Genomic DNA, 142,938 nt, shown 5'->3' with positions numbered 1-142,938 from the left:
GGCATAACATCAGTACCTTCCTCCAAAGACAGCCTGAGTGGAGACTGGGGGGTGGGGGGTGGGGGGGTGGGGGGATGGGCAGAGGCCAAAGTCAAAGCCAGTGAGGTCAGTCCACTAAGGTGCAGTGGGGAGGGGGTCTGTGGTTCTAGATGTACGGGAACTGGGGCTCACCCTTCCGTGTACAGGGGTCAAGGAGCAGAGGAAGGAAGAGCCCTGGACCCCAAGAATAGCTGCCCCACATCACCTGCTCCCTCCCTCCTAGCAGCCATCAGCAGGACAGCGATTCGGCGCTGCCGACAGGTGCCAGGCCAGCTCCTGCTATCACTGGCAAGGCCCCTGACAGTTGCCCCAGCTGTCTCTCATCAGAGAGAACACACATCTGAGACCGGACTGATGGGGTTGTCTCCAGACAGGCGGCTGTGGAGGGAGAGGGAGACAGGCGCTCTTACAGTGTGCGCCCTGCCCATCTCCCCAGCAGCACCCAGCAGGAGGCTCTTAATCACCAGAGAGTTTCAGGGCCTTGTTCCGGCTCCCTTGACCTCACTGGCACATGCATGTGCACAGACATTTCCTCCACCGTTCTGAGAGTCCATCTGTGCACCGCGGGACAAATACATACATGCGCATGGACACCAGTGTGCGCGAGCGCCCAACAGATGCATCTGCATCAGAGTGTAAGCGTGCACAAACCGGTGCACGGCGCGCACATTCACACCAGTTCTCTAATAGAAGGGCTCCTGTAAGTGCACACATACACCCATGCATGCTTTGATTCCTGCACATTCAGGAACATGAACGTGCGTGCACCCACATTCACACATGTACGCGCAGCATCTAAATCTGTGTTCTCTCAAAGGAAGACTCTGAGACAGGGATTTAGATGCAAGTAGTTTGGGATCACAGAAACCCCAGTGAGGAAGACAGGGGAGGAGGTTATGTTAATGGGTGTGTTGTCACCGGGGGACCTGGGGGCGCAGTCCTGCTAGACAATGCTCTGAGAGACTATGTGGAATGCACTTTGACATTGTGTGCTGAAGGGCAAGGAAGTTGGGTCAGTTCTCTAAAACTGATGACCCTCATTGGTTGAGTGTGGCTCCCGGGCATCAACTCTCCTGCGCATCTACGCTGAGCACACCCAGGAAACGCCCTTAGATGAGACACAGAAAACCACAGCATATGCGGGAGCTGTCCCGGTCAGGAAGAGGAGTGGGGTGCTGAGAGTGTCCACCACCCACAGCACACAGCCCAGTTGCTCTCAGAACCATGTACAAAAGGGGGTTAAAAAAAAACAAACACCCCATGAAACAATGAGATATCACCTCCTGCCTGTTAGAACGGCCATCATCAAAAAGACAAGAGAGGAGCACCTGGGTGGCTTGACTCAGCGTTGTGAATTCAAGCCCTGCGTTAACTGCTGTGGATGTAAAGAAAAGGGTGGGAATGTAAATTTGTGCAGCCACCGTAGAAAACAGCATGGAAGATCCTCAAAGAATTAAAAATAGAAATAACATATGATCCAGCAATTCCACTTCTGGGAATATATCCAAAGGAAACAAAAACACTAACCCCAACAGATATCTGCACCCCCCCATGCTCATAGCAGCATTATTTACAATAACCAAGACCTGGATAGAACCTAAGTGTGCATTGATGGAAGACTGTCGTAAAAATATACAATGGAGTACTGTTCTGCAATAAAAAAAGAGGAAATCCTGCCTTTGCAACAAGATGGATGGATTTTTAGGGCATTATGCTAAGTGAAATAAGTCAGAATAAAAAGACAAATACTGTATGATCTTACTTATATGTGGACTTAAAAAGAAAAACAACCACAGAACAAAAAAATCGTAGAAAAAGAGATCAGGTTTGTGGTTAGCAGAGGGATTGTGGGGGGAGGGGGAAACTGGAGAAAAATGGTCAAAAGGTAGACTTCCAGTTACAAAATAAATAAGCACTAGGGATGTGATGTACAGCACAAGAAAGTTGTTAAGATTAAATCCTAAGAGTTCTCATCACAAGGAAAAAACTTTTTCTTTCTTTTTTTGCTTTCTCTTTTTATTGTATCCTTAGGAGCTGATGGATGCTAACTAAAACTTATTGTGGTCATCATTTTACACTATATGTAAGCTAAACTGTTATGCTGTACACTTTAAACTTATATGGTGATGTATGTCAATTATATCTCAATAAAACCAAAAAAGAATGAAAAAAAAAAAACCTGAAAAAGAATGAAAAGACCAAGAGATAACAAAAGTTAAAAAACATGAAAAATATACACCATATGCACTGATTCCAAGAGGTGCATTTTAAGCATGTTAATGTCCTTGAAATTGGAATATGCCTTCCAATGAAAAGAAGCAGGAATGTTCAGATTGTTTTCTGGTACATAAAATGTTAGTACATGTTATCATTGATAGAGTCTTCATATTTAGTGGAATTTGATATATTCATATGTGCTGCCATGTGCCTAGAGTATCTCTCAAAGGATACACAAGAAACTAGGAAAATGGCATAAGAGGGACACTTTATTGAGATAGAGTTCACTTGCCATAAAATCCACTCTTTAAAAGTAAACATTCAGTGTTTTCAGTGTATTCACAAAGTTGTGCAAACATCAGTATTATCTAATTCCAGAACATTTTCATCATCCCCTAAAAGAAACCCCATACACATTATCAGTCACTCCCCAGTCCCCCTCTTCTCCCAGCCCCAGGCAACCACTAATCTGCTTTCTATCTCTATGAATTTGCCTATTCTGGATATTTCATGTAAATGTAATCATATATAGCTGTCTGTGTCGGGCATTTCACTTAGCATAATGTTTTTAAGGTTCATCCATATTGTAACATGTATCAATACTCCCTTCCTTTTCATGGCTTAATAATATTCCATTGTATGGGTACACCACATTTTGTTTATCCATTAGTCAGTTGATGGATATTTGTGTTGTTTCCCCCCTCTACTGTTTTGAATAATACTGCTATGAACATATCTGAACAAGTTTTTGTATGGGCATATGTCTTCATTTGTCTTGGATATGAGTGGAATCAGTGAGCTATATGGTAACTTTATGTTTAACCTTTTGAGAAACCACCAAACTGTTTTCAAAGAGATTGCTCCATTTTACATTCCCATTAATGGTGTATGAATGTTTCAATTTCTCCAAATCCTGGCTAACATCCTCTATTGCTCTTTTAAAATTATTATTATTATTATTATACTCATCTTAATGAGTATAATCTCACTTAATGAAGTGAGATCTCATTTATTTCTCCCCTAGTTTTATTATTTACTTCCTTCTGCTTGCTTTGGGTTTACTTTTTCTTCTTTTTCTAGTTTCTTATGGTGTAAGTTTAGGTTTTTGATTTGTGAGCTGTCTCTTTTTCAATATAGGTGTTTACAGCTATAAATTTCCCTCTAGGCACTGCTTTAGCAGCATCCCATAAGTTTTATTATGTTGTGTTTTCATTTTCATTCACTTCAAAATATTTCCTAATTCTTCTTGTGATTTATTCCTTGACCCATTGATTATTCAGTAGTGTGTTGTTCAATTTCTATATGTTTGTTATTACCCTAAGTTTTTCCATTATTAATTTCTAATTTCATTCTGTATGGTCAGAAAATATACATTGTATGATGTAAAATCTTTTAAATTTATTGAGACTTGTTTTGTGACCTAACATATTGTCTCTTCTGGAGAATATGCCATGTGCACTTGAGAAAAATGCTCTTGTTGAGGGCAGTATTCTATAAATGTCTGTTAGGTCAAGTTAGTCTTACAGAATTGTTTGAGTCTTTTATTTCTTTGTTGACCTTCTGCACAGTTGTTCTATCCATTATTGAAAGTAGAGTACAGAAACCTCCATCTATTACTGTTGGGTTGTAGATTTCTACCTTTAGTTCTGTCCATTTTTGCTTCATATATTTTGGGGATCTACTGTTAGGTACATATGTGTTTATAATTGTTACATATTCCTGATAAATTGATCCTTTTACCATTATAAAATGTCCTTTTTTGTCTCTAGTAACAATTTTTCTCTTCAAGATTATTTTGTCTAGGAGAGCCTCTCCAGCCCTCTTTTGGTTCCTGTTTGCATGTTATATATTTTTTCATCTTTTTACTGATAAACTAGGATATATGTCTGCTATTTTGCTTTGTCTTCTGTATGTCTCATGTCTTATTGTTCCTCTATTCCTCCAATTCTGCCTTCTTTTGTGTTAAATAATTTCCAGTATACCACTTTAATTGTCTTGTTGTTTCTTTTATTTTTTTTTAAGATTTTATTTATTTATTTGACAGAGAGAGACACAGCGAGAGAGGGAACACAAGCAGGGGGAGTGGGAGACGGAGAAGCAGGCTTCCTGCGGAGCAGGGAGCCCGATGCAGGGCTCGATCCCAGGACCCTGGGATCATGACCTGAGTCGAAGGCAGGCGTTTAATGACTGAGCTACCCAGCCACCCCCATCTTGTTGTTTCTTTTATTACATTAAAAACATTTTTTTTTAGTGGGTTCCCTGGCGATTACAATTAACATCTTAAAAACAATTTAGTTTGGATTAATACCAATTTAATTTCCGTGGTACACAAAACTTTGCTCCAGTGTAGCTCCATTCTGTCGCTCCTTCTTTGTACTATTGTCATACAAATTATGTCTTTATACATTATAAGCTCATCAACATAGTTTCATAATTATTGCTTTATACAGTTGCCTTTAAATCAGGTAAGAGAAGAAAAAAGTTACAGATAAAATTACATTTATATTGTTATATACAGTTGACCCTTGAACAGCATGTGGATTAGGGGTGCTGACCCCCCCCCCACATAGTCAAAAATCTGTGTATAATTTTTGACTCCCCCAAAACTTAACTACTAATCACCTACTATTATCTGGAAGCCTTACCAATAGGATAAGTAGTCAGTTAACACATATTTTGTATGTTACATGTATATATGTTATATTATTACAGTAAGCTAGAGAAAAGAAAATGCTATTAAGAAAATCGTAAGGAAGAGAAAATACATTTATGGTACTGTACTGTGAAAAATCCATGTATAATGTGGGCCCATGCAGTTCAAACCCATATTGTGCAAGGGCCAACTGTGTTCACTTATCACTCTTATCACTCTTTGTTTCTTCATACAGACTTGTGTTACTGCTTAGTGTCCTTTCATTTCAGCCTAAAGGACTCTCTTTAGTATTTCTTATAAAGCAGGTCTGCTACGGACAAATTCTCTATTTTTTTTTTTTTTTAATCTGCGACTGTCTTAATTCCTTCTTTTATGAAGGATAGATTTGCTAGATAGAGAACTCTGGAAATCCTTTCTCCCCTCCCAGGGTTTGTTGTTGCTCCTGCAGCTGCTGCTATGCTTTTTGCTTAATGACTTTCCTCAACTAATTCTGTAAAGTAATCTTTGTCATTTGTGGCCGGTGAAGTCTCTGCTCAGTTAGCTCAGTGGTCTGCTAATGATTGGACAAAGGCTTTCTCAAATGCCCTGAACCAATAAGTCTCACAGCCTTTGCCAAGGAGTGCTGTGTATATGTTGGGAGAATTTAAATTCTGCCTTGGCCTTCACTTCCTGCTCACACAGAGCCTCGAGTCAGCCAGAGATGAAAAATTATGGCCTTGTCATGTCTTTCCTAAACATGCACATGCACATAGCCTAGAAATTCATAGATTCCTAGGAATGTGTTAGAGCTTTACTCATTCCCCCAATTTTAAGATTTTGGTTAGTCTCTTCTTGGCTCCAACTGGTAATGCTGCCTCAGGCAGCTGTGATGTTAAGCATTTGCCTCTGATTGTTGTCAACAAATGTCCCTGGACATAGACCTTTTGCACAGCGGGAGAGCTCTAATTCAGATCAAATAAAGACAAGTCCTGAAAATTTTTCTGAGGATCAGGCCATTCGGGAGCTCCAGACCTGCTCTGTTCTCTCTAGTGGGTGCTACGCTGCTGGTTTGCAGTTACTATGATTGCAAGGCCCTCGTTTTCCAAGGCTACCATGTAGCTGGGGAGAGGGGATGGGATTAAGGCAAATTAAAACATCATAAAATTCACTATTCTTACCAAGATTCAGCCATTTTGCTTGAATAAAGACTCCTTGGAGGGGTGCCTGTGTGGCTCAGTCATTAAGCGTCTGCCTTCGCCTCAGGTCATGATCCCAGGGTCCTGGGATCGAGCCCCACATCGGGCTCCCTGCTCCGCGGGAAGCCTGCTTCTCCCTCTCCCATTCCCCCTGCTTGTATTCCCTCTCTCGCTGTCTCTCTCTCTGTCAAATAAATAAATAAAATCTTAAAAAAAAAAAAAAGACTCCTTGGATTGTTGTAAGTCTTTAGTTAATTTCCAACACTCCAGAAAAAAAGTGTATCTGAGAGTTTTTCCAGTGTTCTTGTTGCTTTTATGCAGGAGTAATCTTTGGAAGTCCTTCCTTCACCATTCCAGAAGTCAGCCACTTAAGACACTGGCTTTTCCTATGCATCTTTTTGTATTGTATGAAGTTTTTTCCATGTCCGGGTGCTACCCAACCAAAAAGTAAAAAATATATAAAAGCAAAAAAGCATATGCACCCACATATACGTGTGCACACACATTGATGCAGGAATCCACGTGCATAAGTGTGTTAATCTATGTTACATATTTGTTCATTCATGCAGGACAGTGACAGCATCAGCTCTGTGCTTCAGAAAGCTACCCCCACCCCCCAGGCTCCTGCTTGCAGGGTAGAGCACAGAGAGAATGAGATGGGAGGCAGAGAAGCCAGGAAGAGGCTGAGAGTCATCCAGCAAGAGTGCTGGTGTGGCCTGGACTAGGTCCAGGGGAAGCTGCACACGTCCATAGCTAATTATCTCTGGGGACCCCATGTATACACAGGCCAGGCACATGCATATGTAGGTACATGGTCCATCTGTTCAGGAGTGCATGCATCCTGGAACATGCTGATGATATTAAAGAGAGATGTGGTACAGATGTCCCAGAGGGGCTAGAAGACTGCACTGTGAACCATAAGGGACCTGGTGAAAAGGACAAAATTCTGGAGGAGAGAGTATGAGAGAGGTGTGGTTTTCCAGGCCTGCTGCTCTGGGTCTACCAGCCTCCCCTCTGTCGGGCAGGACTCATACCACATTCTGCTCTGGGACATCTTTTCCCACTATGCAGACCCCATCCAGGTCCTTCCAGAAACCTATCTCTAGGGCACAGCTTTAACAGCCGCTGGGAGCTCCTTCTTGCCCCCACTAACTTGTTATCAGCTCTTCCTGTATCATCCTAGGTCACCTCCCATCCCTGTGAGCAATTTCTACAGATGAGGGTTATGCTTGTTTCTTGACCTGATCTACCCTTGGAGTTCATCTTGTCCTCAGTTCAGGGCCACTCCACTGCAGGGGGTACACAGACAGAAGCTGGAAGCTAGCTGGGTGAGCTCCTGGGTGTAGACACCCTAGATCATCTCAAACCCTCCTGACACCAAAGATCACAGGTCTTCTAAGTCCAAGACGCACAACTCAGGATTTTTTTATTTTATTTTATTTATTTTTTTTTTAAGATTTTATTCATTTATTTGTCAGAGAGAGAGAGAGAGCACAAGCAGGGGGAGCGGCAGGCAGAGGGAGAAGTAGACTCCCCACTGAGCAGGGAGCCTGATGCGGGACTCGATCCCAGGACCCTGGGATCATGACCCGAGCCGAAGGCAGACGCTTAACCGACTGAGACACCCAGGCATCCCAACTCAGGACTTTTTTTAAATACAATTTCTTTTTATTATGAATTATTTCAAACATCTAAAGATTAATATAATGAAGACAATGTACTCACTACCCAGTTTTAACTTATATCAAAATGATGTCTGACTTGCTTCAATTCTGACCTTTTATTTTTTCAAATTTCTTCAGCAAGTGGATACATTCATCCACTCTCAGGTTGGTGAGCATTTGGATCGTTTCCAGGCTTTTGCTGTTGTGGGCAGAAAAGTTACAAGCATTCTTGTCATGTGTCCTGTTGTATATGTGTTAGTTTCTTTTGGGTATATACCTGGGAGTGGAATTGCTGAATATCCAGCTTCGTGAGAGACTGCAAAATTGTTTTCCAAAGTAGTTGTATCAATTCTCACTCCACCAGCAGTGCCTGAGAGGTCTTGGGGATCTGCATCCTCGGGCATCTTCACACAACAGAATGCTATCCAGCAGCCAAAATGAATGGACGAGAGCAGCAAGCAACAATAAATCTGAGCCTCAGCAATGTCAGAGTGAGTGAGAGGAGGCTACGTAGCGCATGCCACTCTTTAAAAAGCTTTATAAACAATTTACATACACAAACAGGTATGTACATGTTTATTTAGATACACACATTTTATTAGTTACTACCTTTTTTAAAAAAAAAAAGATTTTATTTATTTATCTGTTACAGAGACAGAGAGAGAACACAAGCAGGGGGAGCGGCAGGCAGAGGGAGAAACAGACTCCCCTGCTGAGCAAGGAGCCCGATGCGGGACTCGATCCCAGGAGCCTGGGATCACGACCTGAGCCGAAGGCAGACGTTTAACCAACTGAGCCACCCAGACGTCCCTAGTTGTTACCCTTTAAAAGAAATGAAATGTTACAGCTACCATTGAAGAACCCTGCATATACCAGTCCCCTACTCAATTCCCTTCTTTCTCCCCAGCCCAGAGGGAGAGGTGTGGAACCTTCCCATCCTTGTTTTTAGATTTTTTTTTAAGATTTTATTTTTAGGGGCACTTGGGTGGCTCAGTCGCTTAAGTGTCTGCCTTCAGCTCAGGTCATGATGTCCAGGTCCTGCGATCAAGTCCCGTGTCGGGTTCCCTGCTCAGCGGGGAATCTGCTTCTCTCTCTCCCTCTGCCCCTCCCCCCTGCCCATTCTCTCTCTCGCTCTCTCAAATAAATAAATAAAAATCTTTTTAAAAAAACTTTTATTTTTAAGTAATCTCTACACCCAACATGGGGTTTGGACTCACAACCCCGAGATCAAGAATCACAAGCTCCACCGACTAAGCCAGCCAGCTGCCCTTCCTGTTTTTAGATTTTAATGGCTTATGAATACATCTACATTGTTGGCAAGTTTTTCATATTTACACAAATGGTATCAAATCATACACAATCTTCTGCAATTTGCCTTCCCCCCCGCTCATCATTATAGCTTTGAGATTCTTCCATGTCAATGCATGCATACCAATACAGGTAGATTCAATTTACTCATTTGCCACACTTGATATATCCATCCTCCTACAGATAGGAATTAAGTAATGCCGAGGTTTTGTGATTTTTGAGATTTCGAGATCTCATTTTTTTTTTTTCATTTTTAAATTTTTTTTATTGTTATGTTAATCCCCATACATTACATCATTAGTTTTAGATATAGTGTTCCATGATTCATTGTTTGTGCATAACACCCAGTGCTCCATGCAGAACGTGCCCTCCTCAATACCCATCACCAGGCTAACCCATCCTCCCAACCCCCTCCCCTCTAGAACCCTCAGTTTGTTTTTCAGAGTCCATCGTCTCTCATGGTTCTTCTCCCCCTCCGATTTTCCCCCCTTCATTCTTCCCCTCCTGCTACATTCTTCTTCTTCTTTTTTTCTTTCTTAACATATATTGCATTATTTGTTTCAGAGGTACAGATCTGAGATTCAACAGTCCTGCACAATTCACAGCGCTTACCAGAACACATACCCTCCCCATTGTCCATCACCCAGTCACCCCATCCCTCCCACCCCACCCCCCACTCCAGCAACCCTCAGTTTGTTTCCTGAGATTAAGAATTCCTCATATCAGTGAGGTCATATGACACATGTCTTTCTCTGTTTGACTTATTTCGCTCAGCATAATACCCTCCAGTTCCTTCCACGTCGTTGCAAATGGCAAGATCTTATTCCTTTTGATGGCTGCATAATATTCCATTGTATATATATACCACATCTTCTTTATCCATTCATCTGTTGATGGACATCTTGGCTCTTTCCACAGTTTGGCTATTGTGGACATTGCTGCTATAAACATCGGGGTGCACGTAGCCTTTCGGGTCCCTACTTTTGTATCTTTGGGGTAAATACCCAGTAGTGCAATTGCTGGATCATATGGTAGCTCTATTTTCAACTTTTTGAGGAACCTCCATACTGTTTTCCAGAGTGGCTGCACCAGCTTGCATTCCCACCAACAGTGTAGGAGGGTTCCCCTTTCTCCGCATCCCTGCCAACATCTGTCATTTCCTGACTTGTTAATTTTAGCCATTCTGACTGGTGTGAGGTGGTATGAGATTTCGAGATCTCCAAATTGGGTCATTCTAATATTTCAATGTCGTCGAATGTTCCTTTTCCAAGATACGAATCCATTTTCTTAGCTCCTTGCCCTGATTCCACCCCTGCTGCCCAGCTGGTGTCCTGTTGGTCTTGAGTTTGCAAAGCCACAGCCCTGAGGGGAAGAGGAAGGACTGGGATTGAAGACAGTGGGGGTGGGAGGGAGGCCCATGGGGGTAGGGAGGGACCAGGCCCTCAGTCAGCCCTGAGATTCCAACACAGTCCCCTCATCTGGACATTGGGAGAAGAGTCAGAGGGAAACCAAGATTTTGGTCTCCTACAGGCTGTAGGCCTCTGGGAAAGGAGTCTCGCCTTGGCACTAAGGCTGAGGGTGATGACAGGACCCACAGCCAGGTCTGGAAAACCTGAGAACAGTGGCAAGCTGTGCCCCACTCCAGGCTGAGCCCAGAGAAGAAAAGTCTGGGGACACAGGCCTGAGGTGGCCTTGCAGAGGCCCTTGTGCTGGGTGGGGTACAGAAGCATAGGGAGCACCTGCCACACCCAGGGGGACCCCGCAAACCGTAGCTCACTATGGTGGCAGCAACAGAGGGGCCGAGTGTCTGATGGGTGGACGACGACTGAGGGTCCCCTAGTCTCCCCTGTGACCTGTGTCAGTCCCAAAATGTCCTCTAAACCCAAGCAAGTGGGCCCCCAATCTGCCTGGGTTTCTCCCACCGTGGCAGAACGGGGCCTCCAAATGGAAATGACACTGTATTATCGAAAAGCAAAAGAAGGGGCGCCTGGGTGGCTCAGTCATTAAGCATCTGCCTTCGGCTCAGGTCATGATCCCAGGGTCCTGGGATCGAGCCCCGCATCGGGCTCCCTGCTCAGCCGGGAGTCTGCTTCTCCCTCTCCCACTCCCCCTACTTGTGTTCCCTCTCTCGCTGTGTCTCTCTCTGTCAAATAAATAAATAAAAAATCTTAAAAAAAAAAAAAAAAAGCAAAACCAAAAGAAGCCATGTTCCTTGCACACCTGGGTAGGGGTGGAGAATTCTACCCACTGCACTTGGAGTTGAGGAATCTGGGTTTCTAAGATAATAAGCTTTCCAGGTTCTAAGATTCCAAGCTCTCCAAACATTAAGGCTCGAGGATAATTTGGAAGTAGGGAATATGTAACTTTGGGGTTCCTGAGGCCTCTGCCAGGGTTGTGCCCATTTTCCTGACTCTGTAGACCCCTTCGGGACAGCTAAAGAATAAAGAGGCTTGGGGGGAAGCCCCGTTCTTCTTGCCCCAAGATTCTGCCAGACCTCAACAAGGCAGGGCTCAGAGCCCCCGGTCAGTCGAAGCTCTAGTGCCTTCCCTTGCAGAGTCCCTGGTCCACTCACCTGCCAGAGGAGAAACTGAGGCCAGACCCTCACGCACACATCACTCCCCTCCCAACACTACTCCTTCCCCAATCCAAGCTACCGCCTACACTCTGCTGAGGAGAGTAGCCTGGGCTGGGAATGTGTCCCCCGCTGCCTGGGCAGCCATGGCTGTTCCCCTGGCCCCGGGCTTCTCGCTGCCGAAGGTTGCCATCCATTTTCTGTCCACCTCATTTGTCTGCAAACCGTGAAGAAAAATCACTCCCGTCTCCCTGCCTCAGCTGTCGCTGTGATGTATGGCCTCCATCAGAGCCCCTTTCCCAGCTGGTACCCTCCTTCTCCCCCAGACTCCCCAAGGCTGAGGGGGGGGATGGAATGGGATCGGGCCAGCTAGCAGGGCGCACTTTCAGAGACTGTTCAGGAGGTGAGGGCCCTGCCTTGTCTCTGTGGAGGGAAGGCAGTGTAGACGTCACTGATCCTTGCTGTGTGGCCTCAGGCAGTTCATGTCACCTCTCTGTATAATAACTCTCCCTGGCCCCTGCACCGCCCCCACGAGCCACATAGGACTGGGTCGGACTCTTGTTCCATTTGCTCGTTCCACCATCTCTGCAGAGTACCGGATGAGAATCATCCTCGTTTCTGTTTATCCTTTATGCCAAGCCCCACACTGGGCCCTGGGGACCCACGGCCGTTGCCCTTGAGGAGCCTTGGCCTCTCGGGACACAGTCAGATGTGCAAACACTGAAAGCGCCAGCCACCACCCTGGCAGGTGGCAGGCAGAGGAATGCACTCATCAAAGGCTTCCTGGATACACAGGTGCCTGAGCTGAGGAAGCTGGGAAGCTGGGGGGGAAGGGGCTGGCGGGGAGCTCTGAGGAGGTGTTTTCCCAGCCAGTTTCTGAGGCTCTGAGGTTAGGAGCACGGGCTGTCAAGTTGGACTGCTTCTACCGGGCACGCTGCTGTGTGACCCTGGGAAATTCCGCTTGGCTTCTCTGAGCCTACACTGCTTTCTGGATTGCTGGTAATGGGAATCAGCGAAAGGGTCTCTATCAGGAGAGTGGCAAAGTCACACTGAGTGTTAGAAAGACTCCAGTGATGGTGCGGGGGAAGAGAGGTCAAAGGGGTCAAGCTGGGATGCCCCTGCACATTTCCAGTAAGATGTCAAATCCTTTGTGGCAACCAGAGCCTGATTTTCCTGAAGGCGCCGGGCACTGGCAAGGTTCCCATCTCAGATATGTGTGTTAGGGTGGGGTAGTTAGGGTTAGGGTAGGCAGGGGCCCGTGGGACAGATTTGGGCCAAGGATGGGGTGGGGGGCTGGGCAGCCTCCCCCGCCGGTCAAGCGTTCCTCCTTCCGAGCAGCGGTGGCCGTCAGGCGTGTCCAAACCGTGCTCCTGACTGCCTCAATTTCGCATCCCCTAGGTAGTGCAGACACCGTGAATGGACCGGAAATTGAATGCAAAATCAAAATGCAGCAAATAAATGGATGCAAAAGTCATTTGGAACCAATAATAAGAACCACATCCAGACTCCAAAGCTGAGAAACTTCCACCGAGGCTAAGCTGGCCTGGCTGACAGAGGACAGGAGCTGGGGCACCCCCGCCCCCCACCTTCCCCTGGCCCCGGCTCTCCTCCCACTGACCCACATTGCTGGAGGATCTCAAGGTCACCCGTTCAGCTTCTCAGCGTACAGACAAGGACACTGAGGCTTGGAAAGAGGAAAGAGGTGCAAAGAGGTCACATTCAAGGTCCCCAGAAAGTTAAGCCCTAGCATCAGACAGCTCTGGGTCTTGATCTGGCTCCTCCACTTTCTAGCGCACATGACCATGGGTGGATCACCTGATCCTCAGTTTCCTCATCAGACAAATGGGGAGAAGAAGGCCCTCCTCAGTTTGGGCGGCCAGATTGAAGGAGTACTGAGTGTAGAAGGGTGCCCAGCAAGGAACTGAGATGAATGTGAGCCTCCTCCCCCACACCCAGGGTGCTGGTCATGCTGGTCTTGTCCACCGTGTGCCCAGCACCCAGTAAGGGCCTCACAGCCTATCTGTCGAATGCCCGATGGTGGAATGACTACCAGGGAAACTGGGAGCAGAGTTCTGCTTGGTTTGCTCCTAGAGCCCTCGAGCCTTGAACAATGCCTTGCACATGGTAGGTGCTTAATAACGCACATGGTAGGTGCTTAATAACGCACATGGTAGGTGCTTAATAACGCACACACGGATGAATTTTGTTTTAAACCTCAATTTCCTCCTCCCCCCAATTCTCCTCACTGAGCCCCAGCACCCCAAGTCCCCGAGCTGGGCTCCCTGGGCACTGCACACTGACTTTTCACTCCCCCCAGGGCGCTGCTCTGAGGGGGAAACGCTGCAGTAACAACTGAGACGCACTTTGTGGTTTGCAGGGCGTGCTCCTGTGGGACGCGCCAGACCCCTCCCAACACCAGACGGAGAAAGAGAAACTCAGAGGACAGAAGTGACTTGCCCAGGGTCACAAGGTGTTGAGCAGGGATGACAGGGATTAGAATGCCAGATCCCTTTCTCTGTGTCACTCATTCCTTCAACAAAGCTACAATAAGCACGTGCTGGCTGGGTCAGGCTTAGGACTTGTGAGTGTCATACAGGCCATGGTTTCCACCCTGGGAGCTTCGAGGGCCCCAGGTCAGCAGGCTGAGAGCCACGGCCCACCTTGGGCCCCCAGGAGCTGTGGGGACGGGGGAGTGAGGGACAGAATGAGAGACAAGAGGAGGAGCCTCTCGCTGGAATAACTGCCCAGCCAGGACACAGCAGGGAGAGGAGAAGGGGCAGAGAGAAAGGCAGTTACACCAGAAACACCCACCGCATCCAGGCAGTGAGCGAGACAAAAGCAGACACAGAACTTACACTCTGGCGGGGAGACTGACTTTAAATAATCACCCTGATTTGTAGTCATACATTACAGAGGTAAGGGCTCTGAAGGGAAGGAACATGGCTCTAGGTGTGACCCAGGGACAGAAGCTGGGCCTGGGGGGGGGGGGGTCAGGGAGGGCTTCCTGGAGGAGGTAGTGCTTGGGCTGAGAGCTGGAGGATGAGAAGGGAGGGAAGGAGGGAGGGAGAGAGGGGCAGAGAAAAAAGAAGGGGGAGAGAGGAGAGAGCCAGAGAGACAGAGGGTGGGAAAGAGGGAGTCAGAGGAAGAGTTTGAGAGAAGGGGCCAGAAACCAGAGAGGCCCGGAGAAAACAAGGTAGGGAGAAGTGAGCCAGACTCAGCCAGCTGGACAGACTGACGGAGACACAGGGCTGGGGAGAGAGGGGGCTTACAGAGAGACAACAAGCCAGAGAGGAAGGGGGGTGGCGAAGGGAGAAACAGACGGGGACTGACTGTGAGCTTCCCATCCACTGGCGCCTGCACGTTCATCTCCGACGCGAGGGGAGCCTGGGCGCCCCAAGAGGAAGAGTGGGGCGTTTAGGCTGGGGCTGAAGAATGCATTTCACGTTCCAGCACTGTTTCATATTTCCCTTTGTAAGCCGGGACTCCAGAGCAGAGCTCAGCCCGCCGGTAGCTGCAGCCAGTGAGGGTGAGGGGTGGGGGGTGGGGGGCGCTGCTGCAGGGGCGGGGCGGGGCGGGAGCTGGCTGGCCAGGCCTCCAGGGCAGAGCCGGGGTCTGAGCGTCCTCCCTTCCCTCCACACCCTCAGGGAGCACCTCGTCCTGATTCTCCTCCCGCATTGAGTTCCTGCCCAAGAAGTGGCTGTCCACTAAGGTGCTTGTTGCTAAGTAGTCTTAACGGTTAATGAAGGAGCTGACTGTTAAGTAGGATGTGTTCACCGTTGACTGGAGTGTTCATTGTCAACCAGGGTGGTTGTTAAGTAGCACGGTTGAAGTTTACTGGGGTGTTAGCTGTTCATAAAATGTTGGCTGTTTACTGGAGTGTCCACTGTTAACTAGGGTGTTCGACATCCGCGCAGGTGGTTCTTAGTGGGGTGTCTTCTCCGGCCACAGCCGCGGTGCCTGCATTTACCTAGTCCTCTCTCCTCACTACCCCCGTCGCTGGAGTGCCTCCCCCCCCCAGGCTGGGGCTCCTCGGCACCAGTGCAGATGGGCTGGCCCTCAGGGTGCCCCGCCCACACCTTGAACTGGCTCCACAGAGAGTCCCAGCCAAGTCCCTGGTCCTAATCTTTTTTTTTTTTTTTAATTTTGTTTATCTGAGAGAGAGAAAGCACGCACAAGCAGGGATGAGGGGCAGAGGCACAGGGAGAAGCAGACTCCCTGCAGAGCATGGAGCCTGATGCGGGGCTCAATCCCAGGACCCCAAGACCGTGACCTGAGTGGAAGTCAGACACTTAACCAACTGAGCCACCCAGGCGCCTCTCCCTGGTCCTAATCTTACTTGACAACCAAGATGGAAAGTAGAACACTCCCTGCAAAGACCTACATTTTTTAAAAGGAACACCTGAAAGACACACATAGCCAAATGACTGACTTGATAATAGTAGAATGATGGGGGGGTGGAAAAATTTTCTCAACCCTGGAATTCTGCAGAATGGACAGGCTGAGAGATGGAGTGGTGGGGCTCCTACATCATTCCGGGCTTTGGAAGCATACCTGTGGATCTGCCAGGATACCAGGAGGCTTCATCTATCCGTCCTGTCCCTTCAGGCTGGAATATTCTGTTGGATAATGCCCAGAGAACGAGAGCCCCGTGCTGATGTTCCAGGATTCCTGAGAGGGCCCTGAACCAGGCAGCCGGAGGAGGTCCGAACTCTGACCTCTGAGCAGTCACTCACTTGCTGGGCAACACTCCTCAGGTCCTTGCCCTTGCTGGGCCTCGGGTATACAGTGGGGTTAGACCCAGCAGATGTTTGGAGGGTCCAGCCAACTTCATCTTATGGGGCTACTCACCAAGGCCCATTTCACAGATACAGAAATAGAGGACCAGGGAGGTGGCTTTGTCCTCTGTGTGCACTCAGCCCCCTCTAGACCCATCCAGCTTTACTCACCATCCTTGTTCCCCCCAGCTAGACACCTCCCCAGACCCTGAGATCCGCCCCCCGCCCCCCCTCCCCCACCCTAGGACAGTGGTGATGGTGGGATGGACTCTGCAGTCACCAGCCCTTTTCCTCAGTCAGGAAATCAGCTACCAAGAGTGGGGAGGGGATGCTAAGGCTGCCCCATCAGGCCGCTGCCTGGGCCCTCCAGCCCCTCTGCCACCCTAGCCTGCTGGGTTTACACCAGATACACCCACACATTTGCAAACACACCCCAGGACTCTTGGGGCAAAGACCTGCCAACTTCCCCACCTCAATTCACTCCCCCCTCTCCCACCTCATCAGCCACACCAGCCTCCTCATAGAGCCTCTTGAGATCCACACTTCTCCAGCCCCAGGGCCTTAGCACATGCTGCTGCCTGGCTTGAACATATACCTTTCCCCACCCTCTTCTTTGTCTCTTGACTGATTCCTACTCAAGTCAAACGCCAGTTCTCTGGGAAGCCCTCCCTGAGCCCTGCTCCAGCTCAGCTCTCTGTTTTGAGCTCTCCTTGGAAGCAATGGGTAAGGGTTGAAATGACTAGTTCTGTGAGCGTGTGCTGTTTTCCTCTCTCATCTCCATTAGACTGGGAGCTCCTTGAAACGGTGTCAGTCTGGGTCTCCTTCACATCCCCAGGCATAGGGCATGGTATGGGAGACACTTAAAGCGCATTAAGCAACGAATGAATGGATAAAGGAAGGAAGGAATGATGGTCAAGTATTCTTTACCCACACCCAGAAAGAGGAGAGAGATGTGCAAACATACATGCCGGACTCGGAACTGGGAGACCTGAAATTGAATCCTGCTTGCTCCTCTCTGACTCGGTGACACAAAAGTGACTTCACCGCTCTGAGCCTCAGTTTCCCCATTTGTAAGGCTGGGATAAGTAAATAACCCCCACAGTGAAGTGGGGAATGAAACACACCAGTGAATGCGAAGGGCCCCCAGCGTTGGTCTTATCACAGGGGCGCTGCTCATCCCCCCCACCACGCACACTCGGCCCCAGCGCAGCCTCGTTCCCAGGCCAGAGGCCGAGCTCACACCTGCCACCCCAGCTGGTGTCTCTCGGCCAGCCAGAAAGAACAGCTGCGATTGTCAGGCCTCACAGTGGGCCACCCTGGGCCAAACGCTTGATGGGCACTTCCTTACCTAACTCTCTCAATAGCACCATGAAGGAACAGGTACTTCTGCTCACCCCATTTTACAGAGAAAAAGACTGGGACTCTGAGAACTGGCCTAGGATGTTTGGGGGAGGGAAGAGGGCCCTGTGTGAGCCCCTTTTCTGCAAGCCCCCTCCCATACTTCTTTTACAATTCTTTCTCTTTCCCTCTCCTTCCTCTCTTTCTCCTCTCCCTCTCTCTCTCTCCTTCATTTACCTTCCTCCCTGTCCAAAGAGAGCTCTTAGCCCTTCTCTCGCTCCCCTTGTCCTGCAGCCACTCCCCCACCTCCCGTCACCCTTCCCATCCCCCCACCAGGCACCATCTTCCTTTCCTCCCAGAAGAGATCATGGGAGCTGGGTCCAGGCCTTAGCTTGGCCTGGGCTCCGTCCAGCTCTGCCACTCACCAGCTGTGTGATGCCGGGCAAATTGTGCCTCATTTTCCCCTTCTGCAAAGTGGGGGTGATCATACCACCTAAGGTTGTTATAGGGAATAACTGAGCCAATACTCAAAGAGTGGACCCTATTGATGCCCAGCCCAGACCCCTTTAACTTGTTCTGTGTGTCCATACCCTCCTCCTATGGGTTTGTTGCTAATAAGCAGAACTTTTCAGAGGCTTGACCTCAGACAGCGCACCCAAAGGGCCTGGGAGGCTCTGTACTCCTGGAGCGGCCCATAGCCAATGACTGACAGGTGCAGGGGTGGGAAAACCCAGTTTGGTTGCTCCGAAGTAAAACGGACTCTGGAGCACTTTTTACACTCCAGAGGTCCCCAGGGGATCAGGATGCTCCCTTACTGGTCCCCTTACCTGGGCACACCTTCTTAGTAAATCTCTGGCAGGGGAGCCTTTATCTCCAGGTCAGCTTCTGGGGACCCTGGCCTAAGCACCAAGGCAAGCTCTTTCACCCTGGCCTGGCTCGGAGCAAAGGCTCCATCCATATTACCTACTATCATTTCAGTTGCTGGCAACCAGAAACAAACATCTTGTCTCTCTTGGTCTTAATTTCCTCATCCATAAAAGAGGCGCAATGATAAATCTCCATAAATCTCTATATAAATCTTCAGTGACTAGCTGAGTGAAGAAATGGACTTGTCTCACCTTAGCTGAGGGGTGGTCTCGGATGAAAGAACAGTTTCTGCCCTTCCTCACCGCCCCCACCTCCCAGCCGCCTTCCCATCCCCCCAGCAAGGAATCCCCACCTCAGCTCTGAGACGCTTCCCTGGCCTAGAGGAGGTCTGAAAAGCAGCTAGCTCTCTGCTTCCCTCCCATACAAGCAGGCAAGCTTCATCAGACTCCAGACACTATGGTGAGATCAGCCATTGGCCACAGTGGGAATATTTACACCATGGAAACTGACAAATGCTACAAATCAGGCTTTTACTGGAGAGCTGGTTTATCGGCATGCAATTAACTCCATCCCTTCATCAGACCCCTGCCTCAGCCCCAGTCCTATTTGGACCTATAAAACATTTTGGTTTTTTCTAAGTTAAAAAAGCGAAATTACTTTGCTTTCTGCATGTCCTCACTTCTGACCACGTGGGACACAATTCTTTTCTGGGGATAGGTGGTTCATTGTAAGAACAAATAAAAGGATTTCATATCCACCTCTTTAGCATCTCAAGCCCCAAAATACATTCCCCATAGGAAGATCAAGGCTCATCTTGACCTTTCTCTTAAAATTTCTTAACTCACAGAATCTTAGACAAGTTGACTCCCAGACACGTCAAGTTCTAGAAACTTTAGATTCTAGAATCCTGAACCTTAGACTCTTGGATCTTAGTCTTGGAGCATCCCAACTAGGGGAGTCATAGCTTATTTGGGGATCTGATTCTAGAGTTAGCAGGTTAGCAAATATTCTAACCCAATGCAGTCAAAATCTCCCCCTGCCCATCCCCAGTGAATCCTTCAGAGAGACCTCACACTGGAGACATCCGTTGCTCAGTGAGTCCAGGGATGGATCAATCTCTGCCTTTTCAGTTGAGCAGAATATCAAGTATTTGGTGTCCGTTTAGGGGCTGTGGTGCAGTAAAATACAGAATTTCACTGAAGGTGGCAAGATGCCCATGCCCACACCCCCACGAGAAGTATCTGGAAGGCAAAACTATTTTACATTCTCATGGTATACACAAAACCCCAACCTGCTGGCTCTCTCCCTCACTCCCCCACCCCTCCACCCTTGTTCCAGTTGAAGTTCTATAGACCCTTCAATCATAGAAAATTAAAATCACTGGAATTTGGGGTTGGAAGGCCCCTCACAGCCAGACCCTGTCAAAATGCTGACATCTCCCTCACGGTCTCCCCTGAAAGAGTTCATCTGGCCTCTGTGTGAATTCCTTCAGTGGCAGGGAGCTCACCACCTGGCAAGACAACCCATGTCACCTCTGATCACCTTTAATTCTACTGTTGGAACAAGTTGTACTTTCCCGTGTCTCTCGGATCATTAACAAACATCTCAAAGCGCCTCCCCTGCAGGAGCTGGGACACAGATGCAATCAGGCCCTGCCTGGTTGGGGCGTCCTAAAGTGCCAGTGTTGAGACAGAAATAATGTTCTGGACCCTCAGAGAAAGCCTAGTCACTATAATGAGCCTGATGACCCCTCTGACCCCACCAATTCTGTGTGTAATTTCTAAGCCTTCATGGACCCCTAAAGTCCCATGATCCAGTCCAAAAATCTTATAGTATGGATGAGAAAACGGCAACCCAGAGACGGAAGAGTCTTCCCAAGGTCAAGGTCACACAGCCTCTAAGAGGCAGAGTCAGGATCTAAACCTACATCTTCTGCCTGGGATCCAGCAGATCCCACCCCACTCCCCACCCCACCCCACCCCCGGACGCCCACATCAGGCCCTTCTTCCCAGCCAAGCTGAGACCAGCCCAGAGTCTGCAATCTGAAGCAGAGCACCCCCCCAACTCCATCCCCACCCCCTTCACTGGGGTTGAGAGGGTATCAGATCCGCCTGGCAGCCCCAACCATTCGGAACCACGGGAGACCTGGGTGCGTACCCAGGCCACAAAGGGGGTGGACAGCTGGGCAGGGTGATGGGTGGTTTTAATATTTAAACACAGTTTGCTGCTGCACAGCCAAAGGCAAAAGCGGCTGTCTCCTTTTTCTTCTTCCTCTCCTTCCTTCCTTCCATTTTTTTAAATCTTTAATGTCTCCCGCCGGTCCCCAGTGGGGGAGGTGTTGTTCAAGTGTCATATTTCAAAGGATTGCCACAGCTGGAGGGATATCCAGAGCATTTCGAGCCAATCCATTGTGTATAAATATATAGATATATATATATATAGGTTTCATTATCCCCTTCAGGGCTGCCAGAGAATATATTCTTTTAATATGTATAATATATTTGAGCTGCTACATGACTCGCAGAGGGGGAGGGAGGGAGGGTGGCCCACAATTGACATTTCAGAGGCATTTCCAGGGACAGAGAAACAGCTGTTGGGAAAGGGGAGGGCTCTGTTCAGCTGAGGTTGGCCTCTGGGGTCCTGGCGCCAGGAGGGCGGTGCGGGGGGGGGGCGGGGGGGGGCGTGTAAAGCATAATCCCTACCTCGTGCCTGGACCTAGCACTGATATTTATTTGGTCCTTTGAGATGGTTCATTTGATCCTTTTGGGTATCCAGAGCTTTTCTTTGTTAAGTGGTGCTCAGCTCTAACAAAGGATCTGGGGGCAACGTTTCCTGGATCTGCTGCAGCCACAGAAGTTGAAGGCTGTATGTTAGCTGTGTGACCTTGGGCAAGCTGCTTACACTCTCTGAGCCTCAGTGTCTCCATCTGTAAAAGGAACCGGCAGGCCTGCCTTGCAGGGTGAAAGCAGATCACGTATGTGAATACGGAGAAAGTGCCAAGTGGGTGCTCACAATTGGGGATGCGACCCAGTTATTGGGGGGGGTGAGGAAGGGCTTCCCTGGAGAAGTGGCACTTGTGCTGAGACCCAAGTAAGGGATGATCGCAGATGAAGAGGGACAGGGAGATAGAATGTTCCATGTACCTCCCCAGCCTGCCACGGCAAGGGACAATTCGGCCATTTGACAGCCATGAGTGGGACGGGTCCAGAATGACCGCGGCTGCCCATAGGTGGCAGACTTAGCTTGGAGTGAGCCCAGGGCCCTAGTGGCCTTTGGGGCCTCAGCCTTCCCTGCCTTCACCTCTGCAGGTGCATGGTGCAAGGACCCCAGCCTCTGCTACCCGTTTGGCTTGCCAGTTCCTCTTGGTTCCCCAACCACTTCCCAGGAAGCAAAACCATGTCTTCCTGGGTAGCGGGGACTATTTAAAATCAAGGTCAAAATAAAAAAGTGGTTTGTTCTTCCCTGGCATTCCTTGGCATCTCTGACTCTCCGCAGCCTCTAGTCATTTGTCTCTCAGGGGCTCCCTCCTGACTCTCCTGCCACCACCTCCTCCCTGCCCTGGGTCTGGCCACCTGGGAAAGGAAGACAGAGGTCACCAGAGTCCCAGTGGGAACAGGAGCTCTGAGCCCTGAGGCAGGGGCTCCCACAGATGGGCCCAGACCAGCAAATTGGCACCACCTGGGAGCTTTTGAGTAGATTTGGGGCCCAGGAATCCTACTTCCCCATGCTCCAGGGTGATGCTGAGGCCAGGCAGGAGTTTAGGAACCTTGAGTTCAGAACCACAAGCCACCCCCAAAGGCAGGGGACTCCGTTCCGGGACCCCTAAGTTTCTGCCAGCAGTGCTTAAACTCTGTGACCCTCTCAGCCTGCTTTCCACCCACCTTTCCCCTTCCATCCACCTCATTTTTTTTTTTTAAGATTTCTTAAATTTATTTTTCAACAGAGAGAGACAGAGTGACAGCAAGAGAGGGAATACAAGCAGGGGGAGTGGGAGAGGGAGAAGCGGGCTTCCCGCTGAGCAGGGAGCCCGATGTGGGGCTGATCCCAGGACCCTGGGATCATGAACTGAGCCCAAGGCAGATGCTTAATGACCGAGCCACCCAGGCATCCCATCCACCTCATTTTTTAAGGCATCATCCTGGGTTCTTCCCTGTCTCCTACCTTTCATCGACAGAAGACCCATCAATCCTACTTCAAAATAATCTGGAATCCACCACCTCCTCGGCGGCCACCCCGGTCTGAGCCACCAGCATTTCTCCCCTGAATGATTACAACAGCTTCCTCTCTGGTCTCTGGTTCCCATTCGTGCCCTGCCCCAGCGCATTCTCCACCCAGCAGCCAGAAGGGTCTTTTAAAAATATGTCTTATCATTTTCCTTGCCCTATTTCACCCTTTCCACTTGCCTTGCCTTTGCATGGCTGGCTCCGGCTCATCTTTCAGCTCCTGGTTTAAATGTTGTCTCATTAGAGGCCCTCCCCTGATAGCTCCAACTACCAGCAGCCGCCCTCCTCAGTTATTCTTTGCTTGTGCTCTTTCTTGGTTTCCTTCACAGCATTTATCACAATGTGTCATTGTTTGTTTGTTGTTTACTTGTTTGGCAGTCTGTCTCCCCTCTCCGGATGGTGAGGTCCCAGGGAGCAAGGCGTCATTTTTCTGCTTACTGGTTCTATCCCAGGGACCCAGCAGCAAGTCTGGTGCACAGTCGGGGTGCTCAATATAAATTTCTGGAATAAGAGGAGGGTGATATTTGATTGACCCAATTCATCATGTTGAGCCAGGCTGTGTAGGTAATGAAAATGCATCCTCTTGGGTCGGATGACCATCCCCTCATCCAGTGAGCAGTGTCCAAAAATTAGCTGTGGTCTCTTCCAGAAGTGGCTGTGGCTGTGTCTGGTCCATGCAAGGGATGGAGTCCCCAGGACGCTGGCCCAGCCCCTTCTTAAGGCTCCAGGCTGAGTGAGGATGAAGCAGAAAGAATGGGAGAGACCTGGAGGTGCTGGTTCCCTACATACCCATTCTGCAGAGGAGTAAACAGGCCTTCGGCCCCTCCCTCACATTGGGCAACTTCCAGAGGCCTCAAGTCCCCCCTGCCTTGCCCTCCAGACCTCACCCCTGGGCTCACAGACTTCCCAACAGCTAATAGAAGGTCCCTGAGGGGACTGAGAGGTCGAGGCCACCCCCCTGCCTTGGAGCAAGCTTGAGCAGCCCAGTTAGAGGACAGCACTCCCATCCTATTTCCCAAAGAGCCCTTCTGTTCCTCACACTAAAGCTGGAGGGGCTGTGGTGTGCTGGGATTTGGGACTGGTGTTCAGGAGATCTGAGGAGCCTCCCTCCCCCTTTCGGTGCCTCGGTTTCCCTCTCTGAACAACCCGCGGGATCTTGAGGCTCCCAGAGTCTCAGAACCCGCGGAGCTTGGTCTCTGGGGTCGCAGCGGGCCCTCTGCCCACAGCAGTCGAGCGGAGTCGCGGCTCTCTTCTCCGCGGAGCGCCGGCGCCCCCTGCTGGAGTGAGGCGGGAGGGCAGCAGCCGGTGCCGTCCGTCCTGGGGGGCTGCAGGGCCAGGGGCCTGGGACAGCAGCTGGCGAGAGGGTCAGAGAGGCACACAGAGAGGGACACAAATACCCGCCGGCTTCAGACATTCCAGGCGCACCCGAAAACATGGACACGGTACCGCTCGGGCCCTTCCGATGATCTCAGGAGCCCAGACCAGTGAGGCTGGTGGAAAGGTGTGGACACAGAGCTTGGACATGTGGGCGGGGGTGTCCATCCGAGTGTCCTGGAGGTCCCTCGTGGTGTGGAAGAAAGAGAAAGGGGGGAGCCCACATAAACACCCCACGAGCCAAAGGCACCCAGTCACCCAGCCTTGGGAAAAGTGCCACCTGCAAAGGGCAGACGGAGTCCCAAGGGAGAGAAGATGAGGTCAAGACTCCCTGGCTGCATCTCAGCATTACAGGAAACCCTTAGGGAAATTCTGGGTGCAGGGTTGGAGATCTGCCTTCTCCTGCCGGTGCTGTTCCTCCTCAGGATTCGGAGAGCGTCAGGAGCCTCCGGGAACCATGGCGGCAAGCTGCGGCTAAGAAGGAGGACCCGGAAAGGCCGGCTGCTCCCCGGCTTGGAGCCCTTCTGTTTGGAAATCAGGCTCGCTGGCTTTTTATTCATTCATTCAGTGGAGACTTGCTGAGCACCTACCACGTGCCCTATGCTTGCTGGGCCCCGTGCGGATCCACTGGTGAGTCAAGTCCCTGCCCTCATGAAGCTTAGTGGGGAAGATGGACCACAGAGGAAAAGCCCATGGGAACGATGATGCCAGTTGGTAATCCAGCAATCCCACTGGTAGGCATCCCCAAGAGACATGAAAACATATGTCCGTATGTCCACACAAAGACTTGCACGTGACTCTTCATAGCAGCCTTAGTCCTGAGAGGTGAAAACTGGAAGCTGCTCAGGTCTCCATCAACGGGAGAGCAACTGCGGGTCGGGAGGGACATCCATGCACGGAGCACAGCTTGGTGTTAAAACCAAGTGAACAACTGATAACTTGCAGGAACGTGTGTGAATCTCAGAACCATTGTGCTGTGCAAAAGCAATCAAACGAAAGAGTACCTGGCAAATCAGTCCATGTACGAGAAATTCTAGATAGGGAACAGCTAGGCCATGGTAACCGAAAGCAGATCGGTGAGTGAAACTTTCGGGGTGATGGAAATGTTGATTTGGTGGTGGTTGCCAGGATATAGGTATTTGTCAAAATTCACTTTCAACAAGTGTATTTTGTTGTATGTAAATTATACCTCAATAAAGTTGATTTCCAAAAAGATATAATGCCAAGAGCTCCAAAGCCAGTAAAATGAAAAGGAAAAGGGATGGATTTAGGATAATGTGGTCAGAGATGCCTCTCTGTGGGGATGATATTGGAGCCGAGACCTGAAGGAAAAGGAGCTGGAGCTGGGGATATTGGGAAACATCCCAGGCTGGGCAGGACCCGCAAATGCAAAGGCCCTGAGGCCAGAAGGCCCCTCCCTCCATGTCCCAAATAACTGAAACAAAACATATTCGGGCAAGTACCCCAGGGCTGCTAATTGCTGACCTCATCAAAACAATTAAAAAGGGGGTTTGTTCCTCCCTCCCCCCAATCCTGGTTTTCTGGTCACGCCCACGAAGACTGCCGTAAGTGGTAGACTTCCTCCAGCTCTGGGTTTCAATTGGATAAATAAAGCCCGCAGCTCCAGGTGATGTTGAGGAAGTAGGGGTAACTCTGGTACTTCTTGCTTTTCTGTCTCCCTCTGGGGCTCCCATGAAAGCAGACCCTGAGGCAAAGAGGCAGGTGCAAGTGGTTTCTTTGGGAGGTGGCCCCGGGAAGCACAATTTGAGAGTGTGGGAGCAAGTCAGGGAAGGGAAGGAAGACAGTATAGGGTTGTGGATGGAGGAGTTTATGCCGAGGGCAGCGGAGGCTCAGTCCAGCTGGGGCCCTCTGGGACACGGACTGAGGGCATGAACTCCTTGGCCCATCTGGCTGCTCCATGTGGGTTGAGCGGCCCTGGCCAGAGAATGCTCCAGGGCAGACACGCACGGAAAGATGTTAGTGATGTTGCTACCACCAGTGGGCCACCTCCAAGAGGGGCTAGGTGTGGAGTAGGGAGTACGGGCAGGGCCCCACCTCTGCTATAGCATCTGACTGGGGACTCGGGGAAGGAACCTTTCTGCCATATAGAGTTCTGCAAATTTTGTTTCATTGCAGTAAATAAGAATCTGCATCTTAGAGAGAGAGGTGCAACCTCTCCACCATGGCCGGCTTTGGCACCCCCTGTTAGAAGCAGCCTGGTCCCTGCAAGCTCCAAACCGGGGCTTCTCCCCACTCCTGACCCCCTCTACCCCCATATCCACTCAGACCCCCAGGCCTGTGGATTCTTTAGGCCCCGATCTCCTGTGCCCCTAATTCCCATTCCCTAGTCGATCCAGATGGCCCATCAGAGCAGCCTTCAAAGTGCTGGCCTCGCCAGGCCCCTCCCTTGCTCCGTCCCTGCTGTGGCCGCCCCCATCCTCAGTGGCATTTGCCAAACTTCTGCCCCAGATCTACCTGTATTTCTTATTTACTTAATATTTTTCTTTGAGTTGACTTCCCATGATTTTGAGCTTGATTTACCTATTTTTATCTTCAAAGGAAACTATTAAAATCATATACTATTTCAAAATCCTTGTGAAATCATGAGCTTCATGTCCCACTTCGGATCAGCCAGGCAGCCCCCCAGCCCCTCCAGTGACACCGATGTCACACTAAAGGAAATGCCACCGGTCAGAACCAATCCAGCCTCCTTCCCCAGGTGTTAGAAACCTTACATAACCAGGGCCCCACCTGCGTCTCCAGACTCACATCCTACCCCCCTAAACACACACGCGCGCACGCGCACACGAGTGCATGCCAACCCACAGCGCTTACCTGCTTCCAAACTTTTAGCTATGCTCTTCCCTCTGCCTGACATTTTCTTCCCATATCCTTATATTCCTGATACGCTCCTATTCATCCTTCAAAAGCCAACTCAAATGGTATTTGCCGTCTAGATTTTATCCCCTCTCTGAGCTCCCAGAATTAATTTCTCTTTTCTCCGGCTTTGCACACCCCTCTGCTCACCTGCCTGTAATAGTAAGGACCATCTGGTGACATAGATGCCTGCCCAGACACCTCCCTCCCTACTTGGCTGGGAGTGCTTGCTCGGAGGAGCAGAGCGTGGGGTGGGTCTTCATCATCAAGCCTCTGACAAACATTTGCTGAGTATCTTCTAAATGCCAGGCACAGTGAAAGGTGCGGCACCTACAGGCGTGAGCAAGGCAGACCCAACCCCTCTCTCCTCAATCCTATAGCCTGCTGGGGAAGACAGACACTATGTACATAAACAAACAAATGACTATATAATTTCCAAATTGTGGTAAGTGCTACTAAGAAAGCATCTGGGCGCTTCAAGACAGAACAACGGGGAACCCATTTGGATGGGGCAAGAAGAGAAGGCCTCAGTAAGGAGGTGACATTTGAACTGAGTCCTGAAGGATGGGAAGGAGTCAGCCAGAAGAAAGGCTGGGGACAGCGCTGGGAGCAGAGGAAACACTCTGAGCCATGGACCTGAAGTGGGAAAGTGGGGTGTTCTTTGAAGAAAACGGAGGCCAGGGTGGCCAGGGCAACGTGGTTAGGGGGAGGACGGTGGGGAGAGTTTGCAGGGTCGGTCATGGCAGATACGCCGGGGTGTGGCCGACGTTGACGTTGCCGGCCATCAGACCCATACCCCCTGAGGGCTAACTGTGTCTCTGTGCCTGTGGGAGTCACCTGTCCATGGCACCAAGCTTGGCTGGATGCAGGGGACAAGCCAGGAGAGTTAAAGGCCAGGGGTGCCCCTCGCTCAATGAGGGTCAGAATGTTAGAGGATACATTCCATCTTCCACATGGGCCAGGACCAGCGTACAGAAGGCATCCCTCTCAGGGTTGTGCAAGTGTGGAGTCCGCACCTGAGAGGGAGGGCCTGCTTAAATGTTTGTATTCAGCACTTTATGGAGAGATAACTCACACACCATAAAGTTCACCCCTATCAAGTGTACAATTCAGTGGTTTTTAATATATTCACAAAATTGCACAACCATCACCATCACATCTTCTCTAATTCCAGAACGTTTTCATCATCCCCCGAAAGAAACCCTGTACCCCTCAGTCATTCCTTATCTCACTTCCCCCACCCACCCCCAGCGCCCAGCAACCTCTAATTTACTTTCTGTCTCCAGGGAGAGACAAGATGCTGTGACCAGGAGAGGGTAGCCCTGCTTCTTGGAAGCTTCTCGCAAAGTGCCAGACAGACCTTCAATAATGGAAAATGAGGCTGGGGCAGGTGAGGGGGACTCAGATGCCAGCTCCAGGTATGTGGGCTTGATCTCCAGGGCTCAGAGCAGGGGAGGGTCAGGGTCGGGGGTAAGGTTGGAGGTGGGGGGGCAGGGAGGAGACTGGTATTGGCACTGGGCTGGGGCCCTGGGGGTGTAGCGAGCAGAGTGGGGGGGGACGTTTGGGAACAGGTTGGATGGAAATTGGGATTGACCACACAGGAATTACTTTGAGCTGGGCTCCTTAAGATGTCAAACTTCTGGACCTTTGAGATTTTTTTTTTTTTTTTTTTTGGTATGTCTGTGTACTATTTACCATTCTAATTTATCTAATACTTTTTGTTATTCAAATTAATTACTACTACATACCCACCGGAATGGTTAAAGTATAAAAAGTTGACCATGCCAAATTTTAGGAAAGATGAGGAACAACAGGAGTTCTCCTACCTAGCAGGTGGGAATGTCAAATGATGCCAGTTTGGAAAACATTTTGGCAGTTTCTAATAAAGTTAAACCACATGATCCAGCCACTCCCATTCCAGATATTTACCCAAGAGAAATAGAAACAAATGTCCATGAAATGACTTGTGCAAAAATGTTCATAGCAGCTTTCTTTGTAATAGCCCCACACTGGAAAGAATTCAAAAGTCCATCGACAAGTTGACTTGATAAACAAAGAGTGGTGTATCTATACAGTGAAATACTGCTCAGCAACAAAAAGGTATGAACTGTTGCCACATTTAGTCACATCCATGAATCTCAAAAACACTATTGCAAGTGAAAAATGTCACACAAGGGATTACATTTGGTGTGATTCGAATCATTAAAGTTCTACAACAAGCAAAAGGAATCTATGGGTGACAAGAATCAGAATAGTTGTTACCTCCTTGAGGACATGGGTATAGATGGAATAGGGTAGGGGAAAGCTTTCTGGGGTGCTGAACACTTTCCATGTCTTGATTTGGTTGGTGATCATTTGAATGTGTATAATTAAGATTTGTTCATTTATGTCCCAGTAATAAATAATCGTGAAAATAAAATAATGTCACCTGATTTAATTTTTAATTATTTTATGTTGAGACAATCATAGATTCACATGCAGTTGAATGCAGAGAGATCCCACGGTCCTGTTACCCAGTTTTCTCCCAAAACTATAGTAAACTATAGTAAAATATCACAACCAGGATATTGACATAGATACAATCCATTGATCTTTTCAGATTTCCCTAGTTTTGCATTACTCTTATGTGTGTGTGTCGGGGTGGGGGGCTTTGCAATTTTATCACACATGTAGGTTAGTGTATCCGTGTCCACCACCACAGTCAAGATGCAGAACAGTTCCATCATTGCAAGAATCACTTACATTGTTCTTTTAAAAACATACCCACAATGGGACGCCTGGGTGGCTCAGTCAGTTGGTTAAGCGTCTGCCTTTGGCTCAGGTCATGATTGCAGCATCCTGGGATCGAGCCCCGCATCGGGCTCCTTGCTCAGTGGGGAGCCTGCTTCTCCCTCTGCCTGCCACTCCCCCTGCTTGTGTGCTCTGTCTCTCTCTCTGTCAAATAAACAAATAAAATCTTTAAAATAAAAATAAAATAAAATAAAATAAAGACACACCCACTCTTACCCCTCCATCACCCCACCTCACCCTTAATTCCTGGCAACCAATGATCTGTTTCTCAATGTCTATAGTTTTGTCATTTCAAAAATTTTTTATAAGTAAAATTATATAATATGTAACCTTTAGGGATTGGCTTTTTTCACTTGGCTAAATTCTCTAGAGATTCATCCAAGTTGCATGTATCCACAGTTAGTTCTTTTTTATTGCCAAATAGTATTCCATGGTATGGAATTCCATTTGTTTAACAGTAACCCATTGAAGGATGTCTGGATTAGTTCCAGTTTGGGGCTGTTACTAATAAAGCTGTTATGTATAGATTTTTCTGTGAACATAAATTTTCATTTCTCTAGGGTAAATACCCAAGAGTGCAATTGTTGGGTATATGGTAATAGCACAGGTCTGGTGTTTTGTTTTGTTTTGTTTTTTTAACTGCCAAACATGGGGGTGCCTGGCTGTCTCAGTCAGTAGAGCATGTGACTCTTGATCTCAGGGTCATGAGTTCAAGCCCCATGGTGGGTGTAAAGATTACTTAAAAAATAAAATAAAATCTTAAAAAAAAATAAACCCTACCAAACATGTTTACCAGAGTGACTGTACCATTATACATTCCCATCAGCAATGTATGAGTGATCCAGTTTCTCCACATCCTCACCAGCATTTGGTGTTGTCACTGTTTTTTTTTTTTTATTTTAGGCTTTGAGATAGGTGTATAGTGTTTTTTCGTTGTGGCTTTAATTTGCATTTCCCTAATGGCTAATGATGTTGAACATCTTCCCATGTACTTCTTTGCCATTTGTATATCCTTTTCACTGAAATGTCAGTTCATGCCTTTTGTCTAGTTTCTTATTTTTTTAAGATTATTTAGTTATTTATTTGAGAGAGAGAGAAAGCAGAGCGAGCAGAACACGAGTTGGGGGGAGGGGCAGAAGGAAAGGGAGAAGCAGACTCCCTGCTGAGCAGGGAGCTTGATCCCAGGATCCTGGGATCATGACCTGAGCAGAAGGAAGACGCTTAACCGACTGACCCACCCAGGTGCCCTACCTTTTGTCTAGTTTCTAAGTGAATTTTTTTAATTTTTGAGTTTTGAGAGTTCTTTATATATCCTAGATACTAGTCTCTTAAGTATTTTCCCTCAGTCTATACTTTGTCTTTTTATCCTTACACATAGTCTTTCATGGAGCAAAATTCATGATGAGGTCAAAATTGATGAGGTCAATTTTTCCTTTTATGAACTGTGCTTTTGCTATCAAACCTAAGAACTCTACCTAGCTTCAGACCTTGAAGAGTTCTTTTTCCTTTCCTTTCCTTTCTTTCTTTTTTTTTTTTTTGCTGAGAGTTTTATACTTTTACATTTTATATTTAAGTTTATGATCCATTTTGAGTTATGTGAGATTTTGGTTGATGTTCTTTTTTCTTTTCTACCTTCCTTCCTTCTTTCCTTGCTTCCTTCCTTCCTTTGCCCATGGATGCAGAATGGTTCCAAACTGTGTATTGAAAAGGTTATCTTTCCTTTACTGAATTGCTTTTACATCTTTATCAAAAATCAGTTAGGCATCTTTGTGGAGTTCAAAAGAGTGACATGAACCCCCTCTCCAGTAAGGTTGGACAGTGAAAATTAATTCCTTATCAAAATGATGTCATTACTGGGGCACCTGGGTGGCTCAGTCGTTAAGCGTCTGCCTTTGGCTCAGGTCATGGTCCCAGGGTCCTGGGATCGAGCCCCGCATCGGGCTCCCTGCTCAGCAAGAAGCCTGCTTCTCCCTCTCCCTCTCCCCCTGCTTGTGTTCCCTCTCTCACTGTGTCTCTCTCTGTCAAATAAATAAATAAAATCTTTAAAAAAAAAAACGATGTCATTACTTTTGTACAACAAATTTTTGTTTCTGGAAGCCATCTGAAACAATCTCCAGAATCTATTCTTCCACTGAGTGTGTCAAGTTATTTATCAATGTCTGGGAGGTGATGGGGAAAGGGTTCTTATCCACTCATAGCTGCCTTCCAGCTTGGGAAAATACTCACAATGATCTTTTAATTCAATTTTTAAAAAATATTTTATTTATTTATTTGACAGAGAGAGAGACAGCGAGAGAGGGAACACAAGCAGGGGGAGCGGGAGAGGGAGAAGCAGGCTTCCCGCCGAGCAGGGAGCCCAATGTGGGGCTCGATCCCAGGACTCTGGGATCATGACCTGAGCCGAAGGCAGACGTTTAACTGACTGAGCCACCCAGGCGCCCCTTTTAATTCAATCTTTAAGTGTCTTTTCATCGTGTGCAAAAATACTTTCAGTGAGTTCTTCAACTGAGTTTATGACCAGGCTATTGAGACCACAGAAAAGATTCTCAGCATTTGTCTTCGGGTTGACAGACTGTGTGGGAATGGCCATCTCCCTCCTAGGGAACAGGCACTTGTGTGGGATCCCAGAGGTCATGGGATAGCTACTGCTTCCCAAGGGCTTGTTGCTTATGTCACGCACTGTGCCCATCGCTGTGTCTGCACAAACACGCTGAGGTGTCACGACCATGCTAGAAGGGAGGTTACTAGGATTGTACCCATAGACCGGGGAACCTGAGGCTCCAAGAGATAGAGTGATCTGCCCAAGTTCACATAGAATGCCTCGAGGGACCCTAGAGATGTCCTCGAAGCAGCTGAGGTCTGCTAGGTTGGTGCACCGAGGGCCGATTCCGGGTCAGGGGGTATGGAAGCTCCGGCTTCCCGCTCTGAGCCGTGGCTGAAGGCTGGGCCACCCAGCACTCCGGGCCTTGGAACCACTCTGACCTCCTGGGCCTGGCCTCGGGATCCATGCCCCTGCTAGTCTATAGCCCCCATGGAGGGGCTGTGGGGGCAGGGCAGCTCCTGCTAGGTGTGTGGGGGAAGACTCAAATGATTAGACAAGGAGGACATCCCAGCCCCTGTCCTTGTCTCCCTTCATGGTGCAGACCTTCCCTGCACCACCTAGAATGCCCTTTCCCCCACTTCTGAGAACCACAGGTGGAGTAAAAGTAAGGTGTGGGGGCCCATGGGGTGTCATTAACCATTTGCCTGCCTGAAAAATCAGCTTCTTCCGGACTGCAGCCCTGATAATCCTTGAGATCCCCTCTACCCTCCTCCTCGTTCCCCCACCACCACCGCCCCGGTCTCCAGCCTCATTAATAGGAGGTGACAGATGGAAAGAGGAGGTCAAGGTGATCGTGGAATTAGAGTAGGGCTCAGGGAAGATGGGGCAGGTGGCATTCCGACAGGGACCTTTCTGTTGGGTATGATGTGTCCCTCAGACTTGGTGGGTGATGCAACCACCCACACAGCCCTTTTAACTATTTGTCTTTGGGACTGGAGATTCGTTTATGGGATTCGTCCACCAAGCAGGTTGCGGACTGCACGGGAGTACTCAGCTGAGGACAGACTGACATCCAGCCCCTGCCTCCCTCACTGTGGAGCCGAATCCACCCAGCGGAAGGGGTGACTTTTTCTGATTCATGCAAAGACGTGATATGGGCTGGAGGTTAGTCTGTTAAAGAAAAGGTCTTAAAATGTCACATGCAGAGCTTAAGTGTTTCTATTTTAACTTAAAACATATAAATGTATATTCACTCTCCAATCTTTTGATATAGGTCCAAGACCTTTCCTTTGAGGAGTCCACTGATGGGAATTCCAGTTCACTATCTACATCGATAATTTCCAATTTTGGTGTCTTGAAGGTGGAATGGCCACTTAAGACTCTTGGGAAGTGACCTGCAGGCAGAATTCTTGTGGATTTCTCTCTCACAGCCATCCTGCTCATATGTAATTATAAAGCAGTATTTTTACAATTTGCCATTACTGGGGCTTTGCAGACTCCTACCTTGATGCCGAAGTTTTTGCAAAGGTGCTTTTATCTGTGGACAGCTGCAAGTTATTGTTGCTGAAGGGGGTACACGCGGAGGACCTCCCATGCCACCACCTTACTGCTGTCCTTCCTCCACCAACTTTTTAAGCCAGCATTTATCAAGCATTTACTATGTGCCGGCTTGATACTAAATATTTTTCATGCATCTTCTGCCACGCTAAGAGGTCAGATTTACCAGCCCCATTTTACAGATGAGGACACTGAGGCATAGGGAGAAGAAATGCTTTGCCTTGCTTTCTGATCACACAACTTCCCTTTTTAAAAAAAGAGTTTATTAGAGAGAGCATGTGCGAGAGAGCGAGAGCATGGGGGAGGGGAGGGGTCAAGGGAGAGGGAGAAGCAGACTCCCCATCATGGATTCTTACCTTATTCATTGAGAAATAATGCATTCCTGTCATTGTTTGTGTTGATATTTTATTGCCACAGAGGCAGGATGTGAACCCAGGTCTGTCTGGTTCCAGAGCCTATGTCCCTGGCTACTCTTCTATGCTCCATGCTGCTTCCTAGCTGTTTCCTTAAGCAAATTGTTTCAACTCTCTACAACTCAGCTTTACTACTGGAAGGATTTAAGCGACATGTGTGATGCATTACCAAGATTCTAAAGGAAAAGTCTGTGGAGTTCCCCCTCAGCTGAGTCCTAGGACAACCCCCATTTGCTGCCAGGACCTCGGCACCATTCTGCTCAATCAAGTTCAAGTTGCACCAACCTTTTGTCTGGTCCTCAGCTAGGGGCTTGATACACAAATGAGTGAGACCTAGCCCCTGCCAGACTGAGGCTGTTCCACACCACTGGGTCCCAGAGAAAAACAACATGTAGCATGAACAAAAATAAACTTTTGTGCTCATCAGCCACTGAGGTTTTGGATCAGTTTGTCCCTGCAGTATACCCTGCCTATAACCCCCTGTCCTAGGTTCTGGAAGTACAGCAGGGACCAAGGCAGACTTAGTCCCTGCTGTCATGGAGCTCAAGGTCTACTGGGGAAGACAGATGCTGACCAAATGAATAATTCTTTTTTTTTTTTTTTAAAGATTTTATTTATTTATTTGACAGAGAGAGACACAGAGAGAGAGGGAACACAAGCAGGGGGACTGGGAGAGGGAGAAGCAGGCTTCCCACGGAGGAGGGAGCCCGATGCGGGGCTCGATCCCAGGACCCTGGGATCATGACCTGAGCCGAAGGCAGACGCTTAATGACTGAGCCACCCAGGCGCCCCCAAATGAATAATTCTTTAATCACAATTACATTAAGGGCTACAAAGGAAAAGCACTTGGTATTGGGACAGCATCTATCACAGATACTCGACTTCATCTGGAAAATCAGGGAGAGCTCCTGAGAAAGCAACAGTAAAACTAAGACCTTAAGAAGGAGTCTGAATGGGCCTGGTGAAGAAAGGCAAGCGAGATGGTCTAGCAGCGGGAACAGCATGTGCAAAGGCCCTGGGGAAGGGAGTCTCCTGGTTTCCTGCACTTTCCAAGCTTCCTTTTTTAAGTGCCTCTCAATTTTCTGAGCCCAAAATTCCTGCTGATACATTTCCTTTTTACTTAAATTAGCCGAAATTCTATTGCTTTCCACCAAAGGAATATACACTTTGTACTTTAGGCAGGAGTTTTGGGTTACAGTCTGCACCAACCCAAGTCTCTTAAATAAACTCCCACCTCAATGGACTCATTGGCCAGAAAGAAGTTCCTGTGCTAAAGTATATGTGGGCCCATCTGGTTTCTCCAAAGAAAAGTCAAGAGTATCCTTTTGTGCAACTAAGGATTGCACAGAAATCTTACTTCCTTTTTTTTGGTTTTGTTTTGTTTTGTTGTTGTTGATTCTTCAGAACAAGGCAGTGGTGCTAATCTACACAGTGCCAGGGTTCTAGAGCCCAGCAGAGTCTCTCAGCAACACTCTGGTACCCATTATTCCTCCCATCCCCATGTCAGGGGTAATCTCCTGGCTTACCCTGAGCCAAAAAGAAGGAAAAAAGAATCTCTACCTTCTGGGGGTAGATTTGAACTCAAAATAGTCTCCCCAAGTCTTCTCTTCCCTCAGTCTTACCCATTTCAGTAAATCCATCTGTGTTTAAAGCCAAAATCCCAGGAATCATCCTCAATTCTTTTTCTAACCCCTTCACATTTAAGTAATCATCAAGTGCTCACAGCCCTGTCTCCAAAATACATCACAAATTAGCCCTCCTCCCTGTATCACCACTGTCCCTACCCTGGGCCAAGCCACTACCACCCAGACCCTTACCTTGCTCCCCACCCCCCATTGTCTCCCCACCTCCCCTCTAGCTCTCCAGTCCATTTACTTTAGCACCTAGAGTGAACGATCTTTTAAAGATGCAAATCTTCTGCTTGAAGCCCCCAGGGGCTCTCCATTGTTTTAGGATAATTTGAACTCCTCTCCTTGGCCTTTAAGACCCTGTGTGATATGACCATGACCCAGGTCACTCTCCTCTCACCCTCAGAAATCCAGCCACACTTACCTGCTTCTAGTCTGTGGAACAGCCCCCTGACCTCTCACCTCTGGGCTGTCTCAAATTCTATTCCCTTTGCCTCTAACATTGTCACCCATATTCATGATCCAGAAAACTCCGTCTTCATCCTCAGGGTTCAAGTTAAATGTTCTCACCTTCAGGAAGACCTCCTCGGCCACCCCCAGACTAACGTAGCCCCTTGTTTATGATTCTCCTCCATCCTACGGTGACATGCTTATAACCTGTGTTCTATGTCTGGCTCCTTTGTCATTGGACTGTGAGCTCATCGAAATCAGGGACTCTCTTTCTTGCTCACCGCTGTATCCCTAGAGCCTAGAGTGAAGCTTGGCTCGTACTAGGTACTCAATAAGTGTTTGCTATAGGGAGGAATGAATGAATCAATGAATGAATGGCAGGGGGGATTCTGTAATCTAGGCTTCATAGCTAGTCCAAGGCAGGATCCCATAATCTTCTGGGAGGAACTTGGTCTCTTGAGAAGGAAAAGCTCTTTAGGTTCTGAATTCTCCAAGGGATACTAGGGAGACATTTTATAGCTTATCCAAGCACCAGCGCTTAAGCCTCATTTATTCCCCCTAAAATATTTATGGATTATAGTTACATTCTATAGAGGCAGGAATATGAATTTTTCATATTTTCCCAGGATTCATCCACGGGCCTGACACAGAGGGTTTAAAAATGCAGCCTTCAGGTCCCTGTGGCCTGGAATCAAATCTAGCTCTGTCACCGATAACTGTGTAGCCTTAGGCAATTGATTTCATCTCCCTGAATCTTCTTTTCCTCATCTTCAAAATAAATATAATACGGGGCGCCTGGGTGGCTCAGTTGGTTGAGCAACTGCCTTCGGCTCAGGTCATGATCCTGGAGTCCCAGGATCGAGTCCCACATCGGGCTCCCTGCTCGGCAGGGAGTCTGCTTCTCCCTCTGACCCTCCTCCCTCTCACTCCCTCTCATGCTGTCTGTTTCTCGTTCTCTCTCTCGCAAATAAATAAAATCTTAAAAAAAAAAAAATTTTTTTAAATAAATATAATACGATCTGTTCTTTATAGAATTACACTGAAGATTAACTAAGTTCATGTAACACTCAGTTTCTGGCACATAGGAAGAGGTTAATACACCGTTATTGTTCCTATCGTTAATGGGTTGAAAGCAAGAACATTGGGCGTTTCCCCCAAATTACCACTAGATGTCGCCACAGACCTAGCTAAAATAACAGCACTAGTTTCCCAAGTGTAGAAGCCCTAAGTCCGGAACAAAAAGACCTTAGAGTTGGAGAAACTGGGACAAAAGCAGCAGGGACCGCTTAAGGTCATGAAAGCAGGTCCAGGATTGGATCCACTGGTCCTGCCCCCTTAAGGATGGCAAACTTCCCACCAAGGTTCCCACAGTTCATCCTGACCCTGGAACAGCCGGTATTAACCACTTGAACTAATAGGTAACCATGAGTGTTAATTATTTGACAGGCAGCATTGTAAGCATTTTACAACAAGAACTCACTGAATTGGCAGAAACAACCATAAGGGGTAGATTCTAATGTTTTCCTCATTTTATGGGTGGGAAAACTGAGGCACAGGGAGGGTAAGTAAGTTGCTCAAGGACACACAGCTAGAAAACGCAGTGGGATTAAAAACCTGGCAGTCTGGCTGCAGTCTGCGCCATCCCAGAGCTTACTTCTTTGGTCATCTTGGTGATAATGTGTCTTATTACATTTTCAATCTTTTGATACCACATAGCTTCTTTGATGATTTAACAAATCACTGTTGGGGGCTCCTGGGTGGCTCAGTCATTAAGCGTCTGCCTTCGGCTCAGGTCATGATCCCAGCATCCTGGGATCGAGCCCCGCATCGGGCCCCCTGCTCTGCAGGAAGCCTGCCTCTCCCTCTCCCACTCTCCCCTGCTTGTGTTCCCCCTCTCGCCATGTCTCTCTCTGTCATATAAATAAATAAAATCTTAAAAAAAAACAAAAACAAAAACGAATCACTGTTGTTCCATTGCAGGTTACATTTCTCGAATCTAAGTCTTCATAAAGAAATAATGTTGATTTTCGGAAAAACTAATTGTTAAATGGAGTGATGACATAGGAAAGTAGGTACTGTGGTTTCACAAAACATTGCTCTATAAAACATAACCTTTTGCTGATTCTTTATCATTTAACCCCAAGTTTGCTATCCAGTGCCAACAGAATTCCATGGACCTGGTTCCCACCTGGTCCACCCACTCATTCATTCCACAGTGCCTGCCTCCTCCTCCCTGTCCGGCCCTGTACTAGGCTCTGAAGCTAAGAAATGATTTCGCCCCAATTAGCCCTGCCCTCAAGGAGCTCACAGTCTAGTGAGAGTTAAAAGACAGGAAGTATGCACACACTGGCTCTGCTTTACTGACCATCTCCCAAGACTTTCTACAGATGGCATTTGTCTACTTCCTCCTCCGTCCTCCATTCCTAGCATAGTGCCTAGCACATGTTAGGTACTCGATAAGTGTTTGCCAGATGAATGTAGCCTTCATGCGGGAGGCAGCATTTGATCTCGGGCACTTGACAGGTGAAAACAGAGGAGAGGGGACACCCTCTCAAAGAGGAAGAATGACAGGGTCATTTTATTTTATTTTAAGATTTTACTTATTTCTTTGACAGAGAGAGAGATAGCAAGAGCTGGAATACAAGCAGGGGGAGTTGGAGAGGGAGAAGCAGGCTTCCTGTTGATCAGAGAGCCCAACACGGGGCTCGATCCCAGGACCCTGGGATCATGACCTGAGCCAAAGGCAGATGCCTAACGACTGAGCCACCAGGGTCATTTCAGAAGATCATCCTGGCTTCTGTGTGGAGGATGATGGCTTTGAGTGAGATGTGGGGCAGGGAGACTAGTGAGAGGCTGGTTCAGGGTCCAGGGGTGAGTGGATGGTGGTCTGGACCAAGGCTTTGGAGGTAGAGACAGAAAAGGCCTGAGAGAAGGATTCAAAAAGGATGGACAAGGCTTGGGGAGTGTGAAGCAGGAGAGAGCAGGAGTCATGGGTGAGTTCAGGTGTCTAGTGGAGCAGGGCAAGTTGGAGAGGCGTTGGCAGGAAGTTGAGGTCTGTTGAGCAAAATTTTAGGGCAGAAAGACCTTCCAGGTCCCTCAAGTCAGAGCCCAGTTTTGGTGTCATTTCTACCATCTGGAACTGAGTTTGGAGGGTAGAGCTGTCCTGTGGGTACAGAGGAAGCAAGCCAGCTGGGCAGGAGCCAGCCCCATGTGAGTGAGAAGCCCTGCCTCACCTTCTCCAGTTTTCTGGGGCCCCAAGGGGAAGAGGGTCGGCCGCAGAGGCCTTTATCAATGCCCAGACCTGGCATGAAGGTTACTGAAAGGCAGAATCTCTCTAAAAAGTACCTTCTGATTCTTGCTCAGCAGCACAAATCACATACCATGGACTGTCAGGACACCTTCCTCTATTATATCTTATTTTTCTTGGGGTATAACATACATAAGGTAAAGTCCCCTAATCTTAAGGTATAGCTCGATGAATTTGTGCCAGTGTAATCACCAAGCAAATTAAGATATAGACCTTTTCCAGCATCCCAAAAAAGTCCCTCTTGCTCCTTTCCCATCTCTAGTCCCCTCCCACCAACCCAGGTAACTACTATTCTGATTTCTATCACCACAGATCAGTGTTGCCTGCCCTTGAACTTTATATATGAATGGAATCATATAATATACTAATTTTTTTCTGGATTCTTTTAGTCCACATACTGTACGTGACATTAATCCATATATCACATGTCAGTATATTATACTTTTAGATCTATAACACAGTATTCTGTCGGATGAATGTGCCATAATTTATCAGTTCTCTGGGTTTTTTAAAATTTATTTACTTGAGAGAGCACAAAAGGAGAGGGAGAAGCAGACCCCCACTGAGCAGGGAGCTCAATGCGGGGCTCGATCCCAGGACCCTGGATCATGACCTGAGCCGAAGGCAGACGCTTAACTGACTGAGCCACTCAGGCACCCCTATCAGTTCTTGTTAATGGACATTGAGCTATTTGCAGTTTAAGCTATAAATAAATCTGCTATGAAAATTCTTGCATGAGTATTTTTGTAGACATAGGCACTCATTTCTCTTGGAATGAATACCTAGGAGTGGAAATTCTAGGTCACAGCTTAGGTGTTTGTTCAGTTTAGAAGAAACTGCAGGTTTTCAGAAATGGCTGTACCAATTCCCTCTCTCACCAGCTATATGCAAGAATTTCAGTTGCTTCATGTCCTTGCCTCCACTCTGAGACTCCTCTTTTCTTCCAGTGTTAGATATCGGGTGTGTCTGGCATGGATGCATTGACCCCTCAGCCTACAAGCAGCAAGACGGAGAGAGGCCACATCCAGCTTGTTTCTTAGCTGGGGGAGGAATGGCCATCTTGACATGACTCTGACTCTAGGAACTGGGGTAGCCATCTTATGACCATGAGCATGAAACCATCATAAGGACAGCAGAGCAGAGATGAAATAAACCTGGGAGATAGAATGTCCCTGATGACACTGTCAAGCCACTCAATTAATCTGCCATTGGGTGGCAGCCTACTTACTTTTTAAGCTAATTGATTTGGGGTTTTTTGTGGGGTTTGTGGACTTACAACACAAAGGATACAGTCCATAAGCCCCCCCTTGTAACCAAACCCAGTGGTGCCATTTCTGTCCCCTACAGCAGTCAGCCCCACTAAGCACTTTCTCCTTCTTGAAACCTTCTCTCTGGGATCCCATGCTCACCTGGTCTTCCTCCTATCCCTCTGTTCCCTGCTTCTCAGCCTCCTTTCTCGGCTCCTCCTCTGTCTGTTTCTTTTAAATCTACCTTCCCTCCCTTGGGATCTCATCCAGCACCATGATTTCATCCATCGCTGTGTGCCGATGCTACCCAGATACGAATCTCCGGCCCAGACCTCTCTTCTGAGCTTGTCTCATATAAAAATGCCTATTGACCCTCTCCACCTAGACTTTGCCCAGGCATTTCAAACTTGCCTTCTCAAAGCCAAACTCTGTATCTTCCCCCTCAATTTGATCCTTCTTCAAGCTTAACCACTTTAGTGAAGGGCTCTTGATTCCTTCATACTCAAGACAAAAACCTAGATGTTCTTGCCATTGCCTTAGCACACATCCACATCCACTCTTTCATCCTTTATTTCTCCACCTCCCCAAACCACCACCCCGAGTCATCATCACTTTGTAGCTAGAAAGCTGCAATAACCTTCTAATTGGTCCCCCCACACCTGTTCCCAAGTGTCCTCCAAGCCATGCAACCAGGGTAGCCTTTCAGAAATCCAAATTTGCTATCATTCCTCTGATGAAAATGGCTTATTACTCTCAAGATAAAATCCAAATTCATTTGGTAGCGCTACCTGCACTACTCCTTGCTCACCCCCACCCTGCTCCTTCCCACCTCATCTGGGACAAGCGGTTCTTTCTGCTATAACATTTCCCCACTCACTCTTGCCCTGCACAACTCCTAATTGTCCTTAGTTTCTCAATCTAAATGTCAGCTTCTCAAGGAGTATCCACCCTCACCCCTTACCCCATGTTAGGACCCCATTCATTTTTCATAACCCTCCTTACGTTCTCCCACTACACTTCCCATGCTGCATAATTATATATTGATTTGATTAATATTAACAGTCATTATTTGCTGACTCTCGTTCCTCCGCCCCTTCGCTTTCCCCCCCACTAGACTGGCAGAGGCTTGCCACCCTCCACTCCACCCTCCTGCCTTTAGCGCGGCACTTACAGATAGTAAGCGCTCAAGGAATGCGCTTAATGAGCTAATAAACGATTCCTGACTCATTCAATCCCCATAACAACTCTATGAGGTAAGCATTTCATCAGACCTAGGGAAGCTGAGAGTCGGGGTGGGCAAGTTGCCCAAGGTACAGGGAAAGGGGAGGAGTCAGGTCCTAAGTTCTGAACCCGATTTTTCCGCTCCTGAACTTTGGCCCCTTTGTGAAAGGGCCAGGGAGAGGGTGGACTTTGAGCCACGAGGTTTGCCACGGATGACAGGTGATCCACTCAGGGAACCGGAATCAAGAGCTCACCTACGAAGACTAAGGTACGCCCCCTCGGCGCTCAATGAGTAAGGATCACAATCTGCTGCATATGCATGAGGGGACCATGAGGCTGTGATTCGGGACTACCCGATATGCGCCTGATTAAAAATTCTTCGGGCTTGAAGACTTGAGAGCCCCCTCAGTTCCTCACAGATACATAGAAAATTTTCAAGGGCTCATATGAGGCGAACATTGAGGGGATATCTGGCGAAGACGACCCTAATTTGGGGCTTATGATCAGGCGTCTTCTGGAGGCAGCCCAATGCCAGGAGGGGTCCTCGGTCTGCTCCACTAGAAGACGAAGGGGGCGTCTCCCCGGCTTCCTGCGGCGTCGGTGGCGAGCTGAGGTGGAGGCAGGCTGCGGCAGCGAAAGCGGCAGTGGCGGCGGCGCCATGGCAGGGCTCGCAGGTACCGTGGCGTCGGCCCCCTGGGGACGGGATGAGAGGCCCTCAGTGTGGCGGCGCCGCCATGTTGTCCCTTCGGGGTCACCTTAAGGCGTCGCCCGGTCCCTTTCTGGGGTTTTCCTTCCGCGCACCCAGGGGGCCACCCCTGTCCGGTGTCACGTGATTGCCCTGTGTGGCCCCAGCCTGGGCCTTGGGGGCCCTTCCGCGGCCCGAGGGCGAGTCACCGGACCCCTGGGTCTCGTTCTGGCCTCCAAGGTCAGTGCTCGCCTGTCTGTTCCCGGGCCGGGACAGGCTGAGTCGGGGAGCGCGGGGCTGAGGGGCGCGACTACCACCTCTTCGGCCCAGGGGCCCATGGCAGGGGGCCCAGCTTCTGAGAGTCCTATTACTCTGTCCCCGCTACTTCAGTCGCATTTTTAAAATCAGAAGGGGCGTGGGTGAGAGGGGCGAAAGGGGGTCTCCCGCCCCAGGCACCCGCTTTGGTGTCTAAGGTGATGGGGTAATAGGTTGACGCTCTGCTTTGAGTCGCGAGTGTTTCTTACTCTCTCATAACTTTACATCAAGTCTGGACACCCGTTTCCTTTCCTCCAGTATATATGGGGAGTGGCCTTCAAGGGCAGCTGAAGGAACGGAATGCCTGGCACACCAATGGCCTAGAAAGAATAATGGGGGATGGGGAACAGTTCTTTATCCTTACCCCTTCCAAACCTTCTGTATATTCCTTCCAGGCCTCCGTGTCCCTTTTCAACGCTAAATGTTGGGACAGACTGGGGTCTGTCCTAGGGAGGAAATGATCTTTCTGTTTATAGGTTCGGATCGTGTTTTATCCCTTTCAGGGAGCTGGTGTGTTGGGAACAGCTTCTGTTTGCCCTGCCTGACATGGTCCAACCATCCCCTCAGCCTTCTGGACAGCAACACCAAAGCCAGGACAAAAAAAAAAAAAAGTTCCAGCTTAAGTGCTAATGCCAAGTGTTAGATCTTGTTTATTTGTTTGTTTTAAATCAGAGACTAATGTCAAGCAAATCTGTTAAAAGATTCAGAGCCCTGGTCAGTTTCCTGTGACCAGATCAATTCCGGATCTGTAATTGGTCTTGTTAGAATTGCTGCCAAAACCAGTTTAACCTTTTATCTGTAATATGTTGTTTCAAAGAGGAATCTGGAAGTCTGGGTTTGGCTGTCTTTTTTTGTTGTTCTCTTATCTTTGAAACATATGCATTCCATTTCAAGCCTGTCACTGTGTGCTATACCAAGGACCATGTGTTGCCTGCCTTTTTGACTTCCTGTTCTGGGAATGCTCAGGAATCTGGATCCTGCTGGGGTATGGGCCCTGTTGGGAGGGAGAAGGGGTGGAGGGGAGGGTGAACAGGATCATTCCCAGAGAAGATGGTGACATGTCTCTGGGGCATATAGAGGAAGTCAGAGATCACCAGGGAAAACGAGACTGTTGTTAGACTAATGTTTTGTGTGTTGTGTGCGGTTTGTGCACTTTTAAATCTCTGGGGGTAAAACTAACTGCAAATTCAGAATCTCACTTTAGGGTGCTGGCTCCTGAGTAGATACAAGTTTGAAAATAGATATGTAGCAAATGGCTCACAGCAAACCTGCTCCCTCATCCAATGCAGGTGTAATAAGCTGTTGCTGTCCTGCAGCTGAAGCTTAAGAAGCTTGTCCCCCCACCTCTTCCTTCAGTCACAATCCAAATACTCCACAGATAGAGATAGCAGTGTCCAAGGCACCCCACACCTCTGAAAGTCATGGTACCTACCCCCCCACACCCCCTTGGAGCTTAACTGGTTAGGCTGAGACGCTGACATCCTTCTTGGAGCATTAGTGCCAGAAGTCTTGCCTTTCCAAAGCCATTCCAATCCCCTCACAACTCATCTGCTATATCCTTGGTTTTACAGGGGCAAAGCCTTCTGGGGGTGGTAGAGACAGTTTAGGAAAAAGGGAGGCCTGTGGACTAAGGGCCTGCAATAAAATTCTAGTCATTTTTAACTTCTGCCATTGCTCTCTATCAGAATAAAATGTTTTAATGGTATTGCTTCTGGAAAAATTTTTATAAACAAGGTGTGTTTGGACCAGACTTCTAGGCACCACACAGGAATAGAAAGTGGACGCATTCCTTCTGCCTTCTCCAGTGGGTTGTTTGCTGCCAGAACATGAGGGTTTGGGGATGAGGGATGAAAGTGGGGGAGTGGACACTGCACACTCAAACCCACCCATGTGGATGCAGGCCACCAGGACAGCCCTTGCCTGGAAGTCTGTCATCTCACCATGCCACTTTGATGGATGGATGGAGAAGCCCCACAGGTGGGCTTTGCCAAGATTATCTGGAAAGCCCTGGGGCTGCCAGCAGCCTCCTGCCTTTTAAAGGGGGTACAGGAGGCTAAGGGGAGCATGCTCTGTCCAGAACAGCCAGACCCTTCCATACCTGTCTATCTGAACTCAGCTACCTTATAACTGCGCTGAGGTTAGAGCATGTGGGACAGTGGGGCTGTGGGCATACCCCTTGAAGGCTCTGAGGTGAGGCAGTCTTCATTGAGAACACATGTAGAAACGTTCACGGTTCTGTGGGCTTAGTGTGGAAAACCACAGCAACTCCCAGTCTTGAGGCCTGCCAAGAAGTGGCTTCAGAAGGGAGGTGTGGGCATTGCCTGCTGATGAGTCACCCTGGGGCAAGAGGAGACCCACCTCACCTTCAGGCTAAAGTAGAAGCTGGAGCCACCCAGCCTAAGGAAGATGGGAGTCTCTGATTACACATCCTCACTCCAGTCCCCATGGGTCCTGATGGCCACTTTGATGGCAGAATGTTTCTGGTATCCTGGAGTTCACTGGGATCTTAGCAGCGCTTTATTTATAGAGGGGAACTGAAGGTGGGGGGTAGGAGATGACCTAGCCAGTTTCCCTGGGCTGATTGATGACAAAGCCCAGTACCAGAACTGAGGTCTGTACCCTCTCCCCCCATAATTCTCTGATGCCGTGCTAAAGATATAGGTGCCTCTGGAGGTGCCAGCAGTGGGGTTTAGAAACTTCAGGGGTTGCTTAGAGGAGGGGAAATATCAGGCTCAGGGGGCAAGGTGCTTTGTGCTCCAGAAGTGTTTGCAGCAACTGTGACTAAGGGATTTGAGGAAGTGGCAGAGAGATTTATGGCCCTCCAAATCCTCCCTTGGTGTTGACCCAGGAACAGGTGTGTAGTGACAGGGACACATTACGCCAGAGACGAGGCTGAACAGGCGGCAGGGCCATTTGGTGAGGCAGTCAGCTAACCATGTGAAAGGAGTCCTGACTCAAGAGTGAAAGAGGGGAGAAAGAAGTCAGGAGCTGAACAGCCAGCCCACCCGCCCACCTACCCTGACATGGCAGGAGAGAGCCCAGGGCCAGGGACCTGGTAAGCACCCCTAAGAATATTGAGGTTAATGCCAGAAGTGGAGAACCCACTAATGGGGAGAGCTAGAGAGAGGTTCCCGGGTGTCGGGGAGGAGACCTGGAGAGTAGTAAGGCAGGGCAGAATGCCCTTGTAGTGGTCCTGGTAGGGGTTATAGGGCCTGGAGGGATAAGCTGGGCGGAGGAGGCACCACACCACACCTCTTATCCGATACTCATTACCAGCCAGTGCCCACCCTGCCCAGTGCTCATTTCCTTGGGGTTCCTAGATGGAGCTAAAGCTTTGTGTTCTGAAGTCCTGAATCACTTCCTTGGTCTCTAGTACCCCATCTTGAGGGTTATTCCCACCTTTCTTGCCTCCTCCCATCTTTCCTGCCAAGGTCCCTTATTCCAGGACAAGTGAAGGCATCCACCCCTCTGGGGAGGGTAAGTGGTCCTTTATTCTGAGACCACAAAAGATGTAGACGTTTCTTTTTGGGGTGGGGAAGTGTTCCTTTATCTCTCAGAATAGTGCTAAGTGAAGATGGAACTGGGTGTGTGAGCGTCCCAGCTTATTCCCCCTTTGTTCCCCCACCCCAACAGTGGTGCACCAGCCCAGTCTTAAGGAGTATGTGTTGAAGCCGCAAAAGGAGTCACAAGAGACAGCTTTTTGGTGCACCTCCACCACCCCGCAGGGTCCTGGGACACAGTGCGAGATGGGGGAGGTACTGGTTTTTTATTTTTTTGTAGAGGTGGTCCCTGTCCTCCAGGAGCTTACAATCTAGCTGGGGAGACACAACTAATGCACACTTATACAATCAGTACAATTAGCGATTACCACAATATTGACCACAACTGCGTGAGACCAGGGAAAGCAAGATCAGTGAGGGGCTGGGGGCTTGGAGAAGGTGTTTTAGTGAAGATGGGATCATTTACTGGTTGAATAGGTCCAAATTGAGTGACACATTTCTTTGGGGTGGGCTCAGGAGGCAGTGGGGGGGGGGAAGGGAATTGAGGGAGCAAAGGCAGCAAGGCTGGAATGCACGTGTTGTTGGCGAGGGACAGTGAGCGGGCCCCACTCTGTTTCTTACCCCTCCTCCCTCATTCTCGCCCTCAAGTCCCGCCACAGAGGCACGCAGCTGGCGCCTTGTCTGCTGCATCGGGGTTCAGGGCTTCGGCTGGTGATGCTGGAATGTCCATTCTGCTGGCTGGTGCGGTTGTCTGGATCTCTGTGGTGGGGCCTGTTGGCATGGCCGTGGCTGCGGGGCTGGGATGGCACTGTCCCGACTTGTTCCAGATCAGAATGCATTGCCTGTGCCCAGATCTCGGGGGTGTGCTCCCCCCACCCCCCCTCCTCCCTCTACCCCGCCCAACAGTCGGAGGGTTGCAAAGGGGTTTGGAAGGGATCTGGTATTGTCGTCATTGTCGGTGCTGCTTCTCTGGGGGCCTACCGGCCCCTCACTGACCTTGGCAAATGCTCCTCTGGCGAGAGAGCACAGGGGACTCCCCATTCCTGCGCGGCACTGGCTCCCATGCTGGCCGAGAAGCACAGGAGCACCTGGTGACAAGGCCGCCCAGGGCTGGGGGCTGGGGCCTCAGTTGGGGGCTCGCTGCCGGCGCTCTCCCAGCACCTGCCGCCCGGTCCGCGACACCGTGTACGCCAGCTTCTGCAGGGAGTACCTGAACACCTGCAGCGAGAGACCCGGAACCTGCCCTTAGAGGCAGGCACCCGCAGCGAGTCTGCAGCGCTGCCGTGCCCGCCCCCACCCCACCCCCTGCCCCGCCTGCCGGTCGGACTTAAGAGAGGCAGGCGCGGGCGCAGCTTGTCCACGAGTCAGGGCAGCTGGAGCTTTTCCAACTGTGCTGAAGGCTGCATGGCAGCAAGCTGATTGGACCCACAACTTAGGTATACCTCACTTCTCGCAATGGGCTGTGTCCCTGGAGGATTTCGAAAAGCGAATCCTACCCAGTAAATGCAGCATTCCAGGAACACCTTGAAGGAAATATGCGATTCCTTTGGCAAAGGATTCCTTTAGCAGGGAATTCTTCCTGCAAGGGGTGCTTTTAGGGTAAATGATCTCATGGGCAAAGTGCTTTCTTCTGATTTATTTTTACAAAGCACTCTGCCTCTATTTGATTTTTTTTTTTAACAAAGCGAATTGTCAAAATTGGAAGCGCTTTTTTTCTCTCCCATTTTTCCTGCAAAGAACCTTTTCTAATTGTTTGCTTCAAAGCGCTTTTTATCCGATTCATTTTTTTTTCTGTTAGCTCCTTTGTCTAATTTTTTCTGCAATGCGCCTTTTATCTAATGCATTTTTTTTCTGCCAAGTGCTTTTGCCTGATTTATTTTTCCTGCAATGCGCATTTTCTCTAATTCATTTTTTCCCCGCAAATTACTTTTCTCTAATTCGTTGTGGGTTTTTATGAAGTGCTTTTTTTTTTTTTTGCCTGAGAAGTGCCTTTTTCTAACTTATTTTTGGTTCCACCTTCGCAAGCGCTATATATATATTGTTTTAAAGAAATTTCCCCGCAATGCACAATTTTTTAAGGCAGAAAATTTTGCTATGAGAGCGTAAAGTCTCTTCGCAAAACAGAAGTGCCCCGCCTCCCTCCTGGGGTAGAGTCTGGGGTGTAGCGGGTTTTTCTTACCGCGTTGGTCGCTAAGAGCCTCGGCGATCGTCAGCGGCTGGCGCCCGCCGCGCCCCAACTCTTTGTTCCCGGCCGGGCGCGGGCGCACTGGGAAGGGTCTGCGCGAGGAGGAGGGCGCAGGGAACGCGCGGGGGCACGCGGTGCCGACCGCGGCACTCAGGCAAGCAGGGATCGCGGCAATAAGGATAGGAAGGGTCCGGGAGGCGGCAATTGCGACGTGGGCCTGCCGGTTAAGGGGGCGCGCATTGGGACCCCTCGCCCACCCGGAACCTGGGCACACTTACCTGCAGCAGCACGCGGAAAATGTACCAGCCGATGATGAGCAGCTCAGCTGAGGCTGCCGCCACTGCCGCCATGGTTCTAAGAGTGGTGGTTGAGTGGTTGAGAGCGAGCGTGGTTCGGCAAAGTCCGCCGATCTCTCGGAGTCCGCTGTTGGGCGCACTGCCGCAGCCGCGGTGGCCGCGCCTTAAGTATCCGCCCGCCACCCAAGTGCGCATGCGCGTTTGGGGGTGTCCATTGAGGAGGGGTGGCCGGGGGCGCTCCTCATTCGCCAGCAGAGGAAAAAATAATCAATCTGCTCTTTCCACACCGACCCCCACCTCCTGAGTTCCATCTTAGCCCCTTTCCAGAAGATTCCGCTGTGCCCGCTTTTGAATTTTAGTGTAAAATGGAGGGGAACTGCAACTCTTGAGTAGAGCAAAGGGCTGGAGTAGGGGGTGCACGCCTTTTGGCACGGAACTCCTCGGAGCTGTGGCCTGCAAATTCAAGCCCAGTGTCCAGTGGCACACCAGGACCCCACCTTGGGCACGGGTGGAAAACCAGGAAAACCCAACTTAGGGATCATCTGCCCCAAAGAGCAAAAAAAAAAAAAAAAAGTGCTCCTTCCCGGAGCCTTGGCTTCATAGGCTCCTGGTCAGTACTCTTATTCTGGTATTTGATGTGCTGTAAGCCCGTGTCCTCTGCTTCCCGAGAGTCCCTGAGCACGGAACTTTTCTCTGATTCTTTGCATCCCGCTTCTTACGGTTACTACCACGGTGACGATTGAAAGGAACAGAGCCAGGGCACTGAGCTCTAGGCGCAAAAGTGGTAGTCACCGGGTATCTACCCTGTGGGAGGAATGCGGGAGGGATTGGCCCCTTTGTGTGCGCGGAAAGGATGGGATGAGCTTTCCGAGAAGTGGTCGGAAAATGCTCCAGGATCATTTCTGCTGGACAGGTCTTTTCAACCTCTCTCTCCTGCTCCCCTCCCCCCCAGGCCCTGGTAGGTCTTAATGCAGCCAGCGAGGTTCTTTGTACCCGTTGCACTGGGCAGCTGGAGCTTGGAATGGGGTTTTGCTACCGCCACCAGAGGGTTGTGGCTGCCGCAGGTCCATTTCGAGGCACAGTGGGGAAGACCGGAACGCGGTCTGCGAGCTCAGCCCCAGCGCACTGGTGGCCCGCCACTGGAGAGCACCTCTCCAGCAAGCTTCCTAGCGCAGGGGCCAAATGGCATTTGCCCCTATGTGGATAGAAATTAATTTTGATTAAAAGCTCACAGAGGTCAGGTTCTATACAGTGCCAGCAGCAGATGGAAAGTGTAAGTGATCCAAGTGAGGCCAGTTTGGATGAAGTAGCATGGTGATTTTTTTTTTCTACATTGACTTTTGAAGAAGTTGGCTGGTTTTGGCAAAATGATGCTGGGCTGCCATCTTAAAAGAAAATATTTGGTAGTGCTGCCACCGCCGCCCCGCAGAGCGTGCAAGGACCCACTGCCTGCGAGCTCCAGTTGGCAGTGAGGTGCGTTAACTCTCCCCTGAGCACCTGCTGTGACAGATACTAGATACAGAACCAAACCCTGTCTTATTTTGTGGGGGCACAGCACGGAGCCCATGGCCATCCGGGAGCAACCACAGGGCGGTATTGTGAGGTCTGGGCCCCTTGAGGACGGGCTGCAGCCCCAGGAGGCGATACATGATCTCTGCTGGGCAGGGCCCAGGCAAAGCCAGTCCACTGTGCCAGACCTGCCCGAAGAGCCCTCTGGCCCAACTCCCTGATAAGCCCCGGGGAGATACCCCAAGAGCTTCCTGAAATGGTGATGTGGAGAGGAGTAGACTTCCATGGGTGGGCAGGGAGGAAAGGGCATTCACATTTGCTGTTGTTAACCATGATCCATTTTCCCAAATAAGTATACATTCTGTTCCTGTTTTTTTTTTTTTTTTTTTTGTCTGTCTGTCTGTCTGTTTTTTGTCTGTTTGTCTGTTGTGTTGACTTTTCTCTTCAGGATCCGTGCTGCCTTGGTGATCCCGGGCTGACAGCCAGAGAGCACAGCGGCTCAGCTCCTGGAGAGTGAGGGTTGAAGAAAGCGGAGGGCAGCTGCCTGCGCCCCCTGGCTCCCATTAGGTCGGTTCCTGCAGCGGTGCCCGGTGGCCTTGGTGAAGGCCCTGCCCAGCAGAGATCATGTATTGCCTCCAGTGGCTGCTGCCCGTCCTCCTCATCCCCAAGCCCCTCAACCCCGCCCTGTGGTTCAGCCACTCCATGTTCATGGGCTTCTACCTGCTCAGCTTCCTCCTGGAGCGGAAGCCTTGCACAATCTGTGCCTTGGTTTTCCTGGCAGCCCTGTTCCTCATCTGCTATAGCTGCTGGGGAAACTGTTTCCTGTACCACTGCTCTGATTCCCCGCTTCCGGAATCGGCGCACGACCCCGGCGTTGTGGGCACCTAACGGCCTGCCCAGTTAGCTTTCCAAGGAAGCAGAAGATGGGAGGGGAGGCATTGACATAGGTCATAAAGCATTGGAGTTTCAAATCCCGCAGCCCCGCGGGTGCCACATTCCTGACGGCGCCTTTCTTGGCCTGTGATGTTTTATCCTTATAATGTGAATAATGGCACTGACCGGTGCTTTTATTGTAGAGTCCTATAGTCGTGGGTGGTCTTGTGATTGTGTGTGTTCTGTCTCCATCTCTGTCCCCCCCGCCCCTCCCACAGGCTGGCAGGATGGTCACTCCCCTCGCCTCATTCCTGCGAGGAGTCTGCGCCCATCCTAGTCCACCGTCCCAGCATGACCTGGGCAGATAAAATGCCAGTCTTGTCACCTCTGTGACCCCTCCTTGTCAGGGTCTCTTCCCATCCCAGAATGTTACCATCCCCTCCGTCCCTGTCCTGGTTTCCCTTTAGTTCTCTCCTACCCCTTTCCTTTTTGGGGGAGCACCTGTCCAAGACAGGGCTCATTTTTGCACTTATCTCGAATTTAAAGAGATTGCTGACGCCCGAGAGCCTCGCTTTTTCATCCTTCTTTCCCTGGTCAGCAGCCCAGACAGAAATGTGTCTTGACTGTTTGTTGTCCACAAATCTGCAGTATTTTTTCCACTTCATTTTTAAGAAAGAAGTAACAGATATCTGTTGCTCTTTCACCTGAGTGTCTGGGCTCATGCTTACCAGCCCAGCCTCACTTTCTTTGCCCTTCCTCCTGCCTTTCTCAATTGTCCCCAGGAGGGGGGCCTCACTGTGTCTCCCGTGCATGCTCTGCAGGATTGAGGTGTGGTGTGTTCATGTAGATGTAGCAGTCCCCAGAGTGAATGGAAGAGTACTCGTGTGTTTCATAACAGCCACGATCCCCTTGATAGGTGTTTGGATATTTTTGGTGTGCCGTGAGTGTGTGTGTGTGTGTGTGTGTGTGTGTATACAAATATATGTGTATATTCCTTTTAAAGAAGCTTTATCGAACGTGTTCTGATTTTGAGGTTTAGCAGTAGCTAGCTGCAGTCGGCGCCGCCACAGTGTTTATTTAGCATGGGGATTGCGGGGGGACCAGCACACTGGACTCCGTGGTGGTTCAGACAAGACGGAGGGCAGCGGTGGCCATCGTCCTTGTGCCAGGAGTTCCTTCAGTCCTGCGCATATAGACTGTCCATTATGAAGAATACACAGGAAGACTTTGTGACTGTCACTTGCTTTTTGCTTTTCCTGCGCTTCAGTAACAAGTGTTGGCAAATGAGACTTTCTCCTGGCCCCTGCCCACTGGGGACCAGCATGGTTGTCCGTCCAGTCTCAGTCATCCATCTTTCTCTTGCCTGAGTGGGAAGGGCGGTGGGCCAGGCAGAGGACAGAACTGGAGGCAGTCCATCTAGGGAATGGGACCGTGGGCCACACTTGTGGAACATTTGGACTGCTATTCTGGAGCTTTTATTTTCGGTGTGTTCGTTGCACAGCTGTTTGAAATGTTTAATAAAGCTTTATAAACTTTACTTTGTGGTTTTATGTGGCGGCAGTCCATTTGGGTTGTGGTGTTGGATTTCTGAGTTGGTGGGGGGCAGGGGGTAGCATGGAGGGGCTGAGTCCTTGGCGCCAGAGTACCTTAGCCTGAAAATTTGATCTGCTCTCTGGAGAGCAGATGGTGGGGTTGGGGGAGGGGAGGAGGGGGCAGGCCAGGCGGTGAACAGGAGGGAGTCTGAAAGTTTTTAGAGATGAGACATTTGTGTTTCTCAGCTCCCATGGCCTCTCGCCTGAAACTGTTTCCCTCCATAGGAGAGTTGAGTAACCGATCCCTTGACAAACAACTTAGGACAGCTGGAGCTCTAATCATCAAGGATTTTTATGGTGCTGCTTTTGAAGTAAAAATAAAGTGAAACCCCTTATGGCATTTCAAGTGGAAAAATAAATAAGACTGGCCTCCAACCAGGGGGCTGAAGGTGATGGCTGGAAGTGCGAGAGTGTGGCGGGTCCCTGTCGTTGACGGGCACGTGCTCCTGTGGCTGTGACCTTTGAGACAAAGCAGGTAGCTTGTCAGGGACCTGGGCTGGGTGTCCACCTCTCAGTCTCTTTTCCTTCCAGAAAACCTAACTGGAACACTGCTGTCCAAAGCACAGTGCTGTTATAAGGGTTTCTGGACATAACAGTTGCAAAAGGGCTTTGGTAATTTCAAAGAAGGTCACATGTCTTACCTAGATTTTTAATTTATTGCTGTAAAGTTTTGTATTATTTTCTCCTGCCCCTTTTAAATCTCCCCATTGTCAGTTTGTCCCTTTTCTCATTCCTAGCATTGTTGCTTGTCCATGCTTTCTTTTTCCTTGACCAAAACTTGCCAAAGAGTTATCCATTTTAAAGGTATTTTCAAAGAACTGAACTTGTATTGATTATATCTGCTGAGTATTTTCTGCCTGATCCTTTTGTGCTTTTACCTCTGAATTCTTCTTTTCTGGGTTTCTGGATATATTTTGTGGTTCAGCAAAGTCTTGACAAGCTGAAAAGTCCTACCCGTGGAAAGGAGAGTTTATTCAGCAAACATTGAGCCCCTGTACGAGGCTTGCTGGGGATTTCAGGGGCAAGACCCAGGCCTGACCCTCCAGGAGCGCATGATTCTAGCCTAGTGGGGAAGACTTAAGAAAATAGACAATTGCAAATTCCAAAAACAAAACAAGCAAACAAAAAAGGCTTTTGTGGCCCCACTCTCCTGTGGAGGCACCTGGATGATAAATGAAGCCAAGATTATTGTTTATTTTGCTCTCCCTCAGAAAGCAGCTTTCTGTCGTAGATCAAGCCTGCTTAAGTGTTACAAACAGGGCTCCTTCTGAAAGATGTGTGGCCCTTTGCAGCAGGGAGCCCGCAGCCCACTCCAAGGTGACTGCCAAATCAGCATTCTGTCTGCCCCGCAGTGCGGTGCGGCTTTCCACCTTGACCCTGCCTCCTCTTCCTGAAACGCCTTTCAGGAAAATGAAAAGTAGATACCTCTTCTGGAAAAGAGCAGGGGCACCGGGCCTTAGAAAATCACACTCTGCAATCCCTCTGGATCCTGTGGCTTCCAGTATGAGACGGTTGCTCACGGGGTACCTGCTAACTGCAAGACCCCATGAGGCCTTGGGCTGGGCTTCTGTCAGGACTGGTCTGTACCCTGCTCTGGACCTGTTTCCTTGTAGGTAAAATGTAGTCTTTGGAGCAAACAGTTCCTAGCTCTAAATACTGGGAGTCCTTCCTCCTGGGATCTTCAGGTGCTCCTGGATACACTTGAGGAAGGTGACTGAGCTCTGGGAAGGTGGCAGTGCTCCTGCAGGACAGCCTGCATATGCCTTCTGCTTTAGTCAGTGTACCACGTGAACCCAGATGTGCCTCTGTCAGGAAGCCTTCCTGAACTTCGTCCCTTCCTCTTCATAGTGACTGGGTTCCTCCCACCGCTCAAGGGAACCGGCACTGTTATTCAGTCAGGGGGTACTTACCAGAATCTGTGTAGGGGCTAGGCCTGGGGGCCACACGAGGTGGATATCCCTGCCATTAGGGAGTCATCCAGGCTAATGGGAAAGGGCATGACCTTGGGCAGACAGTCCCACCGATATGTATGAAACTATGAATTGTGGCAGATGCTATAATAGGAGTCTAAAAGGGGATCTGATGCAGGCCGGGGGAGGATTGGTGTTCAGGCTGAGACCTGAGGACAAATATAAATGAGCAGTGAAATAATACATGAGATGTTATTTCTCAGCATCTCATCAAGCATCTCTGTTCTTGAAGATAAAGAAATGGGACTGAAAGTAAAATGAAGGGCCACCAGTATCTGGCTGTCTTAGAATCAGCCCAGACGGCTTTTGGCAATAGAGGTCAGGCTGTTCAAAGCTTTGAGGACTCTGCTGGGAGATACTGAGGGGCCCAAGGCTGGCATCCTGGTGGGCCCCAAAACAGTCCTGAGAACTCTTCAGTTTCCAGCTGACTGGAACCATCACAAACGAGGATCTGGTGGGAATAGGGGATAACCCAATCAGAACAGCATTTTTAAGGTGGGATTCTTTCAGCAAGGAATGGGGCAGCTAGCATGTGAGCAGTGAAAGCTACAGGGCTGTCAAGAAGGCCATTGCCCTGTCCAGCTCCCTGGGAACGGGGAGAAGGAGATCTCAGGCATACCGGTGGGTGGGGAGGTGAGGGCAGGAGCCGGGGAGGGAGGAGGTTGGAGAAAGGTGATGGAAGGAAGGCTGCCTCCCATTGAACTGCTGCAGGAAAGGAGGCCAGAGAAGGGTTGTCACCAGTGTCCAATCCCAATCCCCCACAGCCAGTGCAAAACTTGCCCCTCACCCCCCACCCACCCCATAATGAGTGAAAGGGTCACCACTCTGAAAAGAGGGAAGAACTAAGAAGTGCTCTCCTCAGCAAGTGGTGGGAGGTGATCGTAACTCAGAGGGGCTGGTCCAACCTCCGCCCAGCACCTGCCTCCCCAGTGTCTTCCCAAAAGCCAGAAGAGGGGCAGTTTGGTCTGCCAAGCTTCAGAGAGAGAAGTCAGTAGCTTGAGAAAAACTGATTATACAGTGGGTTTGGGGAAGGGAGAAACCTGGCCAAGCAACAGCTGAAGGCTTTGTACGGAAGTCCTTGGTCTCCTTTGGGGTACTGGGACTCAAATGGTGGGAGTAGACTTGGGGAACAGTGTAGGACCAACAAACCTTGAGAGGAGAGGCTTCAGGGAGCCCCAGGTCCTATGCCCCTGCCTTTGTGACCATACCTCCCAGAGCCTGTTTCCTCACCTAGAAAATGGATATTATAATATCCACTGTAGCCTGGCTCAAGATAGAGTCTTCACAAATATTCCCTCTCTTCTGTGGCCCTCCACCTCCAGCCCCTGGGCTCAAGCCTCTTAGGGATGCGATCTGATCATCCAACTCTCCTGCTCATTCGTTCATGCCAGGAGCATTTGCCAGGCCCTGTGCCAAGCTCTGAGAAGCTGATGCAGAACCAGACCATGCCATCCTTGAGCTCAGCTCAGTGAGAGGGCGGCACCCCGGCAGTCCCATTACAGTGCCATATCTGGCCTCTCACCTCTTTTCCTGGGCAGCTGGGAGTCTACACTTGGCCGGCTCACCACTTCTTCCAAAGCTAAACCCTCAGCCAATTCCCTGCCCCACACTGGTGGTTGCAGCCCTCTAAGGGGGCCTGATCCCCACCCACCTCATTTCCCATGTGACTTTGCTGTCCTCTGCTCACTCTTTTCCAGGCCTCTGTTTCCCCATGGGGATGCCCGGGAGGGGACTGGACCGGAAGTCTTTAACATTTCCAAAGCCATCAGTTAACTTCACCCTTGTTATTTCATTACCCTTGTTACTTCTTAGAGAGTGAAAGAAAGTATGTTACAATAAGCAAGTGTTTAATGAAAGGATTTTTTGCATTAAAGAATAAACTTCAAATCTATTGGGTGCAGAATCTTAGAGTCAGGGCACACTCGGGAAGGTCTTTGAGGGAGGAAGACAGACAAAGCCCGGCAGTGGCTCCCTGTTGCCTGTGCTCCCAACTTCTTAGCTTGGCCATCAACGCCCTGTGTAACCCTTGAGCGTGGGTGCTCGGTCTTTGTCCCTTGGCCAGGCACAGGCCTAACCAGACCTGGCAGGGAACCTGCGGATTGGCTGGCCAGGGGGATGGATGGAGGGATGGCCCTACTCAGTCAATCTCTTGGACTTCCTAAGGACTTAGGTGGCCCAGTCCTTCCTACAAGTAAGAAAATTCAGTTTGCCTCCCAATCTCTTCTTAGCAACTCTGAAGTGACAATATTTTCCAGCCTCCAGACTAATATTTCACACACAGATACCACAGAGACTACTATTTCTCAGATGTGTGAGAAGAACCTTATAAAAGGTTCCACAGCCTGGCATCCTCCCTCTGGCAACAGGTGGCTATGAGTCACCTGTCTTCCCTGAGCCTCAGTTTCCCCATTTGTAAAATGAGGCAGTTGGACTAGATGATCTCGAGTTCCTTTCCAGCTCTAGCATCGCCCTCAGATGCCCTGGTGCCTAGGGCAGTCACTGGAGAGGGGGCATGGTGACTCCAGGATCCGCTGTCAAGTCCGTATCTTGGAGCATGGAAGAATCGTGGTGATGGCTGCAGCCCCCAGAAGATGAGCCTGGCAGAACTGGCTGGGAGATTTTTCCGCTGCTGGTGACATGTCCTGGCAGAGTCTGTGCAGGTAGGTTGATGCAGGTGAGGGGCAGGGTTGGGCTCTCCCTTCTCTTGTGATCCCTGAGTAATGGTTGTTTGCAGGATCAGAAGCCTCCATGACTGGTGGGTGCCAGCTAGATTCAGCCATTCGTATTGGCAAAACAGTTGAAACGTCTTTTCACACACTGCCCTGGCGGGGCTTCCAGAAAGGTTTTCTGCTCTCATTCCTTGAAGTCCTCTCTGTATTTCATTGTCTATGCCTGGATCCCTACCTTCCCATACCTTCCCATAGCTTCCCAGGCCCCCATCCAGGTGGCATGTTCTATGAGAACATTGTGGCTCTGACGCCATAACCAGCCAGGAATGGCTTATCCCATAGCCAGAGCCATGACAGGAAGACTTATCCAAAATTGGGGCTCTGACTATTGAAAGAAAAATATTAATCCATTTCCAGTGTCACCTCAGAGCACACATCCAAGTTCAAATCCTATTTTAAAAGGTCAGAAAGGAGATACAAGCCCATTAAAAACCAGGGAAGAAAGGAATTGGATAATTAACAAGTGTCTGAATGGGGAACCCCACTAAGGTAAAAAGCAACAAAATGACATCAAGAAGGCAAAGACCAACCAATCTGACTACATCAAAACTAAATATTTCCAGAATCAAACAATATCACAAACAGAACCAAAAAGCAATGGGTAAACTATTTGCAGATCCATAATGTGTAAAAGAACACAAGCAAAACCTTAACGGTAAAAATGCAACAGAGAAGTGTATAATTCACCTAAACTGACTTTACAGAAGAGGAAATAGAAGAACTGACTAAAAATTTTTTGAAAAAATACTCAATCTACTAATAACTGAAGATCAACAATAAAAAACATGAGGAGGGGCACCTAGGTGGCTCAGCTGGTTAAGCCTCCAACTCTTGGTTTTGGCTCAGGTTATGATCTCGGGATCATGGAATTGAGCCCTGCTTCAGGCTTCGTGCTGCGTGCAGAGCCTGCTTAAGATTCTCCCTCCGTCTCCCACTCCTTTGCTCACATGCTCTCTCTCTCTCAAAAGACAAAAAAAAAAAAAAAAGAAATACAAGTTTTCCCCCCAACAAATTAAGGTGGGGGGAAGTTTAAGAATACCCGATGCTGATGAGGATACAGTGGTCCATGCACTATTATTCAGCGCTAAGGGGACTGTGAATTGGCATAAACTTTTTGAAAAGTAGTATGATAATCAAAGAGAAGAGAGAACTGAAAGTTTCAAGAAAGGGAAAGTGGCCTATGTATTTATACATTTATTGTCTTCTTTGTGTCAGGCATGGTGCTAGATGTTAAAATATGAAGATGAATGAGATATGGCATATCTTGGGCACATGGTCAAAGAGGTAAGACACACAGACAGATACTAAAATGATGTGTAGTAAGAAGGCCAGAGATGTGCTTGGGACATGGACAAAGCATGGAGCAGCTGGGATGGGTGGTACAAGTGTGAGGCTTTATGGGAGTATCTGGGGGGTTCCTAGAAGAGCTGCCTGGATGAGCGGGAGTTACTCAGGCAGAAGGCAGAGACAGAAGTTAGCATCATGGATGAGCTTGTAGACAGTTCAGCGTTGCCAGAGCATGAAGTAAGAAGCAAGGGATGCAGAAGGTGGGACCAGATCACATAGTGCCATGTCTGTCTAATTGAAGAGTTGGGTCTTTTTCCTCTTGACAAGAGGGGGCCTTTGAAGCATTTTGAGCAGGCAGGTGCCGTGGTAAGATTTGTGTTTTAGGGTGATTATTCTGGTTACTTGGAGACATTTGGAGGGGCAAGGACTAATGAGATCGCCTTGGTCCAAGTAGAGAGGGCAAGTCCTGAATTAGGGCAGGGGCCAAGAGGATGGAGAGAAGGGAAAATTAGAAAAACCTGCTGACTGACTGATGGCTGGGTTAAAGAAAGAGTCAAGGATGCCTTCCCTGTTTCTGTCTTGGGTGACTGTGTGGATGGGAGAATACCTAAGAGAAAGGACAGACTCAGGGGCTGGAGGAGGATTGTTGAGCTCAATTTTGGACAGGTTGAGTGAAAGGTGGGCGTCCAGGTGGAGGTGGCCTATAAGGAGCTAGGCAGAGGGTTTGGATCCAGAAGGAGATTTGAACAAAAGATTTGGTTTATAACTGATTGCGATTGTAGCCATGGGCTTTGGTGAGCTGGCCCTTGGAGAAATGGCAGCTAAGAAGAGAAAAGGATCCAGGCAGAGAACATCTCCCCCATGTAAGGGGTGGGCAGAGAGAAAGAAGAACCCACAAAGGCAAAAAGTCAGAAAAAGGTGGAAGAAAAAAAGGTGGAAGAAGCACCTGGGGCCTGTGTTGGCATGCCAACCCAGGGATGTGGAGTATTTCCAGGAGGGAACACTCAGCAGAAAAAGGAGAAAAGCTAGGTAGATAAGGACTGAGGCCTCACTGCATGGAGGGACTGGGGGCCCCTAGATCCTCACCGGAGCAGTTTCCTGTGAGAAATGCAGCAGAAGCCCCGCAAGGAGAGCAGAATAAAATGAATAAAATGAAAGGGGAAGGAAAAGCCAACAGCATGGCCACCTGTCCTGAGGAGTCTGGGATACTGGGGAGAAGTGCTAGAGTTATGATTTGGGTCAAGGAGAATCTCAGAGCTGGGCTGAGAGGAAATAAGGGTAGATAAGACAGAAGAGAGGTTGAAAGGGCTGTCGCCTAATGTGCCTCCTGTCTGTAGAAATCAGAGGTGAGATCAAAGGACACGGTCGGTAGGGAGGAAAAAGGTCCATTGGTGACCTTGACTAGAGCTGCTGTCAAGTAGGAAAGTATATATGCCAGTTGGGAACCCACAGAGGAAGTGTGGGCATGTCCTGAGGGGGATAGATGGAGAACTAGGGATGAGCTTGAAGGAGAAGGTGCAGAGTTCACAGAGCAGGGCCAGATACTGAGCTGTGGCTGACACTTCAGGAATGGATGCAGGCAGAGGACCTGCCAAGGAGACTGAGCAGGAGGGGCTAGAGGAGAAGACCAGAAAAGTGGGGGTCCCAGAAGCCCAGGGAGGTGAGAGTTTCCACAGGTCAGGGTGGCCACTGGTGGGCCAGATGCACAGAGGTCAGGGGAGGTGAGGACATCCCCCGGACCTGGTCTTGGGGACCTTTGCCACAGCAACTTTGGGGGAGGGACCAGAAGCCCACCCAGGTGGGGGATGATCCGGAGTCTGGCTGAGAAAGCAAAAGGGGGAGTTGGGGGGGACAGCAGGGCCCAGGAAGGTGCTGTGTCTTAGCCGCTGACATTTGGAGGGAGGAGGGCTATGGGAGCCGAGTTTGAAGAGCAGCGACAGGTCATGCAAGGGGCCCCTGAGCGGTGGGATTAAGTGTAGAGGTGAAAGGATTAGCCGTGTTGGTGGAAAGGGGCAAAATTAAATCATGTACATTTTACGAGGTAAGCTGATCTCCATGTTCTTCTGGAGGCTTTTGCTCTGCCCTCTGGGTACCGACTACAGCTCTAATTAGCAGTGGTTTCGTCGTGCCTCGTGTCTGGGGCCATGTCTTCCTTGGGTTTTGTACCTTTCGGCACCTGGCAACAGGCAGCGAGCGAGGTAGAGGCAGAATAATTATTTTCTGCTTGAAATCAAATGTGTGAAATGGAGGTTCAGAATTCTGTTTTATCACAAAGATTTTGTGACAATTCCCAGCGAATCAGTGAACAAGGAAATACAATTCAAGGTTGAGGCTGTTGTAGATGTGAGGCTGTCTGCATCCCAGGAAATGCAAGCTGTACTCCTCTGTGGGCACAGCTCTTCATAGTTTACATGGTGGATCATTACATTTGTCTCCTTTGGTCATCACAACCCCATCCTCCCGCCCCTGGCGAGACACACAGCTACCATTAGCCCCATTTCACTTAGGAAGTCGGGACAGGCTGGAAGGAGAGAGCGAGGGGCAGTGAAGTGGGTGGAGACTGGGCACCATCTTGAATGCTACGTTCACGGCCCACCAGCACATAGTGGTGGTATCTCATAGACATGGAATAATTCTCTTTCTTCCATATTTGAACAGAAGTCAAAATCAAGAGAGAGCCTTGGTCTAACTGGCTGAGCTCGGGCCTAGTGCCACCCTGACAGGACCCAGGTGGTGAGAAGCAGGGGCTGGAGGAGGCACATCTGTGGCTTTTGTGTGCAAGAGCAGCCCAGGTCCCACCACAGCCACATAAAATAGAGAACAGGACATTTCTGTACAGGTAACAAGGGGCATTAGGAAGAATGAGGGACGCTAGAAAGCCCAAACCCCTAGACATCCAGTACAAGAAGTAACCAGCCCAGAGGCAGAGAGATCTGATAGGAAGCCATGGTCCAGATGAGGGAAGGAGGGGCCTGAACTAGACCAGTGGAGATGGACAGAAATAGATCAGAAACTTGTAGTAGCTAAAACCCAGAAATAATTGGTGTATGATTCACTATCAGGTAAGAGAGGGTGAAGATGAGGGTGATTCGTATGTGTCTGGGTGGGCCCTGGGTAGGTGCAAGGAAGGCCCCTGTATATGAGGAACACAGCATGGGGAGCCAGTGTGAGGAGCCGGATGGTGGACTCAGATACAGCTAAGGGGTCAGGGTCATAGCCAGGTAGAGCCCAGCAGGCACTTGGATCCAGGGTCTGGGGCTCAGGAAGAGATTGGACTGGAAGTACTGGCCCAGGGCCATGGCCACTCAGAGAGTAATGGGAAGCCTGAGAATGAGTGAGATGGCCAGAGAGAGAATGGGACAGGGCCTAGGGTAGAATCACGAGTTACAGTGACATGTGAGGAACCAGTCAAGGTGTGAGCAGGTGACAAAGGAAAGAGAAGGAAGGACCTCAGAGATGTGGATGGATAAACAACTAGGAGAGGGGTTGCCAGGGCAACCAAAGTAGTGAGGCATCCAAGGAGAAAGTAATCAACATTGTCAAATGCAGCAGAGAATTCCAATAAAGACAGAATTCTTTGGATTTCATGATTAGTAAGTTTTTGGTGACCTTAATAAGAGCATTTTGGGGGAGTAATGGGGCATAAACTGAACTAACATTCAGATGTGAGGGGGAGATGAATCTGTCACTAGGAGTCCTTTGAGGAGTCTGGAAGGAAGACTTGGAGAGGTGAAGGATTAGGGGCGGGGAGTTTGAACGTAGGAAAGATGTGAGCAAGTTTATAGGCAGGCATCAGCTTCCAAATGCAATAAGCATTGTTGAGTGACAAAATTTATTCATTCTACATGTTCTAATTTAGTGCCTATTATGTGCCTGGCAGTGTGCCTAGCAGCGTGGATACTTGGGTAAATGAATTGAAATAGGCAGAATCCCTGTTCCCATGGAGCTTGCACGGTAGGAGACAGAAAGACAGGAAATGAAATAATGGCATGCACCAATATACAACATGGATAGGCACTCCGAAGGAGAGAAACTAAGTGCTAGAGGGTGTCCAACAAGGGGGCCTGTCCTAGGCTGACTCCAGGAGGCTTCCCTGTGGAGGCGACACTTGAACAGAGTTGTTAAGAAGGGGAAGGAGTTAATTGGACAGAGAAAATTGGGCAAAAGCATTCCGGGCAGAGGGAACAGCCTGTGCAAAAAGAGAGGAGGTGAGACCAGAAAGGCAGGCAGTGCTGGCTGAGCGGGCCCTTGGAGGCCAGGGCTGAGCTCCAGCACACATCCTGGAGCAAGGGGAGCAGGGCTGAGACCTGCTCTGGTATGTCACTGTCATCTGAGACTGGCTGTGCTATGGAGAAATCAGAAGAAGCACAGGGAGACTTAGGGAGACCAGTTAAGAAGTGCTTGTGGTCATGGTAGACAAGATTTGGACACAGTTAACATAGTCTGGTTAGTCTTGGTGCTGATGGAATGAAGTAGGGCAGGGAGAGGAGGAGGGATTCAGAATGACCCCTGCGTTTCTGGCTTGCCTTACTGGTGAGGTGGCAGTGCCATTCTCAGAACTGGAAAGTCCTAGAAAGGGACGGGGTCTATGAGGCAGACCCGAAGTCTGGTGCTACTCAGCTGAGACATCCAAGTGGAGATGGGGAGGAGGTGGCTGAATACATATATACCCAGAGCACAGAGTGAGAAGTTACAGAGATGAACTCAGAGCTCCTGAGGAATCCGAAATGTGAATTAGAGTAGTGTCTGGGTTCTGGAACATTCTGAGGCTATGAAGGGTGGCTGAGGAAGAAGAGGCCTGAAACGGAGCCCGAGAAGTACCAACACTTGGGAGCCTAAAAGGAAAGAAGAATCCTCCTAGGGCACTGAAGAGAAAGGGCCAGAGAGTCTTTCAGCAGAAAGATGACGTGGTTAGCAGTGAGTATGTGCAGAGATGTCAGAGAGGACGGGGCTGATCCACGGGCCCCTCTGGTGTGCAACTGCCCAATCACCATGGTGGCCCTGCTGATTGGCACCCACCAGGGCCTGTGCTCTGAGACCTTTTGGGGACCTTGAGTGAGGCAGCTTGGGTGGGGGTCAATTAAGGAAGAGGAAGCAAAATCTAAGGCCTTTTAATTTTAATATTAAAGGAAAGAGCAATGCTGGCATATGAATATTCTGAGGGAAGCAAGCCTGAGTGATGAAGCAATTAAGGGTGGAGACAATTAGTGTGAAATGAGCTCCCAAAGGGGCTGGGATCAAGTGTAGAGGTGGATAAATTCGTTTGGGGCAATAATGTGTATCGGACTGAATGGGGCAAAATTAAATTATTTACCTTTTAGGGAGTGACTCGATCTCCATGTTCTTTTGGGAGCTTTTATCTGACCTGTGTACTGACTTCAGTGCTAATTAGATCAGTTTTATCCTGTCTCGTGGCCAGGATTGTGTCTTATTTTTTGTGTTTCTCAGCACCTAGCTGACAGGCAGTAAGCTCTTTGGGTGCTGAATCGGTATTTTCTGCCTAGGAATCAAATATCTGAAATCAACACTCGAATTTTCTGACCAAAAAGAATCTATGACAATTCTCCAGAAGTTACAATGCAGGAAAGAATTGGGGCATTAAGTCACGAGTGGCAGGGGTTTGGGTGAGTGGAGGAGCCAGCTCCCCTCATCCTTGTAAGCTCCATACCATTTGTGCATGTTCACATTCATCATCCCAAGTGAACTTCACGTCCCCCCCACGAGATAAAGCATGACCCAGTTTCATCGAGGAGGAAACAGAAGCCAGAGGAGGAAGAGCCTTGCTGACACAGAGCACAAGTGGCGGGAGCTAGGTTCAGACCGCAGTGCATCTAGTATAACGGTCCTTCCCAGGACCAGGCTGAGCTGGAGAGAAAGAGAAAGAGAGGGGGTCCGGGAAGTGGAGGAGGAGATGCTCCGCGGGCATGTGCAGAAGGGTGGAGGCGCAGTCCAACTCCGGACCTACCGGATATTAAAGCACCAAATCCAGCTGCAGCGATGAAATCTCCGGTGCTATCGCATGAGAGTGGGTGGTGCTCTTGTTTGAGCCTCCCCACCGCATGAATGATATGTACATTCTCTATTTGCGTCTCAAACTTCTGTATTTTTAAAAATTTAAGTCTTTAACCCATCTGAAATGTAGTTTTTGCGTATGGTGTGACACAGAGATCTGATCTGATCTTTTTCCAGATGGATAACCAGCTTGCTAAGCACCATTTATTGTCCCAACACCATCTTTTCTCCCAGTTCCCTGTGTCTAGACTCTATTCAGATCTGTTGATCTATTTGTCTACTTCTGGGCCAATACCAAACTTTAATGAGCAGAGCTTTCTCTTATTGCCTGATAAGGTAAGTACCCCTCCCTCCCTGGCCTTTTGTTCTTTTTAAAAATTACTTTGGTCATATTGCCCATTTACTTTTTCATATACATTTTAGAATCAGCTTATCAAAGTTCCATGAAAAAAATTTTATTGGAGTTTTGAGTGGGATTGCATTGAAGGGAAAAGGAACACCTCTAGGTTACCAGTTCTTCTCATCTGTGAACACGGTATCTGTCTCCATTTAATCAGGGCCTTATCTCTTGGGTTTGATTTTTAATGCCTTTTAATAAAACTCAGCCACTTTTGCCATAAAGGTTTTTCACATTTCTTAATAGGTTTATTCCTGAGTACCTTATCAGTTTTGTTGCTTTTGCAAGTGGAAGAAGTTTTCCTTTTCTCTTTTGGCTTTCCAAATTTTAGTCAATTTACTAATCACCATGCTTCATTCACAGACACACTCCGGGTAAATGTGCTTTGTCCCTGGGCACATAAATGAGAACACAGCACACATGTAAAGCAGAGCTAATTGGCTAGAAACGAATTAGAATTTTTGAATTAAATTTTAATTATACAAGTAATACATGAATACATTTTCCTTTAAATAAAATTAGAGTGTTACAGATAAAGTCTCTGCTGGATTCCCCCGCCCCGCCCCATCTCTGCCTCAGGCCCCTCCCCCCCTTTAGAGGTAGCTGTTGCTCTTTGGCTTTTTGCTGTTTGTTTGAAATGTTTTCTTATGCCCATTGAAACACATCTTCTGTTCTCTTTTTGTGTGTGTTTGTCTGCACAGACATGGTGTGTACACACTGGAGGTGTTGCTCTCAGCTTAGTGTACCCTACAAGACTCCTGGTGTAGCTTGTTGCAGCTCGAGACTGGTGGCCATAACCGATTTCACCCCGTGTGATTTCCTTGTTTCCCATTAATTGACTGCTAAAATGTTTCCAGTGCCATTCCATTAAGATGAACCTCCAAGAGCATCCTTGTACATTGCCCGTTTTACACATGTACAAGTGTTTCTCTGGGACAGATAGTCAAAAATGGAATTGATGGGTCACAGGGTATATACATCTTTAATTCTAATAGAAACTGCTAAAATGTTCTCCAAAGTGCGTTACTAATGTAATCTCCTGCCAGCAGCATATAAGCATCCATTTCCAAGTTTTACATTTTTAACCAGTCTGATGAGTGAAAAATAGTATTTTGTTTTAGTTTGAATTTTTCTGAATTACCTACAAGACTGAAGTCTTCATGTGTTTACTGTCTGTTTATATTTCCTCCTCTGGATTGCTTGTCCATGTCCTTTGCCTATTTTTTAAGGTTGTTTTTTGTTTTGTCTTTTTGCTATTGATTTTTAGGAGTTCTTTATGTATTTTGAATACTTATACTTTGTTATGTATATTGCAAGTGTTTTCTGCATTGTGATTCTTGTCATTTAATTATATGGTATCTTTTGTCCTAGAGAAATTTTAAATTTGATATAATCAAATTTATCAATCTGTTATGTCTTTTTTACAGTCTTATTTATGAAAACCTTTGCTATATGAAGGTCATAAGCATTTCCTTCTCTAAAATTTATAGTTTACATATACATATATATTTAAGCCTCTATACTATATACAAGAAATAAATTCCATGTGCATGAATCTTAGGATCTGATTTTAAATCACCCATCCCCAAATAGACAGGTAATTGTCCCAACACCACTTACGTAATAATATATCATTTCTCCGCTGATTTAAAATTGGTACCTTACCTGACACTAAATTCCAATATGGGTCTATGTCAGAGCTCTTTCTGGTCCACTGATCTATTTGTCTACTCCCAAGCTTGATAATATGCTTTGCCAACTGGCGGGACAAATCCCACCCTCTTTGTTGTTTTTGCAAAATTGCCTTGGTCATCCTGCCAAGTTTCAGGAAAAATTGAATTGGGATTACTTGGAGTTTCTGGATAAGTTAGAAGAAAACTGGCATCTCGGGCATGCTGACTCTTCCTACCAGTACACGGGGCTACGTGCACCTCTCTCGGCTCTGGTCATCTCTTAGGTCTTCCAAGGAAGTTTTACATTTTCCTCTGGTCAAAGTCTCGCATAGTTCTTGATAAATTGATTCTTGGATTTAGTTTAGGTTTGGTGGTCACCTGAGAATGGAATCTCCTCTCCCTTTATTTGTTTGGCCCCTGTTTCTCCTTATTCCATTTCAACCCATCTACTAATCCCTGTGCTTGGTTTGCAGACACACACACAAAGTAAACGTTCTTCCTCCCTGGGCACAAACATGAACATAGCCAAACACACAGAGCTGGCATAATTGGCTGAAAACAAGTGAGAATCTTTTCAAATTATACTTTAATTAAACACGCAAAGCATGAATACAGTCTCCTTTTTAAAAGTAGAACAATACGAATACAGCTAACGTTTCCTTTGGCCACCTGATATCCTGGTCCCTCCCCCCTCCATGGAAGTGACTACTGTTCCCAGTTTTATATGTTGCCTTCCATAGTAAATATGTAGTATTAATGGAGGCATTTTGAATTAATTATACCACATCGTAGGGATTATACTGTATCCTGCATTTTTCATTACCTTCATTTCATACATTTCCTTTTTCATTACATTCATTTCATTACAGTATTACATTATTGAGATCTACCCATGTTGTTGACATACCAGCTCTTGTTCGTCCTTTTCACAGCTACATGATACTCCTTCACATGACTGGACCATGTTTCCCCTATTCTAGCGTCCAAGACCCTGACAGGCTTTCCCCCCTATTATGAAGAATACTGCTGGGAGGGGCGCCTGGGCGGCTCAGTTGGTTAACTTCCTTTTGCTCGGATCATGAGCCCAGGGTCCTGGGATTGAGCCCCACGTCGGGCTCCCTGCTCAGCGGGGAGCCTGCTTCTCCCTCGGCCTGCCTCCCCTCCACCCCCGCTTGTGCTCTCTTGAGCGCACTCTCTCTCTCAAATAAAATAAAATCTTTAAAAAAAAAAAAAGAATGCTGTTGGGAACATCTTGATACTTGCTTCATCCCGAAATGTTTCTGAAGAGTAGGTACTGAGAGTGGAACTCTGGCCTCTAGGTGTCCACTGTTATAGTTTTAATAGACATGGCCCAAGTTGGCTTCTGGAGTGGCTATGACAACTTAAACTCCCTCCACCAGTGAATGTAAATCCTTGTTTCTCCAGACCATTGCCAGCTTGTAACGTTTCCAGATCTAACGGGTGAAAAAATGGTTTCTTCTTGGTTTAATTTGTGTTTTCCTGAGTGACTGGTCCTGCTGTAGTCTCCTCATGGCTCTCCTGGCCGTTTATGTTGTATCACGTTGGAGGTATTGTACGTGCCCCCCCACTTGTCCATCTTTCTTCTGGGTGTCTTTTTCGTACTGATTTATGGGGATTCTTATGTACTCTTGATAGTACTTCCCTGTCCGCCATATGCATTATGTAGAATTCTCTACCATTCTGACCTTTGTCTTTTAACTGTAGTGTATCTCTTATTCCACAACTTTTTATTGCTATGTCAAATTTATAATCTTGCCTTAAGAAGACCCTCTTTACACTAAGATCACAACCATTTTTCCTCTTTTTTTCTAAAGCTTTTATAGTTTTCTCTCTCGCATGTATATTTTACATTATTTTGCAATTTTCACATTTAAGTCTTTGTTGTATATGAAGTTTATTTTTAGTGCGATATTGGTGTTTAACTTTAATAAATTTCAAACCTGATAACCAGTGTTTTTCAGTCCATTTACTGGAAAATCTGTCATTCCTCCACTGATTTAAAATTGCTACCTTCATCTGACACTAGATTCCAATATGGGTCTATGTCAGAGCTCTTTCTGGTCCACTGATCTATTTGTCTACTCCCAAGCTTGATAATATGCTTTGCGAACTGGCGGGACAAATCTCACCCTCTTTGTTGTTTTTGCAAAATTGCCTTGGTCATCCTTGCATGTTGGTCCCACCACATGAATGTTAAAACCAAGGTACCACAACATGAAGGTTAAAACCTGCCAAGCTTCAGGAAAAATTGAATTGGGGTTATGAGTTTCTGGATAAGTTAGAAGAAATTTGCTGAGTCTTCCTACCAGCGCACGGGGCTACGTGCACCTCTCTCAGCTCTGGTCATCTCTTAGGTCTTCCGGGGAAGTTTTACATTTTCCTCTGGTTGAAGTCTCGCATAGTTCTTGATAAATTGATTCTTGGATTTAGTTTAGGTTTGGTGGTCACCTGAGAATGGAATCTCCTCTCCCTTTATTTGTTTGGCCCCTGTTTCTCCTTATTCCATTTCAACCCATCTACTAATCACTGTGCTTGGTTTGCAGACACACACACAAAGTAAACGTTCTTCCTCCCTGGGCACAAACATATGAACATAGCAAAACACATAGAGCCGGCATAATTGGCTAAAAACAAGTGAGAATCTTTTCCAATTATACTTTAATTAAACATGCAAAGCATGAATACATTCTTCTTCTTAAAAGTAGAATATGAATACAGCTAAAGTTTCCTTTGGTCACCCTCTGAAAGCCTAGTTTCCTAGCCCCTCCACAACTTTATGGGTCTCCTTTCATAGAAATACATAGTACTGATGTAGATATTTTGAATGAATCATCCCACTTTATAAGGATTTTACTGTAAGCTGCATTTTTTCACTCAATCATATATTTTTAGGATATACTCAAATTGATGCAAATGGCTCTTGCCGGTTCCTTTTAATAGCTGTATTGTATTCATTCCTCTGATTATACCACATTCTCTCTCCTCTAAGATCTGGGAACAAATGTGGTTGCTTTCTTTTCTTTCCTCCATCATAAGCAGCGCTGCAGAAAACAGCCTTGCACATGCTAGCTCTGTAATTTTTCTCTAGGATTGAGAATGGAATTTGGGGTCTCAAGGTGTCCACATTTTTAGTTTTAACTGATACTACCAAAGTGTCCTCCATAATTTCTGTACCATTTAAACTTGCAGTAAGAGGATAGGAGAGGACTCAAATCCCCATACCATAAGCAGCTGTTTTAAATATTTGCCAATCTGATGGGCAAAAAATGGAAGCATTTTTTATATTTCTGTATACCTGTTTGCAAGTGAGATTTTCCTGGGCACTGCTGTTTGTATTTTCCCTTTTCTGAATTATCTGTTTATTTTTGCTCATTAAAAAAATTAGATGGTTTCTCTTTATCATATTGATTTGTGGAATTTCCTAATATAATCCAGATATTAATCTCTTGTATATACATGGCGAATATTTTCTTCCAGCTCGTCTGTTGCCTTTAACTCTTTGCAGGCTCTTTTAGACAGAAGTTATCAATTTTGACCTAATCAAATGTATCAGTCTTTTCCTTTATTCCCTTTTTTTTTTTTTTTTTTTTTTAAAGATTTTATTTATTTGACAGAGAGAGTGAGAGAGCACAAGCAGGGGGAAGCAGTAGAAGGAGAGGGAGAAACAGGCTTCCCGCGGAGCAGTGAGCCCGATGCAGGGCTCGATCCCAGGACCCTGGGATCATGACCTGAGCCGAAGGCAGACGCTTAACCGACTGAGCCACCCAGGCGCCCCTTATTCCCTTTTTTTTAAGATTTTTATTTATTTATTTATTTATTGAGAGAGAGAGAGAGAGCATGAGAGGGAGGAGGGTCAGAGAGGGAAGCAGACCCCCTGCTGAGCAGGGAGCCCGATGCGGGACTCGATCCTGGGACTCCAGGATCATGACCTGAGCCGAAGGCAGTTGCTTAACCAACTGAGCCACCCAGGCGCCCTCCTTTATTCCTTTTATGTATACATCACATTTATGCCTTTCTCACTCCTACATTTAAATATATTGTGTACTCTTTTCTAATAAATTTGCCTTTATTTGGGTCTTTCGTACGTCTGCAATACATTTTTATGGTTGAAATGAGGTATGATCTAATCTCTCCCTGAACGTACAACTGACTATTGCCATGCAGGAGACGGACGAGCTCATCCTTTCTCCGCTGATCCGAAGTAAAGCTCCCTCACACCCTGAGTCATGGTGTCTAGGCTGGTGTGAGGCCCCTGTTCTGTTCCACCGGTCTATATATTCCTGTCTGTACCAGACTATTTTATCTGCTAGAGCTTTATGCTACCTTTTGATATCTCTTAAGTAAAATGCTCCATTGCATTGTGCTTCCTTTTCAATTATCTAAGCGAACTATTACCGCACATTAACTCCCCCACACGAATTTTTAAAACTGCTTGTCAAGTTCTGTGAATTTCAAGATTAATTTGGTGAAAATTGACATCAATACAATGCTGAGCCTTTTCATCTGGGAGTACATTTATTCTGATCGCCTTGTGTCTCTTCAGTTAAATACTTTTCTCCATCAAGAACCTACCCATTTCCTAATGGGTTTATTCCTGTATTTTTATTGTTGTGAACGAGTTCTCTCTGCACTCCCTTTTTTGTTTTGCTTTTGCTTGCTACATTTTTAAAAAATCTACTTCCTAATCACTGTACTTCATTCACAGACACACACAAAGTAAACGTTCTTCCTCCCTGGACACAAACACGCGGCCACTGCCAAACACACAGAGCCGGCATAATTGGCTGAAAATGAATGGGAATTTTTTCAAATTAAAGTTTAATGACACAAGCGGAACATGAATACATTCTCCTTTTTAAAAAATAGAACATTGCAGATGATGCTGAAGTCCCTTTTGGCCACCCACTGCCATCCCATTTCCTCTCTCCTCCCCAGAGGTAACCGCTGTAATGGGTTCACTGTGCACTTTGCTAGACTTTCTGAAAACTTCTAAATTCACAGATAGGTACGCACAGGAAATATATGTTAGAGTTGTCTCAAATAATGAGAATTTTGTCTTTTCCCTTCCAGTTTTCATTGATACTCAATTTTTGTATTGACCTGGATTTTATTATGGTTACAGAATAAAATGTCAGTGTTATCACCTGTCACAATGTGAAAGGAAAGATATAGAAGTCGGGAGACAGCACTGGGGGGGGGCAGTGAGTGGGGCTGACGGGGTGATGGGGGGAGGCAAGAGCTTCTGTGGGCATGCAATGGAACAAAGTGTGAGGGGCAAGCGGATTTCTTAAAAATTGAAAAGATAATCAGTAGAGGTACTTTAAAACTGTGTTGGGAGAAGCAGGGATGGAAGGGAGTACTTTCCAAGTGTCCTAAAGCCTACTGTGCCATGTGGGACATCAGTGGATCTCATGAACTAGAAATAGGAGGTAGCAGATGCTGTTCAGAGAACTCTTGTGACCCAGGTTTGTCTAGGGTCTTATAAGGAAACATCTTCAGGCAGCTTCAAGGAAGTACTTTGTTTTCTGATTAAGGTGATGCACCTGGAGAACTTTCTTGGCTCTGCCCCTTCTTTTCTGCCTAGGAGATGTTGGGTGAAAATGTGATGCATGGAGGGGCACCTGGGTGGCTCAGTCACTTGAACATCCAACTCTTGATTTCAGCTCAGGTCATGATCTCAGGTCGTGAGGTTGAGCCCCACATCGGGCTCCATGCTGGGTGGGGAGCCTGCTTGAGATTTTCTCTCTCCCTCTGCCCCTCCTCTCTCTCTCTTTCTCTCTCCCTCCCTCCTCCCCCTCTTGAAAGAGAGAAAGAGAGAAGAAAGAAAGGAAAGAGAGAGAGAGAAAGAAAAGGAAGGAAGGAAGGAAGAAGAAAGAAGAAAGAAAGAAAGGAAAGAGAAAGAAAGAAAGAAAGAAAGAAAGAAAGAAAGAAAAAGAAAGAAAGAAAGAAAGAAAGAAAGAAAGAAAGAAAGAAAGAAAGAAAGAAAGAAAAAGAAAGAAAGAAAATATGATATGTGGAGCTCTGGCAGTCATCATGTGACCAGGAGGGGAAGGCCAGGAGATGCAGCTGTCTCCTGACTCAGAGACTGGTCCTGGAACCACTGACTTCTGTCTGGGCTTTTCATTCTCTGAAATAAATAAATGTTCTTACTCTTTAAGCCACTTTTAGGTGTTCTGTTAGATGCCGATGAAAGTGTCCTTCCTATTACAAGAGATCTAAGAGCTCTTTAGAGTTGGGGAAGTGACCTCAAGGAGCAGATCACATACTCTGGGGTGGGAGTTTAGGGGTGGGGAGATGGTGGAGAAGGCTGCTCTTCATCAAAGTCCTGCCATTCTCTCGGATTTTTTTTTTAACTATGTGTATGTATTACATGGAAAGAAATAAAAAATGATTTTTTTGAACAAGTCTGATAAGTATGTTAAAATGTAACTAGTGGTTCCCTCTGGTTACCTTAGGTATATAGCAACTTTCTAAGATGTCCTCAAATTATTTCTGTAGTTAAAAAAAAGTCCAAGACCCAGGTTTTTAAGAGATGGCACATGAGAGAGGTGAATTTTGAGGCAGGGAAAGGAAGGAGCTCAGAGATGAAATCCTAGACAAAGACCTCTCACCTGGCCCCGTGAGGACTGCCACAGGCTCGGGGCACATGTGGCGCAGGAGAGCAGTGACACGTCAGGCCGGCCAGCACACGCAGGGCGTCATGCTGAGGAGTTTGAGCTTTCATCCAAAGGGTAATGAGGAACCAGGGACACACTGACGCAGAGAGACGGGTGTGAGCCCGTTCTCATGTAGTCATGTTTCTTCTGTGCCAGGGAGGGAAGCTCAGCTCAAACCCGCTCAGGCAGAATGAGAACTCATTGACTTTTATAACCAAACCACAGGCCAGGCTGGGCCTCTAGGTCCCCTGGAGCCAGGGACTTGGCCATCAGACCTTCCCTCTTGTCTCCGGGCCACCCCATCTCATGGCCTACCAGCCTCCCTCTCTTGGGCCTGCTTCTTCCACATACTGGCACTCATGGCTATGCACGTCTCACTTCCTTCAGGTCGTGACCAAAAAGACCCAGGGGGAAGGGCAGGAGTTTGGTTAAGAGACCGCACTTGAGGACGCCTGGGTGGCTCAGTCGTTAAGCGTCTGCCTTCGGCTCAGGTCATGATCCCAGGGTCCTGGGATCGAGCCCCGCATCGGGCTCCCCGCTCTGCAGGAAGCCTGCTTCTCCCTCTCCCTCTGCCCCTGCTTGTGTTCCCTCTCTTGCTGTGTTGCTCTCTGTCAAATAAATAAATAAAATCTTAAAAAAAAAAAAAAAGAGGCCTCACTCGAGTCAGTGCTTCTGGCTACTCATTCTTTTGTCCAGTTGCTCTGTCCTCAGCACCCTCGTCTTCGGACACCCACATTCATAATAACAGCACCAGCCTTATTAACACCAGAGTGTTATGAGGGTCCTGCTTGGACCTCAAAGGAGATGGTGTCTGTGAAGGGCTTCACTGGGGCCTGGCATGGAGTGAGTGCTCCATAAGTGTTAGGAGCTCTCTGCTCCCAAGTTAAAAAATCTGGGGACAGGCTCAGATTGGCCCAGCCTAAGTCAGCGGCTCAATCACCCCTGGCTAATCAGTGATGGCCAATAAGGTGAATCCCATTCAAAATAGGTTGGAACTATGGAAAGAGCCAAGATGTCCATCAACAGATGAATGGATAAAGAAGATGTGGTATATATATACAATGGAATATTATGCAGCCATCAAAAAACCCGAAATCTTGCCATTTGCAACGACGTGGATGGAACTACAGGGTATTATGCTAAGCAAAATAAGTCAATCAGAGAAAGACAAGTATCATATGATCTCACTGATAAAAGGAATTTGAGAAACAAGACAGAGGATCACAGGGGAAGGGAGGAAAAAATGAAACAAGGTGAAACCAGAGAGGGAGACAAACCATAAGAGACTCTTAATCTCAGGAAACAAACTGAGGGTTGCTGGAGTGGTTGGGGGTGGGAGGGATGGGGTGGCTGGGTGATGGACATTGGGGAGGGTATGTGCTATGGTGAGCGCTGTGAATTGTGTAAGACTGATGAATCACAGACCTGTACCTCTGAAACAATACATTATATGATTAAAAAAAAAAAAGTAGGAAGGGGAAAATGAAGGGGGGGAAATCGGAGGGGGAGACGAACCATGAGAGACTATGGACTCTGAGAAACAAACTGAGGGTTCTAGAGGGGAGGGAGGTGGGGGGATGGGTGAGCCGATGATGGGTATTAAGGAGGGCACGTATTACAAGGAGCACTGGGTGTTCTACGCAAACAATGAATCATGGAACGCTACATCAAAAACTAATGATGTAATGTATGGTGACTAACATAACATAATAAAATTAAATTTAAAAAAAAAACAGGTTGGGGCGCCTGGGTGGCTCAGTTGGTTAAGCGACTGCCTTCGGCTCAGGTCATGATCCTGGAGTCCCGGGATTGAGTCCCGCATCGGGCTCCCTGCTTGGCAGGGAGTCTGCTTCTCCCTCTGACCCTCCCCCCTCTCATGCTCTCTGTCTCTCATTCTCTCTCTCTCTCAAATAAATAAATAAAATCTTTAAAAAAAAAAAAAAAAACAGGTTGGAGTACAGAGTGACTAACCAGGAGAGATGGTGCTGGTCTAGGTAAAGAAAACAATGGATGTATCCTGTTATCCCTCTGCTGTCTGCAGACAAGGCCCCATAAGCCTAGAAGGAGGGAGGGTACCTAAGAGGCCACCACAGTTGTCCCTGAGAAATGTTGCAGGCCTGAGCTAACGTGTGGCTGGAGAGCAGGTGGATTCAAGAGAGGATGTGGAGGTAGAACTAGGGAGCATGGTGCCAACCAAGCACGAGAGATGAGAGAGAATGAGAGGTTGAAGGGGGCCCCAGGTTGCTGACCCAGAAACCGCCACAAACAGAGCCTGGCCAAAGCATAAGCTTTATTTCTCCAGGACTCAAGTTCGCTCTACCGCCCCCGCCCCTTTCTGATCAGCAGCAAAAACTTAATCTTAGTTCAAGGTAAATGCGATCACTTCTGGGCTTGGCCTAAGTCTCTCTTAAAAAAATTCTTGGTCTACTTCCAGCTTTTCTGCTTCCCATGACTCCTTCCCTTCTCCTTGAGGGTGGTCTTTGTTCGGGGGTCTCCTATTTTGCCCTGGCACCAGGGGATACATCTGATCCTGGATGACCAGGATCTATCCACTGCCACTCACTGAGCCAAGACATCCCCCCGAGTCCTTGTCCTGACCACAAAGCATGTCCCAGTCTGCCAGCTCCACTCTCCCACTTACCACCATCCATACCTTGCTAATGGGGACACACGGGACCCAGGGGGACACCCCCAAGACTCTCAACTTCTCCAGCCCAAGCTGTGGGGGAGGGGGTGGTCTTCTGGGCAACATCATGAAGATCCAGGCAACAAGCCCTTCTACTCTTTTACTTCTTTTGGGAGATCTAGTATCTACTAATAGTGATGTCTCCATATGATTCCTCTCTTCACTAGCTGGCCAAACTTTTTTATTTCTTTTCAGGCAGAAAGACAGCTTCTGCATTCTTCCCTATTTGCTGTTCATGACATCAATTTCAAGTTCTGAGTCCCTCGGGTTCTTTTCTCTTTACAAAAAGTCAGCAGCCTCAACCAAATGCCCTGTCTCTGCTGTAGGTTTCAAGAGACTATTTGAAACCCTTGACTGTCTTGTTGCACTCATGCCGTAACAACCTCAGTCCTCCCTCAAAGCTCTGACTGTATCAGGAGAAAGTGACCATTGCCACCATCATTTCCTGCCTTCCCTATATACACATACTATTCCTCACGTCAAGAGATGGAGTCCACTTTTCCTGCCCGTGAACTTGGGCTGGCTTTAGCTGGCTTTGTTGGCCAATGGAATGTAGCAGAAGGGATGTTCTGAGACTTGTGAGACCAGGTCATCAGAAACTGTGTAGCTTCTGCACAGGACTCTTGAAATACTTGGTCTTGAGACACTTCTTCTTGCCACCCAACTGCCACGCTGTGAGAAGTCCAGCCCGTGTGGTGAATCCACGTGGGGACACTCCGGTCAGCAGCCTCAGCTGTGCTCCCCGTGGGTAGCCAGCTGTGTGAATAAGCAAGCGCCACTGAGCCTTGATGACTCAAGTCTGGCTGCCATCCGACTGCACCTATGGGGAGACTTCAAGCAAGAACCACCCAGCTGAGCCCTGTCAACCCCCAGAACCATGAGACATAATAAATTGTATTTTCTGAGCCACTAGAGTTTGGGGTCATTTCTTATGCAAAACAGTGACAGGCAAGGAAATGGGAGGGAAGCACATTGAAGAGCATATAAAAGATTATCCTACTACACAACACTTAAACGGACCATTATAATACAGTATGGTAAATGCAATAATGGAACATAGATATACACAGAGCTTTCCAGTGGAGGTGACCACTGGTCCGACTTCTTAAAGATGAGCAAGGTAGAAGGGACAGGAAGGACATTCCAAGCAAAGGAAGCAGCACAAGCAAAGCCCCGCAAGTGAGAAGTAGCAAGGGTGAGCTTGCAGGCATCTAGCTGGGCATCTGGTATTCCTGGAATATGAGATCAGGAGGGGATGGGAAGAGTGAGACAGGAAGTGGACAGAGATCAGGCCCTGCAGGGCCTTGGGTGCCCCCCACATCAAGGAGTCTGGACATCATCTTGCAGTCAGTGGGTACCACTGAATGTCTTTATACCAGTGACATTTCAGATTTGTGGTTTGGGACAATCACTGTGGTAGCCAGTGTGAAGCCTAGATTTGGAAAGTGACAGTCTCTAGGTAGGGAGACCAATTAAGAGACTGTGGTCATGGTCCAGATAAGATGAGGCTTGACCTGGAACCATGACAGTGGTGGTGGGGGGTGGATGGAACTCAGAAACCTTTAGAAAATAAAGTCAGAAATGCAGGATGATTGTTGGCTATAGGGGTGAGAGCAAGGGTAGAGTGAAGGGTGACTTCTATGTGTCTTAGGGGGCGATTGTAGAGAGGTTCTTGGAATGGGGAACATGATATGTGGGCCAGTTTGAGGGGGGTAACAATGGGTTCAGTCTCAGGGCTGAGGGCTGGGGGCACAGCCAGGTGGGGCCCATCAGGCAGCTGGATCCCAAAATCTGAGGCTCAAGAAGAAATTCAACTGGAGGGGCCAACCCGGGGACAGAGGGTAATGGGAACCTCAGGAACCCATGAGATTGCCAGGGAAAGAGGTAGGGAGAGAATAAGTGAGGGACCAGGGCAGAATTGTGAGCTACAGTAACATTTGAGGGGCCCCAGAGGTGTGGGCGGGCAACAAAGGAGAAAGAGAAGGAAGGACCTGGGAGATGCGACAACTAAGAGAGGGGTTGCCATGGCACCCAAGGTAGTAAAGAGTTTTGGGGAGAAACTAATCAACCTGCTATATGGCCCAAGTCTCAGAAAAACAAGAAGCAAACTCCCTTGCATTTAGCAGTCGGAGGCTATTGTGAACCTTGGCAGGAAGAGTGAGGGGTAATAGCTAGTTTACAGGGGGCAATGGAGGGAATGGGTAGAGGACATACAGACACCCCCACCCCTGCCGCCCTTAGAGAAGGCTGGATGGCTAGGGCAGGAGTTGGGTGGCAACAAGAAGACTGTGGGTGATCACAGGAGGATTTTTCAAAACAAGAGACCCTAGAATTTTCTCGTCTTGAAAGAGGATGCCAGTGAAGAGGAGATGATGAAAAGAGCAACGATTTGTGAGCTGGGATCCATCCTCTGAGCCCTGCTGAAAGGAAACAAGTGGGTATGATTGGAAATGTCTCAAGAGAAGAGGGCAAGACCTGGAAAGACTCCCTTGTATGCCCTTCCCAATCCTGAAAACTTGGAGGGAAGGTGGTCCACACTGGCAAGTTCTGCAGGGTGCTTGAGACTGATAAGAAAGGGAAAAGTTGCATTGAAGTAGCTAGGAGGTCACTTGGTGACTGTTCTGGATATTCCTCATTGGCTCCTCAAGCCTTTCTCTTTCTCCATCTTGTTCTGTGCTTGGGGTGGCCGACCTCTATACTGCACCCCTCCCACCCAGGCTCCTTGCTCCCTCTGGCTTCTCCTTGATTTTGGCCAACGGAAGAACCATTGGGGAGAGTGGAGGGAGGGGGGAAGTTTGCCCTGGCTGACTTCCTATGGGCTGTGGGTTGGCAGTGACTGCCTTCCTTTACTTATAGTCACAGGTAGGGTCCCTTTCTTAAAGTCACTGCTTTCTCTATGTGTTCTGAAAACCCACACCCTCTTCTCATCTCTTCAGGCCTAGAAGTGGTGATGGTTTCCAACTGTTGCTCCTCTGTGGGTTCTTTATCATCGCTGGAACACTGAGCCCTACTCTGTGAATAATCCTCTCACTATACTAGTTTCAGTTAAATCCTTTTGAGCACACCACTCTCTCTCTTACCAGGACCCTGAATGATTTGGTGAATTTGATCAGTCTAAGCGCTGGGACACACATGTAGGAGGGTGCACAATGCTGAGTAAGGACAGAGCTGGTCTCGGCCTGCATATGCTGCCAATCCCTCGAGGGAGCCAGATATTAATCAGGCATATAAAGATCTCCATAATTTCAAACTCTGATAGGTGCCATGGAGAAATCTTCCTAGATCAGAGAAGTAACATTTGATCCGAGGAATGGAAGTTCATTAGGAATGAAGAGAGCATTGCACATAAGGAAACAGCATGCTCTGAGCTCCATTGTGGGAGGGTGGTGCATTCCAGAAACCAGAAGACCATCATGGCTGTGGTGCTTATTAGTAAGAATGATTTTGAAACAAGTGAAAGGAAACTCAACTCAAAAACATTTAAACAATAAGAGATTTATTGCCACGCATAATGAGAAATTCCAAGGGAGGCAGCTCTAATGAAATCAAGGACCCAGGTTCTGTCCATCTCCCAGTACGTGCACTTCTGTTCCCATGGTCACGAGATAGTTGCGGCCACTCCAGACATTGTGTTCATCATACTGATGTCCATAGAAGGATGAAAGAAAATGGTTCTTCCTTATGCTTCTTTTTAAAGACTAAGAAACTTTTCCCAGAAGACCCCATCACCACCACCTCTCCTTGGTCAGCTTTGCAACAAATACCCACTCATAAACCAGTCACTGTTGAGAGAAGTAGACATTGTGATTAACATAGATCAATCTATGTCACATGGAGAGTGGCTTCTGTCAGCAAGAACCAAGGAGAATGACTGTCGGGGGGAGGAGGGCACGGTGTGTCAAGAGGCTGGAGAAATCCAATTTGATCTTTCTTTAAGACCATTGAGTGGTGTTAATAGGAGGTGGGCATAAAAAAAGACTTGTATTCTGGAACGGCCACTCGGGCTGCTCGGTGGGAGTTGGATGACTGGAGGGAAGAGTAGATTTGGAGAGACCAGTCAACAGATAAGGGCAGCGAGAGGTGGTGGCTTGGACTGAGCATTTGCTGCTGCGAATGGAGGCATTAAGCCTCACGATGGGATGTGGTGGGTGAAGAGGAGATTCTAGGGTGACTGTCAAGTGTCTCCCACCAGAGCGGTGGTATCACCTCCTCAAAATAGGAAACACCAGACGAAGACAAATTTGGGGAAGAAAGAATAAGCATTTTAATAAAGAGAGATAATCAAGAAGAAAAACAGACCAGGAGTTTCATTTGGGTCATGTTGTTGAGATATCAGATATTGGTAGACGGTTGGCCATCGGGCTCTGGAGCTCAGAGTAGAGTTCAGGACTGTAAATGATAGAGCAGTCATTAAGGAGAAAGACAGGCATGTTGGTCTAGAGCTCAAAGGCGGCTTGGACTGGACTGTCCAAGTTTGGGGAATCAGCCCCAGGAGGCAGGTATAGCTTTAGGGATGCAAGAAATTGAGGGGAAAGGTGCACAGTGAATGAGAAGTCCAGAGACCTGAAAAAGAGGGGAAGACAAGGAAAGAGGGGATCTCAGAAGCCCACAGGTCAGAGTGGCCACTGGTGGGCCAGATGCACAGAGGTCAGGGGAGGTGAGGACATCCCCCGGACCTGGTCTTGGGGACCTTTGCCACAGCAACTTTGGGGGAGGGGCCAGAAGCCCACCCTGGTGGGGGATGATCTGGAGTCTGGCTGAGAAAGCAAAAGGGGGAGTTGGGGGGGGGGGGACAGCAGGGCCCAGGAAGGTGCTGTGTCTTAGCCGCTGACATTTGGAGGGAGGAGGGCTATGGGAGCCGAGTTTGAAGAGCAGCGACAGGTCATGCAAGGGGCCCCCGAGCAGTGGGATTAAGTGTAGAGGTGAAAGGATTAGCCGTGTTGGTGGAAAGGGGCAAAATTAAATCATGTACATTTTACGAGGTAAGCTGATCTCCATGTTCTTCTGGAGGCTTTTGCTCTGCCCTCTGGGTACCGACTACAGCTCTAATTAGCAGTGGTTTCGTCGTGCCTCGTGTCTGGGGCCATGTCTTCCTCGGATTTTGTACCTTTCGGCACCTGGCAACAAGCAGCGAGCGAGGTAGAGGCAGAATAATTATTTTCTGCTTGAAATCAAATGTCTGAAATGGAGGTTCAGAAAATGTTCTTTTTAGCACAAAGACATGGGAACTCTGACGGAGTGAGGTTACAGGTAAAAGGGGCTGTTGGGGGTAGGTGGGATGGAAGGCTAGGGTATTAAACAGTCACCAGGTGAGTTCGATGGCCAGGGACCAGGAGATGTGCTCGGAGGGCGGCGCAGGAGGAAGGGTTAGGACTCCTTCCAACGCGGGTCCAGCTCTTCACAGGAGGCAGCGCAGCCCACTGGCCGGGCCTCGGTCCCCCCGTCCACCACCACCATCCTTTTCAGTGACCGCCATCGCCCAACCTGGAAGACACCCTTCTCGAACTCACTCAGCCTCACAGCAGCCTCTGACACAGCTGACACTCCCTCCTGACCTCGCCTCTCCTTGCCTCCATGACACTATGGTGACACGGGATCTCCCAGTTAACGTCTGCCCTCACTGGCCACTCCTCCTCAGCCTCCTCCCCCCACCATCTAAGTGTTGGGTTCCCTCAACACTCGTGCGTGGGCGCTTTCCATCTCCCTCTATGTTCTCTCCCTGGGAGGTCACTAATGACTCCAATGTTATGCCCCGCCTGCCCTCTCTGGACTGGCACGCCTAACCACCCAGCCAACAGCTCTACCAGGAAGACTTCCATGACAACACCCCAAATTTGCCACAGCCAATCAGAATGCTCACTTCTCCCCAGAACTTCTCTCCTCCCTTGTCTTCCGCTTTTCTACAAAGGTCCAACCTTCAACGGGTTTCCCAAACCTGGCCTTTGAGAGTCGTCCTTGACACTTGCCCGCCCTCCCCTCCTACCCAGTCCCAGCGAATCCTGGCAGCTCAGTCTCCAGAGTCATCCCCAGTCTGATCCTTCCCACAGCCACTGCCATCACCTGGTTCCAGCCGCCTTCCATCTTCTTTCGGCAGTGGCCTGGCAGGATTCTCCCCCCCTCAGCCCTTTGCTTGTCACACAGAAGTAAAAGCAGACTTCTTACAACCCAAGTAGGATCCCGTCAGTATCGTGTATCCCAGCAGCCTTCCGTGCTTTCCCATGGCCCTTAGAACAAAATCCTGTCTCTTTCTCACAGCCCACCTGGTCTGCCTGGCCATCTGTCAGGCCCCCTGACGTGCTCCAACCACTGGCCTCCGGTCACCAGCCAATTCTTTCAGTTCCTCAGATGCACCAGCTTGTTCCTCTCCTAGAGCCTTGGCTTCTCTTGTTCCTCATCCCAGGAAGGCTCTCGCCCAACTCCCTCCTCTCAGCCTTTTGAGCTTACATGTCCCCTCAGAGAGGCCCTCCCCAGCCGCCTGTCCAGAGCAGCGCCCCAGCCCATCCCTTCCTCAACATTCTGTTCTTTTCCCTCGGGGCCCCTGTCATAATTTCTTTGGAGTTGTCTTTTTTCCTCTGTTTTGAAGAGCTCTCCCCTAAAAGAGCCCTGCCCCTTAGTTACTCTCCTGGAAGCTCCCTGAAGTCCATTTCTTAGAGACCATCTCTTCCATTTCTTAGAGACCATCTCTTCCCTGCCCACTCCGCTATTCCCGCACCTCACACACATGTGTTGAGCAGGGAATGAAGCTGTGTTGACATTCTTTACCTCGTGTGACCATCGCAGCCCCATTTTACAGAAAACCGAGGTCCCGGGGGACACGGGGCGGTGGTCAAGCCCAGATCTCCAGACCCCACCTCCAGACCTCAGGGCCCTGACGCCACTTGCCTCTACCTAGGAAGCACAATGATACAATCTGACTTCCAGGGAGTAGAAGTAGCTAGAAAAATGGGTACATGTGTGAAAAAGTGGGGCCATGGGAAACCCAAGGTGAGATGCCCACAAGGAAGTTCGATGTGGGCGGCAGACATTTGGGCAACTGAGCTGATGTGAAGGAGAGCTGCCCAGGGCTCTAACCCTGACAGATATTGCAGCATAATATAAACAAAATAACAGGTTTGTTTTTTTTTTTTTAAAGAAAGACATCTCAATGGAATAGAATAGAAAGCCCAGATGCAGATCCCTGGAATATCTCCCACTGTGGCTTCTGAGAGCAGAGACATCACGAACTAATGGGGAGTGGAAGGATTTTATTAAGGATTGATTTCATTAAGTGGGGCTAGAAAATGATTTTTACCTGGGAAACAAAAAGCAATTTTTATCTCGCTTTATACTAACACCAAAATCAATGCCAGGTGATTAGGGAGCGCACTTGTGATGAGCACTGGGTGTTGTGTGGGAGTGGGAATCACCCTATGCACACCTGAAACCATCATCACATTGTATGTTAACGAACTGGAATTTAAGTAAATAAATTTTAAAAAAATCAATGCCAGGTGATTTAAAGAGTTAAATGTAAAAAAAAAAAAAGTATTACTAGCTAGAAAAAAAATGGAAATGATTCATTATTCAAACTGTGATTAAGGGAGGCCATTGTAGCCTTCACAGCAATAGAGAGAATTATGATGGAAAATACAAACATAATTGACTATAGGAAATGTAAAGCTTTTCTGGGTTGAAAATTCTCATAAATTAAACATTCACAGAGGCAGTAAGAATTTTCCTAATGAAATGTTGGGGCAATCAAAGGCGGTAAGAGTCCATTTATAAAAGATGAAGTTCAAAAGGCAAATTCAGTCGCAAATGTTGAACTTAGTCATAATACAATAAATGTAAATTCGGGTGGAGAGCTAGCACTCCAGGCCCATTGAAGGAGCACTACAGAACGAGTCCTGCAGTGCTGGCTCTGTCCTGGGCGCGCCTCTCCTACACAGCTGGTAGGCCTGGGAAGTAGCAAAACCTTTCTGGAAGGCAATTTGCTTAAGATGCATGAAGAGCCTCGAAAGCCTCATGCTGTTTGACTTGGGAATTCCATTTATAGGAAGCTTGTCCCAAGGAAATGATCTAAAACAATCCCCCAAGACTGGTGCAGAAAGATGTGCACTGTGGTTTGGTTTATAAAAGCAAAGAAGAGAAAAAGAAAAGAGAAGAAACTCTCAGAATCTCCAGCCCCAGGAGAATGGCTCACCAAATTATGTTTCATTCATTTAGGTGGATTATTAGACAGCCATTAAACGTAATAATTACAAAGAATGTTGACTAACACGGGGAAATGCTTAGCATATAATCAGCGTAAAGGGGTGGCACAAAATTATATATATAATAAAAGTATTTACCGTAAACAAATGCATTTAAAAAAAGACTACAAAGAAATGCACTCTTCACGTGCATTTTCACATAACACGGCTGTGGGTGCTTGGATTCTTGTCAAGACTTTTCTGTTCCTCATTCTTTAGTTATGCTCCAAATTTTCTGTAATGTTCAGGTATCGCTGTGTTATGGGAACATATTTCAAAAGAACACAAGAGAACCAGAATAGTATAATGAACAGTACACAATATCCTCGCCAACCAAGATCATGTATTACTTTCATAGTAGGAAAAGCAAGAAAAAAGAGGCAGGTCTTAAGGGACTGGTACCTGCATTGGGCAAGTTTTGAAGGTGGGGTAGGGGATGGGCTGGCAAGGAAAGAAAATGGTCCAGCCTCAGGAAGGCTGCCCCAGCGGGCCCCTTTCAAAGGGCTGAGATATGGGGCCCTTCGTGCTCCTGGCGACTGATGCTCTTCATTTGAAATGCCCTTCCTAGAATATGGCAGGTTCCCTTTGGACATGGATTTGATCCTGAACTCTGAGTTGTGGAGGTCAGTGTGTCTATTCCTGACCATGCTATTGAATCGCTGTTGCTTCGTCAGATGCTACCTAGTAGGGCAAATCCAGTCCTTTGACTCCTACTATGCTCCCACCGCTTGTTTTTCTTTCTCAAAATTATCTTGGCTGTTCTTGCCCATCTCCTCTTCCATATGACCTTTAGAATCAGCTTATTAAATTCCACTTAAAAATCCCAGTGGGATTTTGGTTCGGAAGGCATTGAATTTGTCCATTAATTTACAGAGAATTGACATCTTCAACAATATCGAGTCTTCAGGACCCTAACATTTCAAGGGTGGTTGAGTCAGAGCCTCTGATTAATGAGACTGGGAAGGCTAAGTCGTCATAGAGACGGGTTAAAAACAAGGAGACGGTGTTGTCATGGAAACCAAGAGAGCCAAGCGTTTCAAGAAGGCGAGAGTGATCAACAATATCAAACCCTGCGGAGAATTCCAATAAGCCAGGGATGGAAAAACACCCACTGCAGTTGGTAATTAGGAGGTTATCGGAGCCGTCGGCGAGAGCAGTTTCTGGGGTGAGACAGAGCAGAACCCCAACTGCAGGGCCTGAGGGCGAGAGATAGTCAGCAAAGACGCCCCTTTCACAGAAGTTTGGACAATTAAGTTTAGATCATTAGAAAAGTTTCGAGGATTGTCTGGAAGCTAGAGAGTGAAGTGGTGTGGAGTCAAGAGAAAGTTTTCAGCTCAGTTCAACAGATCATTTTTGAGCACGTCGCGTGTGCTCGCCGACGGTGAGGGAGCTGGTGAGAACAAGACACGTCCCTGCCCGCACGGAGCTGATGGTCTAAGTGCGGAAGCAGACGTGAAGCGAGCAGTCACCGGGGTTCGCGGGCAGTTAACAAGGATAATCGCAAAGGGGAGGCATATGGGGCTGAGCGCAGCCAGGGGGCCGGGGTCAGGGCGCAGAGGAGCTGTTCATATTTCCCAGAGGAGATCTGAAAGATGAGCATCAAACGGGGTAAGAGCACTGCGGGCAACACAGGCCCCCGGGGCCCTGCCGTGGGCATGGGCGGGGCAGGGCCTGTTCTGGAAAGAGGGAAAGAAGGCCCGGGAGCCTGGGGCCGGTGGATGAGGGGAAAGCAGGGTCGGAAAATGGCTGAAGAGTTGGGCAGGCTGAGAAGGTGTGGGGCTGTCTTCCGAGAATGATAGGGGGCTCTTTGGCGTTGTTTACAAATGGCAACGGCTCGTTCCCATGTGCATGTTCAAGGTGTCTCTCGAGCTGCCAGAGAGGCAAGGATTGCAGGGGTGCCGGAGGGCTGCCGGGGGATGGTCGTTCAGACCAGGGCTGCTGGTGGCTTGGGCCAGGCTGTTGATGGTGGAGTTGAAGACAACTGGAAGGACCCAGGAGCCACTGGGAGGTCAAGTCTCCAAGGCTGGAGGCTGGACTGTGGATGGGGATTAGTGCAAGTGAGCTGAGGGGCAAGACCCAGGGCGTTGGGCTGGTGTCTCTCCAAGACATGTGGGAGTCTAGTAAAGGACTGGATTTTGGACAAGAAGAGTTGTGTGCTGACTGTTGAGTATGAGGTGCCTTTGGACTCCTGGATTCTGGAGCCCAGAGGAGAGCACCAGCTGGAGATGGGCACGAGGGCAGCTTCAGGCACAGGCAGGGCTCAAGGACAGGGGAGTGTCTCGAAGCAGCTCAGGGGGTGGGTGATATTAAGGAATAGAGTATGGAGGGAATGAGCAGAGGACGGGGGTCCCGCATTTAGGGGGTTGAGAAGGAAGGTCCAGAGTGGGGGAAGGCCAGAGGGGCATTCTCCAGGAGCCCAGGGAGAAGAGTTTCCCAAAGGACAGAGTGGCTCCCGGCAGGCCAGGGGCAAGGAGGTTTCAGGGGAGGTGAAGGCTGATTGGCTTCCCCGGGCTTGGCCTTCAGGACCCTTTGCCAGTTTTTTACAGGGGGGTAGGGTAGGTCACGAGTGAGGGTGATCCAGGGCCTGCCTACCTGTGAAGGGAGGAGAGTACATAAAGGGTGCAGAATTTTTTGCTTGGTTTTGGTTTTAGTAAAAGAGCAATATTCATATATTAATTTTCCCAGAGGAAGGCACCTGCGGGATACGAGCCATTGCAGAACAAGGGCAATTAGCTAAATGAGGCCTCGGAGGGAATGAGGCCATGTAGGCGAGGGGGGTCCATCCCGGGCAATAACATGCATCCAGCCTCCCGAGAGAGGATTCAATACTAAGCCTTTTACCGAGTAAACTCTGTCCGAGTAACTTTCTTTCAGGGAATTCGTCTGTGACCTTTGTGACTTAACCGAGTTTCACTGTAGCAGGAATTTCATCCTGCCCATGGCTGGGACTTTGGCTTATTCATTTTGGAGTCATCCCCAGCCTGGGGCAGCCAACCAGGAGCAGAATAAATATATTCTGTGGCTTAAAATAAACTGTCAGAAATGGAAGGTCAAAATTCTTAGCCGAAAAGAGTTTGTGATCAATAGAACAATCAGACAAACACATTTTGTGTGTGTGCTAAATCCTGCAGGGGAGAATGAATGAGGGTTAGGAGAGTTGGCTGGGGGCGGCGGGGAGGGGGGAGGGGGCTGGAATTAGGTGGTCGGCATCCTAGCCATGCAGGGCTGAAGGGATATGGGGAAAGGAAGTCTGCCCTTGGACACAGAACCAGGACAACCCACCCCAGCATGGGCTTGGATCTTTACAGTTTACACGGTGGGGTCATACAAACCTCGTGAGGCAGATAGGGGTAGGCAGCCCACTTTCCACATGAGCAGAAGAGGAAGCTGAGCCCATGTGGGGCCCCAGCTTTGGAAGACCCTGGAGGGTGTTAATGGCCAGCTCTCCGACCTCTGGCTCCAGCGACCCAGCCCCTCTGTGCCCCAGGATGAGCCCCTCCCCCCAGAAACTCCTGTTCAAAAGTTGACTGCTGCAGGAAACCAAGACCAGAATCAGAAGTAAAAGTTATAAAAGACGAAAGCACTGTGTGGGTCTTCAAGAGAAGACATTCGTCAGAGGAATTCCTGGAGCTCGAGATTGCCCAACCCTCTTGGACATCAAAATATAGCTCAAGGGGCGCCTGGGTGGCTCAGTCAGTTGGGCATCTGCCTTCAGCTCAGGTCATGATCCCAGGGTCCTGGGATCGAGCCCTGCATCGGGCTCCCTGCTCCGCGGGGAGTCTGCTTCTCCTTCTCCCTCCCCTCGCCCTGCTTGTGCGCGCTCTCTCTCAAATAAAATCATTAAAAATATGTATATAACTCAAAATGAGGCCACAGTGGCCAGGTATGGGTCCAGGCCCCAGGACTCAGACCAGCACATGGTCACAGGCAGGATACACATGCTGCTGAGCTCTCCTGGCCAGAACCTTTCCTCTTCTGGACCCATCCTCACATGCCAACGGCCAGTTCCCACAAGCTCTGCATCCTCCTCAGCTTTCCTTAGTTTCTCTGGGCCTGCCAGCGCACTCAACCCTGGGCAGGTCCTCAGTGGGCCCCCAGGCTCCCTCGGATACTCCCCGCCCCCACAAGTCATCTCCAGGGGGTCAGCCTGTGTCCTCTTTTGTGTAAGCACCAGGTTGGACTCAAGACTTCTGTTCTGAGGGGCTCCTGGGTGGCTCAGTCGTTGGGCGTCTGCCTTCCGCTCAGGTCATGATCCCAGGGTCCTGGGATCGAGCCCTATGTCAGGCTCCCTGTTCGACGGGAAGCCTGCTTCTCCCTCTCCCACTCCCCCTGCTTGTGTTCCCTCTCTCGCTGTGTCTCGCTCTGTCAAATAAATAAATAAAATCTTAAAAAAAAAAAAAAGACTTCTGTTCTGAGATCCCCCAAACTTGTTTGGGACACCATCATATTCCTCCTTGGGACTCGGCTTAGAGGCTGGGGCATGATATTCTGCTAGGGACCCAGGCAATGCCAAAGTTCTAGTCGATGCCCTTGGATTTCTCTCCTTCTACTCACAGGTTGAACATTTAGCCCCTTCATGAGGCCCAAGCTCAGACAGCATTGTGAATTGTCTTTCCCATCTACTGTCCTTGCTTAAACTCTTTGCCCCTTCCATTAACTTTGACTCCAAGCTTTGTGGTATCCAGAATCTTTCCTTTCTCAAGCCCGGACTCTTGCTCTGAAAGGCAAAGGCTCTCGTTCTGTAGGATCCCCTGTGGACGAAAGTCTGGATAATTACCTGTGCTATCGATTTACAGAAGCCCTCACAGGAGCTAGAGGCCAAGTTAGGGACTCTCTATAATGTCATTACCCCCCAAGAGCGGTGCATCCAGGAAGCTTGCATAGTGGGGCGGGGAGTGAGGAAGAGGGAATTCCACCTGCACACAGTACAAGAGAAAAATATCACCATACCCCACACAGTTAAAAAGGGGGCGCCCTGAAGCAGTAAGGAAGGAAGGGATTAGTCAATCAAAGATGCCGGACTGATCACTAAGCTGTTTGGAAAAGCAAATCCACTTCATTCTTCACTTCATGTCATACATCAACATCGAGTTCAGATGGATTAAAGATTTAAATTAAAAATCACACTTGAATAAAGTAGAAGTGAATATCCATCCGAAACTCGCTATGAGTGTTACCTTCCCAGCTTAAAAGCAAGGGAAGCATTCAAAAAGAAGAGATAAATAAAAAAGGTTTTAAATTTTAGACTTTATATGAAAACTGAAAACAACTGTGAGGATGTCACGTAGAGGGTTAATATCCTTGGTGTTTAAGAATCCATACAAATTGAGTTTTAAAAATTCAAATCACTGCTGGATAAATGTGAAGGGATAGGAACACTCAATTAAGAGAAGATTAATTTTTTATGGCTCATAGGTTGAACTTATTTTCCAATATCTAATTATTTTTTAAAAAGTAAATTAAAACAACAATGAGATAACACTTTTTGCCCAGTACAGAGCGAAGAAAAAAATTTTAATGAGAATACCCCATGCTGGTTAGGGTGTGATGAAACAGACAATACTGCTGATGGGAATGTAAATTACAACAGCCTTTGACCCAGTAATTACACTTATGGCACTCCATCAAAAGGAAATAATCTCAAATTGACAGAGATTTATGTACGAAGAGATACAGTGTGGCCTGTTTATAACAACAACAACAGAAACATTGAAACAACCAAAATTACCAATTATTGGGAAAATGTTAAACAAATTATTTTATATCCACTCAAACGGACTATTATTCATCAAGTAATTGTGATTTAAAAAAAAAAAAAAAAGCTCTGAAAAATCCTTACAAATCAAAATGGGAAGGCAAGTGAGAAACCAGGGTGCAGATGGTATGCTGGATGTTATCTCAGCTAAGGAAACAAAGAAACAAGAACATTTTTATTTTTAAATGAAAGGCTATATGCTAGGACCCTGAACCTAAGGGTAGGGACGGGGTTCAGGACAAATAAGCTTTGATGGGGACAGGAAAATAAATGGTCAAGTCCTAGAAGATGCCCAAGTGGGGTCCTGGATCATCTCAAATTCAAAGAACTTTATAGCTGGAGGAGAGGGGGAGGAAGAGGTTCAGCCTGCCTAAAGCTCGAAGAAAGAATGGTCTTGGGCATCAAGCTCAAGAAACTGCCATTTGTTCATTACACGCAAAGCAAAGGATGAAGAAGGATGGGTGGGAAATCGGGTTGGGCAGCTCACGCAGGCCCTTTGAGCCATGCTAGGGAGGTTAGAATTGTATCCCAAGGTCAGTGAGGAGCACTGAAGGCTTTTAAGCTTTCCTTCTGGATGGATTACAATATTAGCAGGGACTCTCTGTGCAATACCAAAACCCAGTTCAAACTAACTCAGGCACAAAAATAAAAGTAAAAACAGGTGCCTGGGTGGCACAGTTGGTTAAGCATCCAACTCTTGGTTTCGGCTCAGGTCAGGATCTCGGGGTCATGAGATGGAGCCCCACGTCGGGCTCTGCACCCAGTGTGCGGAGTCTGCTTGAGATTCTCTCTCCCGCTCATGGGTGTGCTCTCTCTCTCTCCCAAATAAATAAATAAATCTTGAAAAAAAAAAATTAAAAATTTAAAGGGTAAAATCTAAAACTATAAAACTTCTAGAATAAAACATATGAGAAAACCTCTGTGACCTTGGTTTAGGCAAAGATTTCTTAGCTGCAACAACAAAAGCATGATCCATAAAAGAATAAACTGATGGGGCACCTGGGTGGCTCAGTCAGTTGGGCATCTGCCCTCAGCTCAGGTCATGATCCTAGGGTCCTGTGATTGAGCCCCGCATCAGGCTCCCTGTCTCTCCTGCACCCCCTGCTTGCGCTCTCTCTCTGTGTCAAATAAATAAATAAAATCTCAAAAAAAAAAAAAGAATGAATTGATAAGTTGGATTTCATCAAAGTTAAAATTAAAAACGTGGTTTTTGAAAGATATTGATGAGTGAATGGAAAGACCAACCACAGACTAGAAGAAAATATCTGCAAGTCATATATCTGACAAAAGACTTGTACCTAGAATATATGAAGAAGTGTCAAAACTCAATAATAAAAAAATAACAACCCAATAAAAAGTGAGCAAAGGATTTGAATGGACACTTCACCAAAAAAGATCTACAAATGGCAAATAAGCACAAGAAAAGATGCTCAACATCATTAGTCATTTGGGGAAATGCAAATTAAAACTGCAATGGGATATCATTACATACCTTTTAGAATGTTTAAAATTAAAAAGACCGATCAGGGGAGTCTGGGTGGCAGTCAAGCGTCGGACTCTTGATTAAGGCGCTGGTCAAGAGCTCGGGATCCCGGAATGGAGCCCGCATCAGGCTCTGTGCTCAGCAGAGAGTCTGCTTGAGGATTCTCTTTCTCTGCCCCTCCACCCCGCTCACTTGCTCTCTCTTTCTCTCAAATAAATAAAAAAAAATCGTAAAAAGGCTGATCAGACCAAATGTTGGTGAGAATGTGAAACAATATGTCGCAGATGAGAATATAAAATGGTACAAACACTTTGGAAAATAATTTGGCAATTTCTTAAAAAGTTACATATACACCTATCATATGACCCAGCCATTCTTCTTCTAGATATTTCTCCAAAAGAAATGAAAGCATGTGTCACAAAGTCTGCTTCATTTGTAGTATCCGCAAACTGGAAACAGCCCAAATATCCATCAAGAGGTAAAAGGATAAATAAACTACGTTCACCCATACAATGGAATACTACTTAGCTTTAAAAAGGAATAAACTATCAATACACAACATGGATGAATCTCAAAATAATTATGCTGAATGAAAAAAGCCAGACAAAACTGGATGGCTCCATTTGTATAAAATTTTAGGGATTACAAATTAATGTAGAGTGACAGAAAGCAGATCAGGGGTTGCCTGGGAAATGGAGGGAGAGGGGTAGGTGGAAAAGGAAGGGAAGAGAAGATGACAAAAGGACACAAGAAAACTTTGGAGGTAATGGGTATGTTGATTATCTTGCCTGGCGATGGTTTCGGGGGCATATACATATGTCAAACCTTACCACATTGCACTTTATATTTGTGCAGTTTATTTGTATGTCAATTACACTTCAATAAAACTGTTAAATAAATAAATAAAAAAATAGGAATGATATTGGTGCAGCTGGGTATCAGGGACTTTCCCCCAGCTCTCATCTCTGGATTCAGTTTCCCAGGAACCTAGATGTACCCTTGCCCTTCCTTTTGCCTAAGTTGTTTCAAACGTGGTTTCTGTTGCTTGTGACGGGAAACGGTCTGGGCTAGCATAGAGATAATGCCTAGAGCGTTATCAGAACACAAGAAGGGGTCTGTAACTTCACCTTGGGGACTCAGAATTGGTCAGTGGGGGGGCTCTCAGGAAAGGGTGGGTGCCCTGAGAAGGTGATACCTCAGTTGACGTCTCAAGGAGTAGGGACCAGGGTAGAAGAGACCGCAGAGATTCCCAGGCAGAGGGAACAGCGTGAACAAAGCCATGGAGGGCAGGAGACAGGACGTGAGTGTGTGCTTGAAGGCAGCTGGGTGTTCTTGGAATTTGGGATGAGATAGGGACTGGTGGGAAACAGACTGGAAAAGTCAGCAGGGAGCAGCTCATGCTGTGTTAAAGAGCCCGAACTTAACCTTGTTGGTGATGGGGAGCCATGGAAAAGTTTTGAGCAGTCAGGTGCCATGGACAGATTTTTGTTTTATGGAGATCTCTCTGGGACTTGGAGAAGCAGGTGGACTAGGGAGGGGTCATTGCCACAGTTGGGAGTTGGCTTTGAAGGGCCTGCAGCCACCTGGGAGTGATGACCAGCAGGGAGGCAGGGCCAGGAAGGACTCTGGTCCTCAGGAGGACCTCTTCCCTGGAGATACAGAGCTGGGGTGGTCACCGTGTCGACGGCCAGGGCTTGGGAAGACTGAGAGGTAGAGAGAGCCCTGCCAAAGTCTGAGGACCTCCAACCCACCATTTCAGGGGCTGGCAGAGCCTGGGGCACCTACAAAAGCAACAGAGAGAAGGAAATGTCAGCGCCACGTGGCCACGTGAGCAGAGCTGAGAGCAGGTTGTCATGGAAACTGAGCTAGTGAAGCATTTCTAGGAGAGAGGGATCAGCAGGACCAAATGTAGCAGAAAATTCCAAACTGATGAAGGCTGAAAATTTTCTTTTGATTTGCCAATTAGTAGAACATTGATGAGCTTAACAAGAGCAATTTCAGGAGCTCGTGGACCAGCAAGGGGGTGGAGATGGAGAGAGATTTAGGAGGTAAAATACCAGAGCTGGTGATGGGGTGCCTATTGGAGGAGGAGGAGGAAGAGGAGGAGGAGGAGGGCGGTGTTAAGCAAGACCCCGGGTTTTCCACAGAAGGGACCAGAGGACAGTGCAGAATGCTGCAGAAGGATCGGGTTTGCAAGAGGAAGATAAGGAGTTCTGTTTGGGACATTTTTATGTAACAAACACATTTTTACTTTGACGCTGAGCTCGATATTGTTCTAAGAACTTTACTATTGTTTCATTTATACTTATAATTATCCTATAAGGTAGCTACTCACATTTACCACCATTTACACATAAAGAAACAAAGAGAAACTTGCTCATAGCAAGGAAGGAGCGGAGTACAGATTTGAAGCCAAACAAACCAGACATGTTGGTGTGAGGGCCCTGAGATAAACAAATGGGGGTGTCAGAGGGCAGGTAGACCCAGGCTCCAGGGCTTGGCGGGGCGGTCCTTGCTGGAGGTTTAAGAACCGTCGCCATGCATGGAAGGACCCTGACTTAACTCAAGCCAGCAGGGGGTATACGCTGAGGGTCACTGGGTCTAGGATGGGGTTGAAGCTTCACGGATGAGTGATAGTGTGGGAGAGGGTCCAGGCGAAGGCCCAGACCACTCCAGCATTCAGTGTGGCCCACCAGGGAGATGGGAAAGACAGGGCTAGAGGGCTGATGTGGGGAGAGCCGTCACTCCAGGAGGTGGCCACAGCAGGTCTTGTCCTGAGAGGTCGGGGGGGTGACTGGGCCGTGGACGCCTCTGAGAATCTTTGCCAGAACAGTCTCAGGGGAAGAGATAAGAACCCCAAAAAAGGAGGCAGTCAAGGGTCTGGCTATGAAGGAAGAAGGGAGAAGGAGTGCTGGGGAGAGAACAGGGTCCAGAAAGGTACTATTTTTAAAAGGAAACTATCTTTTTAATTAAGAAATTTTAATTAGAAAATGCATTCCCATGGTTCAAAATTCAAAACCTATGAAAGAATGTCCAGCGCGAAGTCTCCCTCCTGCCCCTCCCCTCCCCCGCACCCCCTTGATCCCCTTCTTGAAGGCAACTAGTGTATCCTCCCAGAGACAGAAATTACAAATTCACAATGTGGGATTCTGATTTCTGTAAATACACAGAAAATAAATTTCAGAACACTGAAGCTCTTTGGGGAAGAATGCCTTACAGAGCTGGTGATGGAATGGAAGGACACACAAGCTGGAGGCACGGGGGCCCCGAGTGGCCGTGGGACATTAGTTGTAGACAAGAACCTGTGTTTCATTGCGTGGAACAAAATTACATTGTCCTCCCGCTACCAAGTCCCCGTACCAAGTACGGTGAGCTGGGTGTTCTGGGCCCCCTCGGCCACCGGGCCCCGGTGGCAGCTTGCACGCTGGGGACTCAGTCCTGCCCCACAGCTGGACCCAGTGGCCTCTGAATCACCCTCGGCCCCTGGCAACCACATCAATCCCGGTGGCTGCCGAAGAAGCGTCTCCTGACATGAAATGAAATGTCTGAAAGGCAGCTCCATCTTTGGTTTTTTTTTAGTTATTGAAACCAACTGGAGTGTCAAGGAGACATGAATGGAGCGTCTAGGGTCGAGGGAAGCAGGGGAAGGGTGGTGGAGCCTGAAGGGAGGGTCCCCTGCGGCCTGGGGAAGAGAAGCCCCCTACAGCAGGGCCATCATTCCCAGGGCCGTTGGTAAGGGGAGCTCGCCCCCCCCTTGCCTCAGTCCCTGACTTTGAGGAGACAAGGGCTGGACTGAGGAGGAGCCCAAGGGGTTATGGGCCGGGCTCACGGTCGGGGGGTCACCGCCTTCCCCAGTGCCTTTCCCCTGCATCATTCTGTGACTCCGGGCAGATGGCCCCCCTCTCTGAGCCTGGGTCCCTTTGGTTGTAGAAATGGACCGAGCGGTTTCGGGGAGAGCTTGCACGGGACGACCCGTCCTTGCTTCCACCATTTTGGGCCTTGACCACGGTGGACTCTCGGGATCTATGGCCCACCTTCCCTATCTGTAGTGAGGCCCCTGCAGCCACCCCAGACTCTGTTCACCATCCATGGGCCTGAAGGGATCCCACTGCCTGACATACACCAGCGTCATGGTGCCCCTAAGAAGGGGGCACCCGGGATACTGCTCTGAGGCACTAACACTCTTTATATACGTTTTTAATTGAAAATTAATACATACATGGGGTGAGTGCTCCAGTCTCCCTCCTCAGAGGCCGCCTGTCACCTGGCTGTTATGAATCCTTGAGGCCTTTTTGGGGCTGGGTGGAGGAGAGGGACTGGGGGTGCACAGGAGAGTCTACCCATCAGATGTGGGGGTGGCAGGACGGGGAGCAATGGGGTGCTCCCTCCTGGGAGAGCTGGGGAGTGTTTGCAGTGTGCCCATGGGAACAGTCTGTAAGAACATTCTCAGTGGGAGACAACTCATTGGGTTTAGGACACGTTGGACTTTGGGAGGCCCAAAGGTCAGGGAGGAAGTTGTCTGGCACAGCGGACTGGCCAGGTACATCTCACCAGGTACAAATGCACCTTCAACCTTCCCTGTCTCTCTAGAAGCTTCCCCTGCATGGTCCCAACAGCTATTCCATACATTCTCCACTTTCTACAGAACGCTGGCCTCCTGCCCACCGGGGCCCCCTTCCCACCACACGGTCCTGCCCCTGCTCCAGCGTGGGCACAACCGTGCCTCCGACCCCATCCCCTCCAAAGGGGGAATTGCCCCTCCGCCCGATATCAGCAGGCCCATATTTCCCGAGCCTCCAGATCTGCCCCCCACCAGCCTTCCCTGAGCTCACCCTTTCCTCCTGGATCTCCAAGCCCTCACATCCTTGGCAAAGGACCCCAAGCCCACCCAAACCTGCTTGAGGCCCTGCTCCCTGGACCCCACGCCCCATCAGCTCCTGCCTCTCTCAACGTCGTGGCAAATTTCCCTTTTGCTCCCCACACTGCAAGCCAGGTCCACTGCCCCTGGGACCTCGAGGCCGTTCTTGGCCAGGTCCTGGCAAACCCAACGCCAGCTCTCGGCTCTCACCTTACTTGGCATCTCAGTGAGGCTGGTGCCCCATCTATAGCCTCATCTCGGTCCCTGATGCCACTCTCTCCCATCTCCCCTCGCCACCCCGCCCCTTGGCTGGCCCCTCTCCCTGTCCCTTACCAGGACTGCTCCCCAGCCCTTATGTGCTAAAGTCCCTCGTGGTGCCCCCAGAGCCATTGCCTCTGCTTACTCACACCCTCTCCACTCATCCCTGCAAGTACCATCTCTATGTTGCTGCCTCTGACCCCCGAATGTCCAGCCCAGCGCTGGGCTCCGCACCCGAGTAACAGTGCTCACCCGGCAGCTCACCATTTTGCTCAAGCTAAAATGTGGAGGTCGTTCTCTCTCGCCTCTCCCAGCAGTCAGAACCACGTCCAATGTGTTCAGTCTTGCTGATGTTTCTCAGACCCACCGCCTCATTTCCGTCTCCACTGCCTCCCGGGTCCGGGTGCTATTCTCACTCTGCCCGTGACTGTGATAACCTCTGACCTCTTCTGCCCAGGTCCAGTCTTGCTTAAAACAATCTCCACTGCTTAGAACGATCAGTGGCTCCCCACAGCCCTTAGAATAAAATCCATACTGCATGATTCTGACCTCTGTCTTCTTTTCTAACCTCATCGCCTACCACTCTGGCCTCCGCTCACGACACTCCAATCGCAGAAGTCCCACCGTCCCTAACACATTAGCCTCTTCTTCCTGCCTCAGGGCCTTTGCACATGCGGCCTCTGCTGTTTGAACATACTTCCCGCTTGCACATGCCTCCCTCTGCTTCAGCTAGCTAATGCCTACTACAGTTTGGTCTTAGCCCAAGCATCACTCCTCAGAGCAGTCTTCCTTGAAGACCATTACACTCTCATAACCAGCACCCGGTCTGTCTCCCTTGTAGCTTATTTTTTTTGTGAGATTGTTTGTTGATATGGGTCTTTCACCTGTAGATGGGATGCTCCGTGAGGACAGGGACCGGGGCTGTTCTGTTCCCAGCAAGGATTCTCACTATTTGTTGATTGGCTAGAAGTATCCAAGCAGAGATATTGACTGACAGAACCCGTGTACCAAGCACTAGGGATATGGGAGAAGATGCTGAAAGCGCATGCCTGTGTGGAGCTCATAAGCAGGGAGAGGAGACAGACAGCAAACAGGTGCACAGATAATTCCATCCTCGGCCTTCAGGGCTCATAAGTGTGTTGACAGAAATGCAGGGCGAGGGCAAAGGGCTCAAGAGTGACCAGAGCCTCTCCTTACCGTGGGGTGGGGGCAGGTCAGGCTCTTAATTTTTAAAAAAAATTTTTTTAAGATTTATTTATTTATTTGAGAGAGAGAGCACTAGAGAGCGAGAGCAAGCAGGAGTGGGGGGCAGAGGGTGAGGGAGAAGCAGGCTCCCCACTGAGCAGGGAGCCCGATGCAGGACTCAGTCCCAGGACCCCGGGATCATGACCTGAGCTGAAGGCAGACACGTAACCAACTGAGCCACCCAGGCGTCCCATTCACTCTTTTCGGTGTGTGCAGTTTTGACAAATGCGTATTGTAGCATAGCCCTCTCCATAACTGAGGTAGAAAACATTTCTATCCCTGCAAAACATTTCCTCGGGCGCTATTGACCACTGCCGGTCTGTTCCCTGTCCTTACGTTTTTGCCTTTTCCAGAATGTCATATAAATGGAATCACAGAGTGTTTGGGGTCTGGCTTCTTTCACTTATCATCATGCATTTGAGCTTCACCCTTGCTGTTGTGTGTTTCAGTATTCGTTCCTTTTTATTGCTGAGGGGCTGTTCCGCCATGCGCATGTGCCACCTTTCTTGGTTGTTGCTTTTAATCTCCATTAGTTGAAGGATATTTGAATTGTTTCCAGTTTGGGGCAACTGTGGATGAAATTGCTCGAAACATCCATGTGGAAACGTTTGTGTGGACGAAAGTTTTTGTTTCTCTAGTTAAATGCCCAAGAGGGGATTGTGTGTTCTACGGTTTAACTCTGCAAGGAACTGTCCGACGGTTTTAAAGGCTCTGCTCTCAGGCACTCCCGCTGGCAGCGGACGAGCGTTCCAGTAGCTCCTCAGCCCCGACAGCACTTCGTAGTATTTCGTTTTGTTTTTATTTTAGCCACTCGTGTGAGTATGTAGTGGTTCAGCTATTACGCCCTTGTTTTGTCAGGTCGACTGGAAGGGTTTTGAGTGGAGAAAGGGCACAATCAGATGTGTGTTCGAGGGCTGGCTGGGGCGGGCATGGGGTACCAGAGTGGCCGAGCCTGCACCCTGGGATCTGGGAGGAACTTGGTGCATTGTGACAAGGCCACGTCAGGGGTGGCCCTGAGGATGCAGAGTGACAGAATCTGAATAGGGTCCTGAAGGGGTTTGGGAGGAGCTGGTAGTCCTTGGCTGTTGTGTTCACTGCTGACTTAGGTCAGGGTCCATAAGGCAGTCCATGGGACAAGAACAAGTGGTACAAGAACAAGAGGTACAAGTGGTAGGCTTATTAAAGAAGTGATCCCAAGACAAACCGGTAAGGGAATGGGAAGCAGGACAGGAAAGAGGGAGGAGGCAGACAAGGTCCCGCAGAGGGTAGCCCCAGCCTGATCCCACAGGGGGCTCTGGAGGGTCAGGCCCCTCTGAGTTGTCCTTCCTGGAAGCAAGGAAGCTGGGCTTGCACACTCCTGCACCAGTCAGTATCGGCGAAGGGGTCTAGGGGCACATTGTGGGGTTGGAGGGGGATGATTTAAACCCCCGTGCACTTCTGGCTCTCGAAACCTGTGGGGAAAGAAGGTCCCGGAGCCCGAGAATAGTCCTCCGTAAAACAACTGTAGGCGCTAGTTGTAGGAAACGAAACATAACAAAAATGGGGTTGGGGAGCAGAGACACTGGTCGAAAGGGAGCTGAAAGGATGTAGCCAGAGCATCCGCATTATCCACCACCGCGCTGTCTCGCTGCACCTAGAACAGTGCCTTGCGGATGTCCGGAAGTCCTTGTGGCCCAGCAGATGTCCCGGAAGTCCTTGTGGCAGAAGCCACTGAGACAGGACACGCAAGAAGAAGAGAGAGTTCGCTAGGAAAGATAGAGTTGGGTTTGGGGCCTGATGACTCTGAGGTGGTGATGGGTGACAGGCCCAGGAGAGGGGCCCCAGAAGTGGGAGTAAAGAGAAGAGGGAGGACGTGGGAGGGGTAGTCTGAGAGGCTTAGGGCCCAGGGAAGAGGAGCCGCCGAAGGTGAGGAGAAGGTGCCCAGAGACAGGGAGGGAACCTGGAGAAATGTATTTGAGGAAGAAAGGTGGTCAGCGATCCCTGACTCGGCCAAGCTAGAGCTCCTGGCCGTGACCCATGGAACACCCTGATGTCTTTGGCCAGGGAGGCGGCAGTTACCCAGAGGGCCTGGAGCAAGACCAGGAGGGGCAGCCAGAGACAGGCCTGGGAAGGAGGAGGACTGTGGGCAGAGGGGGCGGAGGAGAGTGGGAGGGTATTTTAAGAAAGAAGAAACGGGCGGGGGGAGGGGGGTGCCACGTTGACAGGATCCAGGCCTAGTGGAAGGATTAGATTTAAACAATACCTCAGTGTTGGGCTGAGCTGCCTGAGGTGAATTAATTAAGTCCTCAGCGGGTAACTTTATCCCCGTGTCCTGGGTGAACCTCATGGGGTCCCGAACGTTCCCGGGGAGGGTGGGCTGCATCCTGCCCGGGGTCCCTAACAGTTGCTCCACTTAACTGTGGCCAATGTTGTAAGCCCCTGAGAGGGCGAGTGGGCAGGCAAGACTCTGGGAGCCTTTTGGAAGCCAGCTTGGGGGGGTGGAAAGTGAGGATGGGGGCAGGGATGGGAATAGCTTGATGGAGAAGTTAGCCCAGGGAGGAGAAGAGAGGGAGGCGGTGGGTTGGGAGCAGTTGAGAATTGTTATGGGCAGAGGAAAAAGAGCCAGCGGAGAGGGAGAAATCAGAGGAAGGAGAAGAAGGGGGGGAGGCCCACGAGGAGACAAGCAAGGGACAGCTGGTCTTAGACGTGAGAAGGTGCTGGCAAATCACTCCGGACCCGGGAGGGGGGCAGGGGCGGAAGGCAGCGCCCCACAAAGGCCTCTGTTTTCTCTATTGAGCAGGGCCCAGGTCGCCTGCCTGGCTCGGGAACAGGGGGCGCAGGGGGGCTCAGGCAGAACAGCTGCTGCAAGATGGAAGGGGAAAGAGTTTGGGGACCACTCGAGGGGTTGCTGAGCTGCATTTAAGACCCAGCTGAGGTTGAAGAAAATTAATCTGTGTTGGCGCCAATCAGCATGGTGATGTGATTTTTACCCGTTGCACTTGGCGGCCCAGAGGCAGAATGGAGAAAACAGATGGTTTTCTGAGCTCCTGCTCATCTACCGTCTCGTTTAGTCTGCCTGGCAAAGCTGGCCTCCTTTGACTTACAGATGAGGAAACTGAGGCCCAAGAAGGGGAGACCACATGCCCAGGTGTTACAACAAGTAAGTGGCAACTGGACTTTCTTCCTGGGGAGCCCCCCATGGCCCTACAAACTTTTGCCAGCACATACTGTGAAGAGCATTATGGCAGCCCTCTGTCCCCCAACCCAAATACTTACAGAGCCCACTGCCTTGTGTTCCCAGAATTGCTCAGCTCACCTGCTCACTAAAACCTCTCCAAGAAGGACCAGGAGGAAACGGAGGCTCAGAGATGGCACATGACTGGTTCAGGGTCACACGGCTCTGTAAAGATGTCAGTTCTCCCCAAATTGATGTAGAGATTCAACACAATTGCAGTCAAAATCCTAGTAGGCTTTTTGTAGAAATTGACTAACTGACTCTAAAATGGATAAAGACATGCAAAGAACTAGAACAGCCAAAACAATTTTGAGAAAGAAGAACAAAGTAGGAGGACTTGCACTATCTAATTTCAAGACTTGCTAAAACCTACAGTAAGCAAGACAATGTGGTATTGGCCTGTGGAGAAATGGAACATGATATGGAGTCCGGAAATAGACCCACACATATATGGTCAATTGATTTTCACAAGGGTGCCGAGGCAATTCAATGGAGAAAGGGTAATTTTCCTCAAGTGGTGCTGGAACAATTGGAAACCCATAGGAAAAAAAGTGAACCTCAACTCTTACTGACCTCAACCATATCCAGAATATATAAAGAAAGGGTAAATACTGGGCTCAGTACTCAACCTGACTTCTTTAAATTGGCAAATATATGAACAGATACTTCACCATAGAAGATATAGGAATGGCAGATAAACATATGGAAAGATGCTCAACATCGTTAATTATTTAGGAGATGCAAATTAAAACCACAATGAGCTACCACTGTACACCCACTAGAATGGCTAAAATTAAGAAGACTGACAATATCAAATGTTGGCAATAATGTAGAGCAACTGGAACGCTCATACATTGCTAGTGGGAGTATATAATGGTACAACCACTTTGGAAACATTTTGGAAGTTTCTTATAAGGTTGAATATGCACTAACCATTCAGTCTAGCTGTTCCACTCCCATATATTCACCCAGGATAAATGAAAACATATGTTCCCACAAAGAGCAGGTCTCAAACATCATAGCAGCTTTGTTCACAATCACCTAAAAATGGAGGAGAAAAACAAATGTTCACCAACATGCAAAAGGGTAAATAATTTTTTATATATTTACACAATGGAATAGTACTCAGCAATAAAAAAAAAGAACAAACTATTGGTACGTGCAACAACATGGATAAAATCTCAAAAACATGATACTGAGCAAAATTAGCCAGAAACAAAACAATGTGTACTACATGATTTCATTTATATGAAACTCAGGAAAATGCAAATCTAATCCACAATGATGGAAAAGAGATTACTGATTACTTCAGGCAGGGAATGGTGGGAGATTGCTCGTAAAGAGACATTGAGGGAAGGTTCTGGGGGAATGGAATGTTCTATATCTTGATTGTAGTGGTCGTTACATTGCTGTGGAGTTTGTCAAAACTCATCAAAATGTACACTTAGAATGGGTGCATTTCACTGTATATAAATTACACCATGATCATTTTTGAATATTATTAAAATGGTCATCATGAGAAAAACTAGAACTTTGTGGACTTCTCTTATACTTACTTTATAGTTTATCAACTGTTTTTATTTATTGTTGAGGTAGAAGAGCCATCATCTTGGAGCCTCTGAAGACCTTGATCCAGCCCTGGAGGGCTAGTCAGGGCCAAATACCCGAGGGTCTTGAATGCCAAGTGTAGTGGTTTTAAGATACATCTATAAATTCCTTTACACTCCTCCCTTCAAGAGGCAGAGCCTAATTCCCCTCTTCTGAGTGTGAACTGGACTTAGTGACTTGCTTCTTACAATAGAATAAAGCAGAGGTGATGTGTAGGATTCTGAGGACTAGGTCATAAAAGGCACTGCAGCTCTTCTTTCTCTCTCCCTCTCCCTCTCTCCCTTTCTCCTTCTCTCTCATCACTTCCTCTGGGGGAAACCAGCTGCTGTGTCCTGAGACACTTCAGGAGCCCTCTGGAGAGCCCACATGGTAAGGAACTGGGGCCTCCTGCCAAAAGCCATGTCAGTGCGCCATCTTGGAAGCAGATCCTCCAGCCCTAGCCAAACTTTCAGTTCACCAGAGTCCCAGCCGTTAGCTTGACCACACCTCCTGAGAGAACCTGAGCCAGAACCACTCAACCAGGCTGCTCCTGGATTTCTGACACTCAGAAACAGTGAGAGAACAAATACTAGTTGTTTTATGCTGCTTAGTTTGGAGGTCATTTGTTATGTAGTAAAAGATATGACACCAAATTCAGAAGTTTGGAATTTCTCCTAGGAGCACTGAGGAGTTCTGGAAAGTGTTAGAGAAAAGGAGTGACATGGAAAGGGCTGAGCGTAGGAAGGAGTCTCTTGGTCCCAGAGTGGAGAAAAGATTGGAAGTCACAGGGTCCAGAGAACATTAGACAGAGGCAGAGACTCTGGAGCTGGGTCTCTGTGCCAGGTGGCTGAGTCAGGGAATCGCACTCTGGCCAGAGGAAACAGCATGTGCTAAGCCAAGGAGGGCAGATGTTGCCAAATGTCAGGGGCAGTGGGTACAGATGGAACAAATGGAAAATGAGATCGTTAGCACAAGTGTGGACGGACAGTGAAATGCTTAGGGCCTGTTCAGGCCTTCCTACCCTTTCCCACCCTCGCCTTGACCAGCACCAGCTGTTACTCCAGGATGTGCTGGACACTTACAGACACCCAGCTCAACTTAAATCCCCTCTAAGCCCCATAGTTGTGCTGGCCCACCGCCACTGGGGATGCAGCAGTGAATAAGTAGACAAAATTTCCTGCCCTCGTCAAGTTCCCATGTTAGTGGAAGGAGATAGGAAATGAGCAAAATTCAAAAATAAATATATCGCGGAGAGAAATGCACAGGGCTATGAGGATTACAAGTTGGGGTGGTTGCGATTCTAAGTAGGGGGCCACCTACTTAGAATTCACAGAGAAGGTAACATTTGAGCAAACACGTGGGAAGTAAGCAAGTTAGCCACATGGATATTAGAGAAAACATTATTCCCGGTAGAGGGAACAGCCGAGGCAAAGGCCTGGAGGTGAACTGATCTTTGAGACAAAAATCAAAGTGCAGGTAAGCTGAAGGGACTGTAAGTTGAGGAGCAGAGTACCTGACTGAAAAAAGCTGTGCAGAAAAAATAGTTCCAGAAATCTCGAGGGAAGTTCCCTTGAGTCATTAGTAAATGCAAAGTTGTGCATGTGTAGGGTGAAAGCCCACAAGGCCAGGCAAAGAGATACTGGGGAGTTTTAAGCTGAACAATTCCCAGAGCTCGCACAGGGTGAGGATGCCTATAGGTGTTGACTAGCTAGAGCTTGAGTCCTTGATGATAATCTGGGTCATTCAATCATCTCTTAGCAAAAGGGATAAACTATCCCATGAGTGAAGCCACTGTGAACCCACCCTAAGAGAGTTTTAAAAATGAGCTTCAAGGGGTGCCTGGGCAGCTCAGTCGGTTGAGTGTCCGACTCTTGATTTCATCTCAGGTCAAGATCTCAAGGTCGTGAGATAGAGCCCCATGTTGGGCTCTGGGCTCAGTGTGGAGCCTGCTTGAGATTCTCTCTCTCCCTCTCCCCCTGCCCCTCCCCACCCACTTGCATACACTCTCTCTCTCCAAAAATAAATAAATCTTTAAAAAAAAAATGAGCCCTGAAAAGATCAAAGTAATTAGCAAATAATTTACTTGCATGTCACTTCTTAAATGAAGACAACACAAAACCCAGACCAGCAATAGTATAACATTCACAATATCCAGCACCCAATAAAAAATTTCTAGGCAGGTCAAGAGACAGAAAAATATGACCCACCACTAGAAGAAAAATCAGTAAACAGATCCAAAAACAACAGAGATGGTGTATGAAGAAGGCAAGAATGTTAAAGGGGCTTTTGTATCCATGTATTTAAAAGAAAAAGGCAGTCTTTCTTCTAAGCAAGGTAATCCCAAACCAGAGCTCATGCCTAGGAGAACAGAATAAGGGCTAGATTTTGACCTCCGCTCACACCCTCAGCAGGGCGCCCTCAGGCCGGGTGCACCCGAAGCAACCATGGGCACCAGCCATCATGCAGGCTGTTCGAGGAACACCAAGGAGGCCGGGGAAGCCAAGGGAAGGAGTAGGAGATGAAGGCGGAGAGGTAACAGGGAGATAGACGATGGAAGGCCCGTGGGCTGTGGAGAGGGTATTCGTCTTTACTCGGAGTGACACGGGAGCCATGGGAAGATTTGAGCAAAGGAGATTCGTGATTCCCCTGGAAATTAACGGAGGATGAAAGAGCGTGGTCAGAGGCCCGGGGGAGGCCTCTGCAGTGAACCAGACAAGATGCTGGGTCCTGGCCAGAGCCCAGGCTGGAGGGATTTGGGATTAGAGGGGTCTCTGAGCAGCCCCTAGGAGGCAGACTGGGCAGGAAGTAGGGACAGATGGCCCATGGGCACCGGGGCAGGAGTCAGGGATGACTGGGGCCCCGGCCACAGCCCCAGGCACGCAGTGGCGCTCAGTGGTAGATGGAAAAGAAACACATTTCAGGCCATGAGGACAATGCAGTGAGTTTGAGGCACCTGTGGACGGATGCTGGCTCAAAGTCTATGGCTGGAGGGAAAGGAAACAAGAGACGGGGTCTTGGCTGCGGAAGCAGTTGGGGGATGTGAGCACAGAGGGCAGGCGGTGAGCTTGTCTGGGGAGCGTGTGGGCGGGGGGGGCGGGGAGAAGAGAGACAGGACAGACAGATAGATGCTGCCCAGAACTGACTCAACATGCGGGGGACAGATGGATGGATGGGCAGACAGATGAAGAGTCCATGAGAGTGAGAGTGACAGAGAAAGTGGGAGCCACCACGGCCAATGTCTCGGAGAGACATGGCCCACCTGCCTGTACACAGGTGCGTACACACCAGACCCACACACCGGAGGGCACAGAGAGAGCAGAGAAACGTCCACAAGCCCCAGACAGAGAACAGGAGTGAAGGGAAGGTCGGCAGGCATGTCCAGGCACGCGTGCACATGCGCGGACACAGACACACACACACACATACACACACACGCGCGCGCAGCGGGAATGATACACAAACAGCATATTCAATAGGGCTCCTCCAGAGAGCTGAGTGAGATGAAGACAGAGAAAACAAGAGGAGGGGAGGAGGGGAAGCGGGCTCAGAGGGACAGACACCCAGATGGGCAGACACTGATACAGCACATGGGGAAGGGCACATACATAGACCCACACATGTGCACCACCCCAGCTCCGACACCTGGGAGATGCTCAGTGTCCGCGGTAGGGGAGTGGTTGGGAGGGACAGGGGGTGTGTAGTAGTCACCCAGCAGATGTGAATTAGGATAAAAAAAAAGATAAAGGGAACCCACAGGCGATGGGACACACAGACATAACACTGACACGGTGTGAGGATCAAATCGCGAGGGAATATGGAATGATAACTTTACCAGGAGGGCAGTGGGGTGCCGGCTGAGCAGAGTGAGCTGCCAGATGGAAGACTTGGAGAGGTGGCTTGGGCAGCTTCACCAGATGTGGATGGGAGGGGGCAAGACTGGGGACTGGCATCCAGATAAGATGGTGGTGGTCTGCTGGAAGTATCCCTGGGTGGGACTGGGTATGGTGGGAAAAAGTCAAGAAGATGCCTGTAACTTGGTCCCCCTACACCAGGTGTGAGGGCGGTGGGTGGGAGGGGGCGTAGAGAAAACCATTGTGGAAGGGATAGATAAGAGCCCCCAACCCTTACTCTCCTGCTCTAGTATATGGATGTGCAGGTCCCAGTTCAGAAGAGAGTTCTATGCCCAACAAGGACAATGATGGCAATAGATGGCCTGGAGGGAAGGGAGCCACCCTCGGGCAGCAGGCAGAGTGGGAAGAGGAGGGCTAGGCCCTGGGGAGTATCAGCACTGGGATGGGGATGAAGAGGAACCACCCAAGGGATAGGAGAAAAGCCAGGGGCACCCGGTGTACTAAGGGAGGAGAGAGTACTAAGAGGGAAGCAAGGATGGGCACCACGGTCAGGCCTCTGATGGCCAGTGGGGATGAGCAGGTAAACAGGGCTACAGGATGTGGCAAGCAGGAGGTCACAGAGGCCGAGCTCAAGAACCATGGTGGACTCGGGTTGGCTGTGGTCAGTTGCAAAGGATGTGGTGGGGGGGGGGGAGAAGGAAGACACCCAGGGCCCAGAGTTCCCTTCCCAGCTCTTTGGTGAATAGACAGAGAGGACAGAGCAAGAGGGAGAAAGAATGGGTGGCAGGAGAAAGCCCCTCATCATGTTGGAGGAAAGTGGACCCCAGAAAAGGGAAAAGGACAGCTGTTGCCAAGGCAACCATACCGGCCATGGGAACGAAGAGACGATGAAAGACTTTGGAGGAAGAAGTGGTGCAAAGGCCAGAGACAGGGAGTGAGGCTAGATTCCTGTCCCTGGCAAAGGAGCACGGGGAGCGCAAACGAGGAGTGGAGAGGGTCTAGCTCAGTGAGTCTGTGATGCTGGTGGGACCACTGAGTGGGGCTGAGCAGGGGACAGCAGGTGCAGGGGGCTTAGGAAGGTTGTGGGAGGGAGAGGCCAGCACAGAAACAAGGGGCCCTTCATGCGGAGGGCGTCCCTGAAGCCCTGGGGTGGCCAGTGTGGCCCAGGAGAATGCATGGGGCAAGAGGAGGAGAGGGATGAGGACACAGCTCTGGGGAGCACTGCTAAGGAAGAGCAGGAGGAGAGAGCAGGGTCTGAAGAGGTGGGCAAGACGGACCACACACTCGCACGCATGCACACACAGTGATGCTGAGAGGGACTTAGAGACTTCGGAAGTCTCCAGAAGTCCCTTCACTCTGTGATAACTGGGTGATAACTGGTCTTTCTTCCCCTGGACTCCTTAGAATTCTGCCAGGGGCTTTGGAGCTCCTATCTGCAGCAGAGCACCCAGGTACCCAGTGGATGTCTGTTGGTGGATGGCCAGGTGCACGGGACAGTTGTCCATGCTTCCATCACCACGATGCCATAGCAGGGGCCGAGGGGGTGGGAGGCTCTAGAGCCCCTTGAAGGGAGAGTTGGCAAGCAGGGGGAACAGATGGTGGATGGTCAAGCAGGAGTAGTCAGAGACAACTGAGGGCTCCCAGGCATAGGACCACAGCGGAGAAGGCAGGGACGTTCTGCATTAGTGAGAAGAGGGAAGGGGTTGGTTGGGGCGCGGAGACAACGAGGGGAGTCGGAGGCATCGGTGGAGGGGGCGGGTCAACACTGGCTCCAAGCTGCGGTTCAGGAGAGAAGGGGGGGTTCCAGGGTGCAGGAGGGGATTGGGCGCCCTCTCAGGGGCAGTAGGTAAATGTGTGCAGGGAGCAGGTGCAGCATAAGAGGAAAGAGAGGAGGAGCGACAGGACAGACAGACCCTTGTCCGGAGCCACCAGGCATTCTGTGGACAGTGGAGTGGATGAACCGACAGACAAAGCGACGGCGAGAGTGATGGAGAGGGCGGGAACCAGCCCCGGCCATGCCTCGGAGAGACACAGCTCACGCACACGGGTGCGCACGGGCACACACGGGCACGGGCACGGGCACGCGCAGAGAGACGCAGAAGGAGCAAAACTCCACGAGCCCCAGAGAGCGAGGGAGGGAGCTGCCGGGGAAAGCGGGAGGCACACAGACGCACTCACACGCACTCACACGCACACACACACACACACCGCGGGAATGACGCACAGACCCGAAGCAAAATTCAATAAAGCTCCTTCTGAGAGAGCGCGGGAGCTGGGGCGGCTGAGCGAGATGAAGACAGAGGCGGGGCGGGGGGGGGGGGGAGGCATCAATAATAAAGTTAAAAAATAAAACAAAGCAGGGGATGAGGGACCCTCGGGGAAGAAGAGTCAGGCAGATGCAGAGATGCAGGCACACGTGTGCTCACACACACACACACACACACACACACACACAAGCACGCGTGGCAGGTGAGGGAGCAGGGGAGGGAGGCACGGGAGGAAGAAACCTGATAAAGAGCCTCAGAGCCTGGCACCCTGCCCACCTGTCCACACAGAAGCAGACACCCATTGTGACCCTGGGGGCAAGGGCCAAATCTGGGGGAGAAGGAGAAAGGAGGGAGGAGATGATGCAGAATGTGGGGGGAAGCAGGCAGCTCTCAGAGCTCTGGGGAGGCAGTCCTTTGAATGCTCAACCAGACAGACAGACAGACAGACAACTCGCACGCTGTGGCCACATTCTGGAGGCCTCCCCAGAATTCAGAAGAGAAAAAGGAAGAAGGGGAGGCCTGGGCATGGAAGTTTGAGGCAACCTTATCTGTTATAGTGAAAAAGAGAAAGCAGTCTATCCACAAAAAGACCCGCAACTGTATTCTAGAATATACTCTGGAGCAGATTTTTAACACAGGGTGCATCCTGGAGTGTGCTGGCAAACTGGCTCTCTGAGGGGAAAAAAAAATCCCAATTTATATTTTTCATCTACTTTTGCGGCATAAATACTACCACCAAGGCCAATTTCAAGCTACCCGTGCATCCTCGCTGGATGGAGTCGGGCAGAGACGCTGGTGATTGGCAATGGCCACATGTGGACATGCTCATGGAAAGAGCTCTAACACTCACCATTGGGCAAAAAAGCCTGTTGGCAAAACCTGTGCCTAGTAAACAGCATTTACATTTTAAAATAAATCGCTCCACTCCCCCAAAAGCAACTGTATTTATCTAGATGAGAAGTCATGTATACACAGTGTGGACAGGTTCACACAGAACCAGTCACAGTGGTTCCCTGGCATGGGGGAGGGGTTGAGAGGAGGATGGGGGAGGGTCGAAGAAACTTGAGTCTTTTCGGTCACGCTGTAAGTTTTTGCAAAAAGAATGTCTTTGTGTATCACATGTATAATTCCAAACTATTTTTTTAAAATCAGGAGAGGGAAAAAATTGGAGGGGAAGAGAGATGGAGAATGAGACTGAGGAGGGGAAGGAAGAGGTCTCCAGTCCTTCGTTCTGTCTGTCCATCCATCCTCCCCTCAGCCAGAGTGCTCCCCAACCCATTTCTCTGTGCTGAGAAGTAGAGAGAAATCCAGTGCAGACCCTGCCCTCAAGGAGCCCACAGCTTGGTGGGGGGTGGGGTGTCCCAAATGGGGAATCTTCACCCTATATGGTGGGGCCCCCAGGGAGAGGTTGGCAAAGACTTCTTTAGGAGGATGGGGGCTTCCTGGAGGGCACCCTTGACCCTGCTTAGCAGAGCTGTAACGCGGAGAGGGAAGGGCTGGGTGGGGTTAGCATGAGGCTGGTTGCTCAGGCCCTCAAGGGAGACAATCCAGGGTAGCAGAGAGAGCAGTAGGAAGAGGGAGGAAGGAGTCCCAGGAGGATGGGCACAAAGGAGACAGAGAGTTGTCCCAAGAAATGGGAGTCGAGGAAGTAAAGGGAGTCCAGTCACCAGGATGGACTCCCTGGCATCAGAGGCCCTGCGTGGATAAGAGATGAGGGAGGGAAATGGGCCATGGGGTCTGGAAGCCTCGTCCAGCCACCCTGGTGGGCACAGAATGGCTGCCATGGGAAGCTGTGCAAGAACATGGGTTGGGGAAGGAGTGGGTAGACGCTGCCATTGCTGAGTCCCTCCCCAGCTGTTCTGTAGATGGAAAGAGAGAGGACAGGAGGAAGATAGGAACAAAAAGTCAAGGGAGAACTCAACTCTTCAGGTGGGAGGGAGGTGAGCATGTCCACCTGCTGAGAGAGCCCAGGGGAGGGAGAAACAAGGGGACACCTGTTGCTAAGGCAACCACGTTGACTGGGAGGATGGAGAAGATAGGACTTTGGGGGAAGAATCAGCCATAGGTTGAAAGTGGGAGGCAGGCAGAGGGAAAGGGGCTAATCTATGTTTTCGGCCCTGGTTTTGGGAAGTGGGGGGAGGGAACACAGAGCTGGCTGTGGACTTGGTGAGTCTATGATGCTGTTGGGTCGTCCGTGGGGTGCCTGGTAGGATGCACGGGGCTGCAACAGAGGAGCCTAGAGAAGTAGGGACATCTCTCTTTCACATACACACTGTGATGCTCAGAGGAAAACAAAAACATAGGATGTACTTACCCCCATATTCCCATTAGCCTCTTCCCTATGGACTCAGCTCCACCAAGATGTAGCCTTTGCTGTGGAGTCTGTGTCTCCAGCAAAGCACCCAGTAGGTGCTCAGTGCATGCTTGTTGGATGGACAGACAGATGAATGGATGTATTTGGTGCAAGCATAAGGTTGTTATATCTGCGCTGAGGGAGGGGCTGAAGGGCTGGAGAGGGTCTTGACCTGAGCCTTGGAGGCAGACTTGGCAGGAAGGAGAATGGATGAGCCATGGAGGCAGGAGTAGGAATAGTCAGAGATGACTCGGGGCTCCTAACTGCAGAGACCTGGGTGCCAGTGACATCAGCAGATATCATGAGAATGGAGACAGAAAGACATCCAGCAGGTACAGAAACAGTGCAAGAGGACTGGGGAGCTGGGTAAAGTTTGCTTCAAGCTCCAGTCTGTGGCTGGAAGAAAGAGAGAGGGTCTGGGCTATGGAAGGCACAGTGGGGGGATCAGCACAGAGGACAGTGGTCAAGCACATCCAGGAAATGTGTGTATAGTGAGCAGAGAACCTGGGACAGAGCCAGGGGGGCCCTGAGGTAAACAGAAAGAGGAGATTTGGGAAAGGAAAGGAGAGACAGGACAGACACTGAACTAATTAAGCAGTTTATGGACATGCAGAAGAACAGGCAAGGAGAGTGAGGGAGATGGGAGCCAACTCTAGTCATGCCTCAGAGGAAAAGATGTGAGCCACACATATCCACACGATGAGATGGAACAAAGAAAAGACATGGGTCCTGGCACCCAGGAGATGCTGTGTGCTTATGGATGGCAGATGGATGGATGGATGGATGGATGGATGGATGGATGGATGGGTGGGTAGATGGATGGGTGGGTGGGTGGATGGATGGGTGGGTGGGTGGATGGATGGATGGATGGATGGATGGGTGGGTGGATGGATGGATGGATGGGTGGATGGTGGATGGATGGGTGGATGGTGGATGGATGGAGAACTCAAGAAATAAGAATAAATTCGCTTAACAGGACCAGACAGAGAAAGGCTAATGTGTGACCACTTTGCTGGTCACCTCCCTGAGATGTCCTGTGGGGGAAAGCTGTGGGAACCAGGATCAGGGGAATAAAAGGGAATTTCAGGGCTTTAGAATAAAACTCTGCAAGCCCCCAGAAAAAAGAGAGCTATGGGGGAAGGGCAGGCAGCCCAAGCACGCACACACACTCACAGCAGGAATGACGCACAGCCTCAGAGCAAAATTCAATAACTCTCCTCTGGAGAGAGGGAAAGAGCAGAGATGAGCAAGACACAGTCAGATACAGGAAGAGAAGGGGGATTATATGTCAATAAGAAAGTTGAAAAGAAGCAGGGGCGGCAAGACCCACAGGCAGACAGGTGGGAGGCAGGCAGAGACCCGGGCGCAGGCTCACGTGTGTGCACACACACCCCTCAGCAGGCACTCACCCCCTCACGGGGCACCTGGGAGAGGCTTGTGCAATTTGCTGGATGGATGGATGGATGGATGGATGTGTGGAAGGGGTTTGATCGATAGATGGATAAAGTAACCCAGAGCTGGAAACAACACCTGATAGAGGGCCCAGGCAGAGAATATTCTAGATGTCTTCTGCTTGCTCCTCCGGGTCTCCGTCCATACCTCTCTGCTCCAGCAGGCTCCCTGCCCTCTGGTTTCCGGTTGGGTTTAGCCAATGGGATGTCCTGGCAGGAGACAGGTGGGGGAGGAGAGTGACTCCCCTGGGTCCACTTTTGCTGGATGGTCCTTCAATGGAGAGTTACAGCTCCTCTCATGGCAGAGCCTCTCTGCAACTCCAGGTTCTGGTCATTACTGCCACTCCTCATCCCCTAGGTAGTAGAGGTGGTCACAAGCTGACTACTCTCAGCCCCAGCTTCCTGCAAAACCCCTCCGGTTTTTCCACTCCACACCTTGCAATATAGTGCCTTTGTGGGAAACATTCCTCAAATGTTCCTAATTTGAGTGTTCCATCTCTTTCCTGTTGGGGCCCTGACTAACACACACACACACACACAGAATGACAACCACATCTAGAAAGAACAGGGAGCGATGAAAAGCTGAGAGAGATGGAGGAAAGGAAGAAGAGACAGACTAGTTCAGAGTCAGAGATGGGGAGGCCAAAGGGAGAGCGCGCGGATGGAAGGCAGCAGGGACACAGGCGTCCAGGGCAACCTTGTTTGAATGGCGAGAGAGTAAAAATCATCTAAACATCTATTGCTGGAAGAAAGTGAAATAAACCATGACGGTTCCTCATGGAATACCACGCAGCTGATAAAAAGGCTGATGTACATCTTTATGTATTGAGATGGAAAGAGATCCCCAAAAAATCAGTCAAAAATCCCTCTGCACAATCCCTGAGAAGGTCTCATAGCGCCATATAATTTCTAGGGGGAAAACACTGTAAACCAAAACTTACTAAAAACACTTTATATTTCCATAGGAAAAAGTATACCCATACGTACAGATATTATAGTCTATATGTATATGTATACATGTTTGTATGTGTATATCAAAGTGTAAGTACGCAGTGCGGGATGATCCTGCTAGAGCATTAACTGCATTCCCCCCGAGGAAGTAGTCTGAGAACAGATGGGAAGACTGTCCAAGGGAGCCCCTTTGTTGTATCTGTGATGCTGTACTTGGTACAAAGATGATGTGTTTGTGTCACTTGTGTAGTCAAATATTAATTTTCAAAGGAGGGGAGGCAGCAAGAGCAGAAAGGACAAGAGAGGTGAAGGAAGCAAAGAGACCCTGTGGACAGACCCAGCTTCCATCTGTCTGTCTGCTCATCCTCTCCTCCAGGCAATCTGTTGGCCAGCCCCTCTGGCTGAGACCCCAGACAAGCAGACCTGGTCCCAAGAAGCTCAAAGAGACTGTGCATGCCCGAGTGTTCCAGGTACCCCTGTGGGTGCCTTCCTCGGGGGAGGATCAGCAGGCACGGCGATGGGGAGGACACAGGTCTTCCGGACAGGTGATGAGAGGGGAAGGGAGGAGGCCCATGGTGGCCATGCCAAGGAGCCCCCCCCATCGCAGGCCAATGGATGTGGGGGTCCTAGCTCAGCAGGAAGAGGCTGGTCCACAGACACAGTTGGATGTGGCCAGGGTGTGAATGGTCCCAGGCCCTGGGAGGGCTGGAACTGGGGGGCGTTGGCCGGATGTCCAGATAGAGAGGAAGCACGTTAAATAGATACATGGGCCTGCAATGTAAACAGGAGGGCCTGGGTGGACACAGACCCGAGTGAAGAGGGTCTCAGGGCCTGCGAGCGGCACGGCCCAGGGAACATTTGTTAATGGAGAGGAGCAGAAAGAGGAGAACACAGCCGATACTGGAAGGAGGAGGATAGAGAAGGTCTAGAGAGGTGGGCAATGCAGAAAGATCACACACACACACACACACACACAACCTGGGCATGACGCTCAGAGACCACAACCTGGGGAGGCTTCATCACCCTCCTCATCTTCTCATGCACCGTCTCTCAGTTCACAGCTTGGGACTTTGGGCTCCTTGCCCTTAGCAGAGCACACAGTGGGCATTCCACTTGCACTTGCTGGATGTCTGCTGGGTGGATGGGTGGGTGGTTGGATGTCATCCAGGTACAAGACTCTGGGTCCTTGCTGAGGCTGGGCTAAGGAGTTAGGCAGGCATCCTGAGCAGCCTCTTTGAGGGTCACTTGGTAGGAAGTGGGGACGGATGGGTCATGAGCAGTAGGAGGGGGAGTCAGTGATGACGCAGGGCTCCGAGGAGGGGAGTGACATTCTGCACTAATAAGAACAGAAAGAGATACCCATCTCTTTGGGTCCAAAGATGATGTGGTGATGCTCTGGATTCAAGATACCAGGGGAGGGTCCCAGCCAGTGTTGGCTCAGAGAGGGTCGCACCTCCAGGAGCAGAGTGGGAGGGCATGGACAGCATAGGCAAGGTGGCCCAGAGTACATGTGCAGAGTAAGGGGGGGCACAGGAGGGGACCTGAGGCCCCCAGGTGTGAAGTGGGTAGAGGAGGAAGCATAGTTAAGGAAGAGCAGGAAGAGAAACAGGTGGGACAGACAGATCCTGGCCCAGACCCCTCCACATACTCCACGGAGGGATGTGTGGGTGAAGGGATGGAAGGATGGAAGAACGATGGACAGACGAACAGCCAGAGAGACAGATGAGGTGGGAACCAACCTTAATCATGAACACACAAGTTTACACACACACACACACACACACACACGCACACGCACGCACATACAGTGAGGCACAGAGAGAGAAGAACTCTCCAAGCCTCAGAAACAAGAGCGAAAGCTGTGGACAAGCCCGCAGCTACACACACAGCCCACAGCAGGAATGACGCACAGAGTACAATTCAATAAGGCCCCTCTGGAGAGCGAGGAGAAGCGTGGCCGAGGGAGATGAAGCCACAGGCGGGGAGGCGGGGGTGACGTGTCAAAGGAAAGTTTAAGAAGTCAAGGGCAGCGGAGCCCGCAGGGGGCAGGGGGCGGGGTGGGGGGGAACACACAGGTCCCCACGGATGGAGCCGGTGGGCCCTGGCTCCCAGACACGAGATGCTCACGTGACACAAGGTGCTGGTAACTCCCACTGGCCCCGCAGCTCCCCCCTCCCCATCCCTGCTCTCAGCCGCACCCACCCCCAGGCTGAGCCCTGGCTTCCCGCTGGCCTCGCACCCACCCCCAGGCTGAGCCCTGGCTTCCCGCTGGCCTCGGCCAGGAGGGACCCCCAGCAGGAGCTCTGGGGGAGGGAGGTCAGCGCATTCAGTCCCCTGGAGCTCAGGCTGCTGTGTCCCTCTCCTCTCAAGGCAGCCCTCTCTACAAGGTTCTGGAAACTTTTCCCGGGGGTAATGACGGCTCACTGCCCTTATCCCCGGGCTCCTGCGGCACCCCTCATGGTTGCCTCCACCCACACCCCAGTACCTCTGCAAATAGATGCTCCTCAAACTCCCTTCATGCGAGGAGACATGTCTTCCCTGTGGGGACCTGTGAGGCTCGGGTGGGCACAGGGAGACAAAGGAGGCCTCTGTCGTATATGGAAGGCTGTAATTTTTTTTTTTTTTAACAAATACAATAAGTCCTTACATCACTCGTGGAATTAAAAATTATTTTCAAAAAGGAGAGATGAAGCAAGAAGGGGAGAAAAACAAGGGAGTAGAGGAGAAGTGGTCCACAGACTCCTCCTGCCCAGCCTCCCTCTGGTGCAGACCCCAGGAGAAAGCAGACCCAGGCCCCGAGGAGCCTGCGGCCTGGCGGGAAGGGAAACAAAAGCATGCTCAGTGTTTGGTGCTCCCAGGCGGCCCCTCACAGCCCCTCTGGAGCTGAGCGTGGCTGGGGTAAGCCTGGAAGGTGGTGGGAGAGAGATGGGAACCAGGACAGGGCCCTGGGGAGCTCGGAAGCTCCATAGAGGCTGGCAAAAAACAAACAAACAAACAAACAAACCAAAAAAAACCCTTTCCCTTCCAAGGAAACAGAGGGAGCATGGCCTGAAAGGTGGGAGGAAATCAAGAGCCCTCAGTGTCCACAGCACAGGGCTCCCTGGGGGCACAGAGGGAGTGAGGAGTGAAGTGGGCTGGCCACCTTTTTCAACAAGCAGGTGGGGGCATCTTGCCGAGCTGCAACAGGGGACTTGGGGCCAGGGTCCTTGACTGTAGAGGGTGTGTTGCGGGGGAAGGAAGAGAAATGGCCAGGGCCTACTGTTCCCTTCTCAGTTGTCTGTGGATGGAAGGAGAGAGAGGACAGGAGGAAGAAAGGAACCTCACTTCTCAGGTGGGAGGGAGGGAGCAAATCCACCTGTTAAGAGGACCCAGGAAGAGGGGAGAGGACAGCCATTGCCAGGACAACGATACTGACCGTGAGGATGGGGACGAGCCAGGGGACATGGGGGAAAGCCTGTGGGGAAAGAATCGTGAAGAATGGGAGGCAGAGTAGAGGTGGGAGTAGTGATGGGGAGGGGCGGCCAGAATTCTGGCTCTGAAATGGGGAATGGCTCTGGTCAGAGGATGAAGAGTTTGGTCCTCGCTTGGAGAGTCTGTGGCGCTGGTGGGGTCGCCAAGTGAGCCAAGGTGGGGCTTGAGCAGAAGAGCCTGGGTTGGGGGTACTGAGGTGAGGCAGCATCTTGTGGAAGGGAAAGGACAAGTCCAGGAAAACTAGGAGGGAGAGAAGTAACAGGAGGGGCGCAGCTGTGCGAGCATCCATACTGGGAAACCAGGAGGGGGAAAGGTCTGGAGAAGTGGCGCGTGCACACACACACACACACGGTGATGCTCAGAGTGACTTAAGGTCTTGGGGCACCCCTGTCACCCATCTTGTCGTGCAGTGTGTGATAACTGGTCTATCCTCCGCCCCGACTCATCTCCTGCAGGACACAGGCTGGGGTTTAGGGGCCTTTGTCCTCAGTGGAAACCCAGTGGGTGCTTGGGACAAGCTTGTTGGGTAGATGGATGGATGGATGGAAGGATAAGTAGGGGGAGGGATGGGGGGATGGATGGTCCAGGCTCACAAAGCTGATAACGGGGCTGTGGCAGAGGCCCCTCAGAGGGAGAGTTGAAGTCCCAGGTGGTGGTGATGCTGAGCACTAAGGAGAGCCGGGAAGAAACACACATGGGGCTGGGGAGGGGACGTGCTGGGTTTGAGGGTGGGGGCCCAGCATCCATGGCAGGAGGGGCAGAGAATGAGTAGAGTCTGGGTGGCAGAGGGACACAGGAGTGTCTGTGCAAAGGACTCTGACTGCATCCAGGGAGCGGGTGAAATGGGAGAAGGATCCAGGCCAGGGACCTGGGGGCACCACGACAGAAGATGTGTGAAGCAGGAGGAGGCAGGGAAGGAAGACGGCCAGGACAGACAGACCCTAGTACGCAGCTCAACAAATACGTTTCGGATAAACGGACAGGCAGATGGATGAAGAGTCACGGAGAATGACAGAGACGGTGGAACCCGATGGTGACCCCTCCTCAGAGAGGGAAGCACGACCCAAACCTGTGGACCCGTGTGTGCGCATGTGCACAGGGGAAGGCGTGGAGAAGGCAGAAAGCGGTACAAGCTTGAGAAAACGAGATGGAGCTGAGGGGGCGAGCTGTGCGTGCACACACACGCACACACACACACGCACGCACCCCACAGGAATGACACACAGACTCAGAGCAAAACTGCCTAACGCTCCTCGGGAGAGTGGGAAAGAGCACGGCGGCTGGGAGGACGTGAGGATGGAGGAAGAAGCGCACGGGCGCCCAGGAGCTAGGGCCGCGCCCATCAGGAAATCAGTGTCGCAATCAAATGAGGAGCGTCTGAGGAGCTGTCCTCTCTCGGGGGCCTTTCCCAGGTTTGGAAGTTTCCTGAAGGGACCTTTACGGATACCCATTCAGAGTGGGGAACAGGCAACACACACCTACCCACGAGCACTCAGGAGCTAGGGCCACGTCCAAACAGCAGTGGGGAAGATGAGACAGAAAAGGAGGGAGGGAGGCAGGGAAGGAGAGAGAGAGCTCTCTGAGCCACACCCCGCCCCCCCCCCCAGCCAAGGCAGGGCGCCAAGAACCTGGAGCAGGGGGAGCCAGAAAGAGATGCGCGCGTGTTCAGTACAGCCTGATCTAGAACGACAAAGTAGAAACTACCAGAATGTCCCTCCTTGAAGGAAGGGTGAGGTAAATTCCAGGGCAGCCCTTCTCTGAAGCCCTGTGCGGCCAAGGACAAGAACTGACTGTGATATGTGTGCTAAGAGGGAAAACAGGGCCCTCAGAGAGCTGTTGAGCGTAAGCGCTCACTGGAGAATAATATTCACAGTATGAAGCCATTTCTTTTAAAAACAAGGACAACAGTGTACTGAATACTGTTCACCCAACCATACTCTGCACTTTTTAGAGGAATATTTGTGCTTCCATTTCCAATTGCTCATTGACTTCTGTGTATTGATTTTGTACTTTGTGACCTTGTAAACTCACTTAATCGTTTCAGGAGCTTTTTTGAAGATTCTTCAGAAGTCTCTATGTAAACAATAATGTCCTCGGCTAATAGAGATGGTTTTCTTTCTTCCTCTCCAGTCCGTATGTTCTTTTACTTCTTTTTCCTACCCTATTGCACTGGCTAGGACTTCCAGTATGATGCTGAATGGGAGTGGTGAAAGCAATATCCTTGGCTTATTCTCGATCTTGGGGGGAAAGCAGTCTTTCACCACTGAGTATGATGTTAGCTGCTCTTTAGGATTGTGTGTGTGTGATTAATTTTTTCCCCACTCATTTGATAACTCTGGTTTCCACCTGGGAAAAGAATTGGGGATCAGGATGTAGGATGAGGGGGACAGTGGAAGAGACTTCAGTTTCATAGGTAATGTTTTAATCTTCCAAGAAGACAATGTATTTGTGTATCACTGGTGAGACTGAAAAGTAATTTTTATTTAAAAAACAGAGAGAAGGGTAGCAGAAAGGGGAGAAAGGGACCACTCGTGAAGAACAAGGAAGAAGAGGAAATCCACCGTCCATCTGTCTGTTCACCCCTTCTCCCCACCCAGCCCCAAATATCCCCTAGCCTCCCCACTCGCATCCCATGCTGACATCCAGAGAAGAAATCAGATGCAGGGTTCAGTATGGTGTGGAGCAAGGCACCCAAACCAAGGCATGCCCAGCTGTTCCTGGGGGAGAGCTCCTGCAAAATGATGGGAATGTGATGGGACATAGGGAGAAGAGCCATCTGGAGCTTCATCAAAAAATGAAGATGGGTTTAGAAGGGGAAGGGAAAGAGGCCACTGTAGCCTTGTTGACAATGAGGAGGAGCCTGAGGGACATCCATGGGGCTCTCTGTATTGGGATAAGTAAGGGAAAAGAGACTGTGGATCTAACAAACAGGAGGTTGGTGGAGGGCTTTGCCCAAGCATCATGGTGGGTACAGAGGAAGTGGGGGCATCCAAGCTCAACCCAAGATTTAAGCTCCCCGACTCTTCTGAAGATGGAAGAAGAGAGTGGACAAGAGTGAGACAGGGAAAGATGGAGTGTTTCTCCACAAGTTAGAAGTGACCCAGCGGAGAGGAGCCTGGAAAGAAGGGAGAGGACAGCCATGGCCAGGGCAACCATGTTGGCCATGAAGATAGGGAGTAACAAGGGGAAAGACTGGAGAGAGATGTTGGAGGAAGAATCAGCCAAAAAAAATGGAGTTAAATTAGAGATGGAAGGCAAGGGAAAAGAGAAGAAGGTGATGTCTGGATTTCTGGTCTTGGAGATGAGGAGTGGCACAAAGGATGAGGCTGGGGATGATGAGGAGTTGAATCCTATTTTGGTAAGTCTATGATATTGCTGGGGCATCTGGGTGGGGCTGAGGAAGGGTCAGTGGATATAGGTGAGGGAGCTTTTGCATGGAGGGGGTCTCTGGAGACTTGGGCATGGACAGCATGGTGCAGGAGAAGTCATGGAAAGAGAAGAGCAGACTGCAGCCCTGGGGAGCACCAAGTCCAGAGATCTGGAAGGAAGAAGACGGTCTGAAAAAGTGGCCAAAGCAAATAAGACAGATATCACACACACACCCCAAATATACACAGTGTAGTGACCACGTGACATAAATTCTTGGAACACCCCCTATCACACATCTAATCCAACGATAATTGGTCTGTCTTCTCCCTGGACTCTGAGCTCCTGTAGGATGTGGTTTTGGGAACTTTGTCCTCAGCAGAGATCCAGTGGATGCTCAGGGCAAGTTTGTTGAGTGGGTGGATAGATGGATGGGTAAGTAGGTGGATGGATGGATGGATGGATGGATGGATGCAGTGGTCCAGGCTTCAGTTTTCTGGGCCCAGGCTGAGACAGGGGCTGATAAGATAGTGGGGGGGGGGGTGCTGAGCAGCTTTTGGAGAAAGATTCTACAGGAAGGAGAACAGATGGGCTGTGGGCGGCAGGAGAGTGAGGACTCAGATGACTCGGGGCTCCTGGCTGCGGACCCAGGCAGGCAATGACAGCACTAATGAGAACAGGGAGAGAAACCTATTAGAGGTGAGGAAATGATGTGGTGAGCTTGTCATATGCTGGGTTTGAAGTACCAAGGCCAGCCGGGGATTGGCTTTGAGTTTTCAACTTAGGAACAAAAAGGGAGTGTGGCCTGCAGGGCTGTCAGCACCAAGGGCAGGATGAGCATGTGCAAAAGGGGAGTGGGGTCCAGTGCACACACTGGGGGCCCCAGGGTGTGAAGGCAGGTGGAGGGAGAGGAGAGAAGGAGACAGGCAGTGGACAGCAGACAGCCGCGCACTCACACAAAACACATACACCACGGACTGGCCCAGGTCTTGGCATGAAGCATGTGTTTAATAAACCTCTTGTGGATGAATCAACAAATAAATGGACAAAGTGTGAATGACAGTGAGCCAGAGACTGAGAACCACCTCAGCCTAAGCCCCAGAGGGAAAGATGTGAGAGACTGACAGATGTTCACACACACACACATAAAGTGAGAGTGTCCAAAGAAAGAGCATAACTCCACAAGCCACAGAATGAGAGAGAGAGAGAAAGAGAGAGAAAGCTGAGAGGGACCGTCAGCCAGCGTGAGTGCATGCGCACACACACACAGCGCAAATACTCACGGACTCAGAGTGAAAATTCAACAAGGCTCCTCCGCAGAAATAAAGGAAACGTGGCTTTGCCCAAAGGCAGTGAAGAAGGGAGAAATGGACCTTCACACAGACGACAGGGACACAAAAACAGGCACACTGCACAAACACTCATATTCTCACTCACTGGAACAGAATCTGGCACTTGTCAGATAATGGATGGAGAGATGGATGGATGGATAGGTAGGTGGATGGATGGATGGGTGGATGGATGGTTAGATGGATGGTGTAATCTAGAGATGAGAACAAAACCTGATAAAGGGCCCAGAATATGACATTCACAACACATACACTATCTAACATAGCATCTACCACAAGGTATTTAAATATGAAATAACTTCATAAAGTAATAAATTAACAAAGGAATGAATGAATGAATGAAGCAAATCAAAAATTTGATCAAAACCCATTAAGCGAGAGAGACAGAAATATAACCCATGGTGAGACAGCCACAGACGCACACATGCAGCTGTGGGTATGAATTCACATTCACACACACACACACACAAAATGATCCACTCCCAAGGGGAGGACCACATCTGTGAAGGTTCAGAGGGAGAACTCAGAAGCTAGGAAAGAATGAAGAAAGCACAGTAGAGAAAGGCAGGGAGGCAGAGGGCTGGAACGGAGGGTGCAGAGATGAGAGCGGTCAAGGAACAGACTTCACAGGACTTGGTCTCCAAACAGATTCATGCATATCAGCCATGAGTATTTACAAAACAACTACTACGAGCCAGACACTGTTGGCTGAGAAAATTACAGCAGAGAACAGAACAGACTCAGTCCCTGCTCTCCCAGAATGGACCTTCCAGTATAGAAGGCAGAAAGAAGGCCATGTAAGTAAGTTAAGGAGATCATTTCTGATACTGATAAGAACTAGAAGGAGCATAAAGCAGGGTGGTGAGATGGAGCCCTGGGGGAGTGGAGGGGTACTTCAGAAGGATGATTAGGTAAAGCCTCCTTGGAGTGGTGAATCTGAGCTGAGAACTGAGGGGTAGGGAAGAAAGAGGCACCCTTGTGAATTTCTGGGAGAAGGGGGTCCCAGGATGAAAGAGCTGCAAAGCTAAAGTCCTGAGACAGGAATGAGCTTGGCATGTTGGAGGGCTAGCAGGGGGCCAGTGGGGCTGGAACTGAGTGAGTAATAAGGAGAGGTGGCAGGAGGGGTAGCCGGGGATGTGGTCAGAGCCACACACGTCAGACTTTGCAGGGGGTGGCCCAAAGCTTAAGTTTTATGCTCAACACAGTGGGAAACTACTGGAGGGTTTTAAGCAGGTGGTGGTCTGTAATATTGAATCTGTAAGATCCTTCTGGTTGTGGATGGAGAATGAATTGAACACAGGAGGACAAGCAGGGATCCTGGGGAGAAGGCTGGGCTGTTGTCCCAGAGAAGCCACGGGGGCTTGAGTTAGGATGGAGCAGTAGAGTGAAGAAAGCAGAATGGATTTGGGATCTTTGGGAAGTTTGGTCAGTGAGACTTAGCAGTGTATTAAGCATGGATAGGTATGAGTGATGAAGGCAACTTGGGACTCCAGGATGACTTTTAGGGAGTTAGGGTGGTGTCATTTACTGATATAGGGAGGGAGCAGATTTGTGGGGGAGATAGAACAATTTCAGCTTTGAACACAGCAAGTTTGAAAGGTCTCTTGGGCATCCAAGTAGAAAAGTTGAATGGGCAGTACAGTCTGGAGTTCAGGGGGAGCGAAAGATGGCAAGTCATCAGAAATAGAGAGTATGTCCAACAATTGAACCAAATGAGTTCCCCTAAGGAGCGTGTGTAGATGAAGAAGAGAAGGGAGCCACTTGGATATTGGGGGAAATGGGAGGATCCAGCTGAAGAGCCAAGAAGGAAAATCAGAAAAATGTCATGTCAAGAAAAGTGAATGCTCCAAAACTGAGGAAGCGCTTGACCCCATGCAACATTGCTGCTGGGACAAGGAAGATGGCAAGTGAGAACTGACCATTGGATCTGACAAGACAAGAGCACCGGTGACCTTGACAAGAGCAGTGTCAGTAGCAAGGTGGGGATGAAAGGTTAATTAGTGGGGGTCAAAGAAAGAATGGTTGGAGGCTGACTTCCAAGGTCTTGTTGAGATCAAAGCCATGAAATGAGAAAATGAGATAGGATGACAGCAGATGATGGCTGGGGACTGGGATGGCTTGAAATTGGGATTTCAGATCAGAGCTGTTATTGGGTGACAAGGTCAAAGATGTGATCATGGCTGAGGTCAAGTGGAGGACAAGATTGTTAGCACTTAGCAGGTCAAGACCATGGTGTCAGCTGCACGAACCAGTGGGTGTGAAGTCAGCAAGGATGGCCACAGGACTAGGAATAGAGAGAGGACAGAGCCACAGTGAGATATTGGCAAATGACCAACCAATGAGAAGTACTGGGAGAGTGAGCAAAGCAGAGTCAAGAATAATGCGAGGGTACCACCCTCCATAGTAGGGTACATAGTAGCCTTATTGACCAACCCAGGGACCCCAGCAGGAGAAGCATGTGTTGGGGAAGATGCTGAGTCTACTATGGGACACGTGGCAGGTGCCAAGGGACACCCAGGTGGAAGCATCTAGGAAATGGCTGACCATACAGATCTGGGGCTCAAAATCATGATTAGGCAGGAGAAACTCAAAGGTCATCAGTACTTGAGTGGTCATTGAAACAGAGGGCAGGGAAACAGGTGGAGGGAGAAATGAAGACGTCTGGGGACACAGGCCTGGGGATGAGGGGCAGTGGCATGTTGGAAGTGGGGCCCTTGTCTTAGGTTTAGGTGGTGGTTGTGCCAGTTACTGAAGTGAGAGCGGTGGGGCAGGGGCCAAGCTTGGTGGATGCAAGTCCAAGGGTCATTGGGAACATGTTCAAGTTGAGTTGCCCATAGACTTCCGCATGGAAATGTCCAGAGAGCAGCTGGGCACAGGAGTCTGGTATCCAGGCCCTAACTGGGAGTCATCTCTATAAGGCTGGTGTTCTAGTCTCGGGACTGAATGAAGCAAGATTCCCAAGGAAGTGAGGAGAGACAGAGACAGAGAGATATCCAGAGACAGCCGTGAGCTCAACAACATGTCATCCACACTTACAAGGGGTTCTCCAGCTTTTCTCCAGCAGCCAGGCATGGAAGCACAGGAGGAAAGATGGGGCTGGGTGTCCTAGAAGCTGAGAACACCATCAAAATGCTGCTGAGAGTTCCAGGAAAATGTACATGTCTCTTAAACCCTCGGCTTGGAGACCACTCGGATGTCCTTGGGTGGGGGTGCTGATGGCAGCAGGTGGAAGGAATGAGCTAATGGGGGCAATTCTTTCCCTAAGCTTTTCTGAGAAGGGAGAAGGGAGTAGTTGGGGGAGAGATAGAGTCAAGGGAGGAATCTTCTGAGATGGGAGAGATCTGCATGCCGGCTGGAAGGATCCAACATTTTTCGAAGGGTAGCCATCCTTCCAAAATGTTAACAAGCACTGCCTTACAGACAAAGCAGCGCGAGGACGCAGCGGGGACTGAGAGGAGGTCCAGGAAGAGAAGAATGGTGCGCCCGCTGGGTCATTCATTCATTCATTCAGAAAATCTCTAATAACAACTACCCATTTAATCTTTAATAGCAGCTCCGGATTGTGAGCCTGGCGCTGCCGCAACAGCTTTTCAAAATTCGTCTAATCCTCGAGACACCCCATGAGGAACGTGACACGAGCGGCTTTGTTTACAGACCAGGGGACTTGGGAAGGTGACAGGTGTTTGAGCAAGAAGTAGAGGGGTGGGCGCAGAGGTGGGGAGCCAGGAAGGGCCCCAGAGGGAGAGTCAGCAGGAAGCAGAGACAGATGGCTGTGGGCGGCAGGAGCTGAAGGAGTCAGAGTCGACTCCGGGCTCCTGGCTGCAGCCGGTGGGCACTAATGAGAACAGGAGAAAAACAGGTTTGGGGGCTACAGAGACAAAGTGGGGGGGCAGTTAGATGCATCTGTGGAAAGGCTTAGCTGGTGCTGGCATGTGTCTCCATCCTCGTGGACTGCAGGGAGAGCCTCGGGGGGTCCAGCACAGCGGGCCGGGGATGTACTGCCCAAAGAGAGGGTACCGAGTGAGGGCACGAGGTGCTCAGGGCAAGACAGGAGCTGCAGAAAGGAGAAAGACCCTGGGACCCTTTACACTTTGAGAGAAAAATGCTTAACACATATCATTTTACGTCACTTAGAGGATGTCTCTGGAACCAGACAGCCTGGACAAATCCCACCTCCACTGCTTACTTGCTGCGTAAACTGGAACAAGTCACTTGACTTCTCTGAGACTCGGTTTCCCTGTCTGTAAAATGGGGATAATAACATCATTTTCTAAGGATCAAATGAAAAGCACAGATAAGGGACATAGGATAGTTTCTGGCGTGCAGTAAGTACTACATAAAATTAGGTGTTGTCGGGGCGCCTGGGTGGCTCAGTTGGTTAAGCGTCTGCCTTCGGCTCAGGTCATGATCCCAGGGTCCTGGGATCCAGTCCCCCTGTTCTCAGCTTCGAAGGGAGTCTGCTTCTCCCTCTGCCCCTCCCCCGACTCATTCTCTCAATCTCACTAACTCTCCCAAATAAATAAATAAAATCTTTTTTTTTTTTAAAGATTTTTATTTATTTATTTGACAGAGAGAGAGACAGCGAGAGAGGGAACACAAGCAAGGGGAGTGTGAGAGGGAGAAGCAGGCTTCCCGCGGAGCGAGGAGCCCGATGCGGGGCTCGATCCCAGGACCCTGGGATCATGACCTGAGCCGAAGGCAGACGCTTAACGACTGAGCCACCCAGGCGCCCCTAAATAAAATCTTTTTAAAAAAATTTTTAAAAAATTAGGCGTCGTCGTTGTTATAGGCTGTCTTACTCTACCCTTGAGCACCTGTAGCCTTTAGGGAGACAGACATACAAAAAGAGAACAGAGATGTGACTGGAGATTTGGGGTTTTTTTTGTTTTTTTGTTTTAAGATTTTATTTACTGGGGTGTCTGGGTGGCTCAGTCGTTAAGCGTCTGCCTTCGGCTCAGGTCATGATCCCAGGGTCCTGGGATCGAGCCCCACATCGGGCTCCCTGCTCCGTGGGAAGCCTGCTTCTCCCTCTCACACTCCCCTTGCTTGTGTTCCCTCTCTTGCTGTGTCTTTCTCTGTCAAATAAATTTTAAAAAAAGATTTTATTTATTTATTTGAGAGAGAGAGAGAGCACAAGCAAGGGGGAGGGGAGAAGGGGAGGGGTGGAGGGGGAAGTAGAGGGAGAAGCAGACTCCCCACTGCGCAGGAAGCCTGATTTGGGGCTAGATTCTGCATTATTCCAGCTACTCTCCAGCATCCCCCAAGTGCCTGGCCTGTGCCAGGGGGTGAGGCCAAAGCTCCAGGGAGGGACTGTGCACCCGGCTGGACCCTGTGTCACTCCCAGTCTGATGGGGGAGGCAGACATGGTAGAGATACAGTTGACCCTTGAACCATACAGGGATTAGGGGCTCTGACCCCTGCACACTTGAAAATTGGGTATAACTTTTGACTCCCCCCCACATTTAACTACTAATGGCTTACTTTTGACCAGAATCCTTACCAATAACATAAACATCAATTAACACAAATTTTGAAGTTCTAGCTATTATATATTGAATTCTTGCAATCAAGTAAGAAAATCATAAGGACGAGACAATAATATTTACAGTACTGCACTGTATTTATCCAAAAAAAATCTGCATGTATGTGGACCATGCAGTTCAAATCCGAGTTATTCAAGGGTCAGCTGTAGATTGGTAGGAAAGAATAAGGTAGCAGTAGGGATGGGGATGGGCCAGGGGCTCACAGGAGCCCCCAGGCAGGATGCCCACGTGGGGCTGACAGGAGGGGCCCCATGAGGGAGCAGAAGGAGGGAGCCAGGTAAACGGGATGGGGAGGGGAGGAAATTTGCATCCCATGCCAGGGGACAGCCATAGGCAAAGCCTTCAAGGTGGGCACCCTGTGCTGCTGAAGTCTGCTTGTGTCCCCAGCCTTCCCTCCCCCATCTCTGCGGCCCACAGGCCTCCATGGTTTCTCTTACCCACTCATTCCCTGAATATCTATCTATTTGACACCTTGGACGAGCCCCACCTGGGTGGACCCCCCTCTTTCCCTCTCCCCAACTGTTGCCCAGCCCCTCCCACCCCCTTCACCATCCTTCCTGCTCACTTGCTGCCAGAAGGCATGTCACCAAACTCCACCACTGTGACAGGATCACTCCCTTGCTCCACAACCTTCACTAGCTCCCTATGGCACACAGGGCAAAACCCAGAATTCCTCCTGGCTGCTCTCACCTCTGGGACCAGAGTGGGCTGGACCATCTCTGGGTCCCTAGGCCCCAGCTCACGTTTGACTGAATGATGGACTGTCTGTCTCTATTTGGGGTCTGGTGCACCACCCCCACAGACTTACCACAAACACACACACTCCTCTCTGTTTCTGTCTTCTGTGTGTGTGTCTCGCTCACTCACTCTCTCCCCCATCTCCCTATCTCCCTGTCTCTGTCACTGACACCACTCCCTGACTCTCTCATCTCTTTGTGTGTCCCTCTGTCTCTCTGTCTTTAGATCTCTACATCTCTGGTTATGTCTCTCTGTTTCTCCCTGGATCACTGATACCCTTTGGTTCTCTCCTTCTCTTCCTCTGTCTTCCTTTCTGTCTCTTTGTCCCTCCTTCCGTCTGCCTCTATCTCTCTGTGTATGTCTCTCTGTCTCTGTGGTTTGGGATTGCACAGGCCCAATGCCCTCGGCAGGGCAGGCTCCTTGCCAGCCGCAGTCTGGCTCCTGGGCTGCCTGCTGAGGGTCTTGCTCCCACCCACTCCCCAACTTTTGTTTTGCCTTCCTCACGGCCTTCTCTGGGGTTGAATTCAATGTCCCTCCAGTCCCGAGGGCCAGTCCTGCTCTGTGTCTGCTGTGCGCATGCCCACATGTGCATTCACACCACTGCCCATCTGTCCGTCTGTCTGTCTGCCTTGGTCAGCCCCTCTCTCCAAGTCGTTCTGAGTCACTCATTCAAATGCCAGCCAGAGAGCCCCGGCTACGTCATGGATCAGGCCCCCCGGGCCCTGAGGAGAGGGACAGTGTCGTGAACAACCACGTGCCCCCTGAGCACGTGCCCACGGAGCGCTGGCCACACGTCAGGCCCTCGTCTAAGCCCCCGTTTGCGTTCTTCAGTCCTCCTCCTGCCTCTCAGACTTGAGGAAACTGAGGCATCAGGGGCAAGGCCCCAGCAGGAAGCAGTGAGCTCCCAGCCGCCAGGCTCTCAGCCCCTGCCAGATGCCCCCGCGTAAAGGAGGAGCCTCAGAGACTGGGAGCCCCGCCTCTGCCCCCTGCTCCCAGCGCTCCCCAGTCCCCCGGGGACGGACGTCATCCAAGTCACCGCAGGCTAGTGGAGGGGGCCTCCGAAAGTCCGAAAGTCCAGGCTGTGCCAAGGCCAAGGCTGGGCCAGGGGAGGGGGTGGGGGCGGGGGAGGCACTTCAGGGAGGGGTCCTGGGGACAGAATTGGCCGGAAGCCGTGACAGCCAAGAGCAGGTGTTGGAAGGCAAGAGGCAAGTAGGGGCCCCCCGCTGGGTGCTGACAGCATGTGACTGGTACAGGCCTGGGGAGACCCCAGAAGGCTGCTCGGAGGGGAGCGGTGGGGTGTCTGAAGCAGGGACTGGGGAGGGAGCTGGGGCAGAGCCCGCCCTGGGACTCCTGGAAACTTCAGCAGCTGTGCACACATGCATGTGCTCGCCCAGGCCCAGCGCCCGAGCCTGGAGCTGGGAAAGAAGTTGTGTGTGGAAGGGAGGGGAGCGGGGGGAGGAGAGAGGAAGAGAGGCATGTGAACGGGCCCTGTGACAGGCAGAGAGAAGAGGGGCGGGCAGCTCGGTGGCAGCCAGAACTAGAACGCGGGTTCGGAGCGCTTGCTGCCGGCCCGGCTCGGAGCTAAGCATTCTTTACATGAGCCATCACATGTGACCCTCAAAACTCTTATTATCCCCATTCTGCTGGCGAGGACACTCGGGCTCCGAGGAGGGTCACTAGTCTGAGGACCACAGTAAGATGGGAACCAGGTGTCAGGCACCAAAGTCCAGAGGCTTCTCTACTGTGTTCCCCGAGAGACAGAGACAGAGCAGGAATGGAGAGGAGAGCCCTAGAGGCAGGTGGACCTGGACGGAGACAGCTTTGTTCTCAGAAGGAAGCAGCCTGGGCCTTGGGGAGAGGCTGGGAGGGTCCAACTGCCCCACTCCTGCTCCCAGGAGCCATGTCCCACTTCCCAGCCCTTACAAGGGGGAACAAGAGGCAGGCCCTCCATGCCCAGGCCCCCGCCCCTCTGCCACCCTCATCTTGCAGGCTGCACAAGGAGACCTTCCAGAAATACTGCCCAGTTTCCAGCTTCCACTCTCTGGAGGAAGCTGTGCCCTCCACCTGCATTATCCTACCCTGCTCCCCAACCCCAACCTCTACCTCTTCTTCATTCTTAGGGAACTGGAGAACAAAGAGACAGGCAGGAAAAGGAACAGAAGGACACAGGCAGGCCCCCAGCACAGTGGGTCCTGCATCTGGAGGGAAGCGGCAGGACAGAGACAACGAAGGAAGGGGAGGGGACATGGGGTCACTCTGTCTCTCCCCCACCCCATTTCTTTCTGCTCACTTTCTCTGTCTAGCTCCTTCCCTCTCTCTCTCCTTCTCTCTCTCTCCTTCTCTTTCACACACACACACACACACACACACACACCTGATAAAGCCCGAGAGAAAAATAGGGAGGAAGAGAGAAGGTAGGAGACTGTCAGACAGACAGACCTTCCCAGACAAAGACATTCCAACCGTTCTGCTGGGCTGACAAAGACACATGGGGGTGTCCCGTGTGGGAGCCCCCAAATGCTTTTGAAGGAACGCATGAGTGAGAATACGATGAAATAGAGTGCAGAGAAAGACACACACGGACAGAAAAGGTTCCCAGGCACAAGGAAGAGATTGTAAAAAAGACCCTCAAAATTAGTAGTGGTTTCTTTCTCTCTGGGAGGCGGGATTACAGGGGATTTTTATTTTATACTCTCCTGTGCATTCTTTTTGGTATTTTCCACCTTTCCTGCAGTGAACACGTATTACTTCTGAAACCGAAGGAAAACAATAAATGTCATTTCTAAAAGAAAGAAAATGTCCACAGACTGGGGACAAGGGCTGTCAGGGCTGCAGAGGCAGCGAGGGGTGGGGGAGGGGAGTGAGTGAATACGCACGCTCACACACGCTCATGTGCCCACACCGAGGCTCTTGCACACTCACACACACCTACACAGGTACACGTACTCCCACACACAGACACACACACAATCTATTCTTTCCACTCAGGAGCAGCCAGAGTGAAATTCCAGAAATCTCCAAGGAAGGAAAAGGGTAGAGAAGATAAGAAAGAATAGGCAGACAGGGAAGACTGGAGATGGACGAACAGACACACGCAGATCTAGCCCAGGGCATGACTCAGCCTGGATGCTCACAATGGGTGTCCAACACCCTCATTAGTCTTACGGTGGCTGTGGTTATAACTTTAATGGGTTTTTCTCATTACAAAGGTGATCATGCAATTTGTGTTCCTGGCAGACAACTTTTTTTTAATGATGTTCTGCTTTTTTGAATGAGCAAAAGAACTTATGAATGAGAGTGACCAACAGAGACGGAGGGAGAGCAAAATGTGAGGAAGCCAGAGAGGAAGCAGGCAAGGCAAGAGCCGTGTGGAGGGAGGCACACGCGTGTGTGTGCACACGCACATACACGCACATGCACACACGGGATGGGGCAGGCGGAAGATGGCAATTCAAAAAAGCTGCAGAGAGAGGGAAGCGGCAAGCAGACAGACAGGCAGATGGGCGTCCAGGAAGCCAGTCACGTGCACACACACTCCCAACATGCACCCCTGGGAGCTCACAGAGTGGGGGCAAAATTCAGTGAGACCTGGGCAATGGGAAGGGGCACGCTCTCCCATAGACACACACTCCCCGGTCTGCAGAATGGGTTTTATGAATGAATGAGGATGAATGTGGATGGAATCCCCAGGGCAGGGCAGAGGGACAGGCTGCGAGAGGCCCAGAGACAGGGCAGGGAGTGAGAGCGGCAGGCCGGAACGGAGACAGAGAGGAGGGGCAGTGGAGGCTGTGCGAGGGACATGCACACATACGGGGCGAGGGGTCCAGGGTACAACCCTAAACCGGGTCCACTCCCCAGTGTGCTCCCAGGAGCCCCTCCTCCCGGGAAATGGGACTTCTATTGTTTCTCCAGTGCGTCTCTGTATTTTCTACACTTTCTATCATGAAGATGGATGCCTTACCTTTAAGATCAAGAAAAAACATGTGCCTTGAAAGAAAGAGAAAAGAAAGAAAAATCGTACCGAGAGTAAATGGAGATGAAGCTAGAGAGAGGGAGCAGGGGGAGGTGAGCAGGTGTGTGTGTGCATGCACACACACACACACCCTGAAACTGTGGGGAGATAGGAGGAAGGGGAGCAGGGAGGCAGTGGGGAAGACGGACAAGTGGGCAGACTGAGGCTCTGAGCCCCAAACCCCCAGACACGCCCACGCTCGCACAGGGAGAACTCACTCCTGGAGGAGGTTGGCGGTGCATTTATGATTGCCTACTGTGTGCAGGCTCCCAGGATTAGATTGGTCCCCTCAGCCCACTGCAATCCTGAGTGGTGCATCTGGGCTGGTCCAGGGACCCGGGCAGGGGAGGGGTCTCCCAGAAAAGGGTCCCAGGGCCTAAGAACTCAAAGCAGGGCTCTGGGGGTGGAAGAGAAGTTTGCCAAACAGAGGAGGAAGAAGGCGTGGGGCAAAGGTGGGCCAGCTGGCCAAGCAGAGGGCAAAGCCTGAGCACAAGGAGTACAAGAGTGATGAAAGAGAGAGAGTGTGGGAGGAGGCTGCCGGGACAGGCAGGGCCTGGAAGTTGGCTTTGTTCCTTGCACAGGGTTTAAGATCTGGAGGTGGGGGCTGTTTCTGGTCCCTGATGGCGACAGAAACAGGGAGACCACAGGCAGCCCAGGGAGAGATGGGGTGTCCTGATGGCGGGGGGAGAGGAGTTGGCTGAGAGCTGCTTAGGGGACAGCATCTGCATGAAGGTTTCCTGTGGGTGTGGGGAGCGAGGGGGAATGATGAGGGTCCCCAACTTGGAAGCCCTGGAGACCAGGTCTCAGAAGGAGAGGTGAGTTTAGGTTCATGGCAAATATGAGGGTGTGAGGAGGGGTGAGGCAATAGCTGGGGGGCTACAGGTGGGAAGCCAAGACTCCCAGGCAGTGTCCCCTGGGAGCCCCAGCAGGTTGGGGGCAGGCAGGGGGGGTAGGAAGAGGCCCAGATGGGAAAGCACACTCATGGCAGGCACGTGCGTGCACACACACACACACACGCACATGCATGTGTGCCAGAGACCAGGAGGAAGGGGAGAAGACAGAGCCTGAGGGGGGGAGGGAGGGAGACACGTGGCGTGAGACAGAGCCAGACATGGGCACATCTGGAAAAATCAGGGAGGAAGGAGAGGGAGGCCCAGAGAAGGAGAAAGAGGGAGAGAGCAGGGGAGCAGAGAGACAGAGAGACAGAGCGGCGCAGTGTGGAGAGAGGGAGCGAGGGATAGAGTTAGTGTTGGGGAAGAGGGAAGGACAGACCCCGAGGGTCAGACACAGAGCTGGGGAGTCCCACACACAAGACCTCGGCGCCGGGGCACGCAGGGCTGCCTTAGAGACAGAGGGAGGGCAGAGGGAGGGGAAGAGACACTCCCTCTCCCTCCCTGCCTGCCCCCTCACTGCTCACCCCCCCACACACGCATGCACGCACACACGCACTCACACACGCACGCACTCACACACACACGCACTCACACGGGCACGCACGCACTCACACACACACACACACTCACACACGCACGCACTCACACACGCAGCGCAGCCCAGCACACCAGGGGTGTTGACTGAACAGAGGGATGAAAGCCAGTGACTCACAGACCGAGCACAAAAGCAAGAAGCCCGCAGAGAGAGGCCATGCAGGGGGCTCTTTCTCACACCCTCTCTCATTCTGGGGGGAGGGGTGTGTGCGTGTGTGTGTGACTCCCGGGGCTAGAGCAGGTGTGGTGGGACAGTCGGATGCACAGACAGACGGACCAAGAGCAAAGGACAGTGTGCGTGCAGCACAATGAGACACAGACACACGCGGGAAAGCGTCTGATGCTCAAAAGTCAGCTCGTGCTTCAGAGAAGGAGGTGTGACAGACAACCAGATGGACAGAAGCCACCCTCACACAGGGTGAGAGTAAACTGGGGCCTCAGGCTCACAGAGCAAGCGGGGAAGACAAGGGAGAAGAGGGGCTAAGGGGCCAGGCCGCACGGGCCCCTCCATCGTCCCTTCTTTTCCTCACCCACGAGTCCCTCCCGCACCTGCCTGCCGGGAGCGCCATCCTGGGCCTGGGTGACCCGGAGCCTGGACCAGCACGCAGTGGGGCAGGAGCTCTTCTGGAAGCCCCTTCCTTCCAGAAACCACGGGCCAGCCCAGGGTAGCCCAGATTATCCCAGGAACATGAGGGCCAGAGAAAGGAGAGTCCGGCCTTTGACAGGGGGCCCTTTGAGACTCAAAAGCCATTGCAGATAAATCGTACCATTCATTATTATTCAGCCATACAAAAAGGAATGAGGTCTTCATACATGCTACAATGTGGGTGAACCTCAAAACACTTACTCTAAGTGAAAGAAGCCAGACTTGAAAGGTCACATTTCCTATGACTCCTTTTACATGAAATATCCAGAATAGATAATCCACAGACCAGAAAGCAGGTCCATGGTTGCCAGGGACAGGAAGGGGGAGGAGAAACAGGGAGTAACTGCTTAACGGGTATGGGATTTTATTTGGGGGCAATAAAAAAAGGTTTTGGAACTAGACAAAGGTTGCATAACATAGTGGATGCACTAAATGCCGCTAAGCTGTTCACTAAAATGGTTAATTTTGTTATATGAATTCCACCTCGATAAAAAATGTGTTTCATTTTTTAAAAAGTAGGAGTTCACTAAGCAGACACTCGGGGAAGGGATTTCTGGTTGGAAGGACCAGCACATACAAAGGTGTAGAGGCTTGAAGGCAGGTGAGGAGGGAGGTATGGCTGAATGGGGGGAGGGACTTGGAAGCAGGCGACTGCATAGGAGGGGGGGTGGGCTTGACCATTTCTTGGAGGTGGGAGTGTATGATCCATGCTGCCTTGCCAGGAGAATGGGGGAAGACCTGAGACAGGGAGACTGTGAGGCGGCAGGTGTCTGAGCCACCAAGTGCAAGCTGCAGTTAGCCAAGGTGGGGGGCAGGCAGACTGGGAAGGCCAGGCTGGAACTAGCAGATGGGGTGAACAGGAAGAGGCACTTTCTTGCATTCTGGCCAGACAGGGCTTAGAAATTAGATTGTTCACTCAGTCATCAAACATGAGTGCCTTCTGCAGGCAGGACAGTGTTCTAGGAGCTGGAGACCCAGCACCGAACAGACAGGCTCTCCCTGCCCTCCTGAGGCACACAGCGCACTAGCATGAAAGACTGAAGATAAGCCAATATGTCAGTATATAGGCTGACGGCCAGCAGCGGTAAGGGCTCCGAAGACAAATACAGCAGGGTAGGGGTCGGAGAGCCATGGGGGATGCTGTTTTAGACCAAGTGGTCTGGGAAGGCCTCTCTGAAGAGGAAACTTTGGAGCAGAGAACTGAAAGGCGTAAGCAAGCATACAGATCTCAAGAAAGAGCCCTCCAGGCTGCAGGGACAGCAAGTGCAAAGGCCCTGAGGTGGGAGCAGTGTGTTACATTTAGGGAAAGACAAGAGCAGGGAGGCTAGAGCGGTCGGAGGTGAGGAGGGACCGCCGAAGGGGAGCCAAAAGGCCTTCCCATAGGTCGAGGTGAGTGCTTTTGATTTGGTTCTACAGAAACATGCCCCTTGAGGGAGGTGGACCCTAGTGAGGACAGGGGGCAGAAAGGATAAGAGCAGTCATGTCAGGCCCCCCAGCCCCAGCCTACCGCAGGAGGTGAGGGTAGGGAACTTCAGACAGATGCCCGCACACAGATGCAGGCCTGCCACACGAAGGAAGAGGAAGAAAGCTCCGGAAAGGCTCAGACAGAGGGCGGGAGGGAGCGAGGGGAGCTGAGCAGCGAGGCAAGACCCCCACACAGCCAGGGGCTCCAGGATGACGCGCGAGGGGACAGCGGTGGCCGCCGTGGCAGCCGGGGCTCGGCACGAGGTGTGACGCACGCCTCCTGCTTGCGGGCTTGCAAGGCGGCCAGACAGAGACGGTGACGTACAACCCCGACAAAGCCCCCAGGAGAGAGAGCGGGGACGCAGAGAAGGAAGCGGGGGGGGGGGGTTGGGGGGGAGAGTCGTGAGGCAGATAGTCAGGCAGCGGGATCTGTGGTTAACTGGACAGACAGGAAGCCCGTGGCATCTCCAAAGCCCCCAAAGAGAGAAGGACACATGGACAAAATCACCCAGACAGACCCCTACACTCGGGGACACACAACCAGAGACACAAGGAGACGCGGCCAGGAGGGACACTCCCTGATGTCTAGACAGACACCCCCGCACGCTCATCCCTGCACACGGACGGGCCTGGCCGACACGCACGCACACGCACGCATGCACACACACACACACGCACACACACCCAGAGACAGGAAGAGCAGCGCCTCACGTACACACTGGTGCACAGGGACGCATGCACAGGCAGACCTCAAAATGCCTGACACGGACCGAGACGTACAGACCCTCACTCCGAGACGGACGGAAAGACACTCTCTGACATCGGACACAGATGCGCGGGAAGTTGGTAGAATTGAGAAGATGAAGATGAGGAAGAGTAACAGAGGCCGCGGGCCGCACCCCAGGCCACCCGGCTCTGGGTCCCCCTTCCACCTAGAGTACCAGGCCACATGGAGGCCTTGACCCTGAGGCCTGCCCCACCGTGGTGCTCAGTCACTGTTTGTTGACTGAACACACGACCGAATTTGCCAGCTGTCTGAAGGTCACTCTGGGAGGCCAAGTGCAGGCCAGAACACTCCCACAGGTGGCGGGGGACAGGACAGCCAGTGAGGACACTGGAGCATAGCCCCGGGGAGGGGACAGAGCCCAAGCGAAGGCGAGGTGCTGGAATGGAGAGGAAGGAATGGGTCGAGGCCTGTTTGGGGAACCATGTGAATAGGAAGGGGGCAAGGAGGGGAAAGGGGAGCAAAGACAAGCCCAGGGGTGCACCTGGGTGCTGAGTGGGCAGTGGTGCCTATGGAAAGTCCGAGAGGCAGGTATATAGGGAGATCTGCTCCCTGGGGGTGGTCCTCACAAAAGGAGAGGTGAGGCCCAGAGTGAGTGAGGTCAACAGGCTCGGGTGGGAAGGGAAAAGAGCGCAAGACACAGAGGAAGAGCCATTTGGGAGGTAGGGGGAGAGTCCAGAGACACAGAGTCACGGAGGTCTGCAGACGCAGACCCCGGGTTTGCTGGCAGGTGGGAGAGGTCGTGGTGGGAGCCGTTTGGGGGGGTTGAGCACAAAATGCAGCTGCACAGGGAGAGAGAGGGAGGTGCTGACACGAAGACAGCCCTGGGACAGGAAGGGGAGGAGAAGGATGGGGCCTGGAGGAGGGGGTTCTGCCCTGGGAGAGATGGACCTGGTGCGTGGACAGGTCAGGGGCTTAGCTCCAAGATCCCAGCTAGAGACCCGATAGCAACGGGTCAACTGTGGGCAAAGAGAGTTTGCAAAGGGGGTAGGGGAGATGGGAGGGGCGGGGGGGGCGAGGCCAGAGCTGGGGTGGACACACACACTAGCTCAGTGACAGCCAGCTCTCACCCACCCCTCGGAGACAGCGAGGGAAGGAAGGAGGAGAGAGAGAGAGAAATAGAGCCAGACTCACCTGGAAAAATCTAGATGGAGCCCCCAGGAGCGGGAGAGGCGAGGCAGAGGTGGGGGAAGCAGTGAGTGAGGGGGAGGCAGTGGGTGAGCGGGGACACACACACACACACACACACACACTCCTGCAGTGACGCACAGAATGGAAGCAGAATTCAATAATGGCTTAGAGGCGAAGCAGGGGGAGCGGGAGAGAGGGAGGGCATTAGACACACAGCCCCGTCTTAGGAGGTACTAACAATTGTTGAAGGAAGGAACAAAGATGAGGAACTCCCAGAAGGGAAGCAACAACTAGGAAAGTTCTCAGACAGACAGACAGAATGTCACACGCATGCACAGTGAGAACCAACCCCCGCCCCCCGTGAGAGTAAACAGTGACAGAATATCGGTTCGGGAGGGGGGCGGTCATGGGAGAAGGGGGCTGCTGGGCGCTGGGCAGTCTGGGTCTTGCTCAGGAAGGTGGATCCACAGGTGTAGACACATGTAAAATTCACTGAGGTTTTCCACTTAAGGTTTGTGCATTTTATGGTATGTAAGTTATTTTATTTATTTTTACTGAGAGAAAGGATAAGAGAGGGAAGGAAAGAGGTATGTGTCAGACAGGGAGAGAGGAATGAAAACACACACACACACCAATACCCAGGTAAGGACAAAGTCTGATGAAAAGGGACATAAAAAGGTAATGTGACCAAGAAACACTGACGTTCAGACCCTCACATGGAAAGGGAGAGAGACTCCAGGAGAGACCTGAATGAGGAGGGGGTCCCACAGGGCAGGAAAGAAATCACCAACACCGGCCCCCTGCGCTGGAGGCACTCGCGGCTGGGGGCTCCTGGAGCAAGTGTCCACGACCGTGGAATGGCCCGGCCAGGGTGACCTGTTCTGGGCGGTGACAGACATGTGGGGCAAGGGGCGGGGATGGTGCTGAGTCTGGGATGGGCCTCAAGGGGTGCAGGGGCAGGGGCGGGGAGGGGAGGTGGTGAGGGGCCCAGGAGCTCACACAGAAGGGCAGGGGGGAGATGGAGGCTGGTGTGGGGGTCCAGATGGCCCAGTAGTGTGCAGGGGAAGACAACAGGGGGCCCAGGAGTGGGGGTTAGGAAAAGGGCCTAGAACTAACTCTCAGACACACAGACAAATGGATGGATACACAGACAGATCACCGTATGCTTATCCGCAGAGTGAAAGCAAATGCCGGACAGTCTCAGAGATGGATGTGGAAGGAGAAAGAGTCTGGGGAAGTGGGAGAGAGACAGATACCAGTATGTCTCGAAAAATCCAGATGGAGCCAGAGGGGGGATGGGGAGCAGAGAGCAAGAGGGTGAGAGGAGATCTGTCTCTCTCTCTCTCTCTCTCTCTCTCTCTCTCTCTCACACACACACACACACACACACACACACACACGGCTGGGCAGGAGCAGCTGTCTCATGAGGAGTGTCCTAGGAAGAGCCGAGGAGGAAGACCCCCCCGTGGATGGCACTGACCCTCCAAGTGTTGAAGGGCGGCGGCAGCTGCCCACCCTGGAAACCCAACAAGCCTGCAGAGGCGGGGGGGGGAGGGGGCGGGCCCAGGGACCCCCCCAGAGGGCCACACAGACACGAGCGAGTGCAAGCCTGCGAGCCTCCAAGCAAGTGTTGGGGGCTGAGTAAATGAGTGCGGGCAGAATGTTGTGGAACACAGACACACACACATGCACACACACAGACACACACACACACACACGACCGTGCAGTCACATCTGGGTGGGAAGACCTACCTACTGCTGGGGAACACATGGAGTCACGCTAAAGCTCAGAGGCAGAGACAGACAGACAAAGAAAGACAGGCGAACAAAGAGAGAAAGGGAGAAAGACAGTGGGGGGGGGGGGGAGGTGACAGACGGACACAAATGCAAGCAGGACACCGAAGTCCAACGGCCCTGAGAGAGGGGTTTGGAAAGAGGAAGCCGAGGTGGAGACCGAATGAAGGAGGATGAAGAGAAAGACCAACTGAGGAAGAGGGAGATGCACCGAGCCCCGCGGGCGGCCTCTTCAGAAAGGCTGGAGCTCGGATTTTAAATGCGGATGAATGAAAGAAATGTCTGAATGCGTGTGTGGTACACATGGCCGTGCTGGGCTCAGGCAACAGTGGGCGAGTCAGGAGGGGCGTGGGCCACACCCAGCAGCGCTCACACGCACCACACACACGCACGCACCACACACACACACACCACACACCCAGCACCCCTCACACGCACCACACACACGCACACACAGCACCCCTCACACACACCACAAACACACACACACCACACACACCCAGCACCGCTCACACACACCACGCACATGCACACACCACACACACACACCACACACACACACCACACACACACACCCAGCACCCCACACACGCACACACCACACACATACACGACACACACACACCCAGCACCCCTCACACGCACCACACACACGCACACACCACACACATACACCACACACACACACCCAGCACCCCTCACACGCACCACACACACGCACACACCACACACACACACCCAGCACCCCTCACACACACCACACACACACACCCAGCACCCCTCACACGCACCACACACACGCACACACCACACACACACACCCAGCACCCCTCACACGCACCACACACACGCACACACCACACACACACACCCAGCACCCCTCACACACACCACACACACACACCCAGCACCCCTCACACGCACCACACACACGCACACACCACACACACACACCCAGCACCCCTCACACGCACCACACACACGCACACACCACACACATACACCACACACACACACCCAGCACCCCTCACACGCACCACACACACGCACACACCACACACACGCACACAGCACCCCTCACACACACCACAAACACACACACCACACACACACCACACACACCCAGCACCGCTCACACGCACCACGCACATGCACACACCACACACACCACACACACACCCAGCACCGCTCACACGCACTACACACACACACAGCACCCCTCACACACACACACACACCACACACACACCCAGCACCGCTCACACACACCACATACACACACCACACACACACACCCAGCACCGCTCACACGCACCACACACACACACCACACACACATACCACCCCTCACACACACCACACACACACCACACCACACCCCTCACACACACCACACACACACACACCACATATCACCCCTCGCACAACACCCATCACACACACCACACCACACCCCTCACACACACCACACACACACACACCACCCTTCATACACACCACCCCTCACACACACCACACACACACCACTACCCTTCACACACACACCACACATATTACCCTTCACACAACACCCGTCACACACACCACACCCCACCCCTCACACACACCACACACACACACACCCAGCACCCCCACACACACCACACACACACACAGCACCCCTCACACACACCACACACACACCACCCCTCACACATACCACACACACACACCACACACACACCACACACACAGCACCCCTCACACACACCACACACATACAACCACACACACACACAGCACCTCACACACACCACACACACACACACAGCACCCCTCACACACCCCACACACACCACCCTACACACACACCACACATATCACCCCTCACACAACACCCATCACACACACCACACCCCACCCCTCACACACACCACACACACACACCACGCCTCACACACACCACACACACACACACCACCCTTCACACACCACCCCTCACACAACACCCGTCACACACACTACATACCATCCCTCACACACACAACACACACACACATACCACCCCTCACACGCACCACACACACACACCACACCACACCCTTCACACACACTACACACACACACCACACATATTACCCCTCACACACCACCCCTCACACACACCACACACACACACACCACACACACCCCACCCCTCACACATGGCACACATGTAGCACACACACTAGACTACATACATGCCACACAAATGTCACACACGCCCCACACGCTGCACACTTGCCGCATACACACCATCCACATACCACACGTGCGTGCACACAGACAAATGTAGGAAACTCAGAGAAAAGACAAGACTCAGATAAACCCCAGAGAGAAAAGGGAAGGAGAGAAATGGGAAATGAACACAGAAAAGCAGGAGACTTCCATGCACCTCCCCTGCCCTCTCCCATGTCCGTCTGGAAGTCTGTCTGTCTCCCTGTCGGCCTTTCTCACACACCGTCACAGCCCCAGGAGAGAGACGTCATGACCCGATGGCCATCCCACCCTGGCTCTGCCAGCTCGCACCCCCCGGCCTTTGTCCCCTGCCTCACCCGTTGCTCCTCGTCCTCAGGCCTCGCTCGGCTCTGCCTCCTTGGGGAGCCCCCGGCCCTCTGTTCACGCTCCGGACCCCATCCCTACACTCCCGGGACCATCCGTTCTGCTCGTCTGTCCCAGACAGGAAGTGCCATGTCCAGCATGCTTCCCGGCGAGGAGGGCAGAAGGCCGGAGGGACAGACAGCAGGGCCACATGTTTGTTGGGGGAATAAATGAATTAACAGGGGGACCCCGGAGAAAGGGACAAAGCTGCTAGGGCAAGAGAGAGCTGGACAGAGAGAGACAGAGACAGTTGGGGAGAGGGGGACGCACTCACCCTGAGGTCAAGGGCAAACCACAGAGGGCAGAATGAAGAAGGAAGAGCCGAGAAGGCAGAAGGCAAAGAGGACACACGGCCTGCCGGGAGCAGCATTTACCCAGGCCAGTCACAGAGGAGATGCTCAGTAAAT

At 50.0% G+C, this 142,938-nt stretch overlaps 2 protein-coding genes and 2 long non-coding RNA genes across 6 annotated transcripts; 2 read left to right on the top strand and 2 right to left on the bottom strand.

The window, feature by feature from the left end:
- Window positions 1–42,760: 42,760 nt before the first annotated feature.
- BLCAP (BLCAP apoptosis inducing factor) lies at window positions 42,761–53,137 on the top strand. The gene is made up of 2 exons (XM_036101563.2): window positions 42,761–42,911; window positions 51,176–53,137. Exon 2 carries the CDS (start codon window positions 51,352–51,354, stop codon window positions 51,613–51,615), a length of 264 nt encoding a protein of 87 aa, XP_035957456.1. The 5' UTR covers window positions 42,761–42,911; window positions 51,176–51,351; the 3' UTR covers window positions 51,616–53,137.
- NNAT (neuronatin) lies at window positions 46,935–49,414 on the bottom strand. Of its 3 annotated transcripts, none has more exons than XM_036101562.2 (3): window positions 49,201–49,407; window positions 48,185–48,260; window positions 46,935–47,955 (listed from the first exon to the last, which is right to left on the bottom strand). In XM_036101562.2, the coding sequence occupies exons 1-3, from the start codon at window positions 49,270–49,272 to the stop codon at window positions 47,726–47,728; spliced, it is 378 nt and encodes a 125-aa protein (XP_035957455.1). In that variant the 5' UTR covers window positions 49,273–49,407; the 3' UTR covers window positions 46,935–47,725. The 3 variants fall into 3 exon arrangements, with proteins under 3 accessions (XP_035957455.1, XP_035957453.2, XP_035957454.1); XM_036101560.2 differs by having other exon boundaries at window positions 47,722–47,955; window positions 48,180–48,260; window positions 49,201–49,414; XM_036101561.2 differs by lacking the exon at window positions 48,185–48,260 and having other exon boundaries at window positions 47,722–47,955; window positions 49,201–49,397.
- A 104-nt stretch (window positions 53,138–53,241) lies between the features above and the next one.
- Window positions 53,242–77,532, top strand: LOC118541760 (uncharacterized). Its single transcript, XR_004920241.2, has 2 exons — window positions 53,242–57,822; window positions 76,819–77,532. It is a non-coding gene; the product is annotated as an uncharacterized LOC118541760 (long non-coding RNA).
- Window positions 77,533–102,491: 24,959 nt separating this feature from the next.
- LOC118541756 (uncharacterized) lies at window positions 102,492–142,569 on the bottom strand. Its single transcript, XR_004920239.2, has 3 exons — window positions 142,486–142,569; window positions 126,439–126,554; window positions 102,492–102,708 (listed from the first exon to the last, which is right to left on the bottom strand). It is a non-coding gene; the product is annotated as an uncharacterized LOC118541756 (long non-coding RNA).
- Between the last annotated feature and the right edge of the window lie 369 nt (window positions 142,570–142,938).

This window comes from Halichoerus grypus, chromosome 10 (assembly GCF_964656455.1).
Source record: "Halichoerus grypus chromosome 10, mHalGry1.hap1.1, whole genome shotgun sequence".
Lineage (NCBI taxonomy): Eukaryota > Metazoa > Chordata > Mammalia > Carnivora > Phocidae > Halichoerus > Halichoerus grypus.
The sequence above is the reverse complement of the archived record's forward strand: the minus strand, read 5'-3'. Positions and strand labels throughout refer to the sequence as shown.

Excerpts from the sequence above, each read along its gene's own strand:
- BLCAP (XM_036101563.2), top strand. The coding sequence starts at position 51,352 with ATGTATTGCCTCCAGTGGCTGCTGCCCGTCCTCCTCATCCCCAAGCCC.
- NNAT (XM_036101560.2), bottom strand. The coding sequence starts at position 49,413 with ATGCGCACTTGGGTGGCGGGCGGATACTTAAGGCGCGGCCACCGCGGC. Across the intron at positions 48,261-49,200 it reads TTTTCCGCGTGCTGCTGCAG|GTGTTCCTGGAATGCTGCAT; the intron begins GTAAGTGTGCCC and ends ATTTCCTTCAAG. Across the intron at positions 47,956-48,179 it reads AGCCCATTGCGAGAAGTGAG|GTGTTCAGGTACTCCCTGCA; the intron begins GTATACCTAAGT and ends CTCTCGCTGCAG.